Source organism: Sphaeramia orbicularis, chromosome 10 (assembly GCF_902148855.1).
Source record: "Sphaeramia orbicularis chromosome 10, fSphaOr1.1, whole genome shotgun sequence".
Lineage (NCBI taxonomy): Eukaryota > Metazoa > Chordata > Actinopteri > Kurtiformes > Apogonidae > Sphaeramia > Sphaeramia orbicularis.
In genome coordinates this window covers 20,214,395-20,358,573 of record NC_043966.1, presented here as the reverse complement: position 1 = coordinate 20,358,573, position 144,179 = coordinate 20,214,395, and the positions used below count along the sequence as shown (strand labels likewise).

The 144,179-nt window shown below is 37.9% G+C and overlaps 1 long non-coding RNA gene across 3 annotated transcripts; it reads right to left on the bottom strand.

Annotated features, from left to right (window-relative positions):
- Positions 1-92,928: 92,928 nt before the first annotated feature.
- LOC115427291 (uncharacterized) lies at positions 92,929-121,407 on the bottom strand. Of its 3 annotated transcripts, XR_003936468.1 has the most exons (6): positions 121,396-121,407; positions 121,162-121,169; positions 114,353-114,363; positions 105,176-105,352; positions 97,934-97,937; positions 92,929-92,939 (listed from the first exon to the last, which is right to left on the bottom strand). It is a non-coding gene; the product is annotated as an uncharacterized LOC115427291 (long non-coding RNA). The 3 variants fall into 3 exon arrangements; XR_003936469.1 differs by lacking the exons at positions 92,929-92,939; positions 97,934-97,937 and adding an exon at positions 102,905-102,914; XR_003936467.1 differs by lacking the exons at positions 92,929-92,939; positions 97,934-97,937 and having other exon boundaries at positions 105,154-105,352.
- Between the last annotated feature and the right edge of the window lie 22,772 nt (positions 121,408-144,179).

Sequence of the window (144,179 nt, the reverse complement as noted above, 5' to 3'; positions counted from 1 at the left end):
AAGGACCAACTGGTCTCACAGGCAGCTTCCATCTAAAGATAGACTGAATCACCCTTCATCCTCTGATCTGGGCCAAGTGTGAGGTGGCAAACCCGGTATACAGATCTGACATCAAAGGTGGCGGTTCACAGACAGCAGTACAGTGACTCAAGATGGTAGCGCTTTACTCCAACATATCTTAAGTTCACAAAAACTTCTTAATGAGTTTCCCAGAGGAACCTATGCAATTAGTTTTAATTATAGTCAAAACACTGTGAGTGCTTGTGGACCTCTGCACTGGAGGAAATTTGCAGGCCAACTTAAAAATATAGCATATAATACTTGTATTTAGGCTGAAACAATGGTATCGTTAAGATGTGGGTAGGTTTAAGCACAAAAAACAACAGGATTAAGGCATGGAAAAGATCATGATAAAATCTTTATTAACAGTTCTACATGTTCATTCTGTTTTATTGTTCATTGTGTATCATGTACAGGGTGGGGAAGCAAAATTTACAATATTTTGAGGCAGGGATTGAAAGACAGTGTATGACCAGTTAGTTTATTGAAAGTCATGACAATTTACTTGCCACAAGAAAATTGACATAATAGAAAATGTTTTTATTCTATGTGTCCTCCTTCTTTCTCAATAACTGCCTTCACACGCTTCCTGAAACTTGCGCAAGTGTTCCTCAAATATTCGGGTGACAACTTCTCCCATTCTTCTTTAATAGTATCTTCCAGACTTTCTCCTAATAGTTTTGCTCATAGTCATTCTCTTCTTTCCATTATAAACAGTCTTTATGGACACTCCAACTATTTTTGAAATCTCCTTTGGTGTGACGAGTGCATTCTGCAAATCACACACTCTTTGATGTTTGCTTTCCTGATTACTCATATGGGCAAAAGTTTCTGAAAAGGTATGGATAATAGTGTTAGGTATGATTATGACATCAGTATATGTTTGGTTTCAAAACAATTGATGTAGTGCCTGCTGAGAAAAAACAACTAAATGTTCATTGTAAATTTTGCTTCCTCACCCTGTATGTGTTGTATATAGTTTGGCTTCCTGGTTAAATACAGGTAAATAAAAATAATAAAAAGAAACATCACAAAAAGAAACACAAAATGGAAATTTGCATAGTGGTACAAAGAAAAATAGATGTATGAAGTTGTGTAAAGGGTGAAATACAGTTTGTACTTATTCACACAGTCACGGGCACCGCTACTAATTGCGGGCCCCATGATAGGTAAACACTGTGGACCCTTTGATCTGTCGGATCTGGGGGGCGGGGGGTTATGTGAGGGTGTGGTCCATACATAACATCCCTTACCCTAGCATGAAAACGAAACTGAAACTTAACATTCTTTCAACATCTGACTCCGGTTTTATGTCTTTCTTACACAGCGGTTCTTACATGAAATTTTCACAACTTCTAACCTGTACCCACTGGACCCCTCCACTACTCTATGGGCCCCCCACAAATGCTGGGCCCCATAAATTTGTCATATTTACGCCCCCCCACCCCACCGCCATTGGTGCCCCAGCACACAGTATATGACATTTCTAGAGCAAAATGTCTAAAAACAGATTTGAGTGTTTCTGTGAATAGTGTTTTTTGAGGGGAAGGGCTAGAAGGGTGTGATTTGCATATTATTTGCATAGTGAAAACAGCGACATTCGGCTCAGTTGGCTGGACTTCATTGGACTTAGAGAGACAGCAGGCACTGGCATATGGAGGCACTGGCATGGATTCTACGGCAGCTCAGGGTGCCACAGGTGTAAAAAAAAAAAAAAAGAAAACATTTGATGTCCGTGTTTTAAACTTCAGTGAAATGTTATCAATGTCATCTTATATTTGGGGGTGGCCATGGCTCAGGTGGTAGAGCGGGTCGTCCAATAACCGAAGGCTTGGCAGTTCGAATCCCACTCTATCCTAGTCAGTCTGTTGTGTCCTTGGGCAAGACACTTCACCCTCCTTGCCTCCAGTGCCACTCACACTGGTGTATGAGTGTTTGGTGGTGGTCAGAGGGGCTGTAGGTGTGAATTGTCAGCCATGCCTCTGTCAGTCTGCCCTAGGGCAGCTGTGGCTACAGATGCAGTTTACCACCACCAGAGGGAGAATGTGAGAGTGAATGAATAATGGATCAAGAATGTAAAGCACTTTGGATGTCAAGAAAAAAGCGCTATGTGAAATCTAATCCATTATTATTATATTTTTTAATGCCATTGTTGCTTTTTTCAGTTTCAGGGTGTGTTTGCAAAATTTTATTTTCTATATCAAATTATGAAAGGAGTGATATTTTGCTTTTTTTTAAATGGAATTAGTCATTTTAAAACATTTCCCTGTGGTCTACATAAACTGTAAATGCTCTGCTTGGCTCTGAATTCTTCATTAATTCAACTCTTCAGGTCCATCTTCAACCCTATTTCTGAGTAACGACACCAGAAAGATCATTTTGAACGCTGGCCCTTTAAATGCAAATGAGCCACTTCCTGCACCCCCTCGTTAATAAAACCAACAACTGAACATTTTAGGTAATCGGGTCAAAGTTTGGACATTTTTTCAGTATGGATTACAACCACTGCTGCTGATAAACAATACTAGGAGAAATGTTTGTTGGAAGTCTTGACCTTATATGTGCAAATGTCGTGACATAACTAGTTATAAAACGTAACAAATTAAGAAGGAATTGAAACAGGTTGTAGAAATCCACTCGATTTTTGCCAAAATAAATATGAAGATAACTTTGCAGCACCTGGAGGGTTCAAATTCAAACTTTGTGAACTATTAGGGTCCACAAATACACAAATAAATGTACCAAAGACTAATAAAAGTGGGTTTAGCAAAATATGACCCCTTTAAAGTGGTCATTTTGGCTCCATAAATGTGGACCCCTGAACTAAAATGAGTTTGACACCCTTGGTTTAGAGCTTTTACTGTGACAGGTCATACTGAAAATGGTGGATCTGAAAATCTTAACCAAACTACAAAAGAACACTTACAAAATCTTAAGACTTAAAAAAAAAAAAAAAAAAAAGTGCTACAAAACACCACTAAAAGACACCTCTTTTCACAGCGTTCTGTACACCTTACAAAATGCCGATATGTAGCAGCGTAGGTGGTGTCAGATTATCTTGTTACAAATACCCAGTTTGAAATTGCAGTTTCTTGTAATAAGAAACACTTCATTTTAAAGCTAAAGGAATCCCAGATGAACATTTTGTTCCCACATGGAAACATCACGAACCCTGCCTTCATACACCTATAACAATCTTCTTTTCCCTGTAGGAAGCAAATAAGAAGCTGCTTCTTGCTACACAGTGAAAGGGATGAGGTACTTCATCACTTAGATAAGAATACAGACTGAGGCACAGCTACAGGAAAGGAAAAGAAGCACAGAGTTGCTTGTGAAGTATGGATTAGTTCTGGTAAAGTTGGTATGATTAATCCAATGCTGGAGCCGGTGAGGAGTGAGTTGCTCGGTTGCCGTAGCGGCTGTTTTCCTGCTGTGCAGTCAGGCAGTGAATGGACTCAGATGCGTCGTGGGTAAGCATCTCTCTCCTTCATTATAGTGTGTACATGTTGACTTCTTGTGCTTTCCTTGTCATGGAGTGGGGGGGGGGGGTCGTCTGATCAGAGCTTGAAACAGGTTTCTGGCCTCTCTGCATTGTGTGATCCATCTGTCTGATTGCATACAAATCCTAAAGAGTCACTTGAGCAAATACGTGTTTTGTACATAAATATCCGTGGATTTTCTACCCATGTTGCACCTGGTACAAAAAAATCACGTATGTTAATACTCTGTTTTCACTATGACTCACCTTCTATCCTCCAAATCCGGCTTATAAGTCGAGAAAAACATCTGCTCTTGGTATGCAACATAGGGTTAAACCAGAGAATTAACATGGAAGTATATACTGTCCATGCTGCGTTTTTCCATATCCTGCAGCTCTGTAATAACAGTGTGACAGTTTCAAAGCCAAATATCGGTACGTTCAAGGAGGGAACTTATATCCTTTGTATGTCTCCGAGACCAATTTCTCTAATTTCATGTTTAATGGAATGTACTGGATGCTTGTGGAGAGGCTGTTAAAGGATTCTCACAGGAGCTAAAGTATTTGGCCCACTTTCACATTGACATGAACATGTATTCTACAGTTGCAGACAGTTTCCGAGTATTAGATTTGAAAAGCACATAGCCTTGGCTGAATTTTCTTTTCTCTCATCCCGTGCCATTAATAATCCTTACACATTTGTTACTTCAAGGCTGGTTAGGAGTTGTTAAATAAATGCTAGTCTGTAAGAAGGAATGAGAAACCCCAGTGGAATACGTAGTATGAATAAAACTGGTATTTTGGCTGTGATAAATGGATGCTGCTGATGTGGTTTTGTGAGCTTTTTTCATCCTGTACTGACTTTAGAAGAACTGCTTTTACATCTGCAAATTCTACATGAACCTTGATTTTCAGAAGGTGTTGGCCTCCATATGGTTTTATATCATGCCCATTTTCTTTTTTACATATTGGAAAATGCTGAGAATGGGTGGTGTTTCCAGTAACATTTTATTCTGTCACAGGTTACACACATGGGGGATTTCTCAGTATGAGCAGCTCAAGCTCAATATCAACAACTTAGATTGTGCGTCTCACAAATACAGATAAAGGACATTTCACATGAATTACACATGAAAAAAACTGAAGAACCGCTGCTTCTTTAACCCTTTAACCCCTGAAACATTATTCCAGGTAAATGTGCTGCTGGGAATTTGCATCCGTTTCAGTATCATAAAAGCTGCTGTGAGTATGTGTTTGTGTTCATTTTCTTCAGTGGTTTTGCTTTTACTGTGTGTTTTAGGGTCATAACAGGTGGAATAACAGAAAAAAGAAAAAAAGAGGAATTGAGTTTGATATTTTACTAAAGTTTTTACTAAATCAGGTACTCAGAATGTACATCAATAAGAGATTTGGGATGTTGAACATGAACTGTGAACTGGAACAACCTGAACAACAACAAGGATTTAAATTGGTCCAGGAGTTTCTGTTTTGGAGCTCTTTTTTTTTTTCTTTCTAAATCAGTCCAGCTGCTTTTTGGCACCTGGTTGAACTCCAAAAAGCAGTTACATGGTCAAAACTCGGTAAAAACACAGTGAAAAAACAAAGGAAAATCACCACAACACTGCAAACAACAGTGAAAACAAAAAAACACATGGAAAACAGTGTAATTACCTCCGCCAAGGAGGTTATGTTTTTGCCAGGGTTTGTTTGTCTGTCTGTCTGTCTGTTTGTCTGTCCGTTAGTGTGCAACATAACTCAAAAAGTTATGGACAGATTTGGATGAAATTTTCAGGGTTTGTTGGAAATGGGATAAGGAAGAAATGATTAAATTTTGGTGGTGATTGGGGGTGGGGGGGCCCACGGGGGGGCCCATTTCCAACAAACCCTGAAAATTTCATCAAAATCTGTCCATAACTTTTTGAGTTATGTTGCACACTAACGGACAGACAAACAGACAGACAGACAGACAGACAGACAAACAAACAAACAAACCCTGGCAAAAACATAACCTCCTTGGCGTGGGGGGGCCCACGGGGGCGGCCACTGATCAGCCTTGGCGGAGGTCTGTGCTCTCCGAGTGCTTCTAGTTTTTATAGTGAGTTGGTCTCACTCATGGCTCTGTTTTGCCCCCCCCCATTACACAGGCGGCGGGAGGTGCACTGAGCATGCTCACGAACATGGTCTATTCTATCAACACGATTTGAAATTCATCATAATGATTAATCTGATTTAATATCTGATTTAAATCTGAATCTGAAAATTTAATCTGATTCAAAATCTGTTTGATTTTTATTTGTATACCTGCCTTTTGCACCTGCTTTTTATCTGTTTTTAATGTGTTTGGTGTCTGTTTTTATCTGCTGTATGTAAAGTGTCTTTGAGTTCTATGAAAAGCACTGCACAAATAAAATGTATTTATTATTATTTTAAAAATTAACGCAATTAACCCATCTGCAGCACAGAATGACTCTGAATGTCTCTGACAACACCTCCGGAGCAGTTTGTCCAAGTAGAGATACCATCATGCATAAACAAATGGGCAGTTGATCCAGTAGTGACAGACACACTCTGCAAGAAGGAGTTTTCTTCTCATCGAAGCACTTCAAGCTTAACCCTGCGGTATCCCATCCAGCAAGGCCCTTTCTAAGCACCAAGTGTGCCTTCTTGTAGAATAATGTCAAAAAAAATTTCATACAGTTTGTTTTTAATTCTTTTACACTTTTTTCTATTTCATCAGTTTGAGCCGTAAATAAAAATACCAAATACTCAATAATTGTCACATTTTTTAACCCTTTAAATGTTGTGTTTGTAACGTAAACAAACCTTTTTTTTTTTTTGGATGCAAAAAAACCACAAAAAATTATTTTTTTTCAATATACTACATAAAAAGTGGATCACATATTATTAGATTTTTGCAGCCTGGCAATTGTCAATGATTAACAACAACACTGGTTAATTTGCATAATTATTTTTGGCACTAGGTCAAATGTTCAAAAATACTAGCATCTGTCACGAAGTGTACGTAAAATGCACACCTATAAATCAAACTATTAAATATTATATATTGATTTATTTTTCTGCTCTAATTTGATTTTATTTTTGTAAATCAAGGTCAGCCCTAATCATACATATCAAATGGAAGAAATAGTGCATTTTAGGCACACTTGGGAGACAGATGCTAGTCTTGTAATTTTCTTTTGTTTACTATGTGCAGATTTTAGTTGGTGGCCAGAATGTTAAAGATCATGCAAAAATGAACAACTTTTGAATTCTAACCTTATTTAAATTGTGAAAAATAATATGACGTTTTTAAAATGAAGTGCAAAGTGTGTCTAAAAGGCACACCCGGATACCGGAAGGCTAAAATACCACATTAGCACAAAGCATACGTTTGTCGGGGATTCTGCTAGCACTTCAGCTAACACGTTGCCCAGCTTGTGACAAACACGTTAAGTGCATATATATCAGTCCCTCCAGGAATTCGTGATGTATCTATAAATGCAAAATCAATCAATCACCGCAAATTCTGCGTGGTGCTTCAATTTCGTCCGATCATCGGAAATTTTCCGCAAATTTGACTAATCACCTTAGCCCCCTTTCGCCCACCCCTGACTGCGTGACATGTACATCATCACGTTCACTTCCTTGTTGACGGTTGAGAAAATGAAGATGTGTGCAATTCAAAACACTCATATTTACTGACAAATATCACTGCCAAAGTTCGTGCAAGTCAGTTTCCAGATGTGTTCCACAAAAGCAGAAGTATACTGTTCTGCACTGCCTGCAATATTGTGGTGGAACACGAACGAAAGTGGCCGCTCCACATAGGCTTTTCAACCACAAAACATGCAGGAGAACGGCTGAAACTGGAAGAGGAAAGACCAGACAAGTCCCAGTGACAGAGGCTGTTGGATCCAGAACAACAGCAGGAGCTGAAAGGGTCAAGGTTAGTGCAGATCTACTCTATAAGGCAATAGAAGAGAAGAAGAAAGAACCTGTGGAGGCATGCTTTCCTTTCTGTGAATTGTGCGTGTGCATGTGCGTGTGCGTGTGTGTGTGTGTGCATGTAACCCATCTAACCCTAACCCTAAATATACGACTATATCATTAAGGAAGCATAAGTCATGTGCTGTGTTGTATAAATGTGAGATGGGGGTGGGATTTAATCAGTTTTCTTCTTCCCACTCCTTTTTGAGCAGTACAGATTGAATTTATTTTGTTATTACTACTGTACATGGCAATTGTTATTTTGTCTGGATCATCTTTATTAATGTATTTGCTCTGATATTAGTTCCTTATACACAAAAAATGTTTAAATTTTTCTTCTGCTCAAAACAAATAAATGAATGAATGGAAAAAAGCCTGTTTTGTTTAAAATCATTACTTCCTGGTGCTTTTTAAGGCTAAAAACTCAAAAAAGACTGTTCTAGGTCATTTGCAAATGCTTATGTTCCTGTGACTTTAATAAAAGAAGCCTCAAATCATCTCAACTTTCACCGCTATTTTTTGGAAAAGCTGCCGCAAAATCAGGCATTTTAGGTAACAATAATAAAAAAAAATCCTGCGAAATCCTGGAGGGACTGATTAATGACGTACTGCATGTATTCGGATGAAAGTGATGTTGTTCTACATTGCATTTGTATATATAAGTTATTTATTACAAAAAATGTTTGCTATAACTGTAACAGCACAACAGGAAAGAGAAAAACTAAGGATCAAGCTCTCCGGTTGTGTGACCCTATACTCTTATTGGCTGGTGTTCTGTGACGCTCCGCTCTCATTGGCTGACACTCTGTGACGCTCTCATTGGCTGATGTTCTGTGATGCTCCACTCTCATTGGCTGACGATCTGTGACACTACGCTCTTATTGGCTGGCGTTCTGTGATCCTGCGCTCTGATTGGTTGATGTTCTGTGATTCTGCGCTCTCATTGGCTGACGTTCTGTGACGCTCCACTCTCATTGGCTAACGTTCTGTGACGCTCCACTCTCATTGGCTGGCGTTCTGTGACGCTCCGCTCTGATTGGCTGGCGTTCTGTGACGCTCCACTCTGATTGGCTGGTGTTCTGTGATGCTATGCTCTCATTGGCTGCTCAAAACAAATAAATGAATGAATGAAAAAAAGCCTGTTTTGTTTAAAATCATTGCTTCCTGGTGCTTTTTAAGGCTAAAAACTCAAAAAAGACTGTTCTAGGTAATTTGCAAATGCCCACGTTCCTGTGACTTTAATAAAAGAAGCCTCAAATCATCGCAACTTTCATCGCAATTTTTTGGAAAAGCTGCCGCAAAATCAGGCATTTTAGGCCACAATAATAAAAAAAAAAAATCCAGCGAAATCCTGGAGGGACTGATATATTCCCTTCTTTCTTGAGTCTGTTTGCTCATGCAAAATGAAACGCAATTAATATAAATTAAAAATAAATGACATTTAATTGTGATTAATCAAAATCAATCCATAGCAACCCTGTGATTAATCTGATTAAAAATTTAAATAGTTTGACAGCAATAATTTTTCCTAATGAGCAAACTATGTAAAATAAATCATACATGCAGAAGGCTCACCACAGACACGTCAGAGGTGAAAGGGTTAAAGGAAGAGCTACAGTTAAAATCACATATTGTAACTAGAAAAACACTTGGAGAGCGCAGACCTCCACAAAGGCAGATCAACCCCCCCCCATCATCACCAAATTTTAATCATTTGTTCCTTTTGCCAGTATCAACATTTCCTGAAAATGTCATCAAAATCCATCCGTAATTGATTTTTCAGATAATACACAGTACATAAAACAACAATGGGAACTGGAATTAAACATAATATTGGATGAGGACATCTGGGGAAATGTTTGCTCTGGTTGTCACAGGGGGGTGGGGAGTCACCTTTGGAAGGAATTTGACTGGAAGGTTAAAATACGATTTTTCAGAACCCCATTAAAATCTTCTCTCTCTAAAAGTGGTGTTAGCAACAAGTGTTGGAGAAACTGTGGTCTTGTTGGTGATCAGACACACATATTTTGGGAGTGCCCCATTGTGAAACACTTCTGGACTAATGTAAAAGGCATATTGGATAGTTCACTTAAAGTGAACCTCCCTATGGACCCATTATTATTTTTGCTGGACATATTCCCTGATGGTCTGTCCCACGACCAAGAATTCATACTACATCTTCTTCTGATGACTGCGAGAAAAATGATAACAATGTTATGGCTGAAACCTGAATCACCTACAACTGGACAATGGATACAAAAAATTAAACAAGTTTGTCTAATGGAACAGTTAACAGCACAGCTACAGCTGAAGACTCCGACCTTTGAAAGAAGGTGGAGACCAGTATTCAGTCTTATTTGGAATGGATATTTAAGCCTGGATTGTTTTTTTTTGTTTTTTTTTTCCTTTTTTTTTTCTCTCCTTTTCTTCATTGTAACCAAATACTTTATATTGTAATCTTGGGCTCAATCTCAGGACAAACGTTGTTACTCTGTACATTGGTTGTTTTTTTTTTTTTTTTTTATTTTGTTTTCTTCAATAAAAGTTTTTAAAAAATCCATCCGTAACTTATTGAGTTATCTTGCTAACAGACAAATAAACGGATAAATCTGATGAAAACATAACCTTCGCTGTCCTTGGTGGAGGTAAATATGACAGTCGGTTCAACTTAGACTGGTGCCAAACTTGCTAAAACAGATGGTTTTTAATGTGTACAAGCATGGGTGCTGGTACCAATTATGGGCCCCATGAAAGCATAATAGTTGCGGACCCTACAGAAATTGCAATTGACTATCTTCTTATTTTCCATCACCATCATACTATTAAAATGAAACTTAACATGCATTCACTGTTCGCCTCTTGATTTCTACACCTCTCTTCTACAGCGGATCTTACACGAAATTTTCCCAACTTCTACATCTACTGCCCCCCCCCCACAAACACTGGGCCCCATGAGTTTGTCATGTCCCCCCCCCAGCTTATCGCCCCCCAGTGTACAAGTACAAAACCGACCACACACTGAACCCAAACAGGAACTCACACTAGAATGTTCATAAGACTCAGCCTTGTTTTCCATTATAAATACTGCCCGCTACTTTGAGTTTAATTAAAAGCTCCCGAGTCCTCCTCTTAACTGAGACAAAAGCTTTTAAATTCTCTCTTCTCCCATGATGATCCTATTTTTGTAATTTCCTCTCATTAAATTAAAATGGCTCCGGCACAATATGTTTCTGAGAACTGCCATTAATGTTAATAACAACAACAGTGAAGTGCTTCATCCTTTTCCCATGAGATGATTAGTCATGAAAAAAAAAAAAAAAAGGGTTGGGGAGTACACTGTCGGTCTCACAGCTTGTATTTCGGACCTATTATACTCTAGAAGGAAACTTATTTGTTGTCAGGACTTTGACATCAGTGCTTGTGTTCCAGCTTGTCGGCCATTATTCACTGTGACAAGTAACCAACATGTAATGAACAACTTTGGCCCTGTGTTGGAGCTGAAGCCCTGTCCCTGTCCTAATTTGAGATAAAGATAGGTTATTGATCAATAGTCCTAAACCATTAGCTCTCTACCTAGACTCGAGGCATGCAACAAAGACGATGGGCATGATGCTGAGGCTGTGAAAGGAAAAGAAAGGAAAGGGGGGGGCGGGAGATGAGGTGGACGGACTGGACAGGTCTGCCGGTCAGCAGAAGAGAGAAGTTAATTATTTTCACACATTGTAAATTGCTGTACGAAGCAATGTTATAAAAGAATACAGAAGAGGCAGAAAAAAAAAACAGGCGGAGATGCTGGAACGTCAAAAATACAGCTCTCGGTGATTTGTGAAAGCGTGAGGTAGAGCTCAATCAGAAAAGCACAAACTGGAATTCACTGGATAGCGAAGCCGAAGCCATGGTTTTAAATACCACTCATCAATCAGATTTGCATTGTTTGGTTAGTGTGAAGCGAAATGATTGATGGACAACATTTCGGTGTATCCCGACTCAACTGCTCTACCACATTCAAAAAGCACTTCTGATGGGATGTCAGTTTTCTTTGTCTGTTGAACCTGAAAAGCCGTTATTTATTCGGTAAAAGACTCTATTTCTGGTTAATTTTCAAGTGAGAATTAGATTTCAGCTCTGTGGATGGTGACGGGAGCTTGTGACCTTTTCTTGTGTGCTAGAACATGGAAGAACATGTTCGAACATACTAGACGTCATGTGGGTCTGAAAGGCATCATTAGTATTTCCAACCTTTTCTTTCGCTGTAATGCTCCGTCCTTTGAAGAGCTTCTCGCTAATTCTTATCTACCTTGATGAAATTACTCTTAGTGTATGTCCTCCTTGTTCCCATTGCTGTCTGACAGTCTATTATCTCCCAACCTGTAATCTCTGGGTCCATCGCTGTATTCTATAACTTATCATCTTCAGATAAACTTGCTCTATCTCAGACTAAAAGTGAATGAGAAGAAAGAACTTGGTGTGAGCTTGTCACTGGCGACGAAACGCCCTGATTATGGTGAACTCGACCTCTTCGTGTTCCTGTGACGGGGTGTAAATATAGAGAGCACAGCATGCAATTTAGATGTTCTGGAAAAAGACTATTCAGTCAAATGAATAATTTCTTATTTCACGTCTGTCAAGTCTGCATTTGATTATGTGACAAGATTTGGTTGCTGGTTCCGATGCAAAAATCTATCAAGATGAGCACAATCTGCAAACTAAGCAAGCTGTCATGGCTTAAAAGTTAGAAGCAGCTCTATCAAAATACGCTCTAGTCAACTTTTATGCTTCCCAAATGCACTGGCCTAAATACAGTACAAATACATAGTATGAGTGTGTGCTTTGGAACCAGTAACTACCACTGGGACCAGTTGTAACTATACATATCTGAAGCACAGTCCAGTTCATGAACAACACTGATCTGGTCTTGTTCTCATTACTCACAACCAGTGTTGTATAGTAACAAAGTAATAATACTTCACTACTCTACTCAAGTATGTTTTGGGAGAATTTGTACTTTACTGAGTATTTTTTTATTCTGTTTACTTTCACTTTTACTCCACTACATTTCCTAACTCAATTGCATACGTCTACTCTGATGCATTTTTAGGGTTTATTCACACCTACCACGTTTGGTCTGTTTAAAATGGACCAGAGTTTGTTTCCCCAGAAAGTCCGGACTTTTTTTAGGTGCGAATACAAACATGCGAACTCTGATTCAAACCAAACAAGCGGACCAAGACCACCTCCACTTCCAAACGAACTCTGGGTCGGTTCACTTCTGGTGTGAATATAACCGACCTCAAACCGAACCAAACCAAGGAATCTTGCGCCTTTTTGTGCTTGATGAGCCACCGTAGCTGCTGGAAGTAGCCGAGGTTTACGGGTGGTCAGAGCTAACAGCAGCAGCTATGAGCTGTGGACAGACGTGGAGCAATGAGGAAATTGAATGTGCCACTGACATTTGATCAGATGCCCGTATTATGAAACTGGCTCCGATTGAGCTTTTCTTGAGTGTTAACATTATTTTCATAAATTTGCATCTGTAAAAATACAATTTATATTCTGAAAATGATAACTGTATGTAGGAGCACCACGTCTATTTTCATCAACACCAGCGGTCTCTGATTCACCCCGCCCCCGACTTTTCTGTCCAATGCCGGCGCAGTTCGTACATGCGTGCTTCTGTTCACGCATTTTGGTCCACTAGCAAATAGTGCAATGTGAATGCGATCTGACCCAAATGAAAAAAATAAAGTCTGCATTTGATCCATATCAAATAACCGGACCAAAGGACTTTTCAGGTGTGAATACACCCTTAATGCACAGTAGGGGGGGGGTGATACTGGGAATTTTGGTATCGATCCCATACCAGGTCAATACAGGGCTAGCATCACAGATACCAATACCAGTGGTTTTTACTTGAAATGTCATGCTCATTGAACAATTTTGTGATTTTGCCTTTAGTTAGTTGATTATAATTATGATAAAACACAGGGCAAAGATTTTAGGCAAATAAACATGGTTTTTACAGACTAACTGCAATATAAAACAATTTAACAGTATAAAAATAATAAAACAATTCCCTTTTTAAATTTGTTTAATGTGGCGACACAGTGGTGAATGACTTTATTGCACGCATCACATGAGGCAGTTTCCCTGTCAGCTGCAGTGAATAAGCTCCACACAGCGCTTCTCTTTCTCTCCGCCATCACAGGCTGCTCTCAGTCAGTGCTCTGACTCTATGCTCCCCGGCAGAGCAGGTGTAAAGTGTGCCTGAGAGAGAGAGAGAGAGAGAGAGAGAGAGAGAGAGAGAGAACTAATGCACAGTTTCATTACTCATTACAAAAAATGTATTAAAGTAAATTTGGTCTTTTCACCGCTGAGATTACCAGTGACTGCGACAAAGTCAGGAAGCTGATTTGTCATTAGGCCTAATTACATACTGAACAAATGCAAACAGTGGTCCACACTCAACCTGTCGCCAATCTGTTAATGTGAGGGAGTCTAATGAAGCCATGCCAAAAACAGGTTGGTATTGTATAAATGGTTTAGACTGCTTTTGGTTGTTATTAACATTTACTTGTACTTTTACTTTCATTACTTGAGTACATTTCATTGTAGATTACTTGATAAACTTAAGTACAGTAAACACTAGATACTTAAAGACTTTAACTTGAGTAGTATTTCTGTTACACTGCAAAAAATGATTTGAAAAAAGCCTTATTTCTAGAATATTTGTCATATTTTTCATCTAAATAGGGAAAAAAAACTTGACAAGAAATTTTTACATAAAAAGAGTATTCTGATTTATAAAAAAATATATCTAACTTTTTCTTTATAAGATTTTCCAGCTAATGTGAAGGTGATTTTATTTCTTGTACAAAGCACTATTTGCTAAAATGCTAGCATTTTTGTTAAGTTTTAAGGCACATTATAGTTTTTTAGTTGATAAACTTTTTTGCTTGCTTTAAGAATTCTAGCCAAGAAGTTTTTTCTTACCCCATTCACAGATCATTTTGCTCAATATAAGTCAATTTGACCAGATTTTGGAATATGAGGCTAATTTTTAGCAGGGTATTTTTTGCAGTGTGGTGACTTGAACTTCTACCAAAGTACTTTTTATTAGGGTACCTGTACTTTTACTCAAGTATGACTTTCCAGTACTTTATACAACACTGATCACAACCAATGCAAAGATGCTGAAATGGAAGATTTTTGACTCCTCTTTTCTGCATGATGAAAGGACCGTTTTTTTTATTCTTGATCAAATATTTGAGCTTTAAATTTTTTTTTTTGTATTTTTTTTTTTCGCTTTTTGAAAAAAATCTCAAATATGTGATCAGAGGCTCACAGGGACTTTTCCAGAAAAGATGGGATCACTCGCTCTTTACACTTAATTCACTTTGCACTTTGGGACCTCAGGAGGGAATTAAATTAAATTAATCAAGTCATAGTAACAGCAGACACCAGTTTTTTTTCCTCTCTCTTTTCTTTTGCTGCACCAGCTGCTTTTGTTGGGGTTTCAGTGCAAAAAGAGAACTAAACTAATGATGCACATTACAGTAACTGAAACTAACATATAATTATGGTCATCTCAAGTTCCTCCGAGCGCTTCTGCTGCTCATTGTTCTCCCAAGGCAATCTATCTTTTCCATTGCTCTTGGGTCGTTTTCAGAGCTTCAGTGCTGATAACAATAATAATATTTTAGTCACATGATCCTTCCAGACCTTGGAACTGTCTCTGGCTTGTACGGAAAGCACAACCTAAGAAGGATGCACAGAGGAAGCGCAAACACTGCCCTGTTTTCTTTAGTCTGTGGTTAACAAAACTGTGACCTGTATTAACCACCTGTCTTTGTGTCCTTGAACTGGTGGCGGTGCAGATAAATTGGACTTCTAGTGTAATATTTCCTGTAGATGGGTTTACATGGCTAAGATAGCATTAGGGTGATACTGAAGAAGATTTTAAAGGTAATTGTGCGTCTGTGATCTTTGCTGTAAGGTTCTTCTTCACCGGAGGTTCTTCAGCGACAGGCGGATTGTTGAGATTTTGTAGCACAAAGAGGATTTCGCAGGCAACGTTTCTGCTTCACACCTGATAACGGTGTCATTGTCACCCATGAGGAGGTTTTTCCTTCAGATCAGAGAAATGACCCTTTTCATCCCGGTTAACCCCAGGAGCTCCGTGTCAGCTGTGATTCTGGATTACCTACCTTACATCCATATTTCTATGCAGACATCCAGACCTGCTGTGCTTTTTTTCTTTCTGTTTGTCCACCTTAAAGCTTTAACATTTATCCTTTAGAACATGTTCAAATTACCAGGCCTATACTATATTGTAGGCCTATGCAACATCAATTTCTAATTTTATATATTTCATCTTCACCATTTGGCAATAACACATTCCCAATACAAAGACATATGGTGAACTGTTTAATCTTTCACCCTGCACTCTGGTTGTATGGTAATTGTGCATTAAAATAAAATCAGTATGCCTATTGTCATGGCTAAATTACTTATATCCATATATATCCATAAATATTTGCATGTATTTCATATAACATATAGGCTTTTAACTAGTGATGTGACGTTCACGAACGAATCGAATCTTTTGAAAGGCTCTTTGAAATGAACGATGGGAACCGAGTCTTTGTAAAGAGCCGTTCATTTTTTAAAATAATTTTTTTTTATTTTTTTATTAATAACAGTGATTAATCACTGTTGTGTTTTGTGCAGTTATTTCCGTATGTTTACACACATTTATTGTTCTTGTTCTGAGGGAAAATGCACTACAGTTGTTAAGGTATTTAAGTAATTGCAATAATAAATCGCTTTTGTCTTTTGTGCATTTTTTCTGTATGTTTACCAACATACTGTTCTTGTTCTGAGAATTTCACTATAGTTCAGGTATTTAAGTAACTGCAGTGATTAATCACTGTTGTGTTTTGTGTAATTTCTTCTGTATGTTTACACACATTTATTGTTCTTGTTTTGAGGAGAATAAAATGTTATTTCATGAGAAAATGTTTGATTTTCTTCTTCATTTTTAGGCTACAGACTAGTCCACATAATGTACCGTGATGTTTTTTGTCAAATTCCATCATTTGCCTAATGTCACCTCTCATGTCATGTATTTAGCCCACACATTTGAACTAACTATTCTTTTTTACGGTAAGATAATATTTACTGTCGCGCCAATTAAACACCTTTAAAATGTAATGTCAATCCTCACATGTAGCCTATTTAGTCATTAAAACATTCGTGTTTCAAAATAATGCAAAAAACATAAAAGAGCCAGTGTTTTGAACGGCTCTTTTCAGTGAACAGCTCCTGATTGAACGGCTCCCTTCAAAGAGCCAAAAGTCCCATCACTACTTTTAACCCTATTCCAGATATCTTCACATGCATACACATGTCACTGTGTATTATGGAACAGTTTTTGACCTCTTCTGTGTTGTGTCCACAGTAGGTCAAACCGACACCTGGGTAGAATAAAGATGATTTCTCACAGGGGTCTTATCGCTAAGTTCCTGGCACTAGCCAAAACACTTTCGACACACCATAATTTTCTCATCTTTATCTTATGGGAGACAGAAGACTGTTGTTACTTGTGTTTTTGGGCTCAGACAGCTTCAGCCTTTGCCTGATGTTGTATCTTTTTCTTGGAGCTCCAATAATGTGAATACTTTTGACATGAACGCTTGAACTGACCCTTCTTTATTGAAGACGAATTAGTAGAGTGTTATTTGTCCATAACACTATCAAGGGGCAAGGACCTCAGCCCCAAAATTAAACCAAAGCAGAAATATGTCAACATTAGCCCCTTTTCTACCAATATTCCCAGAAACACATTATTACGAGGAATTTATTTATCTGGGTAAAATAATTCCATTTGCATTTCCACCACATCTCAGTGGTTCTGGAAATTTATTCAAATCAGGTTCAGTCGTTTTGGGTTGCTGACTTGAAGTCCTGCTGAATTTATTTTAAGCGTATTCGGCAAATACGTTTGATGAGGTCCAGGCTCTTTAGAGTGCATTTACCAAATGTGCTCATTAGTATATTTGGATGGACAGACAGATAATTGCGATACACTTGTAGAAATGAGCCGAATGTACTCAAAGCACTCAAAAGAGCGTGACAAACCTCGTCGTCCGTCCACTTCTCGTAGCTTGTCTTGTTTTGCTCCATTTTCCAAATGATCAAAACACAAACAAAGTGAAGCTTGTAGAAATGGAAAAAAAACAACTTTGCAGCCACACTGGCTTATACATTGTGGATGAATGATAATGTGCAATGCTGAAAATGTGTTCCACCAATCAGAGTTCTTCAGTGCACAGCCCCACCCCTCAATATTTCTGGAGAATCTGAAAAGTCATATTTCCCTACTAGGAACTGTTTTCTGGGAAAGTTTGGGGTTGAGGGAAAGTTTTTTTTTTTTTTATTCGGATAACTTTGGTGGAAATGTGCTGAGGTATTTCAAAATAAAGTTACAACTCTAGATCTTCATTAGTACCATCATCAAGGGAACTGACAAGTAAATTAACCTATGTGTTTCTGTTTTTATAGGTGAGGGAAACAAGAGCACCTGGAGGAAACCCACCTGGAGAGAATAGGTAAAAGACACAAGTGTTAACCACTACACCGGCACAAAATTTACATTAAGCACCTGCAGTTTAATTATTTAGATGAAGGAAACTGACAGGAGAGTTAACATATGCAGGGTCCGATTTGTTAGGGGGGGACCAACCCCTCCCCCCTCTTGTTTTTATGTCCCTACTTCTGCTCAAAGTATTTCATCCTCGGGGGGGGGGGGGGCAACCAACTCATTGAAATAACAGGCAGGTTATGACAGTTTTCTTCCACCTATATCCTACATTACTGGCACTTAAGTTCACCTGAACCGAACTGTCAGGAGTCTCAGAATTCGCGAACATCCTCATGCACTGGGGCACCGTAAAGGGGGGTGAATGTGAGAAATTCATGGGGCCCAGCATTTGTGTGTCCAGTGGATACAGGTTAGAAGTTGTGAAAGTCTTGTGTAAGATCCGTTGTATAATAGAGGAATAGAACCCAGGAGTTGGACGTTGAAAGTATGTGAAGTTTGACTTTCGTTTCATGCCAATGTTAGCTACATTAGTTATGGACCACACCCCCATGTACATAACTGCCCCCCCCACACACACACACACAAATCACACCCTGCATATATGTACCTGTTTTTAATGGCATTGTAACATGTCGTGCATGCGATGTACCTATTTGACCTAGAGCTCCTAGTGGCAGAAATAACAAACTGCACAATCAAATACAATGGTGATGTAGGGTTTGTCAACATACAGCTCCACATAAATTAAAATAAAATAGTTTTTCGTACTCTGTTTTGGTAATTCTAAAGACTGATGGACCAAAATCACTCAGTCAGTGCTGCTGAATCCTGATCCATCACACAGACATGATCAAAAACAATACCCTACTTTGTCACTTGGTGCGTTTGGTACAAAATAACAAACAGCAGCACATTTCCTCTGTGGCTCAAAAAAACAAAAAAACAAACAAAAAAAAAAAAAACCCAAATACCCCCCTTGTATCTGCTAAAGGTAGGTATGCAAATTCATTCAATCTGCTCTTTTGTTTGAAGGTCAGTAGTACAAAGATCAAAAACTGAGTGCACAGACCGGGCTTTTATTTTATTGCTTCAACTACAGGTTTACAAAAGTGAGTGGAAAATTACAGGGTGTTAAGAATATTTCACTTTGGCTAAAAAAAAACAAAACATGTGACATGGTTTAGAACAACAGCAGGCCAACATGCGTGGGCACTGCGGAGATTAAGGGAGATTGGAAAAGACGGTGAGAAACAAAAAGGCAGAGACAGATACCGAGGATAAGACCTGGTTCATGAGAGAGACGCTGGCAATAAAGATCAAAAGTAAAGTGGTGAAAAATACAGGCGAGGATAAGCAGAGAATCAAATGAGGAGTTCCTTGGGAGTGATTAGGGCACATGTGAACTGATGAGGATGATGATGATGATGATGATCCTTATTTATTCTAGCTACATTTAGCCTCATATCTGTCATCTCTCTTTCATTTGCTGTAATCCCTCCAATCCTCCTCCCCACCCTCCCACTAATCCAAAACCGTCTTTTCTATGATCTATTTGATTTGCTCTAAACAGCTGAACTGCCTGTTTGGCTCTTACAGAATTATTCTGGCATGGATGTGACGTCACGGCACTGTGTCTCTGTCTACGGCTAATTGGACCCTGTCCTCTCTGTGGCCTTCAGGGACTCAGACATAATTAAAGCAGCAAAGAAGGGAGAGTCAAGTTCATGGCCGCCAACCACACCCTCTTAATTGGTGAGAGTGAGAGGTGGAGGGCAGGGCAGAGGCTGCTGGATTGGTTGGATTTGAATGCTCGGTGCTTTTCTTCATCAGTTCTGACTGGCACTTGAATGTTACGGAGAGGGAGGGGGGGTTGAAGTGATGGTAATGAACCTGGAGTGTGTCTGATGCATAATTACCACCGAATGAGCATGCAGGCCTATAAGCAAAGAGATGATGTGAGTTTAAATAAGCGTGTGTTCATGATGGTAATGTTTCTGCACAGTTAAAGGAAAATTCCAGTTTATTATACCTTGAGTCTGGAGGGTTGTTATAATATTTTATCAGCCCTTTTGCTGACAACTCAGTCTACAGTGACATGTAATGAGATAACGTTCACACGAGTTTAAGTGTGATGACAGCTTAATCATCCCACTGTGGAGAACTTGGAAAGGGGACAAGCCTGGAATTTATTTGGTAATATTTCATCGCACGTACACAAATGATTATTTTTTTGGTTTCGTTGCTGCTCTTACATGGAATACATTAGCTTTATCTTTCATTGACAAGTTGTGTTGTAGCCGAGACCAAGGCGTTTCTGAGACCAGGGGGTTCCGAGATCCAAGACTTTCAAGGGTCGAGACCGAGACAAGACTAAGACCGTACCTACAATGAAAAATGATTAGAAGAGTGAACAAAGTAAGAATTCCCTGATTTACAGTAACAGTAGCGTTGAGTCTCTGCACTTTTTTCAAAGCACCACAATGCAGGAAATCTCAATTCTTAGTTTATTTTTCTGTCAAAAATCCAGCATGGATACAGCGGCTGTTTCATTCACAGAATTACAGCATTAAAATGATGGGAACATACCAAACCTGAATAAAATGCAAAGACAAAACACTCAAATGTCTTCACCATCCAAAACAAACCCATGAATATTTTTTGCCTTATTTTTTGTCATGGTCAGTTTGGTTTTGCATGTCGTTTTACAGATGTATTCTTTGTGGTTTTGGAACTAAACTTTATTACTAACGGCTTTGCAGACATGACTGCTGCCGAACATGCAAACACCTTCACCTGGTGTTCCTTCACTCTCACCACATGCGTGAGGGAAAGGGAGGGGGTGGAGGGAGTGTTGTCCCTTGTGCGGTGTGTCTGTATGCAGCTGTTGCTGGGGAAACCATGGGAAACAAATCAAGCAACCAATAACTGTTTGCTTTGAAATAGATCCCTTTCCACTCTAATCAGTGGTGTGAGCAAATAACTTAACAGCGGTGGTCTCGACCGGTCTCGTCTTAAAATCCAAAGTCTGCACAGTTCGAGATTGAGACAAGACTGAGTAAAAATGCACCCAAGACCAAAATGTTTAAAAAAGCGATCTCAAGACTGGTTTCGAGACCAAGACCAATCTCAAGTACTACAACATCACGTGCAGGGCCGTAGCCAGGGTTTGCAAACTACTGAGGCCCATAAAGCGTGTGCAGAGCATAATTTTTTAGTTATATTTAAAATGATGGGTGTGACTTACGCATCACACAAGACAGGGCACCGATAACGCAGCCTCTAAACTGTCATTTTTCACCCACTATTAAATGGAACCATTAGCGCCCAAAATCCTACCACACTTCGACCGGTAGAGTGAGACAGGTCTTGACATCTAAATAAAAGTACAGATAACTTCTGAACAGTACACAGAGTTTATTTAAAACACTGTTTACAAAGCCATACATCACTGCTGAGATCTTGAGGGCTCATTTCAGCGAACAAGATGATAATGAATGGAATTATAAAATGATGAATTATTTTAAAAAATAATTTGCCCCACATTTCCCAAAACTAAGGGCTGTAATCACCTATGGCTGGAATGATACCCTAGATATGTGGTGTGATTTTGGTGGCAGTAGCTGAAATAAGAATGAAGCTATTGACATTTTATCGATGTACGGGTTATCTTGTGCTTTGCAGACAGTCACTAAAATCTCCTCTTAACGCAGACTGCTCTGCTAGTTTGGATAAGCAGTGGTTTGCTCTGTTACACATGAAATCCACAATCTGTCTACCTTACTACGGTAAGACAGAGCTGTGTAGTATGTTATAATCACATTTCTCAGATGATATATTGAAGCACAAACTTAGAATTTGTCTATTTCTTTACTGAGCTCCAGAGCTTTGTTGAATTCAGGTTCTTACGTCTTTATAAAGAATCTTATGAATAAAATCTGTGAACTCCTCAGAAGTTATTGGTGCTGTTATTTATGTCCAGACCCATCTCACTCTACCACCAAAGTGTGATGGGATTTTAGGCGCTGATAGTGGGTTAAAAACAACCGTTTAGAGACCGCATTATCAGTGCTCCATCCGCTCCCATTTATTTGGATATACGTGGCTCTCAATCAATCTCAATAACTTTCAAAGGGCTCCAAATGACACCAAAGTTATCTGGGTGAGTAAACGATCATAATTCATGCCAGAAATAAGGTCAAGTTTGTAAAAAATGGAACTTCCCCTTTAAGCTGATCACTGACCTCAAACTGCTGTCATTTTCCTTTATTAACAATGCCAATGACATGAATAATTAATTGCAAAGTAACATATAGGTTCCACATATCATAGGAAGAAGATTAAATAAATATAATTTGGAAAAAGGTGTTTTAATCACTAAGTAACTGCAGTAATTGTAATTTAACCAGCTCTCCCCAATACAGTCATTTTTATTTGCAGTGCACAATCATTTATCAACATCAGTTGGCTGCAGATACATTGACAGTAAGGAGGATTGGACCTGCCATTAATAAATTAATTTATGTGTCAATACATTATACAAAAAAAATTAAGAGAAAATCAGAAATAACATATTTGTATGTATGTTAAAAAAATAAGAAAATAAAGTGAGCGTGATCAGTTACAGGCATGTCAGTAAAACATAAGCATGATACTAATGTCCTGAGTACATAATAAACTAGAAGCACTCGGAGAGCGCAGAGCTCCGCCAAGGCTGATCAGTGGCCCCCCCCGTGGGCCCCCCCACCCCCGATCACCACCAAAATGTAATCATTTCTTCCTTATCCCATTTCCAACAAACCCTGAAAATTTTATCCAAATCTGTCCATAACTTTTTGAGTTATGTTGCACACTAACGGACAGACAAACAAACAAACAGACAGACAGACAAACAAACCCTGGCAAAAACATAACCTCCTTGGCGGAGGTAATAATAATCAAAACACTAACAGATGTATGTACAGGGTGGGGAAGCAAAATTTACAATATTTTGAGGCAGGGATTGAAAGACAGTGTATGACCAATTAGTTTATTGAAAGTCATGAGAATTTATTTGCCACAAGAAAATTGACATCATAGAAAATGTTTTTATTCTGTGTCCTCCTTCTTTCTCAATAACTGCCTTCACACGCTTCCTGAAACTTGCGCAAGTGTTCCTCAAATATTCGGGTGACAACTTCTCCCATTCTTCTTTAATAGTATCTTCCAGACTTTCTCCTAATAGTTTTGCTCATAGTCATTCTCTTCTTTCCATTATAAACAGTCTTTATGGACACTCCAACTATTTTTGAAATCTCCTTGGGTGTGACGAGTGCATTCAGCAAATCACACACTCTTTGACGTTTGCTTTCCTGATTACTCATATGGGCAAAAGTTTCTGAAAAGGTATGGATAATAGTGTTAGGTATGATTATGACATCAATATATGTTTGGTTTCAAAACAATTGACATAGTGCCTGCTGAGAAAAAACAACTAAATGTTCATTGTAAATTTTGCTTCCCCACCCTGTACGTGGGGTTGCCTGAAATTTCTAATAATTGTTAAAAAAAAAAACAACAAAAACTTACTAATAAAAATATATGGTGAGTTAAGAGAGACAATCACAATACATAAGACATGACAAACTGAAGCTGAAACTGAAGCACTGTGGTATTGTTTATCTTTCAAATGTTCATTGTGGTCGGTTTCAGATGCTGCAGCTCTTTCATAACTCATAGTTGGAGTTATTGTTTGTTCAGTATTAATTGTCAGCCTTGTAAATCCAAGTTGGACTGACTGTACATATCCTGACCAAGGAAAATCAAATTCTCCCTTTGCGCAGTAATCTACACCTGGTTTTACTGCCTTCATCTATAATATACATTATATAGACTAAATGTCATCAAAAATGTAATGTTTATTTGCAACAGAGTATAGCAAACTATTACATTATCATTACATTTTTTTTTTTTTTTCAAGTTAACCCTCTTCCTTGCCATGCAGAGCTTCACACTTCCTACAGTCTTCACAGTAATATATGCTCAGGCTTGTTCAGGTCAGCTGTAAAGCCCACTTCAGAACAAAGCCTTGTGTCCAGACAGAACCATTTTAGGACACGGATGTGCTGGTGTGACTTGGCCTGTCTCAGCCTGACTCATGTCAGAGCCTGGAACTCAGCTTGTCAAGTCTCCAGGGGTGTTTGTGGTGTTATATATTCTATATTCTTAGTGTGTATGGGCTGTAGTTCACTTATCGCTTTAACCTCCAGAGTTTGGGTTTTCTCTGCTTATTAGAGATGACACCAACTCGTGTAAATGGCAGAACAGCTTTGGGAAAACGCTGTCATTTTTTTATGAGTTTGCCATTTTATTAATATTGAAAATACATTTCTCATTCATTTCTATCATATTACTCATATTATCCTTTTGAGACCCACTAATGCATTTTTGTCCTCTGTAGCTGATGAGTTTCACAGGTTTAAAAAAAAAAAAACCCTGAAGAAACCATTGCATCATGCTGTTTCCAATCATGGCAATTATTTCAAGGAAAAAGGCTAAAATTTTTACTTTCCTGCCCCTCAGGAGGTTAAAGCTGCGTATGATGTTTGTCACCAAGTTTTCATCAGATCTGTAAAACCTGAGCGATAGCCTAGGTATCAGGAATCCAAGCTGAAACTGAAACCAAACCATCGCTCAGGCCTTTTCGGAATTCCCCACAGCAGCAAGAAGCAATGAAGCTGTTTCTGTGTTTGTTTTTGCTGCGACCATACTGCGGCTGCGTGGAATTCCCATTCCCACAATGCACTTTGTAGTAAAATTTCTGAAAAGGCCTGAGTGACGTATCAGTTTGGTATGTAAACAAATGGACTGCTTGTGATGGAGTACACTTCGAGGTTGTTCACTGTGAGGGACATGATTCAGGTGTGTAATCATGGAGAGACTGATGGATTTGTGATACTTAGGCTGTTACTGGGGTTTTAAAGATTGAGAAAAATTGGTGATGAACATCATATGCTGCTTTAAGACTCTCCAAATTACATCCACTACAAAAAGCCTGAAAGCCTTTCTACAGAATGAGTCTTTGGTCTGAACTGGCTTAACCTATAAAGGCCCAGTGCTACTTTAGTTCCTATTTAAACTCTCATAAGTGATTCATCACCATTTATTCTTACATTATCCTCTGTATTCTGTGTTTTTTCAGAGAGAATAATGTATTTTCCTGTATTTAATTCACTGATCTGATTCTGTAGATGTTCATAAAAGCTTAGATTAAAGTTGAGGGTTACATCAAAAATAGAGGAAACTTAAGAAAAAGTGAGTTTTTCAGTAAAATATATCATTAACTTCACATAAAAATCAGCATCTCCTTCCACTGTCATTTGTCAGACTCCACTGGCCTGATTTACTAAAGGTTTACATGTGTAAAAATGTGTGCAAATGTGACTGTGCATGCAAAAACACGTTGAAGCTTATGTAGTAACAGGATGCACCAAGGGTTGTATCTCTCAAATGGGCAAAAATAGCTCGCGCAACCCATTTGATGAATATGCAATACGGGTGTTTCCGCCAGAACACACAAAAATATTGGGAGGAGTAGATGCAAATATTTATTTAGCACACAAAATGTGATTTACCAAACCTTAAACTGATTGCAGCGGTTGATTTTCCATTCATATGTAGCACATCTGAAAGGCAGGTTTCAACTGGCACAGCTTCATGCAAAACTGGCTGCAGTTGTTGTGGCGAGGAGGTGGCATAGGCCCAACCAAAGACAACGTGCAGAACCAATCTGTTCTACTTGCCTGAACATTTTTGGAATGACGGAAGAAAAAATAATTGAGATGCATCGCCTACCCAGCAATGCCATTTAGAACTTCTAAAGGAACTAGGGGATGATCTGGGGCCAGTCACGAGGAGGAGTCATGCAATACCTTCGATGACAAAACTCCTCCAATGTTACATTTCTGTGCGTCTGGATCATTCCAGCGCATTGTTGCCATTAGTGCTGGCGTGTCCCAGAGCAGTTTTTTCAGTGTACTGTCTCCATGACGACAACTAGTAGCGCATGCAAAATCCTCCTTTAAATAGGGCGGTCTCCAAGACTTTGTACCTGTTGACATTTGTGCAGGCAATTTTAGTTGATCACTCGTGACACGCAAATCAATAGCACGCACATTTTTTAGCGCGAGTAAGCACATTTGCACCAGTTATTTGCGATCTTAGTAAATCAAGCCCCATGGGTTTTACTGGTTAATCAATGTTGTAAATGACAATGTTTCCATGTTGACTATGGAGCCTCTGAACGTCCAAATGGGTCATATCTGATGACCATGAAAAGATAATAATAATAATAATAATAATAATAATAATAATAATAATACATTTTATTTGTCTAGCGCTTTTTGTGGTTCTCAAAGACACTCTACATACACCAGATAAAAGCATAAACCAAACACACTGAAAACAGATAAAAAGCAGGTGCAAAAGGCAAGTATTTGAATGTAAAACAGTTAAACATTAAAAGCAATCTTAAAAAATAAGTTAGTTTTTCAAAGGGATTTGAAGGTGTTGAGACTGGAGCAGTGTCGGATGGTAGGTGGGAGGCAGTTCCAGAAGGTTGGAGCAGCAATAGAAAAGCCTCTGTCCCCCCAAGTTCAGTGCTTGGTTTTTGGTGGTGGGGTGAGGAGGTGAGCAGCGGAGGATTGGAGGGTACAGGAGGGGGCATGGGGCAGAAGTAGGTCAGTGAGGTAGGGGGGATCCTGGTGATGGAGGGCTTTGTGGGTAAGGAGGAGGATCTTGAATGCTGACAGGGAGCCAGTGGAGATGTTGGAAATGACAAACTGCATTTACACCAATTATTTACATGGACTGATAGGATTTTTTTTAGGTGTTTTGGTCGGTGCTGACTGTTTGGGTCTTTATGGGTTAAACAAAGATTGCTTTTCCCAAAGGCCAGTTTATTGTTGTTTTGTTTGTGTCTCCATCTGAATATCTTTGGATATCCTTGAGTTTTTTTTTAACCTCCGTCAAGGAGGTGATGTTTTCATCAGGGTTTGTCTGTTTGTTTGTTTGTCTGTTATCCAGATAACTAAAAAAGTTATGGACAGATTTTGATGAAATTTTCAGGAAATGTTGATACTGGCACAAGGAATAAATGATTAAATTTTGGTGGTGACTTGGGGGGGGGTTGTTTGTTTGTTTGTCTGTCTGTTAGCAAGATAATTCAAAAAGTCATGGAAGGATTTTGATGAAATTTTCAGGAAATGTTGACACTGGCACAAGTAAAAAAATGATTACATTTTGGTGGTGGTCGGGTGTGGGGGGAGGACTGATCGGCCTTGGCGGAGGTCTGCACTCTCTGAGTGCTTTTCTAGTTTTTTATGAAACCTGGTAGGATTGTCTGACTGCCATGGTGACAAGCAATTGGGCAAATCTGGCAGAGTCAGATCACAAGATGGTGTTTTGTCTTTACTCAGCCTTATCCTCAGCACAGTAAACACTTGATCTGTCAGCCTTGTGTTAATGTTGTCTAAGAGCCAATGTATGTGATGCTTATCTGCACAGATGGCATATTTGGTCCCAGATATGAGGAGCTAGCTGAACCACACAGCTGCCAAAATGCATTTGAGTGGCTGGTTGCTGTCACAGACCTGTTGTATAGGGAACAGCATCCTTGTCCTTTTAAATGCATATCTGGCCTCCCTGCTGGAGAAAACAAACAATTTTGCCTGTCCTCTTGGCTGTATTGATGATGTTGTGATGTGCTGAACACTTGAAGTCAAGTGACCTCCAGATTGTGAGTGATGGTTTGTGGCCCTTGCCTGTGACAGAGATTCAGCGATACCAAGAGGTTAAGAGTGGTTTTTATGGACGCTGCAAGAAGCTGTCGCATCAATATTCATGCTGTGGGAACCGTCTCTTGAGACTGGCTTGCCTCCTTGTGGGTTTAATCCAATTTACAGAATGCTGCCACTCATAAAACACCAATCTCTTCCCTCCTCCACTGAGAAAATGGGTGACCTCAACACAAGGTTCCTGCAACATCAAGCACTTCAGCCAGGCTCTCAGTATGTGTTACCACCTCTTGCTTTTTTTTAAGCATGTATTTATTATTGAGATTCTCTTCTTTTAACCCAGAGAACAAGTTACAAACAAAAAATGCACATAGAAATTATATATATATATATATACATACATATATAAACATAAGTCTGTCCATGGTCTAGCAATGAAGTACATCTCTAACATGTTGGTCTCATATGAACCATCTCAGACCCTGAGAACCTCAGGAACAGGTCTACTGCTGGTGCCCAGAGTCAGGACTAAACACAGTGAAGCTGCGTTTCAGTTCTATGCAGCTAAACTCTGGAACAGTCCTCCTGATGATGTGAGACAGACCTCTACTCTGACTATGTTTAACCTCCTGAGACCCAGGAAATGTCAGCAAAGTAAACTGCTTTTTTTTTTTTTTTTTTTTAATTAAACAAGTGCCTGTATTGGAAACATCATGATGCTACAGTTTTTTTTCAGATGGTGTTTTTAAATTTTTATTGAATGTCCCTTGTGGTGGACAGTTTTCTTTTTTTTGTATAAAGTTGTGAAACTCTTGTTCACAAATGTGGACAGAAAACCCATAGCTGGGTCTGAGGAGGTTAAGTCCAGTCTGAAAACGGCTCTGTTCAACTGTGCACAGAACAACTGAAAGGGTTCTATCTGCACTCTTCTCTTTTACTTTGTTTTAATTGATTATTAGTTATGTTTTATTGATTATGCTTCAATTGTAATTGTGTGTTTTTAACCTGTCTCTTTTCCATTTTATAAAGCACTGTGAATTGCCCTGTGTATGAATTGTGCTATACAAATAAATCTGCCTTGCCTTGCCTATATGTAAATAAAAATATTTATGTCTGAAAACAGTGATCAGTCATCACCAAATTATGCATGGACGTCTGTAATCATGTCCACTTTCACCTCTGCAAAAATCAAAAGGAAAACCAGATTATTTTGAATGCCGTCTGTCATAAGCTTTATTTTTCTGCTCATAAAACTTCGGCGCTACATGTTTGAGTCCAGTCATTCACTCTGTCTTGACAATTTCTATATGAGAGAGAGAGAGAGAGAGAGAGAGAGAGAGAGAGAGAGAGAGAGAGAGAGAGAGAGAGAATTTATTACATAAATTTGGTGAGGACTGATCGCAGTTTTCGGACATTAAGCTACGTTAAGCTTTTTTACATTAAGCGTTTTATACTGTCCCCCTTACCTCCACCCCATTTTGAGTTGCCAGATCCACCCCCCCCTCTGTGTTCTGGCACCTCCAACTTTACAAATTAAAGACTGTATATTATTATTCTCAAGAAAATTTTAGAAAATAGTCTATATTTCCTGAAACCTGTCAAGTCTGTTCTTTGTTGCATAACTTATCTTTTGCAACACAAGATAAAAAGTCATTCCCTTCAGCTATTCTGAAGCAGTACTAGGAGTGTCAGATTTCCATGATCTAGCTATACACTGTTTAGCTTCCAAAAATATTCAGCAAGGATCTAACATTTTTGGAAATGATAAGATCCTATACCACCTCTCTTGGTTCCGCCTCTACATTCCATCAGTCAAACTAGTAAATTCCAGCCTCTTCACTGGGACGAGGTGGTGCTTGGTTAATGAGGTGTGGTTCTGACAGGCTGGAAAATCGCCTCCACTTTCCACATCCAAATGATCACTCGCTAATCAGTAATGAACGATAAGGTAAGGAATGCAGTCATGGAACAGATGAAGGGAAACAATGAGAATTAATGATGATACAGCATGAAGGACAGCACAAAGAGACAGAACAGAGAATGGGGAGAGACAGTGGGAAAGGACTGAACAAGCCGACGTTATGAGGGGAGTGAAATGGAAAGCTGAAAGGACAAGTGTGTGAAGCTCACAACCATCTGTTTGCTGTCTTTTACTCATGAGTGAGCAGCGGAGTTAAACACCCCCAACATTCAGATGTGACATTTTTCATCCCAGGCCAAGTTAAAGAGTCCAAAACAGAGAATGCCAAATACTTCCCTCTGCAGAAAGTGTGTTCAAATCTCTCTCCTGGGACTTTTGTCTCTGTTTTTTTTTTTTGTTTTTTTTTTGAGTTTGTTCTGCAACTGCAACCCAGTCTCCAAGAAATTACGTTCATCTATAACAGAACTGCAAATCCAATTATGCATTATAACAAATCATAACGCAGCAGAAAGTGGAGCTCACATCACAACTCCCATAAGTGTTTAAGGTTTAGGCAATAAAAGAGCTTTGGATTGGAGTAGGAACACACTGTGGTTTAGTTTAAATATTAATAAATTCCTTGTGAATCATTTTCTATCACATCTTGGCAGATGTTTTTCTGTATTAAACTAATCTGTTGTATCTTCCCCTGAAACTAACCATGTGCTGTCAGCGTTTAAACCGAATATCAAATGTTTCATAACACATTCACAATCAGCAGATAATGGCAGGTGAGGTTTGTTTGTTTGTTTATTTGGTTTTTTTTTTGGGGGGGGGCAAACAAAATAATTACAATGTGAGTAATTTACATTACATTCAGAACATGTTTGCCACTTATAAAAGGTGTTATTTAACAACTTTTAATTATTATGATGAAATACAACATATGGTGGGTGGCAGTGGATTTTTGAGAACACATAATTTACAGGTGCAGTTTAGTTGAATATGAATGTAATTTCCGAGCAGCAGGGTTGGCAGTAGAACTGATAAGGATGGCCTCCAAATACAAAAATGCTGTGTACACTAAGGGTGGGTGATGCTGGGAATTTTGGTGTTGATGCAATACCAAGCAAATACAGAGCTAATAACGCCGATACTGATAGTTTTTACTTGAAATGTCATGATCATTAAACAATTTTGTGATTTTGTGTTTACTTAGCTGATTATGATAAAACACAGGACAAAGATTTTAGGCAAATAAACATTATTTTTATTAACTAAGTACTATTTAAAATGGTGCAGTTTATAGCCCTCGTGCTTCACAACAAGAAGTCGATGGGGGCAGGACCTTTCTGTCTGTAGTTTGCATGTTCTCCCCATGTTTGTGTAGGTTCTCTCCGGGTACTCCAGCTTCCTCCCACCATCCAAAGACATGCACTGATAGGTTAATCTAAATTACCAATAGGTGTGAATGTGAGAGTGGTTGTTTGTCTCGTACAGGGTGTACCCCGCCATCACCCATATGTAGCTGGGATAGGCTCCAGTGACCCCCGTGACCCGAGTGAGGATAAAGTGGGTTCAGAAAGAAAATGAATATAAAACAATTTCACTGTATAAAAATAATAAAATAATTCCCCTTTTAAATTTGTGGTGTCACCACAGCGGCAAATGGGGGCGAAGTCTGCCTGAAGAGAGAGGGTTTGCACAGACAGACCAGACCCACTTGGAGAGAAGCTGCACTCGCATTAACTCTGTGAGGGAATCTGAGTAATTTGCTGGACATATAGAAGAGAAACTGTAACAGAAGTATTGATCTCATCACGCTAGTATCGATCTGATACCGATACTCACCTTGATATCAATACTATCAGTATTTAGATTGACACGCCCCACTCTAATGTACACGTTGTACAGCAGGGGTGTCAAAGTCATTTTTGTTCAGGGGCCACATTAAGCCCAAATTGATCTCCAGTGGGCTGGACCAGTAAAACAATAACATAATAACCTGTAAATAATGACGACTCCAAATTTTTCTCTTTGTTAAATTATGAAAATATGTACATTTACAAACTATCCAAACAAAAATGATGTGAATAACCTGAAAAAACTGAAATTTCTTGAGAAAAATATGTGCGATTTTAACAATATTACACCTCAACTTACCATTTATACATGCATATTATGGACTGGATCTACAAAGACACAAAATATTTAATAACAAGAAGAATAATGTTAAAATTTCACTTTCGAAATTTCAGGTTTTTCACAATTTATTGTTAAAGGACAGTTTGAAAATGTTCATATTTTCATAATTTAATGTAAGTTTTTACACTAAAACCAAGAGAAAAATTTGGAGTTGTCTTTATTTATAGGTGTAATGTAATATTATGTTTTTCACATTAAACTAAGAAAATTTGGAGTCAGTATTTAGAGGTTATTATGTTATTATTTTAGTTGAGATCACATTGTTCTGTATGTAGAACCTGAACTAAAATGAGTTCAACATACTTGATTGTTAATATCTTAAGTGTAATTTTTGCTCTTTGCACATTCATCCTGCAGGCTGGACTGGAACCTTTGGCGAGCTGGTTTTGGCCCCCGGGCCGCATGTTTTTCACCCCTGTTGTAGAGGTATAATACAGAATAACAGGTGGAAACAACAGTTATCAGGGTAAAAAAAGCATGTTTTGTAAAGTACCATATTAATGCGGCCGCAAAAACTCTGACTGTTATTGTCATTCGATCAATGGTACATGATAGAATGAAATATAGTTACCCAGGTCTCAGTTTTGTAGCATAAGAAAGAAAGAAAAGAATAAAACAGAAAATAGAATATATAGAACGTAAGTAGAGTAGAATAAAACTACTATAAAAATATGCAAAAATAAGAATAACATAGATTCCTAATATGTACAAATTACCCAGTATGCAGCAACAGTATGTGCATGTAGAAATCAAAAATGGGCAACGCTCTCCTCAAGCTGCATTTTAGCGTTGATCACTATGTTTTCATGGTGTAAATGAAACTAAAAACTCAAGACCTTGTTAGATTTAGATGTCTGATGCTTTGTTATTAAGGAAATAAGCACTCAGACCAACTGAATGTCTGAACAAGGTCTTTGACACATCAGATTATAACGTCTTCTCCTTAACCTTCAGAAAATGGCAAAAAAAAAAAAAAAAAACAGCAAACCATACTGTTTCCTTTGCTCTACATGGGCCACCGCTGTTAAATGTAGAACCGAAAGCGATACAAAGGCAGGCGGATCCAAAGTGCACTGTCGGCTAAGAAAAGGATGTGCAAAGGATGTGCAGACTGTGTGGAGACGGTGGAACCCAACTGTGATTTAAAACTCTCACTATGTGTGCAAGTTTTATAAGTGGCATTATTTGATCTGCACAACATGTAGAGAGTAGTTGGGAATCCAAACTCTTCAAATCTTTCTTTCATTATGTATCTCCATGTTCAAAATCAGGTTAGCTTTCATGATAAAATGATTCTGACAATAGCAGGAGAACACCAGGAGGAGGTGATAATGAATGTAGTCCTTTATCAGCAGTGATATGAGTCAGGTAGTGGTGAGACATGTATGTTTTATACATTAAAAGTTATAAAAATGCACTAAAACTTCAAGACACTCTCATTTTATACAATTAAAATGATTTCTGCTGATGACTCCCATCTCCTGGTCAGTGAGTTCCAACTCCTACCATCCCAGGGTTTCTGTGGGTCATTAAAAAGCATTAAAAGTCTTTAACCCTTTCATGCACAGTGGTCACTCCAGTGGACAGTTGTTCTCCGGCTGTTTTCTTGTATATTCTTTTAGTTCCATATCAGCCAACACAGTGGACACTTATGCATCATCCTATACACTGACATTCAGATCATTTCTGTAACTTTGCTGTTCTAGATAAACCTGATCTGCACTAACATGTTTGAGTGTAAAAAAAAATAATAATAATTGATAATTGTTATTAGACTTAGGTTGAATAGTTATTCTGTTTTATTGTTAATTGTGTTTTATGTTATTTGGACTTCGTATGGCTGCTACCTTGGCCAGGTCTCCCTTGCAAAAGAGATTCCTAATCTCAGTTGGATTTCTTGGTTAAATAAAGGTAAAATAAAAATAAAATAAATAAAAATAGACTGTAATGAACAGGGTTTTTTTTTTTTTTTTTTTAAACAAAAAGGTTTGTTTTTTTTTTTTTTTTTTCATAGTATCTCCATGAAGTGAGTAATAGCTAGTATTAGAGTATGTTAAAATGTGAGAAAACATCAGATTTAGCAGCATTAAAAATACATTTATGTCACAGTTTTCACAAAGTAGATCAGTAAATACATGTTTCTTTGTTTCTAAAATCAAACACATGGTGTCCAGCAGAGTGGATGTTTTTTTTTTTAACTCCTTGAAAAATAGGTTCATTAAAAAAAAAAAAAAAAAAAAAAAAAATCACATTTTTTTTTTTTTTTCATGCCTAAAGACAAATAAAAGCACTCAGGAAAAAAGTCTTGATTAAGGTTCTTGTAATTCATGCACGAAAGGGTTAATTTTTGAAGCAAAGAAACACGTATTTAAAACGCAATATAAGAAAGTGATATACTGTGCGAAAACTATGAAATAAAAACATTTTCAATGCAGCTAATCTGATGTTTTCTCTCATTTTAATCCTTAGGGGTCATACTCTAATACTAGCTATTACTCACTTCATGGAGATAATGCAATAAAAAAAAATAAAAAATAAAAAATTTATATATATATATAAAAAAATACTCAACCATGTTACTGCAGATCAGGTTTATCAAGAATAGCAAAGTTACAGTAATGGTCTGAATGTCAGTGTATGGGATGATGCATAAGCGTCCACTGTGTTGGCTGATATGGAACTAAAACAACAAAACCCATGAATATACAAGAGAACAGCTGGAGAAGAACTGTCCACTGGAGTGACCACTATGCATGAAAGGGTTAAACACATGGTGGACATTTTTGTAACTCTATGAAAAATAGGTTTATTTAAAAAATTAAATTGCATTGTTGTTTTTTTTTTTTTTTTTTTTTTTTTTTCAGGCCTAAAGAGGAAAAAAAACACTCAGGAAAAAAAATGTGACTAAGGTTCTCATAATTCGTGCATGAAAGGGTTAAGTGGAGTCGAGAACTTTTTAGACTTCAGGGTTTGACTCCTTGAAGGCTTAAAATGCATTCCTTATACCCTGAAGACAAAGGCATTGCTTTGGAAGTTTCTTGGATTTTTATGCATTTCATCCATAGAGCGCCATAACTAAGTCCAGTCCAGGAGGCGCTCATAGTTGGGTGTTATTCTTAGTATCCTGAGTCCGTTTAATTATTAATGAAAGATTAAGATGCAGCTTAAAGGAGTGATTAACCAGTCTATAGATTTAGCTTCATGTTGAGAGGACCTGTGTTAAATTTATACCTCTTTGACTGCAGAAATAGCTACTGTAATGTTTCCTTTGATGGTGAAGATTTTTCCTTATTTGTAAAGAAAGTGAAAATGCTTGGCCAGGAATTATTTTGATTTATTACACCACCACTTTCCAGCCACCCAGTTCATTTTCCTGTCCAGGACTATGGTGCCGTTAATGCACAGTGCCATCTATAAAAGCCACAAAAGGTCTCCTGCGTCTCTTAGGTATTGTGTCAAATTAGCGCTTGATTAAATGAATTTTCTGAGTATAGAAGAAAACCATTGTCTGAAAATTGGAGAAATGCAAACATCATCCCCTATAGACATGCAAATAGAATAAGAGCACATACTGACTTTTATTCGTTTCTATTGGGTGACGGAGGTAATTGAATTCAGCCTGGAAACCATTAAGATTATTTATGACTGCTTTTCTTCAAGAGAAACACGAACAGTGAGAGAAAGCCCTGCTTGGCTGTACATTTCTGCACAACCACAAAAGGCCAATGCAACCAATGCGTGAAGCACATCTTGCACACACAGTAGGGGATTTTAAATCTCTTTTCCTGCTTGTTTTGAATAAAAATAGATTGTCTTAGGCTTCAAATCATCGTATGGGAAAAAAAAAAGTGCTTGATCTGCTTTGCAATTGCAGTCAAACTGGCCAAATCCTGTCGCATTCAGTGACATCACAAAAAAAAAAAAAAAAAATCAGTGCTGGTGTATATATTTGGCACAGTGAACACAGAAACTTAATTGAACTCTCACTTCCTGTGCACGTATTCATAGATTCTTCAAGGATGTTCATGCTCGGAGTAAAACTGACAGAATGCAAAGCACGTTTAGACAAGTGGTGTACTTAAAGACATACGTGAGGTACTTTAAATGAAGAGTTTCTCCCTTCTGGTGTGTGTTCCCTTATATTTCAGCAGCTTCTTAAATACATCATTTTTCACTTCATTTATGACAGGTAGGAAAAGACCAGGAGAAATAAAGATGGATAAAGCCACGGAGGAAAACAACGAGGAAATGAGGGAGGAAGAGGAGGGAGATGAAGAAATTAACCCATAAACACCCAGCGCTACTTTTGTGGTAATTCCCAAATGAATTTTTCTCAATATTTAACATTTCTTATGTTATTTATCACCATTAATTATAATATTATACTCTGTATTTTGTATTGTTCCAGTAAAAATCTGGTATTTTTTTATATTTAATTCACTAATTATGTAGATGTTCATAAAAGCTCAAGTTAAAGTTGTGGGTTGTTATATTAGAAATAGAGAAAACTGAAGAAAAAGGGACTTTTTCAGCAAAGATATAAATAACTAAACGTAAACCAAGTGTCTCCATCCACTGTCATTGATCCAACTCCATTGGTTTTACTGGTGAATCAATGTTGTAGAAGATGACAGTGTTTCCACTAGGGATGCAAGAGTACAGGTTATCTACGGTTCAGTACGTATTGTGGTTCTGCAGTCACAGTTCACAGTACAGTTTGGACGCAGAGGCTGGCTGGACCCCGGCTGTGTTCCGAAATGTAACCAGGGGCTGATGGACAGCCTTAAGGTTTATTTATGTTCGCTTTATGTACGCAAATAGGTTTGTCCATTTCCAATGTTTCCAATGTTCAGCCCTGTGATGAACTGACGACATGTCCAGGGTGTATCCCGCCTTCGCCTGTAAGTAGCTGGAATAGGCTCCAAGCGACCCCCATGACCCTAGTGAGGATAAAGCAGGTTCAGAAAATGAATGAATGAATTTCCAGTGTTGTCATGCGTCACTGTCTTCATACTTCCAAGTGTCATGTATGTTGGAATGAGCGTTTCTCCATCAATCCACCAGAGGGCGCTGCTCTTAATTAACATACTGGCTGAATACCATGAAGAAGAGTAAAGTTTTTTGAGAAGAAGAAGAAAGTCAATAATAAACATGGTGATGACAGAGGTGGTTTTGGTAATGTGGATACTAATATTGAGAAGGGTAGTTGGAAGTAGAAGGGCTGTGTGCCATGTCCTGCTTTAGATGGGCTCCGTGTCTGGGCTCAACCAATGACAGCAGAATTCCGTAAGTCAGTCGTCTTGCAAAGCTCTAATATACACTACCAGGCAAAAGTTTGGACTCACCTGGTTTTTCTTTATGTTCATGACTATTTACATTGTAGATTCTCACTGAAGGCATCAAAACTATGAATGAACACATATGGAATTATGTAGTTAAAAAAAGTGTGACATAATTCTTAGCATGTTTTATATTTTAGATTCTTCAAAATAGCCACATTTTGCTTTTATTTCTGCTTTGTGCATTCTTGGCATTCTCTCGATGAGCTTCATGAGGTAGTCACCTGAAATGTTTTCCAAAAGTCTGGAAGGAGTTCCAAATGATGCTGAGCACTTGTTGGCCATCTGTGGTCCATCTCATGTCATTTAAATAAGAAGGTGAGTCCAAACTTTTGACTGGTAGTGTAAATGCGAGTTGTCCGGAAATGTCATTTGAAAATGCCAAATGAGCTGTACCACAATACATGCTCATACTGAACTGTGAGGCATTGTGTGCCATTGCACCCCTACTTTCCATGGTAACTACGGAGCCTCTGAACATCTAAATGGGTCATATCTGATGACCATGAAAAGATGACAAACTGCATTTTACACTCATGTAATGTGAATGATGAAGACCAGAGGAAAAAGAGTAACTAATTTACTTAAATAGACAGTTGTCCTGCTTTCAGTAAGCCATAAATATTAACCAGTCATGCGATCTCATTTAAGGCAAATCTAGCTTTATTTACATATATTTAATAAAATACCCCTTTTATTTATATTTTAGTTTCAGTTAGTTATATTTAAAGCTGCAGGAGCTGAAATAAGGGTAAAGAAAATCACTAGAATATAAGAATACACACCATTCTACTGTAGCTCGGTTCTCTTTGTCCCATTCTAAAAGTAACATTAATCAGTCCCTCCAGGAATTTGTGATGTTGCGATCGTAACTATTAACGCAAATTCAACCAATCACTGCAAATTCTGCGCGGCGCTGCAATTTCATCCAATCACCGCGAATTTTCCGCAAATTTGACTAATCACCTTAGCCCCCTTTCACCCACCCCTGTCTACGTGACATGTACGTCGTCACGTTCACTTCCTTGTTGACGGTTCAGAAGATGAAGACATGTGCAATTCAAAACACTCACATTTACCGACAAATATCACTGCCAAAGTTCATGTGCAAGTCAGTTTCCAGATGTGTTCCACAAAAGCAGAAGTATACTGTTCTGCGCTGCCTACAATATTGTGGTGGAACACGAACAAAAGTGGCCGCTCCACAGACACTTTTCAACTGCAAAACATGCAAGAGAACGGCTGAAACTGGAAGAGGAAAGACCAGACAAGTTCCATTGACAGAGGCTGTTGGATCCAGAACAACAGCAGGAGCTGAAAGGGTCAAGGTTAGTGCAGATCTACTCTATAAGGCAATAGAAGAGAAGAAGAAAGAACCTGTGGAGGCATGCTTTCCTTTCTGTGGATTGTGTGTGTGTGTGTGTGTGTGTGTGTGTGTGTGTGCATGAGGGAGTGAGAGCGCAAATCTGTGTGTGGAGTTAAAAAATAAGCTCACAAATGAAAATAGTCATTAAACTTGGTGTTAATATTAATGTTTACTCTTATGTGTTAGATAGAAAGTAACCCAAGTTTGGCTGACCTGTGTGTATGTGTGTGTGTGTGTGTGTGTGTGTGTGTGCATGTAACCCATCTAACCCTAACCCTAAATATACGACTATATCATTAAGGAAGCAAAAGTCATGTGTTGTGTTGTATAAATGTGAGATGGGGGTGGGATTTAATCAGTTTTCTTCTTCCCACTCCTTTTTGAGCATTACAGATTGAATTTATTTTGTTATTACTAGTGTACATGGCAATTGTTATTTTGTCTTGATCATTGTTATTGATGTATTTGCTCTGATATTAGTTCCTTGTACACAAAAAATGTTTAAATTTTTCTTCTGCTCAAAACAAATAAATGAATGAATGAAAAAAAGCCTGTTTTGTTTAAAATCATTGCTTCCTGGTGCTTTTTAAGGCTAAAAACTCAACAAAGACTGTTGTAGGTCATTTGCAAATGCCCAGTTCCTGTGACTTTAATAAAAGAAGCCTCAAATCATTGCAACTTTCACCGCAATTTTTTGGAAAAGCTGCCACAAAATCAGGCATTTTAGGCCACAATAAAAAAAAAAAAAAAAAAAAAAAAATCCTGCGAAATCCTTGAGGGACTGATTAATACCAAAGCATCATTTCACATTGGCAAAGTCAAGTGAAGATGCCACATGATAAATAAAACATTCATTCATTCATTCATTCATTCACTCATTCATTCATTTATCCATCTAGTGAATTGAAAATAAAAAAATCTTTGAATCTTCTGATACCTGATGGTAGAAGACATATACCATGGTCGAGTAGAGGATGTTCTGACTCTTTTCCAGAAGGGATAAATCGCTGACCTGCACCACACAAAGAAAACAATTTAGTAGATTGCTGACATGAAAATTGGGTTAAGAAATGTCCAACCTGCAAGAATCAGGGTGAACCATCAAGTACAAGAAAGAAATTGTGGTCAGAGACAAAAACATCTTCAATGATCATGATCTGAGATGACTTGAATGTCTGCTGGAATCAGGTTGTAGAAGAAAGAAAGTAAGAGCATTTCCACATGCATAGTCTGAGAGAACCCAAGGGATTGGAATTAAACAGCCGTGTAGCCACTTAAAAGCACATATCAGGGAGACTAATTGGAAAAAAAAGGTTCTTGGATTAGCATACAGATTGGACTGTGGAAATGGGAAAAGGTCACAAGGTTTGATGAGTCCAGACTGACCCTGTTCCAGAGTGATGAGAAGAGAGGCTGATGAAGTAATTACCCATCATGCCTAGTACCTACAGTACAAGCCTGTGGAGGCGGTGTTGTGATGTGGGGTTGATTCAGTGGATCAGGTCTAGGTTCAGGTCAGCTGACTACCTGTATTTACTGAATGAACAGGTTTTTCTGCCCTGATTGCACAGGTATATTCCAAGATGACAATACCAGGATTCATCAGGCTTCAACTGTGAATGAGTGGTTCAGGGAACATGAGATGTGATTTTCACATGTGGACTGGACACCACAGAGTCCAGACTGAACCCCACTGAGAATCTCTGGGATGGTGCTGGATCCGACTCTCATATCAATAATAATAGTAATAATGATAATAATAATAATAATAATAATAATAATAATAATAATAATAATAATAATAAACGATCGTGGAAAACAAGTGTAAGTCTGGACAGGAATAAATACGCTGACACTTAAACACACAAAATAATCAGAATCAGCTTTATTTGGCCAAGTTTGTGCACACAAACAGAATTTGACTCCGGCTTAACCTTAGCTCTCACATGTTTAAGAACAAGTATATGTAAATAAAATATATATATAGAATAAAGAATACTTTTTTTTTTTTTTTTTTTTTTTACAAAACTGTACAAATAGTGACACTAAACAGTAAATGGAATAATAGTGCAAGAATAGAATAGAATAGAATAGAATAGAATAGAATATATCTTTATTAACCCACCCCCCAAAGGGGAGGCAAGGGGTATTGTTTTTGGTTCAGTTTGTTTGTTTGTTTGTTAACACTCTAGCAGCAGAACTGTTATTTGAATTCATACCAAATTAGGTTTATAGATTGCCAGTGCCCCAGAATAGAACTGATTACATTTTGGGAAAAGTTGGTTAAAGTTCAAATTTCTTATGAATTTTTAAAATCTTTTTTTTTTTTTTTTTTTTTCTCCATTTACTTATAATGGGAAAAATTTCACATGTCTGTAGCAGCAAAACTATTGGTTGAATTCATACCAAATTGGGATTATAGATCGCCAGTGATGCGGAATATATGTGGTTACATTTTGGGAACAGTGGGCTAAAGTTTCAAATTTTTTATGAATTTTTGAAATCTTTTTTCTTCTCCCATTTACTTATAATGGGCGAAATTTCACATGTCAATAAAAACATTAATTTTGTTCCAGTTTACCTCACATATATGTAGGCAATTGACATGCTGACATCAGCGCATGCATAGACATGATGACATCAGCTACAATAGATGCGAGGGGCGGGGTTTATTGTGCCTGGACCACTTGTTGTCACTGTTACAAGAAAAATGAAAATCAGTTTAGCAGCTCTGTTTCTTTTTAGCAGCAAATTCTTGAAGTGTAAAAAGAAAGACTTTATATAAAACTGAAAATCTATATTGAAATATACAAAACTACAAAGAAATACTAAAATATACAAAAGGCACAGATAAAACAAACTCTTGTGCACAGATAGTTACATCAGAGTAGATATCTTGTTTGGCCAGGTTGTCTATATTTGCATAAATATCTGTACAGTGATCTGTAAATTTGGTTGAAACCCAAAGAACAACAAAGTCTGCTTGTTCATCTTAGCTTTAAAAATTGCCCATGACTGTAAAAGGTCAGATGAGTTAATACTTTATGTAATTATTTGAGTTAAGCTCCAAAGCCCTGTTCTTATTTTATTTTGCCCTTTTTGTACGCCCGTTGCATACAGCACACAGAAAAGGTAAAGTCTATTTTATTTATCCTGAGTCCTGAGGCAGATGACAAATGACTTGCTTTTTCCATAATAAACTAAGTTGGAGCTGTTTAATGTATTCATCTTTTTTTTTTTTTTTTTTTTTTTACCCGTAATACATTTCATATACTATGTTGCTCTGACATATAATCACTGCTGCAGAGGCTGGCTGTAAACATGTAATTTCCATATCCAGGAAATGGTTGTGCAGATTGAGAAATCAACATTAGTGTTCTGCAATGTGGATGCCTCATTTATTTCTGTAATTACATGAAAGTTGTTTAAAAATCGAGGCTAAAAACATTCTGCTGGGGATGAATGATGTGCAGTGGATCTAATTCTTTTACACTTTATTTCTGACTCTGCGTTTATATCAGACCTTTTTATAGCACCTGACTTTTCTTTGTAATGTACACAGTTATCCAAAATCACTTTTTTCAAGGCAACATCGATGTCAGCTCTCAAACGCATTATATCACCTTGACACAAACAAAACAAACAAACAAAAGGAAAAGCCATAAAAAGGGTAAAAGGATAAAATGAAAATGGTGGCACATCTGTTACACAGCCACTTATCGAACTTCACTTTGAAAGGCTTTTTTTTTTCCACTGCAGCGTTGGTAATGTTGTGCAATTTAGCAACACTCATACTTCACCTCCTTCAAAAATACAGAATAAAATAACCTCATCCAAGACATATGCGACAGGAGAATTTTTACATTTCAACAAAGCATTGTCATTTTTCTTTGCTGTCACTTCATTGATTTAAATATAAATAGCGTGTGGTGATCAGTAGCAATCCCAAATATAGGAAAAAAAGAAAATAAACCACAATATTATGATTTTCTTTTAACCCATAAAAACCCAGTGCTACTTTTGTGGCAACTCCAAAGTGAATTTTTCTCTCTATTTAACCTTTCTTAAGGGATTTATCACCATTTATTATAGTATTATCCTCTGTATTTTCTGTATTTTCAGTGAAAATCATGTATTTTCCTGTATTTAATTTACTGATCATGTAGATGTTCATAAAAGCTCAGAGTAAAGTTGAGGGTTATTGAATGAATGAATGAATGAATGAATGAATCAAATTTCAAACATGTAGACAGTAAAATCAAAACAAAAATCAACCAACAAAATATAAGTACTGGTACATAATGACTGATGAGCAAACAAACAAACAAACAAATAGATAATAGTAAATAATAATAATAATAATAATAATAATAATAATAATAATAATAATAATAATAATAATAATAATAATAATAAAACAAATGAAATGAAATTACACAGCTCAAAAAGGAGTAGGAAGAAGTAAAAACTAGGTCTTTAAAGTGTAATAAAATACAAACTTAAGAAGAGCACAATGAAAATAAAGTAAATACAACCAGGACAGGGACACTGAGGATCGTATCTGCACAATATGTACCTGAAGGACACATAACATGTGACTCTGCAACACAATGTTTTTACCTTCTCAGTATTCAATCATTTTTCTTATTTTCCTCAATGAATTGTATTGTATTGCTCCTTCAAAAATATAGCAGTAAGTGACAGGAGAATTTTTACGTTTCAACAAAGTATTCAACACATTCAGTAGTGAACCCAACTATAGTGAAAAAAAAAGAAAAAAAAACCCAAAACTGTAATGTTATGGTTTTCTCTCCAAAGAATCCAGAGCAGCGTGGCCACAAAAGCTTCTCCCACGACAAAAGTGATGAGGCAGAACGGCTTCGAACAAATATACAGTACATCAAATGAGCCGCTGAGGGCAGATGATGTTAAACTAACTTGGGAGGAGATAACACATTTGGCTAACATGTGTTGATCAGGTGCTTGGAGGTCTGTTTCTCTGCACAAGAAATGGCTGAGTGATGTTAGGCAAATGGCCAAGCAGAATATCTGCTGAAACACAAGGACAATTGGAGCAGGAGCTGTGTTTCTCCTCCTTCCAACCGCTTAAAAACCACAGAAGAGACACATGAATATACAATGTCATGTCGCTGGCGGAAAGCCCCCTTTGTTTTCTGTGCAATGTCATAAAAATAGAGCCCTGCATATCCTGATCTATAGCCTAAACAGCACTAATGAGCTACAAATCTACACGTACTGACTGGCCAGCCTATCCCATAGTGCCCTCATAACTAAACTTCAGCCCGAGGAGACAATACATATTACAATTTCCATTAATCTCAGTGACTGGGTTAAATTTAGCTGCTTTTTTTAAATGGGAGGTATTTGGTTATATACTGCGAGCACAAAGATATGAGCTTTATTTTACTGTATTATTACAATTTTTCATGTTCAGAAGGATGTTTTTAGAGTAAGCAGCTAATTTAATTTCAGATACAGGGTGGGGAAGCAAAATTTACAATGAACATTTAGTTGTTTTTTCTCAGCAGGCACTACGTCAGTTGTTTTGAAACCAAACATATACTGATGTCATAATCATACCTAACACTATTATCCATACCTTTTCACAAACTTTTGCCCATATGAGTAATCAGGAAAGCAAACGTCAAAGAGTGTGTGATTTGCTGAATGCACTCGTCACACCAAAGGAGATTTCAAAAATAGTTGGAGTGTCCATAAAGACTGTTTATAATGGAAAGAAGAGAATGACTATGAGCAAAACTATTACGAGAAAGTCTGGAAGATACTATTAAAGAAGAATGGGAGAAGTTGTCACCGGAATATTTGAGGAACACTTGCACAAGTTTCAGGAAGCGTGTGAAGGCAGTTATTGAGAATGAAGGAGGACACATAGAATAAAAACATTTTCTATTATGTACATTTTCTTGTGGCAAATAAATTCTCATGACTTTCAATAAACTCATTGGTCATACACTGTCTTTCAATCCCTGCCTCAAAATATTGTAAATTTTGCTTCCCCACCCTGTAGGGCTGGTTGTATTGCTAAGTATCCTATCCTAATTATATATTTTGACTTATACCATATAATTTGGTTTACTGACATCTGCTGAAGCTTAAAAAGTACAGTATTTCCCCCTGCGATTCATGTGACTAGAATATAGGATCATACATTAAACCCTGACCATATTTTCAGGGGAAAAACGCCTAAAAAGACATAAAAAGAATTACTTCGCAATAATAAGGTTCATATGGATGTTCTTGGTGTCTGTGGACATTTAGAGACCTCACAGAATCTATTCCCATTGTCTAAAATATTGTATCTATTACTATGCCTGAGTAAACTGTAACAAACTAAAAGAGAAATTGGAATTTTTTATCCTCGCCTGTTTTTTTTGTGGCTGGATTGACGATGATATGCATAAATTAATTGTTTGTGTCAGAGATTTTTAATAGCGTATATTTCACCCCACAAAGATTAAAAATCATGTTTGAACATTAAAGTTTGCACTAAAATACACTTTTAATGTACTTTTATTAACATTAGGGTCTAAACTTTGAGCAAAAGTTGAAAAAAACATTCATTATCTTTATTTATTGTATTTTTATAGTAGATGAATATTAATATAATTTTTTTCAGCCCGCGGGCGGGCTGATAGGGCTAAAGGGGTTTAGGGCTTCGGTTTGTATGTTCGTTAACACTCTAGCAGCAAAACTATTAGTTGAATTCATACCAAATTGGGTTTATAGATTGCCAGTGACCCAGAGTAGACCTGATTACATTTTGGGAACAGTAGGTCAAAGATCAAATTTTTTATGAATTTTTAAATCTTTTTTTTCCTCCTGTTTACTTATAATGGATGAAATTTCAAACGTCTGTAGCAGCAAAACATTTGGTTGAATTCATACCAAATTGGGTTTATAGATTGCCAGTGACCCAGAACAGATGTCATTACCTTTTGGGAAGAGTAAGTCAAAGGTTGAATTTTTAATGAATTTTTAAAGTATTTTTTTTCTCCCATTTACATATAATGGGCAAAATTTCAAATGTCTGTAGCAGCAAAACTATTGGTTGAATTCATACCAAATTTGGTTTATAGATTGCCAGTGACCCATGAATAGATGTCATTACATTTTGGGAAAAATAGGTCAAAATTCAAATTTTTCTTCTCCCATTTACTTATAATGGATGAAATAGGGGTTTTCACACATGACCCAGAAACAGTTTGAAACCACTCACTTGTTTAGTCGGGTTGTGGCACTCAGCTTTGTGGATATGGGTTGTTTTCCCTAGTTTTAATCTCTTTATTCCTTTCCCAATGTCACTGATGTTTCCTTGGTAATCCTCTTCCCAGAAATGCTGGTGTTTAGGACACCTGTTACACACAAACGTACTTCCTGATCGGATTCTGAAGTTCAGCTCCTCATTTCGATGAATTGCGGCCGCCCATTTCTTCTTCTCAACTAAATCTGAAGGAAAATCATGGAAACAAAAATATAGTTGCCATTGTTCATTCGATGTACACTGGAGCACAAAGCAGTGACACTTCAATATGGCCACAGCCATTGTTGACGAGTAAACCGGAGGAAATAATACACAAAGTGAGTCGTTTCAAACCGTTTCTGGGTCATGCGTGAAAAACCTCTATTTCAAATGTCTATAAATACATAATTTTTTTTTTCAATTTACTGCAAACTTGGCACATATATAGAAGCAAATGATATGTTGACATCCCCACATGCATAGACATGAGGACAAAAGCTGGATCGATGCCAAAATAAGCTACACTATGTGCGAGGGGCGGGGTTTGTTGCGCTCGGAACCACTTGTTTGTGTACATTATCTCTTACATATTATTGACCTCATAGCATAATTGCCTAAATCATATTTTAGGCCAAATTGTAATATCTGTGTAACTGTATTCTTCTAACACTGCTGATTCATTTTTTTTTTTAATCATTGGCTATGACCTGAAAAAAAAAAAAAGACAATTATGCGATGAGGCTAACAATATTATGTTTTTAAACACTCAACCACAAATCCCCTCAATACATTTAAAGAATTCAAGTAAAATTATCAATTTTCCAGTGATGTCAGATCTGTCATCTTCTGCAACATTGATTCACAAATAGTCTGATCACCAGCAGTGGTTGTAGATGTTTGTCTTTATGTTTGATTAATTCTATTGATGGAATCACTTTTTCTTCAATTTTCTCTATTCTGATTTAATAACAACGTAATAACTGTTGAAGTTACACTGAGCTTTTATGAATGGCAATTAAATAAAAACCTACTTTTTACCGGAAAATGCAAAATGTAGAGGATAATATAACAAATGAAGATAAATAACTTAAAAAAAAGGCTGAATGAAGAGGAAAAAAATCATTAAAATCCATTCAATGCAATTCATTCAATTCAGGCCTTTAAGGGTTAATAAAGGACCAAACTAGATTATAATGGAAATAAAATAAATACCCCAAGGACAGGGACACGTCTACACAATATGTGAATGCATGAAGGACATAACATCACGTGACATTTCTACCCTCTTGTGCTTTTATCAATTTATTCTCAATGAACTGTACAAATATAATGATGATGATGATGATGATGGTTATTTTGTCTAATTATTATTTAATTATTTTCTCTTTGATGCCATGGTATTATTACACACTGTTATATTTATGCCAATGGAGGACTATTAAAAAAAAAATACTGAATGGAATATTAAGTTGCATTAAATGGAAATACTCTTGTAAAGTACCTCAGATTTATTATTACATAGCCTAAAGTACTTGAGCTGAAGTAGACACACATCCCACTACTAATGTGGATGTGAGTGTTGAGTTATTAAGTGTTCATTTGGTCCATTTCTACTGCAAAAAAGTTTCTTGTTCACTTATGTTTTACTCCATATTTAAAGCATTAATTAAATTGGACGCCATGACTGAATGAATATGAATTCCAAATGATTTTATCTCTACATTTATCCTTTCCTAAGTGATTTATCAGGATTTGTTATTATTTTATCCTCTGCATTTTTCATTTCTCATTGAAAAGCAGATATTTGCATATTTATTTTACTGACCGTGTAGATGTTCATTAAAGTTTATATAAGAATAGAAAAAACTGAAGAAAAGATGATTTTATCATTAACTGAAAATAAAAACAAGCTTTCGTTTGTCAAACTACATGGGTTTTATCAGTGAATCAATGTTGCTAAAGATGTTTCCGCATTTACGACGGAGCCTCCGAACGTCCAAATGGGTCATGTCTGATGATGATGAAAAGCTGAGGAGCTGTACGTAAATGACTGATGAGAGGTAAATAATAAACAAAATAAACATCCAGAATTAAACCCCTTCAGATCTATTGGAAAGGACTTGATTTGGTTTTAACCCATAAAGACCCAGTGCTACTTTTGTGGCAGTTTCCAAATGAATTTTTCTCTATTTTTCTGAACTAATTTATCACCATTTATCCTAATATTATGCTCTCTATTTGGCATTTTTAAGTATAAATCAGGTATTTTCCTATATTTAATTTACTGATCATGTAGATGTTCATAAAAGCTGAAATTAAAGTTGAAGATTATTATATAAAAAACAGAGAAAATGGAAGAAAACATCACTTTTTATGTAAAATTTATCATTAACTGAACATAAAAAACAAGTGCGTCCATCCACTGTTATTGATCAAATTCCACAGGTTTTACTGGTGAATAAATGTTATAGAAGATGACAGTGTTTCCATGGTAACTATGGAGCCTCTGAACGTGTAAATGGGTCATATCTGATGACCATGAAAAGATGAGAAACTGCATTTTACACAATTTATTTATATGTATTGTTAGGATTAGTGGATCAGCAGATTTTAAAGATTTTAGATCAGTAGATACTTTTGGTCATCGGTGGATGTTGACATCAGCTGGATTGATGCCAAAATAAGCTACAATATGTGTGAGGGGCGGGGTTTGTTGTGCTTGGCACCACATAAGTGCAGAATTTGTATTTACTAAAATGCTTTAATTACAATGCATTTAAATGATTTAAGTTTTATGATGTTATTATAAAATGTTAAGTATATTCTACTCATTTGTAGACATAGTTGAAAGTACGAAAAAGTTTAAGTTGAATGGAATTAAATCACTAAGTTTTAGTCATGACCACACCTTTGTATCTTTGCATTGCATTATGGGTATTGGGCATGTTGTTGAAAATGTGTTATTTTTATGTGCAGGGGTTCAGCGGGGTTGTGGTGTTAGTGTTAATTTGGATTTAATGTGTGTATGGCAGTGTTTATTGGCCTTTTTGTGTTTGTCTTGTCAAATTAAAAACACTTCCATTACTAGTATATGGTGTGGCGCTAACTTCCATTCATGCTATGACATATCAAGTTGAAAAATTTTATAAATATTCTGATCAGGAATAGGATTTTGAGTTTGATTAACTTAAAAAAGTTGTTTAATCAATGATAAATTAATCTGGCTGCAACTGAGAAAATTAGTCAGTGTAACCTAAAATGCTGAGTTGAATGGTTGGATAGTGGGGTTGATTTTACAACAGATTTAAAGTACAAAAAACTTGTCTTTTAGTGTTTTCAACTTAACAGTTTAAGTTCAATACTTTTAGCATTAAAGTTGAACCTACTTAAACCAATTGATTAGTCGACCATTACTCAAATCATTTAAGTGCAATCACTTGCCTCAAATTTTTTGAGTAAACTCTACTTATCCGGGCTTACAATGCACTTGTTATACTGTTACAAGAACAATGGAAATAGCAGCTCTGTTTCTTTTTAGTAGCAGATTCTTAAAGTGCAAAAAGAAAGACTGTATATAAAACACACAAAATTATACTGAAAATCTATATTGAAAAATACTGACAATATCCAAAACTATAGTCTGGAGACTTTTTCTACACAAAAGAGCTGCACATGAGGTTATATGAGGATGAAGCCAGAAAAGAGACTGACAAGACACAGGAAGAGCTGACGGATGTCACACATACAAGAGGCGTCGCATTAAATGGTGTCACAGTTCGTTTAATCTCATGCGTTGATGACTACGTCACATTGACACACACTGTTTGAGATGTCTCCAGCTGAAGAGGCCTGTCCGCCCAGTCCAGACACACACTTCAGTCAGAATACAGCACCAGATGAGATGTTTACTCTAATGACATTCCACCATCTTGCTGAATGTCTGTTCTTCTCTAAACCAGTGGGAAATCGCTATGCTACATTCACTTTTGAACTATTCTCAGTTTTCATACATATCCATAGATTTTTATTGCATTATTGAGTGTGTGCCATAAACATATCACTCAATATTTTGTGTTAAAACCCAAACAGCTGCTGGCGATCAAAATCATCTATCGATCTAAAAAGTTTAAAAACTTTAGAACCACTAATCCTGTCAGTACATTTAAATAATTCAGGTAAAATGCAGTTTCTCAGCTTTCCATCGGTATCAGATATGACCCATTTGGATGTTCAGAGACTATGTAGTGAATGTTAAAACACCATCATCTTCTGCAACATTGATTCGCAAGTAAAACCCATGGAATTTGATAAATAGCAGTGGCAGTAGAAACTTATTTGTATTGTTAAAGGCATATTTTGCTTAATAAGTCACTTTTTCTTCATTTTCCCCAGTTTTGACATAATAACCTTTGAATTTACGCTGAGCTTTAATGAACATCTTAATGGTCAGTAAAGTAAAGATAAGAATATAGCACATTTTTACTGAAAAAACGCAAAATGCAGAGGATAATGTAATATAGTGTATGTTGATAGATCCCTTAGAAAAGGTTAAATGTGGAGATGAATTTGGAAGTTGAAACAAAAGTAGTTCTATAGGTCTTTAGGGATAGTAGCAGTAGTAGTAGTAGTTTATTTTGAACACATAGAATCATCAGATGACAAAGAATCATACAAGATGGTCAAAACAAATAAATAAAAACAATTTTTTTTTGTGCTCGGAAAGGAGTGGGAAGAAGTATAACTTATTGACTCCCACCCCCTTTTTACAAACTAATAATCAAACCAGATCCGCCTCCTTTGCTTTGTTAACACACATTTTCCTCTGTATATTTTTAACAATAACACAAAACATCCATAAAAAACATTCATATACACTTTTTTTTAGTCACCTCATACACAATCAGATTTGCTATAATCAACCGTTTTCAATATAAACTCTAATATACATATCCACCCCAAATATATACTCCAAATACAATGATCAATAAATATGATAGTATCTTCCTATCATGATAACCAATTAACTATAATATCTTATTTTATACTTCTAATGTTCTATATTTTGTTATTATAGTGGATTTATACATCCTTTTAAATGCACAGATTGAAGAAGACATTTTTAAGTTTTGCTCCAGATAAACTAATAAACTAAAGTTACCATCTTGCCACATCCTTCACAGTATTTCCTCAAAGAATCCATGCATCATTTTCAGGTAGTTCATTGTTCAACAGAAGCCGGTCAATATGTACTCTGAATGTAAATTAATAGTAATATTTATATATTTACTTTCAATTAGATGACAAGAAAAACTTCCTTTATTTGGCACATTTAATGAAGTAAGTTGAAGTAATTGCAGCAGACACAAATCCAGCAACCAATCATCAAGTGAATCAAGAATAAAATGTAAAAGAATAACACTTAAAAACTGAGTAGGCACAGAAAAAACAACAACAATGGAATGACAAACTAAAGAACAAATTGGCAAACTGTAAAAAGAAAAAAAAAAAAAATCATTACCAACCCGACAGCTACAGGTAATCAATAAATACAGCTGTGGAAAAAAAATATTAAACCATCGAAAGTCATCAGAAACAATGGTTATGCAATCAAGTACTAACTCCTGTGTGTATCATGTGACTAAAACAGACAGAAAAGAAAACATGGAATGCCTAAAAGCACTGTTTTTATCAATACAATGCCATAGATATTGATGTAAGAACTGAAGTGATTTTGGTTATTATCAAGAAAACATGGAAAATTGCTAGAAATCAGCTCTGAAATTAAACTCTTATGAGCTATTTTTGTTGTTATCATTATATTTGTCCAAACAAATGCACCTTTAGTTGTACCAGGCATTAAAATGAACAAGAAACTGAAGAAAACAAGTGTGGTCTAATATTTTTTTTCCGTGACTGTTGTATGCAGAAGTTGACATACAACTACATGCAGGTTTAAGCATGAGAATTACACACACAGTAATAAGTTCACCTGTAACAACACTCTTATAGTAAAAAAGACATAGCATGAATAATTATACAAATCAGTGAAATTGATCTAATATAAGAAAGTGCTCACGCCTAATCTTGTCCAGTCATGACTGTTGTGTGCTTCCTGAGACTCTCACATGAATTTGGGTGATTGATTCATTAATTGATGACTGATCTGTAGTTGTATGAAAGCAGTTTATTGTTTCACATTAACCTATAAAAACCCAAACAGCCACTGGTGACTCAAACCATCTACTGAGGTAAATGTTTAATACCTGTTGAACCATTTATTCTATCAAAACATGTAAATAATTAATGTAAAATGCAATTTGTCATCTTTTCATGGTCATCAGATTTGACCCATTTGGACGTTCAGAGGCTCCATAGTGAACATGGAAACACTGTCATCTTATACAGCACTGATTACCTCCGCCAAGGAGGTTATGTTTTTGCCAGGGTTTGTTTGTTTGTTTGTTTGTCTGTCCGTTAGTGTGCAACATAACTCAAAAAGTTATGGACAGATTTTGATGAAATTTTCAGGGTTTGTTGGAAATGGGATAAGGAAGAAATGATTAACTTTTGGGGGTGATCCGGAAGAAATCCTGGATTCTGGATCACTTTGAAATTTTCGTTAACATTGTGGTAAATGGGACCAAAATGTTTGTTTCCCAATATCTCGCTTAATTATTGACCAAAACTCATGAAATTTAACTCAGGAATTGACAATGGGGTCCTCTATCACATTTCAAAGGCTGATCCAGATCTGATCCAGAAGGCGGATTTTATCTCAATTTATATAAAAAATGGGGGTGCCCTTACTTTTTGGCCTACTGTGCCTTTAATATTAAAGGTAGAAATTTCTGACAAGCGCCATCGTGTAGCTCAGTCAGTTCCGCATCGGGAGTATGCCACCGGATTTCATGTAGCTTTAATACTTAAGGAGCTAGATCCAGAAGAAAACCGCCATTACGAGAAATGTGATTTTCGTGAATAACTACTGAACTAATAAGGATATAATTATGAATCCAGTTGCTAATGGTATGTTTTCATGGTCAAGGAATCTTAAAATATAGGTAAAATAAATATGGGACTAATATTTATGGTGGAAATCACAATATGGGGGAATTGTGCAAATCTCATGCAATTTGACTCAGGGATTTACAATGGGGTGTTCTATCAAATGGCAAAGACTGATCCGGATCTTTCAAAAAGTTATGGACAGATTTGGATGAAAATTTCAGGAAATATTGATACTGGCACAAGGAACAAATGATTAAATTTTGGTGGTGATGGGGGGGGGGGGGGGCACTGATCTGCCTTGGTGGAGGTCTGCGCTCTCAGACTGCTTTTCTAGTTCACCAATAAAACCCATGTACCTCATAAATGACAGCTGTTTTGTACTTGTTTTTACATTCAGTTAATGACATCTTTTACTGGAAAAGTAACTTTCTCTTAAGTTTTCTCTATTTTTGATATGATCTTCAAATGTAAAATCAGAATGATGATCAAATTACATGATCAGTAAAATTAAACAAAAGGAAAACACTGGATTTTCACTGAAAAAATGCAAAAATGCAGAGGATAATATTATTACAAATGGTGATAAATTACTTAAGAAAGGTTAAGTAGAAAGAAAAAAAATCACTTGGTAACTGCTACAAAAGTAGGACTGGGTCTTTATGGGTTAAAAATAAATCAAGTCCATTCCAATAGATCTGAAGAGGTTTAATTCTGAATGTTTATTTTGTTTATTATTTACCTCTCATCAGATATTTACATACTTTTCATTAACTGTAACCAACTCAGAGTCAACACTGTGACAGATTTTGATCAAACTCTTCTAGTTAGATAGATGACATCTACTTTATGAATCCCTTTTTCCAAAGAGCACCTCGAACAAACTCTTTTTTTTAGGTCCTAGAACAGGGCTGTCAAACTCATTTTGGTTCAGGGGCCATGTTTAACCCAATTTGATCTCAAGCGGGCCAGACCAGTAAAATGATGACTTAATAACCTATAACTAATGACAAATCCTAGTTTTTCATTTTATTTTAGTACAAAAAACCCCCAATTAAATTATGAAAATATTTACATTTTACAAAAAAAGATGTGAGTAACCTGAAAAAACAGAAATTTCATTTGAAAAATTCATGCAATTTTAACAATATTATGCCTTGACTTATTATTTATACATGTACATTTACACACAGTGTTACATAAGCATTTGATAACAGGCAGAATATTGTTAAAATTTTAGGAGTTTGGAACTAAAAATTGAAAAATTTCTACAATATTCCATCTCTTATTATTAACACAACTACAGATCACAGTGGATCCATAAATGCACAAAACATTTAGGAACAGGCAGAATATTGTTCAAATTGCATATTTCTAGTTGTTCATCTTTGTTTATATTTATGTATTTATTTGCATTTTATTATGAAAAAATTGTTTTGTAAATGTAAATATTTTCACAGTGTAATCTTATTTTTTCATTTAAATTTTTCGCAAAGAAAATTTGTCATTGTCATTATTGATGGGTTATTATGTTATTATTTTTACTGTAGATCACATTGGTCTGTATGTGGAACCTGAACTAAAATGATTTGGACTACCTGGACTGTTCAGGTTCATTTTTGCACTTTCATCCTGCGGACCGGAATAGAACCTTTGGCCACATGTTTGACACCTGTGTCCTAGAAGCATTCCTTCCCATTATTATTTATTCTACAGGGTGTCCCATAAGTCTCCATACATAGGAAAAATAAACATTTCTTGACATAAACCATTTTTATTTATATAATATGCTCTATATGACTGCCATTTTGTCGGGAACACATTTCAATGCGTGTCCTCCACTGCTGAAGAACTATAAAGAAGAAATATAAAGAAATACATGTTAGAACCATATGTATTATGTCTTCTGTGTATGGAGACTTCTGAGACACCCTGTAGTTCCATATCTATGTCGAGGCCCAAAACGGAATCTGGCCCGATTGCTGCTATAATGTTATTTTTATACCATGTTTAATGCAAATGATCTAAATTATTACAAAAATCAATATATGGAATTTGCAAATATGTGAAAAAAAAAATGAAACAAACAACATTTTAATTGTAAACTATAATACACTTTATTTACAAATAGAACCTAGTGGTACTCCCCACCAATATATGGTACAGTGAAATCGACTGAAATTGACAATAGTTACTCAAGGTATGTAAGACTGAAAATGTAAAATTATGACAAATTATGGAATTATGGATCATTTGCATTAAACATGGTATAAAAATAACATTATAGCAGCAGGATTCCATTCTAGGCCGGCCTAGAATAGAATTCCATTCTGGGCCGGCCCGATTCTGAATTGGGCCAGATTCCGTTTTGGGCCTCGACATCTACATACACTCAGGCTTTAAGTTGGTGTTTACTGCCAGCTGTTTTAACACAACTCAGCCACTGCTTCCTCAATTATTTCCCTTCAAAGTAAAAGTACACGGATAAAGTACATCAGGTTTACAATTATAAACACGCTCCAAATAAAGAAGTATGCTATGAGATTAGCAAAAAACTGATCAATTATCTGTCATTTTTCCATTTGAAACCTTTTAGTGGCGCGAAATACTTAAAAGCAGAGTGCATTATCGTCATTGGACTTTATTTTGAAATGCTTAGCGGAAGTTGTATGCTAACCGTCCTGCTAGCTTGACAGTAGTGGTGTGCCCCCCCCCCACTAGTGCCCCCCCCACACACACACACAGAGCCCTGCATTTCACCCACACAGTAACGACAACAAACTCCCCTGCTTCGAACACTAACATCTAATTGAAAACATTTGTCTTCGGTGGGATGTAGAAGCTGACAGCCGTACACCGGTAGGCTCAAAGTTAGCTCACATCTTACACACGTTTTTCTAATTAAGATGGAAAACTGCTGAAAAACGAGTTAAAATGTCAGAAATGTGCATTCTGCTTCTCCCCTTTTAGACACACTTTGCAATTCGTGTTAAAAAACTTAATATTATTTTCCACAATTTAACCCTTTCATGCATGAATTGCGAGAACCTTAATTGCAGTTTTTTTTTTTTCCTGAGTGTTTTTATTCCTCTTTAGAAATGGAAAAAAAAAAAAAAAAAGCGATTGAAATAGTTTTTTATGAACCTATTTTTCATGGAGTTGCAAAAATGTCTACTCAGCTGGACACCATGTGTTTAATTTGTGAAGCAAAGAAATATGTTTTTACCGAGACACTGTGTGAAAACTATGAAATAATTTTTAGAATGTTGTTAATCTGATGTTTTGTCACATTTTAACACACTCACTTTATGGGGATTATATGCAAAAAAAAAAAAAAAAAAAAAAAAATGTTATTGACAAGCACCTGATTTACACTCAAACATGTTACTGCAGATCAGTTTTATCAAGAACAGCAAAGTTACAGTAATAGCATGAATTGCAGTGTATGGGATGATGCTTAAGTGTCCACTGTGTTGGTTGATATGGAACTAAAATAATAAAATCCTTGAAAATACAATAAGAGAACTGCTGTAGAATAGCTGTCCACTGTAGTGACCACTGTGCATGAAAGGGTTAAATAAGGTTTGAATTCAAAAGTTGTTCATTTTTGCATGATCTTTAAAATTCTGGCCACCAACTAAAACGTGCACATTGTAAACAAAAGAAAATTACAAGACTAGCATCTTTCTCCCAAGTGTGCCTAAAACGCACTATTTCTTCCATTTGATATGTATGATTAGGGCTGACCTTGATTTACAAAAATAGAATCAAATTACAGCAGAGAAATAAATCAATATATAATATTTAATAGTTTGATTTATAGGTGTGCATTTTACACACACTTGGTGACAGATGCTGGTATTTTTGAACATTTGACCTAGCGCCAAAAATAATAATGCAAATTAACCAATGTTGGAGTTAATCATTGACATATGCCAGGCTGCAAAAATCTAATAATATGTGATCCACTTTTTATGTAGTATATTGAAAAAAAATTATTTTTTGTGTTTTTTGCATCCAAAAAAATGGTTTGTTTACATTACAAACATGGCATTTAAAGGGTTAAAAAATATGACAGTTATTGAGTATTTGGTGTTTTATTTACGGCTCAAGTTGATAAAATAGAAAAAAGTGTAAAAGAATTAAAAACAAACTGTATGATTTTTTTTTTATTTTTTTTTTTACATTATTCCACATGTGTGCCAAAAAGGGCACACTTGGTGCTTAGTAAGGGCCTTGCTGGACGGGATACCGGAAGGTTAATTCATTTATTTTTTGGTGATTCTTTGGTTAATATATTATTCTAGTTCAGGATATCTAACAAACCACACAGGGGGTAAGTAGTATATTTGAGTGGTATAATTAAACATTTTCCTGTTAAAAAAAATAAAAAATAAAAAAAATAAACAAATGACACTATACAGATTACGTTAGGTCTTCACAAATGCATTTTGTTTTATTTCAGTTCAACTATCCCAACCTCCATGCTTAACCCTTGAAGAATTATTTTTATGGCTGCTTCCAAATGACCTTTAACCTTTTACAAATGTTTTTTATTTTTAATTTTTTACTGTTTATTTCCACATTACCATCTGCACTTTGCATTTTTCAGTGAAAATTTGATATTTTTCTATATGTAACCACATAGAAGTTCATAAAAGCTCACAGTGAATTCACAGGTTATTATATCGAGACTGAGAAAACTGAAAAAAAGTGAATTTTTCAGACATTCAGACATTCAGACATTTTTTAGACATTGGTCTACAAGGAAAATGCTTCCAGAATAAAAGTAATGAAATTTTACCACATGAGAGTCACTGATAAAGAAAAATCAAGTCAAAAATGCTGGTTGGCTAAACTTTCCAAGATACAGCCTTGGGTCAAAATGTGAAATTCAAGAATTAACGAGAGAATGGGTTTGACTGAAAAGGAATATTTGTCTCAGAGTTATAAGATCTACTTCAAAACACTGTCTGCACATTAGAATACATTCACTTTACAGGTTCTATTTAGTGGAAGATTTATAAAACTATTATATAAATGTACAGGGTGGGAAGCAAAATTTACAATATTTTGAGGCAGGGATTGAAAGACAGTGTATGGCCAATTAGTTTATTGAAAGTCATGAGAATTTATTTGCCACAAGAAAATGTACATAATAAAAATGTTTTTATTCTATGTGTCCTCCTTCTTTCTCAATAACTGCCTTCACACGCTTCCTGAAACTTGCGCAAGTGTTCCTCAAATATTGGGGTGACAACTTCTCCCATTCTTCTTTAATAGTATCTTCCAGACTTTCTCGTCATAGTTTTGCTCATAGTCATTCTCTTCTTTCCATTATAAACAGTCTTTATGGACACTCCAACTATTTTTGAAATCTCCTTTGGTGTGACGAGTGCATTCAGCAAATCACACACTCTTTGACGTTTGCTTTCCTGATTACTCATATGGGCAAAAGTTTCTGAAAAGGTATGGATAATAGTGTTAGGTATGATTATGACATCAATATATGTTTGGTTTCAAAACAATTGACGTAGTGCCTGCTGAGAAAAAACAACTAAATGTTGATTGTAAATTTTGCTTCCCCACCCTGTACATAAACCAATATATATGTGTAATAACACTTAATCATATACCTTGAAAACATCAGCAAACCGGCACTTTTGTCATTTATTTTCCAATTAATCTTATTAAAATCCGTAACATTTAGCACATTTAATCTCTGAAGCAAATCATTTCTAAACTAGAAGCACTCGGAGAGCGCAGACCTCCGCCAAGGCTGATCAGTGCCCCCCCCCGTGGGCCCCCCCACCCCCGATCACCACCAAAATTTTATCATTTCTTCCTTATCCCATTTCCAACAAACCCTGAAAATTTCATCCAAATCTGTCCATAACTTTTTGAGTTATGTTGCACACTAATGGACAGACAAACAAACAGACAGACAAACAAACAAACAAACAAACAAACCCTGGCAAAAACATAACCTCCTTGGCGGAGGTAAAAATTGTAGACCAGTGTTACAGATTACACACTGTAAAAGCATAACGTCTGTCTTGTCTGTGATTGGTTTACTTGGTGCCTGTTTGTCCCGCCTTCATATTTGGATTCAAGCCCCTGTGATTCCAGATGGATTTCTCATTTAGAAAGACGGATGGTTGGCCAGGCTATACTATCATAAGAGTAGCAGAGTATTTTCAAGGCTGAATGATATGGTCCAACTTGCTCCTGATAGTGGAAAGTTTCTCTGCCTCTAAAACTTCATTACAGGATTACTTTGCCACTTCTAGTAATGAAATGCACTTTTGCTCATTTGACTTTATAATGTTCTTTATCCCTTTCACAATCCCGTGACCATTTAGGAACTTGGGAAAAGTGTGAACTAGTGGTTGGAAAATCATTTGATTTAGCCAGGATAGGGATAAACAAAATTAACGTTATCACACACTCCAGCCGTAAATCTGATAGGCGTGCATGGCTGTGGGACCCAAAACTTTCCCTCTGTCACAAACTTTGCTCCACAATTTCATCACGGAGGGAAATGGAAAGGAAAAAATGTCAACAACCCTGACTTATACATTGCTTTAGGCTTTTATATTAAGTAGGCAGCAGTAGGCATTTACATTTTAACCCATAAAGACCAAGGTTATTATCGTTAACGAAAACTAACAAAATGACGAAAACTAGACTTGAAACAACATTTTTGTTAACTGAAATAGAAAAAAAACTATAATTAAAAGAAAAATGATGACTGAAACTGTATTGTGTGCTTTCAAAACTAACTAAAATGTATAAAAATTATGGATAAAATTCCCTTAGTTTTTGTCTTTGTCAATGCTGGATTGAAATCAATTTATTTCGCCTGAGTAATTTTAGCTGGCGGCACCATATGGCACTTCACGGTCCGTCACTTCTTGTCACTTGTCGTTTAGAGTCGTCTTCTCATCCCCCTCTACCTGGCAACATGGAGACTAAAGTTGGGAGAAAGCAGCAGAGTCCTGTATGGGATTTCCTTGAATATGATGGCGCGGAAGATAAAGGGTATGAAAAAACTAAAACTAAACAAAAACTAAGCATTCAGAAAAAAAAAAAAACTAATAAAAACTAGCAAACCTGCTCTAAAAACTAATTAAAACTAACTGAATTAGAGAAAAAAAAAAGTCAAAACTAAATAAAACTGAAGTATAATGGAAAATCTAAAACTATTATTACCTTGATAAAGACCCAGTGCTACTTTTCTGGCAGTTCCCAGATGAATTTTTCTCATTATTTAACCTTTCTTTAGCAATTTATTGCTATCTGTATTTTGTATTTTTTCAGTGAAAATCCGTTTTTTTGTTATATTCATTTCACTGATCATGTAGATGTTCAAGTTGAGGATTATATCAAAAACAGACAAAAAGTGACTTTTCAGCAAAATATATCAATAACTGAAAGTCACAACAAGTGTCTCTATCCACTGTCATTGATCCAACTCCATGGGTTTTACTGGTGAATCAATTTTGTAGAAGGTGACGGTGTTTCCATGTTCACTACGGAGCCTCTGAACGTCCACATGGGTCATATCTGATGACCATGAAAAGATGAATAACTGCATTTTACACCAATTATTTACATGAATTAATAAAATTAGTGGTTAAACTGGTATTGAACATTTTACATCAGTAGACGGATTTGGTCGACTGTGGATGTTTGGATCTTTATGGGTTAATCAGCTGGGGTGAAGTCATACTATTAATTTCTTTCTGGAGGTGGTTTGGAAACTACTCAGTCTGTACGTGAGTGTTGGATTTGAGTCATGTCAGGTGTTAAGTAGACGGCCGCTGACTTTGTGTTTCTCAGCTTGTATTTCCTAATTTCCCTGTGATCCTTTAACTCCAACAAAATAGAACTATTTACCATGGCCACTGAGCAACCGGGGATCACACAAACCCAGAGCTACCCACTTACAGATTTAACAGTATTTAGCTTTATTCACCATTTTGAGCTGAGTTCAGTTTGTACTGTAGTGTCGAGGATTTATTTAGAGGTCCGTCTTGATCTCTCACAGCTGGTCTAATGATGGATAAGTGTTCATAATTTGACGAGTTTCCTCAGCAAGCCAAGGACTGAATGTGTGCAGAGCTTTTCATAGGGCGTATCCACAACGATACAGTCTAGTCTGTTATAATGCCGCCCTCTCCTAGACCTTTACAGTCAGTGGACGGGACAGAGGATGATGGATGCTGTGCTATGACTTAATAAACCCATAACAAACTACAGAACCAAGGTTGTATTCCAACTACAACTTATTTTATTCCGTGTTTTAACTCTTTTAAGATGAAGTGTGTCTCTGGCTGCACATTTTTGCATTTACGTCATTCAAAATACTGTAACTCTTGAACCGTTTGTGCTCTTTACAAAATTCAAACGACATCTGAAAGACACTTTACTAATTACTTTTAGCACCATTTTAGTGGCATTTTAGCAGTGAATTCTTGTAAATAATTCTTTATAATAGTGATAGTGCTGATTTGGAATGTTCTACTAGTATGTTCTGCCGTGTTTTTGTCGGGTTTAGCTATTTTTTCCAACTTTTTTTCTAGTTTTCATCTGTATTTTTACAGTTTGTAGAGTTCATTGGTAGGTGTATTTTAGCTGTGTTGTATACAGGGGCATAGAATTGTGTAGGGACGCTGGGGACACGTCCCTACCAATATCCAGCCACGACTGTTTTGTCCCTACCAATACAACCGCTGTCCGTAGTGTTTAGTCAATGATTATGGCACACAAAGGGTTAATAGTCGGTCTCTGCTAGAAGTCCCGCCTCTAACCTAATTATCACTCTCCGATTGGCTCTGTGGTTTTACTATCGTATATGTGATTGGCTGTCCCCACTTTTACTCCATCTACTTGTAAAAGCTACAGTTATCCGCTAGTTGGACAGGACAGGAAAATAAAAAAGTTGGACCGGACAGGAGGCAGTTCGTATCTCCAACCGCTTAGTGTAAGTTGTCAACATGTTTGTATTTGTTCTGCCTGGGTCACGTCAAATAGACAGATTTGAATGTCAGAGGTGTCATTTACATTTGTACATGTGTCTGTTTGCCTGCATGCACATGTGTATGTGTGTCTGTGTGTGCGGGGCCGGTTCATGGCATAGGCTGATAACTGGTAACATGAGAATTTTTCATTAATTGTCTTAAAAATAAAGAAACGAGAGGAAAAAAAAACAACAACAACCCCCCCTGTAATTTCTCAGGTGAGCTCTCCCAGACCGATGACCACTGTGTGTGTGAGTGACAGAGTGGAGCTGAATGACAGTCAGACAGGTGTTGAACTAGCATCCAGGTAAAGGTTGGAGAATTTATCACCATGGAAAGGCCTTCCAAGGCCTTAACTGCACAGTTTAGAAGAGGAGAGAAGAGGAGGCAGAAAAGTAATCCAATTATAGAGGTATGTAACCTTTTATAATGTTAAACATTGGATGTTACTAGCTACAGCTAGCTGAACTGAAATGAAGCAAAGTTGGCTAATAATGGAACTGTAGATATGAGAGATCTGCTAAGGTGTGTGGTTTACTGCTGCTGAACTGGTTTATAAATGTTTCTGTAATGGGACTAGTACAAAGGCTGAACCCAAATGCAAGACCAGAACACAGATGACCAATTGAGAGTGTTTATTAAACACAATCACAGTAGTAAAAACACAGCACAAAATAGTTAACACGTCTGTGAAGGCGTGTGATACTGGACTCTTCGTCCGGGCTGTGAGCGTGGGAATATGGATGGTCAGCACGGCCGAGCCGGAGGATTCCCGTCAACACCCCGACTAGGGCAAAACAGAGGATAGTCAAAAAACAAGCCAGGTCATACACAGGAGGGCAATTCAGGAGGCAACGGGACATGAGGGAAAGGCTACTCACGGTCAAGGTCCAGGTGAGGGTCGAAACACAAGGTAACACGTTGGAGGCTGAGGTAGTCAGGGAAAAGGCAGAATCAGAAGTCGATGTACGAACCAGGTCAGAACCAGACGAGCAGGCAGACAAGGAACAGGCAGAATCGGTGGTCGGAAGGCAAAACGGGTCAAAACGGGAGACAGACTGACAGGTATCCAAAAACGCTGGTAAGTGAGCACACAAAGGTAGAACACAAACTGGCAAAGGAACAGGGGAAAACACAGGGTTTAAATACACAAGAGGGCGGGAAGACAATTGGACACAGGTGGAGATAATCAGGGAGGAGTCAGGTAATCAGGAGCAGGTGAAACAATCAAGGAGGGGAAGTAAAGACACCAGACATGACACAAGAGGGAAACTTAACAAAATAAAACAGGAAATGACAGACAAAACAGAAAAGACAGACACAGTCTGGGAGCAGACATGACAGTTTCCATGTGGTTTACTGCTGGTTGGCTGGTTTCTATATGTTTCTGTGTGGTTTTTATGTGTTTCTATGTGGTTTATAAATGTTTCTATGTGGTTTATATATGTTTCTATTTGGTTTATTGCTAGTTGGCTGGTTTCTATATGTTTCTATGTGGTTTACTGCTAGTTGGCTGGTTACCTCTGCCAGGTGGTATTGTGATCACTCTGCTTTGTGTGTTTGCGCGCCTGCATGTGTGTGTTTGTGTGTTTTTGTGTTTGTTAGCAAGATAACTCAAAAAGTTATGGATGGATTTTCAGGAAATTTTCAGGAAATGTTGATAACGGCACAGGGAAGAAATGATTAAATTTTGGTGGTGATTGGGGGGGGGGCAGATCTGTCTTGGTGGAGGTCTGCGCTCTCTGAGTGCTTTTCTTGTTTATATATGTTTCTATGTGGTTTATAAATGTTTCTGTGTGGTTTATAAATGTTTCTATATGGTTTGCTGCTAGTTGGCTGGTTTATATATGTTTCAATGTGGTTAAATGCTGGCTGCTTTGTGCATCTCCTCTCATGCTTCATGTGTCTCCTCTTTGTGCCCCCCCCCCCCCCCCCCCCCCCCAGTATGTATGTGTGTGTGTTTGTGTGCATGTGTGTGTTTTTTAAGGGGGGGGGGGGGGGGGGCACCAAATTCATATCTCGCCTAGGGTGCCATAATGGCTACAACCAACTGACAACCAATGATTGTTTGCTTGTTTGATCAGCTCTACATGACGGGAAATTATGATCTCAAATGCAACAAAACATCAACTTTCAGGAGTGCTGCCTTGGAGCACTTTTGTGTCCCCACCAATGTCAGAATCAAACCTACTCCCTTGGTTGTATAAGTGTGTGTGTGTGTGTGTGTGTGTGTGTGTGTGTGTGTGTGTGTGTGTGGTAGGGCTGCACGATTAATCGATTTTAAATCGAAATCGGATTTTTTAATTAGGACAATTTTTAAAAAAGGGAAATCGTAAAATCGATTTCATCTCTCTCATGCCTCCGGGCTGCGCGCCTCCGCGTGCCCGCGGGCTACCGTAGGCTCTTCCTGTGACAGCGGTCTGTCACAGAAGTCTGTGTAATGACCGGACGTTAAATCTGTTCATGAACCCGCAGTACGTATACCAATATAAGCCGTGGCTTCACGCACGGATCCCGCAATTGAAATATAACTGCAAGCGGATCACTCATCTTCCGTCGTCCCGGATCCGTACCGTACTGTCTTCTTCCGAACCGGGTCCGGGTCTCGGGGTCATCAGCCTCAGCAGAGGAGCCCACACAGCCCTGTGCCCACACACATCCACCAGCTCCACAGATAGAATCCCTCCAGTGTGTCCTGGGTCGGTCTATTCCACGCACGGATCCCCCAGTTTAAATACAACCGCATGGGGAACACTCATATTAACCTGGTCCACGCACACACGCACGACTGATGCCTGTCACTGACTGACACTGGTATCACTGCTGTGGGCCAGATACCCAGAAAAGAAAGAAAAAAAAAACTTTTTTTTTTTTTTTTTTTTTAATAATTAATTTAGTCCTCTTACTTGCTAAATTTTTCATTCACAAATGTAAATTCTGTAACACAAAACCAAATATTATTTATGTTTTGTAAGATGTTGAAATTTATTTAAAGCTGTTAGATAAATGTGGAAACAAAAAGGTTGTAACAACTATCAGTATTTGCTCTGATTTGGACATTTTCTTATAGTGTATTCCCCCTGACAAACTTATGTTATTTTCTTGTTGTATACATTGTTTGTGTACTCTACTTCATTTCAAAGATTTAATGAAGAGAAAAAACAAAACAAAACTGTAGGTTCATCACGAGATCCCATCACAGCTTTGAGGTCAGAGCAGTGGCTTGCATTGTGGGCTGCTCACGAAAACGACATGTTGACTGCTGTTGCCTTTTCTAGTTATACCCAAAAATTGAAATCGAAATCGAAAATCGAGTTTTTAGAGGAAAAAATCGGGATTTTTTTTTTTCGTGTAGCCCTAGTGTGTGGTATATTCAGTGCTTCCCCTACAGTTATATTAGGGGGTGCCCTGCCCCCCCTAGAACACAGACCAGAAGTTGCAGGAGGCTGCCTTGTACAGGCGGGGAGAGGCAGGGGTGGGGATGGGGGGGGCTTTGTAGTCATGTGATATCGATGTACACAACATCTTCATAAATATTTATATGAACATTTATATATATAACGTATTATATATTTTCAACACATGGCTAATGTGTCAGGTTTTCATATTTGCATGATGCAATGGTATGTCCTACAGTTTTTTTTTTTTTTTTTTTTTTTTTGGTTCGCTGATTTTGTCACAGACATCTAGACAAACAAAAATGTGAAAGACATTTTCGGACACTAATTGCAAAAACAACATAAAGAAATCTCGGCGGTCTGTTATAATGGTAGTCTTAAAAGGGTTAACACCAAAAAGAGCGGCCCTAATTAAAAAACTGGAGACTTCATTGTGTTTGGTTAATATATTGAGTAAAATATGTTTTGGAAAAGGTTCATTGTAATTATTTTAATTGTGTTGAATAAGAAAAGTTAATCTTATGTTTTTCAACAAATCAGTTAATAGACTTATAGTTAGTGCAGTTGCAGTGAAGGAACGCAGTGACTTTGCTATAGTAGACTAGTAGGAATTAATGTGACAGCTTAATTTGTCCCAGTTTCATAATGAATTGAAAATACTTCCACAGTTTCCATGAATTAATACATATTATCTAACATTGCTTTACAAAGTAACTGTGTAAATCAAGACTGTAGTGAGGTGATCTAAACTCATTTTATTTCCACAAAAGCAACACCGAAAAAAATTCTGAAGTGTTCAGTCTGTAATATTTAGTGGCATGTCGTGGGAATATTTTCAAATGTTTTATTGATTAAGTGTCGTAACTGTTGCAGACTACCATCTCTGCCAGTGTGAATAGTTTTGATGCAAAATATTCACCCCAACATGTTTTGGGCGATGGTCTTTTTCCACTTTTTTTTTGGGTCACATCCCTGGTTTTGTAAAGGCCTTAAACCTTTAAATGCACTTAATGCTAGCATAATAACATTAATGCAGTCATACCCATACTTGTACTCAGTCTAATGCCTCTGAATAGCAGATAATATCAAATTAAGATAATTCTGTGGGGAAAACGCTGTATAGACAGTAAAAGCTCTAGTGGCTGTGGTGGTTGTGGTTGGATTGTCAATAGTGCAATATTGTGGTCATAGTTTTAACTCAAAGATGGGTCATATTTTTGCTAAACCCACTTTTATTAGTCTTTGGTTCATTTATTTGTGTATTTGGACCCTAACAGTTCAAAAAGTTTGAATTTGAACCCTCCAGGTGCTGCAAAGCTATCTTTATATTCATTTTGGCAAAAATTGAGTGGATTTCTACAACCCGTTTCAGTTCCTACTTAATGTGTTACGTTTCATAACTAGATATTTCAGGACATTTGCACATATAAGGTCACAAGTTCTGACGAACATTTCGAGTACGCCATAATTGTTTATCAGCAGCAGTGGTTGTAGTAAAAACTGAAAATATGTCCAGACTTTGAGCAGATTACCTAAAATGTTCAGTTGTTGGTTGTATTAATGAACACAAGTGGCTGAACGGGACAGAAAGCATGGTCAACAACCTGGAGGGGGTGAGTCGTGAAGTGGCTCATGTGCATTAAAAGGGCCGACGCTCAAAATGACCTTTTTCCTGTCATTACTCAGAAATAGGGTTAAAGTTGGACCTGTGGAGTTGAATTAATGAAGAATTCAGACCCAAGCACAGCATTTACAATTTATGTAGACCACAGGGGAAGGTTTTAAAATGCATAATTCCATTTAAAAAAAAAAGCAAAATATCACTCCTGTAAATGAACATTTAACAGACTAAACAATGTTTGAATTAATTAACCTTTGGAAAAAAGGAGGTAAATGCATTTCTTATTCTGATATATTCTGTTAATGTCACCTTCCTCCTACAACTATGGAACAAAGTCTCACCCACTTCCCAGAATGCGATGGGCCACATCCTTGCATCCATCACTATAAGTGGAAGCTGAGTGGCCTCAGGAGCGACCATGGTTGAGTTAAAGTCTATCATTCCCTGTGACAGCCATTTACCTCCATACTGCGCCGATCCTCTCTCTGATCAATGAGCAGGACATTGTTGGATTGCCTTTAGGAGGGAGGAGCTGTCCGACAAGCTTGACAGAAATACAGAAAGATATAGAAAGAAAGGCACTGTAATGGAGAGGAGGTGTTCACTGTGGCCCCAGGACGATGGCGCTGCAGTGAAATTAAAACACGAGTGAATACAGAGTGAGATATTGTTGAGTGTGTTGAGATTTGTCAGTGTTGGAAAAGTACGCTTCTTAAATGAGGAAATGTAAGCTTAGTTTTGCTAACAATTCAGCAGTGTTTTTTAACAATGGCTTTTGGGAAAAGAAGCAGCATAATGAAATGTGAAAATGTGAGGCAGAGATAAAGGAAGATGTTCTGTGAGTACCGCTGGCTATATCACTGTTTGGCAACGGAGGATTCAGAAGGGGATGCTGCTGAAAGGCTCAGATGCTCAGATGTAGTAACCTGGTTATGGATCATTCAGCAGCGCCTTGAAGGCCCAGCAAGACATGGTCTCATGGCTGTAAAAAAAATCTTAAGCTGGGCTTCTGTAGCTATGAGCTCCTCTTTATTTCTTCCTGCAGTCCAGTACTTATGGCATTTACCAGTGCTATTATCGAAGTGCCAAAGGGAGCAGTTAAAGAAAAGATGATGGCAAAATGTGAGCTTAAAATGGAATGACTGGGTTTGTATCATCCCATTAAGGGTAGGGTTTGGGTCTTAAGCTATTTACATGTAAATAAAAGGGTGTAATGGAAAAATCTTGCATGTAGTGATAACTGACATTGTGCGATTTGTGCAGATTTTTTTTTCATCTGGTGTTGTATGGGGTATGTATCCATAGAAAGTACAGCTTTATAGTAAGTTTGTTAATCCAGATGCATCTTTGGAACAGACAGAATGAAGCAAAGCAATGCACTGCTGTGAACGAAACAGCTGCAAAATATATTTTTACTACCTTTTAGGGACACCCCCCCAAAAATTGTAATTTTTTGTTGCATGCTGTATTCTGAAAATCTTCACCACTTTAACCCTTTCATGCGTAGTGGTCACTACAGTGGACACCTGTTCTCTTGTATATGCATGGGTTTTGTTGTTTTAGTTCTATATCAGCCAACACAGTGGACGCTTATGCATCATCCCAAACACTGCAATTCATACCGTCACTGTAACTTTGCTGTTCTTGATAAACCTGATCTGCACTAACATGTTTTCAAGTAAGTCAATTGCTAATTGTTATTAGACTGTAATTAACAGTTTTCTTAAACAAAAAGGTTTTTTTTTTTTTTTTGCATATTTGTGGAGTAACAACTAGTATTAGAGTACACTAAAATGTGAGGAAACGGCATTAAAAATGTTGTTATTTCATCGTTTTCATACAGAATATCACTTTCTAATCATGGGTTTTAAATAAATATTTCTTTGCTTCAAAAATTAAATGCATGGTATCCAGCTGAGTGGATATATTTGTAACTTCGTGAAAAATAGGTTCATAAAAAAAAATTAAATTGCATTGTTTTTTTCATGCCTAAAGAGGAATAAAATTGCTCAAGGAAAAATGTTGACGAAGGTTGTTATAATTCATGCATGAAAGGGTTAACATGACACCAGGCAGCCCTTTCTGATGTGTAACTGAGGCCCTGAAGTGCACTTGAAAGCCACACAGTAGCCATACAACAGATAATGGTCCTTGATTTTAGTGTGATGTCCAGGTAAATAAACCAATTTAAAAAATTGATTTCATTGACTCTGATACCCTGGTGTGTTTATAGTCATCACTCTGTGGCTAAAACCAAAGGTCACCGCATAGCACCATCCAATTCGTTACACATTGTTAATAATAAGGAGGTGAGGTCCCATCCTTCCAGTGTGTCCCAGGGAACCCAATTTCAAAACAATTGTGAATGGTGGGCAGTGGAAGGTCCCATGGGGTGTAATTGGAAGGGGCAGGTTTTAGCCTCTTTATAGCTCTAAAACAAAAAAAGAAGTAGCCTAGACCATATCCTGTTTCATGAGGAAAATAACATCAATAGGCTAAATACAACAAATCTCACTACATTTTTTGATTTGCACTTTATTTGATTTGACAGCTCAAAAGCATTTCAACAAGGTTTTTGTTATTTATTATATAATTTATCTGTTATTTGGCACCAACTTTAATTTTTCCTTTACCAAATAGGAAAAAAGAGGAGTGTGTGTGTGTGTGCGTGTGATTATTGGTATCATCCCAGAAATAAATAAACAAAAACCAGTCATTCTCGAACATCTGACTGAGGCAGTGGTGGAGTAGCAGCTGTCATGTCATTTGAAGTAAAATGTGGAGAAAAGAAGTGTATTTTAACCCATAAAGACCCAAGCATCCACCGGCGACCAAAACAATCTACTGACCTAAAATGTTTACTACCTGTTGATCAACTAATCCTATCAATACATGTAAATAATTCCTGTAAAATACACTTTATCTTTTCATGGTCATCAGATATGACCCTTTAGGACGTTCAGAGGTTCCGTAGTGAACATAGAAACACTGTCATCTTCTACAACATTGATTCACCAGTAAAACCCATCAAGTTGGATCAGTGACAGTGGGTGGAAATATTTGATTTATGCTTAGTTAATGAATGTTATGCTTTGTTGAAAAAGTCAAGTTTTCTTCATTTTTCTCTGTTTCTGGTACTATGACAACTTTAATCCGTTTTTTAATGAACATCTACATGATGGGAAAATATCTGATTTTCATTGATAAATTGCAAAATACAGAGGATAATATTGCATTAAATGGTGATAAATAATTTAACAAAGGTTAAATACAGAGGAAAAATTCCTTTGGGAGCTGACATAAAAGTAGCACTGGGTCTTTATGGGTTAAGAGCAATATAATGGGTTTAGATCTCTGTTAGAAAGGGCAAGGTGACATGATGAAATTTTTTATTTAATAGTGTACGCTTTTGCTTTCCTCTCTTCAAAATGACCCCAATCCACTGACAAAAAGTCAGGTCAGTCATTTTGCTTTGCAGAATGGTCAGACGGATTAATCAGCCAACCTTTATTCTGTGTTTGTAGCAGTCATGAGTTTGTTTGTTCAGTCACTGGAAAAAATCTGCACTCCAACAGCACCACATGCGACCTGAGCGCACATTTATATTCCAGTCACCTCGTAGAAATACGCCACGATGATGGAGTACGGTCAGCACAAGGATACTTTTTAATTAACAGAAACTTATTCTAAGTTTCTTTTAATGTAGCCGCACAACTCCCACCTCAACTCTTGGTGGGTTTTCCCCTCAAGGCAGATAGTAATTATTTAAATCAGAATCTAAGGATTCAGTTGGAACTAAAAATACTTAAAAAGCAGAGCCATCATCAAATTTGGTTCTCGAGGATAAATTTTCATAATACATTTTATCCATGTGAAAGCAGTACTGATGAATGCAGTTTGAACCACTTTGAATCTAATTATTAACAGAGGTCTCTTTTGAGCCGGCAAAGAGCACAAGTGAATCACATAACACTTCTGCTTGTTAAGTTTCAGGAAGGCTGTGATAGAATCCGTATTCCTGTGACTTTTGTCCCCTTGAGCTCATTAGATTCCTCATTTTAATACAACTTCCTGAAAAGCAGGTAAACGACAACATTTTTTTTTGGCCGAGCCAGTAAACCGTGCTGATACCTTGTTTAGCAGTAAATGAGTTTGTAACATTCCCGTAGCACTTCTAGTGTTTGAGCACCTCACACATGACTTAAGAATTGTTACAACCTCAAAACCAATTGTTTGGAAAATTGTTTAGGTTTTTTTCCCCCCTCATTCTTTGCCATTCCCAGAAGGGTGTTAGAAATGTTTCTTAGACCAGCTCGAGACACATTTTTGCATCAGAATTGCTGCATAATGGAGCTTTTCTACAATTACTACCAACGTAAAGTGCTACTGGCTCTGCCACTGTGAATGTAAACGGCTGGAAACTGCATTAATGAGCTGTTGTTTCCTGAATGATTGTGGATGGTATCAGACACTTTAATTTCATCTACAGGTGTATCACTTTAGTTTTTATGCTGTGGAGAAATGGAAAATTTGGCATCCTACTATAATGGACGTTCTGTGTCCAACGCGTCTCCGATCGATGTCCCGATGTTGCAGCACGGGAGGGCGTACGGGTGCAATGCCGCTGTTACACCATGGGGGGAGCACTATCGTACAATGGCACCACGGGTACAATGCCGCTAGTATTAATAAAAGGTAAATGCGAAAAACTTTAATGGTGACACATAGGGCTGGGAAAAAAAAATCTCTTTTGCGTGATTGAGTAATAGTGGATGAGATTGATTATTCAGAACAGGATGGCGAGTACCCGACCTGGGTACTGCCGAGGTGTGGCCGGCTTCATCTTGTAGGCCCCCGGGGGAGATGGGGTGTCTTGATCTCGCTTGGGACAGTTCTGGCGCAGGAGGGACGTGGAGGAAGGGTGGGGAAAACACCTCTGTGGGAGGTCCTACCAGCCGCAAACTCAAACCTACAGTGTGGAGGAACTGGCCACCCAGACCATCTGGTCGGCGGAGGCTGTCTGAGGCAGGTCGTGGAAGCCGGTCGTTCTAGGAATATTAACTTGGATCCACTCTCAGCTGTAGGTGATAGTATTGCACCTTAACACCAGAAGCCACCAGCCATAAAACAGAATAATGATGACGAAGTAGTCCGTTCTGAGCCACTGTAGTGACATGGCGATGTTTCTGTCCTGTTCATTATGTAAGAGCACATTCAACTGTTTATTGCTGAAGTTTCATATTTATATTCTTTCTAATGTCAATATTGATACCAGTATTGATGTGTTGCATGGTTGCGGTAGTCAAATAATCAGGTTACAGCTCAAAATTGTACTTTGATTCAGATTCACTCAGTGACACCAATCAATTAATACAGAATCAAATCGATATCAGATCGGATCAAATCGAATCGTAATCAATCAGTTCAGAACCTTATGAATCAAATCAATTAAGGAAACTGTCCATAATACCCAGCCCTAGTAATACATTTAGTGATGACTGTGGGTCTGCATGAGTGGATGAAAAGGAAAATGGAAATAAATGCTCGAATTCAGGAAACAGAAATAGCATATTTAGTGGTAAACAGCGATGAACGCGATGAACGAGGAGCTGTAGAATGAAATGTTGTATAATCCAGACCATTGGTTTGGGTTAGGGGAAACAGCTGTCAGCTGCTTTAAAGTACATGGACCTTGCATCTATCAGACCCTCCTCCCTCCTCTCAGGTACACTAAGCTAAAGTATAAAACACTACTTTAAACAGGCAAACTTTAAATCAGTGAGGGTTATGATACTGATGCTGAACCAGCTCTGAACATGTACGATTTAACATCAGTGTAGGACTCAGTGTATTGACAAAACACTTATGATATGATGCATACCACTGTGCGGGGGTTGTGCCATATTATGTGATTATATAAGGAAAGAGATTTTATTGAACATGACAATAGTGTCATATTATAAAGAGCACAACATCATGTTCATAATTACTGTACTAGCTGCAACAGGATGTAAAATGACTGATTAATGCAGCTATTTATTTTTTGTTACATACGTTAAATGTCATTCCTCTCTCTCTCTCTCTCTCTCCATTTATATATATATATATGTATATATATATATATATATATATATATATATATATATATATATATATATATATATATAGACCATCTTCAAGAACTGGACATTTATAATTAAGTGTGGAGATAGAAATGTGATTTTCAGCTCAGATTATGTGTTGTAGTTGTTCATGTACATTTTATTGCACGATTAATACTTTTTTGATTCCATCTTAAGATGGTTGACAGCTTCAGTGGGTCGACATAAAATCAGACAGGAAGTGGTATATCGGTGCACTACTATAATCATATAAACAGTAAATGACTGACGAATAATGTTACCACTGATGGTTGAATGTGTTACAGTTAGACCTACACACACACAGCTGACATTTGTTGTGTTCTGTGAGTATTTGATTGGAATATTTTATAAATTGCATAGCTGTAGTTCAGTGTTTCTCAAACTTTTTTTGCCCCAAGGCCCCTTTATGTCATCATGACCCCCACCCCCCCATTTGCAAAGAAGGTTAGGGGGGCAGGAGGCTCATGATGGTGTAAAGGGGCGTTTGGTCAAAAAAGGTTGAGAAACACTGAACTAGAACTATGCTTTTTGTAAAATGTAGCACTCTGTAACAAGTTGTCAAGTGAGGTGGGGAGTGGGGGGGGTTCTGACAGAGCTTATATATGTTGCATAAGCAGTGCCCCACTCGTGACCGGGCAGGGGAACGCCACGGATGTTACCACCGAAGACCGAGGGGCGCGGAAATTCGCCTTTGACATAACATGCTGCTTGATATTGATGCTTATACAGACTAACGCCCCTCCTTTTGGTCTCAGTGCCCCCCCACCCCCCACCCCACCCCACCCCAAACGGTGTCCGAATACCCCCTGGGGGGTGGTACCGCCCCCATTGAGAAACACTGTTCTAGCTGATCTCATGTGCTGTCTGTATTAGAGAGGCCAAAATGAGTCAATGGAGGTGGTCAAAGCGTTGAGGACTAAACCAACCATGCATCGTTTACAGTAGCTGTCATTGTCCTACTTCCTGTCTTGGCTTAGGTCGGCTTAAGAGAGTGTAACACTACCCGAACAATCTTGAGTTAGAACACAACATACGATTAAGTGTCCACTGTCAAGTCTTTTCATGTAGAATGTTCTTTACATGTAGGAAAATCAGTACGGTATTTTTGTGTATTAAGAAAATATTACATAATGTGATTTGTAAGCTCATAAATATTTTTTTTTTTTGCACAAAGGATGAAAATTTGCAACACTTTTTTATTTTTATTTAATCTCATGCAATCTTAAGTGTTGAAAAGTGCTGCAAATCATGTAGTTTTCACTGTTTTTTGTTTTGCTGTGAGTCATTCCCAGACAAAAGTGCTGATTAAATTCAGTTCTCTGGAAAATGCATGCTTAATTAACATGGGTTGGCAGGCCTTTTCTAGCCTGGTAACACCTGTATTCCTGTAATTATTCAAATAGAAATAGCTGAATAGCAAAAAAAAAATGTAATCAACCTCCGGAAAAAAGGAAGTAAGAAAACACAGGTACTTTCCAAGAAGTGTTAAAGATTATTTGCAGGCATCTCGGGGACGTTTGGACAAGTATCTAAGCACAGGTCAAACAAAGGTGATACCCTATAACTGCTATAACTATACTTTTTTACTCAATTATATTGAAAAGAATGAAGCTTTTCTATTTGCATGTAATTGTTGTAGTGGGTGAAGGTCTTTCTTTTCCTGTTCTTTCTGCTTTTGGTAGCTGATTGAAAATGTGATTGAAAAGAAATAATGTTTTCTTTATACTTCGCCAATTGTCACGGTCTCCCAGTTGGAATTAGATGCAAATATGGAAACAATAAAGTAAATGGAGGCTGTGTATTATGCTGCGAAATTGCTGTTGTGAAGTGTAATTTGACAGTTCTCTGGACCATACACAATTGGTGCTCAAAACAACCTAGGACTCCCCAGAAATTAGAAGCTTTTTTTTTTTTTTCTTTAGTTAAAAAAACACATTAAGAATAAAGAATCAAACAGTGATGAAAAAAAAAAAAAAAAACGTAAATGCATGACTGGCATTTTTGCTTTTCTTCTGTGACTTTGACTTGTTTCACAATGGCCATGAATCAACTTTTATAATGTAGTTGACGGATTGAAAGAGGTGGAACAGCATCTACGCATATTTTAGATTAAATTATTAAGTTTGTGAGTAGGGATGTAAACAATTAATTGACTATCACTTAATTGTTGATTAAATTATTAATTGTCGGTTAATTGCCCTTTTCCACGGCGGGATTTGTGGTGTCAACAGTAGGGGGCACCACTGCCCAAACTAGGCTTCATCGCTGAAGTTGAATAACGGGGGAGTCACCCTGTACATCTGTCCACACCTGTCCAAAGGCTGCTGGTTTGTCTGCGCTGCAATGACGCTGGGATAGCCAGGCATCAAACCAGATCATGGCGTTGATGAGTTAGAACAGCTTTAGAGACATGGTGGAGCGAAACACAGACCAGCCCGTCTGTTTGTGGGAGTGATGCACCCCCGACTAAATACACGCAGAAATGCAGAGTCGGTATCAGATCAGAATGTTTTCCCTGGAGGCTGGTCTAGTCCAGGGGTCACCAATCCTGGTCCTCGAAGGCCGGTATCCTGCATGTTTTAGATGTTTCCCTCTCCCAGCACACCTGACGGTCATTATCAGGCTTCTGCAGAGCTTGATGATAGGCTTATCATTTGAATCAGGTGTGTTGGAAGAGGGATACATCTAAAACATGCAGGATTCCGGCCCTCGAGGACCAGGATTGGTGACCCCTGGTCTAGTCCATGGTCATCTGGACTATCTGGTCAGTGAGACAGAAGTTGAAAACATCCTCCAGGTTCCTGATCCGGGCCACAGGTATGTCCCACATTATGTCCCCTGGTGGCCACAGGAAAATAGCTTTGGGGGGGCATCTCCACTGAAATCTCACTGCATCATGTCAGTGACGCAAAGTCAGAAATCCCCATTTCTTCTAAACTGCCCCTCTTCAGATCCATTTATTTTATTGAATTTCTCTGCAGAATTTATGTAGTTCTACTCCATAAGTGTCATTGCCTGTACTGTATCCAATGGTACAAGAAATCAATCATTAAGGAATATGACATGCTTTTTCAATGAAGTATATAAACAATATTTAGCTTTTATTCTTATAGACCCTATCGAAAGAGAAATTAAGGTTCATAGGAAAATTGCTGCTCATCAATTAATTGATAATCAATCGATAAGGTCAACCAACTAATGATTAATGGATTAATCGATAATTTGCATCCCTACTTGTGAGGGATTTTTTGCATAATTCTTGCCACTGTCACCAACATACAAGTATCAGAAGAACACCAATGTGTGTTACAAACAGTGGAGATGATGCAGTACTTCACAGAGCTGCATCAGTTCTAGTGGGAGGATAAACGGTCACAAGGTGTTTGGTTTCTTTCTGTGTTGTGGATAACCATAGGTGTTCTCAGTATCACTGCTTTGGTGGAGCGACTGTTTTCTCATTCCTGGAATCGAGAAGTTACCTCCAAGACGGCTTTTTCCCTTTCAACTAAAACAGAAATGAAAAAACTTTCAAGCAGTGATGTTTGTCGATGTTATTATTTTCCGATAGATAGAAGACTGTAAGAGTTAATGCCATTAACTTGGTTCAGTAACTTAAATTAAAACACAGTCACACTCTTCCTCTTCCTATTAGTGAGGAGTTGACCCTCAGTAAGACCGGCGTAATGTTTCATTAGCAGCTCAGTGTGTAGAGGACAGGAGTCAGTGGTTCAGCACGTAGGGTTTCGTTTTTGTTTTTACTTTAAATGTTCATGCATTTTTTTTCTCTGCATGGCATTCTCTTTTTCGTATGTGTGTTATTACTGTGAGGAATGTTCATTACTGTTCAAATCAGTTTCATGCTGATTTTAATGTGTTTATTGGGATATTTTGTCTAGTGGTGGGTCTTTCCATGAAACTGGGTTTATTTTGGTACCTGACACTTTGTCAACTTTTTTAGAGCCAATAATAAAAGAAAAATTTTGACATATTTTCCCCCAGGATGTACCTAATGATGGCCTCAGATAAAAGCAAAAAAACCCCAAAAACATATTCTCTTGTTCTGAGCCATCCAAAAAATGAATGAATTTTTAATAAAATGTTGGGGCCAAAAATAGGACCAAAAGTGAGACAGGAAAAGCTACCTAGGTGTCAGTGTATTTGATCTTGAAAACATGGCTTGAAATCGTCTTATACACCGCTATAAATGAAGACACTGTGTTCAATTTAAGGATCCTAGTCATTTTTCTAATCCAGACATGCAGGTTTTTCATGAATCTTCAGTCTCATTCCAGGTTTCGTGTGTAACCCATCGTGTCCAGTGACGTTACATGCAGAACCTGCCCATTCAAACACAAATAAATCGTGAGTGATTTTGCAACAGCGGTCATTTTTGTGAAACACTCTGCCTGGCATATTTATGTCGATTCCCAAAATGTACCTGTGAGAGAATAAAAAAATATTTTAAAAAAATTATAGCATGTAATTTTCATGCCCTTTTACCATGGTTACGCCACGGTAATCATTGCATGCAGGATCATCTGTCCACGGCTGTAATACTTGGTCATAATTTCAGGAAAAAACTCGGATATCATCTGAGTTGACTGTGGATTTGCCTTGCGTAATAGTGTGGATATTGGGGAAAAAATAACCCGAAAGAAAAAGATGAAGGAGTTCATTATGCAGGGTGTATCAGAAAAAAGTAGACTCAGAAAAAAATGACATGAAACCAAAATGCGAAGACATTTTGAAAATCTGATCATATGTGTTTATTGACCATGTAATTCCCACCTGACTGACACCAGTGTCCTGGGTCAGTTTTCATGCTTTAGTGAACAACGCTAATTTGAAATGTGCAAAATAAGTCTTTTGCACATGGAAGTGTAAGGGTTAATATGAGATCTGTCAGCATGGATGACAAGTTCCATTGGTCTTTTACTTACATCCATAAAACAGGAAAAAAATAATTACATGTTAACCCCCTACCACCCGCCTTCACCGGTGGCGGGGGAGCGGAGAACGGACACGGTTCGGTTGGGAACTTTTATGTCGAAAAGTTTCCCGGCCTGATTAGCAGTTTTTAGACACGTCACGCCAGGAAGCACAGCTCTGATTAAGGCTGAAGCTACAGCCGAAACCATCAGCAGGTAAAAAAAACCCATCTTTCCTCAATTCTACTCGTCTGATCACAAGAAAATCTCTAACATTTGGAATGGAAGACATGACAGATGTATTCAGTCTAGAAGATTGGATTATTGAGTTATTCTATTTTTGCCAAATTTAGTTATAGCCTATGAACCAGCAGAAACTAATCCTAAACGTAACATTAACTCCACCTTATGTTGACATGCTTTTGGGGGGGAGCTGAGTGGACACGTCACCACAGGTAAAATCTAATTCTATAGCAATCACTATATGGGGGCGTGGCCACAAAGTCCAACTATCAGCTGACCGATGACGCTTGATGACATTGCATGAATACGGTTCATAATCAAACCTGCAGCTTTTACTTATAAGAGGCGCCAAAGAGATCAATGCTGCAACTTTCAAGATAGAAACTTTAAATCTGCACTTTTGCTATTCTGTTTATTTTTCTCAGTGTTTTCATTCATTTTAGCTCATTTTACATTAAGTTTAGGCTCCAAAATCCATAATCAGAGCCTTAATCCTCCTCTTTTAACTTAGACTCAGTGATGGAGATATTTGTAACATTTACTTAATGTTTCACTACAGAATAAAAGCTTTTCATATGTAGGTGTTGAAAATAAGATCAGAATGAATAATGCAGTTATAAGAAAAAAGTCGTTTTCTGTTCATCAGTTGGACTGAATTTTCTTCTGAGTGAAGGCCTTGATAGGTTTCCTTTCAGTTATCTTTGTTTAAATATCTTACTTGTTGGCTGGCCTTGTCTATCAGGTGAAGCATTCAATATATAAGTGGGATTTTTACCACTGTGAGAACACATTGAAAAAAAAAAAAAAAACCTAAAAAAACAACAGTGTGAAGGATTGTGTGGTGGAACATTGTGAGTGTCAGCAGAATCAGCTGCAGCTTGGCAGCCTCGAGGTGTTTTTGGATCAGCTCTGGTGCTCTCTGCTCCCCACCACATGATTGATGGAGCTGTTTGTTCCTAATCACTTCAGAGATAAAGTATCATGCAAGGAACATTGAAATTGGAGCTACTGCCTCTGCAGCAGGTGTAGAAACTACACCAAAGTTTGGGCAATAACTCAGAGACAGACAGACTGTCTCATTGATTCAACACTTGTGCTGTTTCTCCCTGTGGATTGCTTTTTATTAGGTAATGGCTGTTCTGTTAGCTTGCCGCTAATGTACAGATGTCTGTGTTTGCCAGAATCTTTATTTGGGACTGTGTGATTGTTCAGCTTTGGGATGTTTTGGAGCCTCGCAAAGCTGAACAATCAGTATTATTTGATGCTTTATCTATTTTCACAGACGTGTCCACTTAGTGAAGTTCATTGGCAGGGTTTACACAAAATTTGCAGCTGTGTGTGTGTGTGTGTGTGTGTGTGTGTGTGTGTGTGTGTGTGTGTGTAGAATCAGTGTGCATACCCCATCCAGAAATATCGTGTACATGCAAACAGACAGTAGCAAGTTGGAAGTGGATAGATTTCAAAACCAAATCAGAAGACTGAGTAGAAGTGGTAATTTATGATAAGAACACATTGGGGTAAATTAAATAGGAAAGAGAAAGAAAACAGACAAAGGCAATTTTCTTTATATTTTCTGACCTGATGGCAGATTATAAGAATTATTATAGAAAGCATTTATATAATGTTGTAACTTTATCGTTAATGGAAAATACAACTGTGTTCATAATAAAACATTGACTATTAAATTACTTGAATTTCTCCAAACTGCACAGGATTATTGAAACTTCTGTCTTTTCACTCAAATGTCAAAATAAAGCGCTCAAGGTTACTGCTGTTTTTCTATATTCATTCATCCAATTTCTGAACCACTTATTCCTGTTATTGCACAGCAATATCCTGGCTTCCTACGGGTGAAGATAGAGTACACTCTGTGTGTACTGCCAGTTCATTGCAGGGCTGACATATAGAGACAAATCAGATTCACACCTATAGGCGGTTTGGATTGACCAGTAAACCCCTTATTTTAAATTTTTTTGTACAGTCCAACTTAAAATAAAGTGTACTGAAGTATGTTACCTCTATGTCAGTCACACTCAAACAATTACTCACAGTTCTGCCACCACTGAGATATATGACATTTATTTCACTTTCCAAGACACCTTTAATAATTTCGATCCTTGTGTCGTTGCTTCTTGCGGTGAAAAACTTGCCACAGCAACAGCTGGCTAACAAGGTTGCGTGCGGCTCTGACGTCGCTGTCTGCTGCCGTACATGTGACCCGCCGTGCAGCTCATGCTTGAAAATGTGATGTTTGGTCGCTGCTCCGGTCAGGGCTGATCAGGCTGAAAACCAGTTAATTCTGGTCACTGGCTGATCGATTGGTGCATCTCTGAGGGCGGAAAAAAACCAATATGAAATAAACAAACGAACAAAAAAAGTGAAAGAAAGATGAAGACATAGGCAGAAAATAGATAAATGAGAAGATGAAATGAGCCAGATTTGTTTTTTTGTTTTGTTTTTTTTTAAATAGGAAGCAGGTTTGTTATTAGGCTTCTTGATTTATTAGCTTTTTTATTTATGTTGTCTATTTATCATCTTGAGAAAGGAGCTGTTACTCTGCAGCACACTGTTTTAGGCAGCAAGCCATGCACCCGCTTGCTCAAAGCCCAGCTAATTATCAATATATTGTTCTCTTACCTTGTCATGGCCTAATTTTGCCTAAATCCATCTATTTTTTGCAAAAACAAAGCGGATCATTAATTAAGTAACTAGCGGCAATTCAGTCGAGTAACACAAGACGCCATTGGTCAGTTAGGGGGATCTGATCTGCCCTGAAATATAATATTATATCTTAAAATTATTATTAATGTTTTGTCATATGAGGGTAAGGTTGTGTTCAGTGGTTGTGTTTGTCTAGTTCAGGGGTGTCAAACATGCAGCCAAACCGGCCAGAACCAGCTCACCAAAGGTTCCAATCCGGTTCATGGGATGAATTTGTGAAATGCAACTATTACGCTAAAATATTAACAGTCCAGGGTGTCGAACTTGTGTTAGTTTAGGTTCGACCATACAGACCAATGTGATTTCAAATCTATAATAATATCTTAACCTATAAATAATGAATCCAAGGTTTCTTGATTTAATGTGTAAAAAATATTACATTATGCCTATAGATAATGGCAACTCCTAATTTTTCTCTTTGTTTTAGTGCAAAACCCCATTAAATTATGAAGATATTAACATTAACAAACTCCTTTAAAAATAAAGTGTGAATAACCTGAAAAGTATGAACAATCTGAAATGTCTAAAGAAAATAAAGTGCAGTTTTAACAATATTCTACCTGGTACTAAATGTATTGTGCCTTTATAGATCCGATCAACAATGCATGTGTATAAATAATAAGTTGAGGTGTTGTATTTTTCAAATTGCACTTATTTTTCTTAAGAAATGTACCTTTTTTCAGGTTATTCACTACATTTTTGTTTGGATCGTTTGTAAATACTTTCATAATTTAATGTTATTTTGCACCAAATCAAAGACTAAAAATGTCGAGTTGTCATTATTTACAGGCTAATATGCTATTATTTTACTGGCCCACTTAATGTGGCCCCTGAAATAAAATGAATTTGACACCCCTGGTCTAGATCATTCAAACTTATCCCAGTATAAAATCTGAATCTATTGCTAATTGCCTTGTAATATTAAGTTGATATTATTATTACTGATCCTTTTGAATAGTTAAAGCAAAATTTTTATTATTTTCATTATTTAATTATTTATTTCAAAACTATTTTTGCACATTTGTACATGGTTGAATAAATGTTTAAGCTGTTAAAATGTTGTTTATGTACCGTATTGACTTGGAATTTTCATTTTAGTTACATTCAGTTAACATTAACAAAGCACGTAATGAGGTTAACTTCATAGAATGAATTAGCAAAAATGACAGAAAAGAAAATATATTGAATCAAATTCTAAACTTATATAACATTTAACATTCTGAAATGCACTAGAATGCATCATTAAGATCTATTTTCTCACAGTTTTCTTTGGCTTTGCACACCCTATTTTTTTTTTTTTTTTTTTTTAACACACCCTGTTCCTCCATTTCTGCCTAGTACAGTGCTGCAGCATTAATACTAAAACTCACCTCCACCTGTCAGTAGAAGCCTTTGTGTGGTAGGACATCCTGAGTCAGAGATGGATTGATAGTTTCTGCTTGAGCGGTGAACGTATCAGTCACATCCCAGCAAAGAAGAGGACTCCTGTTGATTCTGATGTTAAGAAAACTAAATGCAGATACATTGTTCACGAAGTAGACTGCATCATCTGGACCTCAGTTTTAGTACAAAGAGAGATGGACTAAAGCTGTTGAGGTCCCAGTGTCCCAGTAATACTGTACGTAGTATTACTGTGACTAACCCTCACTGCACCGTGACCTCTCAGGAGACAAAGTGATGCTGAGATTTTGCTGTTATTCTGGCATTTTTCTCTTTCCAGCAATGCCAGGATAAACAATTGAAAATAGCACAACACAGGCTATGATGGATTACATTTAGGATGAAGCTCACTACATCAGAAAAGGCTCACCACTACTACTGCTGCGGCTGCTGCTGCTGCAGAGTGGATGGACAATATGAAATATATGGCAACACACTGTAGGTGCATTCACATTCACATTAAGGATATTTCAGTATCAGTAAGTAGGAAGAAGTACATGTTAATGCTTGCTGTGTGTTTTTTTTTTTTTTTTTTTTTTACTTCTTTTCCAGTCAAAATTGTTGTATCAAAAAAATAAATTAAAGTTTGCTGTCCTTACATTGTGTTCTGAAAGGGGTGAAAGGTGGGAAGTACTGGCTCTGGATCTGTTTGGTGCAGTATGTGTTTTGGAAGGCGGCTTGTACTCAGTGTACTTTGGAACAAAATTGTGTTACATTTCCCATAAAGCTCAACAAGACTTTGTCCAACTGTTGTCCTTTCAGCATATTATGAAGCATTTTTGTTGCATCAAAAATGGCACTTAATTAGCACAGAACATTTTTCATTTTCCAACATTTTACCATGTGGTTATATATACATTTGAGGAAAAAATTATTAGACCACCCTTGTTTTCTTCAATTTCTTGTTCATTTTAATGCCTGGTACAACTAAAAGTACATTTGTTTGGACAAATATAATGATAACAAAAAATAGCTCATAGGAGTTTAACCCTTTCATGCACAGTGGTCACTCCAGTGGACAGTTCTTCTCCAGCTGTTCTCTTGTATATTCAGGGTTTTGGTTGTTTTAGTTCCATATCAGCCAACACAGTGGACACTTATGCACCATCCCATAATACACTGACATTCAGACCATTACTGTAACTTTGCTGTTCTTGATAAACCTGATCTGTTTTAGTGTAAATCAATTGCTAATTGTTATTAGACTGTAATTGACAGGTATTTTTTAAACTTTTTTTTTTTTTTTTGCATATTATCTCCATGCAGTGAATAATAACTAGTATTAGAGTATGTTCAAATGTGAGAAAACATCTGATTAGCAGCATTAAAAATGTTTTTATTGCATAGTTTTCCATATCATTTTCTGATATTAGATTTTAAATACATGTTTCTTTGCTTCAAAAATTAAATACATGGTGTCCAGCTGAGTGGAAATTTTAGTAACTTTTTTTTTTTTTTTTTAATCGATCGCATTGTTTTTTTTTGTTTTTTTTATGTCTTAAGAGGAATAAAAACACTGCAGAAAAATATCTTGACTAAATTTAACATAATTAGTGCATGATAGGGTTAATTTAAGAGCTGATATTTAGCCGATTATGAGTAAGAAAAATAATATCAATTAGGCAATAATGTAATAACTATGAGAATAGAGCTGGGAATCTCAGGTTACCTCATGACACAATAGGCGATACATGGCTCACGATAATATCTCGATATGGCAAAACTGCAATTATTGATATATTGCTCTTAACCTACAATATATTCATGTGTTTATAGGGATGAAAGAAAAAACAAACAAAAAAAGCATTTCAGTATTTCATAGCTTATATTTTGCAGCATCATTTAACCAGAGTACAAAGAGCAATAGTGCAAAAACAATGACACTGTTTTTGTTCAACAGAACTGTAAACAGGATTTTTTTTAGGTGTCTGACAAACAGTGACACTATTTTAAACTCTTTCAGAAAACACCACATCTTATGTCTCTCATTCCCCATGTGCTTGCAATGCAATGCACAGGGGACTATTGTTCATCGTATTTCTTCTTCTTCTTTTTTTTCTGACTTATACAAAAAAATTTGCAAAAAAATGCAGCCCAGACCGTTGGAAATAGACCAACACATGTTATTACAAAAATGTGCAGCCTGGTCTCGAAAGCTGTGCTATGTTATTGGCTTGACATTCCGATGCACGGATTTCATTAAATTTGCGAACAACCGCTCAAATTTCTCCATCCGAAATGACTTGGGCCATTTTCAAGTGGCTACCATTCCCAAACGATTCGTGCTAAAATTATTCTGTCAATGCAGAAATGTTTGGCTTGGCCCAAAGATTATCTGTGTGGTCACGTGGTAACGATATCATTTACGGTTTTTGCACAAGAATGCGAAAAAAAACCCTATTCATTGTCAATGGGAAAAACAAAAAAGTTGTCTGTTTTCTGACCACTACTGCTTCGCCATACTTTCACCTACAGACTTCATTTAAACTTTAAAACGCAGGTATTTTTTGTCATCTCTCCAAAAATGTCTGTGGTATGAGGATGAGGTTTACGGTTTTTAATAAGTGAGTCTTCAAAAACCCCTGGATTTAGTAAAAATCTGTTCTGCTAGAGTGGGTGATGTCATCACCTAGAGTGGAGGAGCAGCGAAAATTCACCTGAAAATTTTCTGGACAACTCGCCCTCCCAGTCAAACGATAAATAGGAGGAGAATGATCTTTTCCACAAATGTAGCTACGGTTCCTGGGCTTCATATGAACCCATGTTTGAAGACCTAGCTCTTTTTAAAGTGAAATGACAGGCACTAGTTTGGAGGCTCATCCCTTCTTTCCTCCATTAACTCTCCATTGTAGCGGATTCCTTCTTGTCTTAGTCAGTTGACTATTTTAAACTGCCCTTACTCGGTCATTTTTCACAGTACAAGAAAAAAAACCTATATCTGTATGTTCCTCAGGTCTCTCTGAAGCTCACGGTCATTTCGGTTTTCACCTGTCTTTTACGGTTTTCCCGTAATTAGCAGTTTCTCGGGACCTGTTGTGAGTGCCTCCCTCAGCCTATTCCTGCTGCTCTGTGTGTCTCTCTCTCTCTGTGTGTGTCAGTGCAGCTCCGTTGCTGCGGTAACGGCCCCTCTGCTCTGTCTCCCAGGTATGTCCCATAAACCCATCAGTCTGTGAAATGACAGGCACTAGTTTCAGGGCAGGTCCCTCCTCAGCTCCTATTCACAGCAGTACAGATTACTGCTAAACAGATCGCTGTGCTCCTGCTGAGATGACTGTTTTTACACTGACATAACTCCATCATTTCTCACAGTACGAACAAAAAACCCCCACATCTTTGTGTTCCCAGGTCTGTCTGCTGCTCACAATTATGTTAGTTTTCACCTATCATTTACGGTTTTCCCATAATTAGCAGCTGTTCCAGAGCTGTTTCAGTGTTTCAGTCATAGATGAGCATGTTTGTGGCTGCGCTGCTCGTTGTCATGGTAACAGCACATGTGGTCTGTGTGTCACAGCTGCAGACAGTTAAGATAATTAAGACTCCACTAAAAAAGATACACTAATACAGATACAGTACAATTAAAAATACATCTAAATAATAACCAATGAATGCAATAAGAATAAATATAAAAACATAAATATAATGAAGCTGAAAAACTTCCCATAAATTCTCTCTATGAAATGAATGAGCTCACCTGGGATCACAGACACACACACATGGAACTATTCAATTAAAGGAGCCTATTTAAACCCTGCTTGAACAGGACTGACACAGACTGTGGGAGGGGCTTCTCATCTGAATACAGGTCTACAGAAAGTCTGTGGTGACGGCAGTCCACAAACACTAACACACATTCACAGATGAAGTGAATGGGACATATTTCTTGCTTTAACATTGCACAAGTCCACCGATCCAGCAAGAGGCAAGCACATGGGTTACATTTCCTTCAGGAAATGTATGGAAGTCTAGTTTTCCATGTTTTCTTGATAATAACCAAAATCACTACAGTTCTTACATCAATATCTATGGCATTGTACTGACAAAAACAGTGCTTTTAGACATTCCATGTTTTCTTTTCTGTCTGTTTTAGTCACATGATACACACAGGAGTTAGTACTTGATTGCATAACCATTGATTTTGATGACTTTTGATGGTTTAATAATTTTTTCTGCGACTGTACTTCTATGTTGTATTGACATTCATATTGCAGATTTCCTGTCAGTTTCACTACTGTGTCACTCCAGTTGCTAATCTAAAATCCATCTTTCCAAATGCATTACATACATTAGGAGCCTCAGGTTTAGGTTGACTGGTGGAGTGGTTTGACTCAGGAAAAAGCTCCATCCTCTGAAGTTACTTGTCTGAAAAACAGCCGTGTCTCCCCCATAATGCAGGATGCTTGAAGGCTGTTGACAGCTTAAGGAGCAAGAGGGACACAAAACTTGAAGTAGAAGCACTCGGAGAGCGCAGACCTCCGCCAAGGCTGATCAGTGGCCCCCCCCCCGTGGGCCCCCCCACGCCCGATCACCACCAAAATGTAATCATTTCTTCCTTATCCCATTTCCAACAAACCCTGAAAATTTCATCCAAATCTGTCCATAACTTTTTGAGTTATGTTGCACACTAACGGACAGACAAACAAACAGACAAACAGACAGACAAACAAACAAACCCTGGCAAAAACATAACCTCCTTGGCGGAGGTAATAATATAACAGAACCTTGTTGAAGAAGCAGAGGATCCAGACACACAGCCAAAGTATCCATAGCTTTCTAGATGATGGCTGATTGTGAATACATCCTTCTACTCTTCACTGAATGAGAGTGGATTCTCTAAATATTTATCTCCTGGAGAGCATCAGTAGTAACACGTACAGGTTGATTTGTCTTAGAACTACTCAGAGTGGCTGGAGGCTGGATGGTAATTTTCCATCCTGAGATTTGCTGGGAATCCTTCTTCCATTTTGGGCCTGTTTGCTGTAAACATTTTCCCACTGACAGACCCCCACTGTGCCCAGGCTGCTGTATAAACACAGAAGAAACGCTCTTTAATATGTTATTTAGCACCAATGAAGGATTCACTGTGTGAGCTCAAAAGACGCCCTGTACCTGAGTGTTTACTGCACCGAGCTTGGCCGGTGTCAAAGCTCTGCTGTTTGGATAACTTTGTGAATTTTTTTGTACCTTCAGCACATATCGCTGACCAAAATTTGTTCGGTTGCTTTTTTCACGTCTTCTCGCGGAATGGATTGTGGTCAGCATTTACAAGAAAGTGATACATCACCGGTGTAACATTTCAGGAGGAAAGCAAAACAGCTTTCATTGGAGTTGATAATGTATTACTCTGTTTCTGACCAGTAAAAGCACCTTTAAGTTAGCAGTAAGTGGGATCTACTGTCTGCTACGACACTCAGGCATTCACTTTCATTGCCTTCTATCATATTTTGCAGAATGAATGACATTGTGAGGTACACAGGAACTGCACGGACAGGGGTGGGGGGTGAATAGTTCGTAAGATGGGGGAAGGATAGCGGCCTGGGATTTTCAGAGCGGTGAGGTAGCGGTCAATCCTTGTTGGAGCGAGGGGAGATAGGTCTGTGATTGTGTGTGTGTGTGTGTGTGTGTGTGTGTGGGGGGGGGGGGGGGGTGGCATGATTGTTGGAGCTGAAGTGAAAGTGAAACTGACACGCTTTACTATTCCTCTAACTCTCTGGGGGCAGCACAGACACAGGAGTAAAGTGACAGAATCGCTTCGCAGCAAAAAAGTTTATGCATCGGTTGCATATTGGTCAGTGTTGATTATGGTGATAGGCTATAATTGGCTCGATTAATTGGTCGGACTCTACTTTAGTTCAAACTCTACTTTAGTTCAAAGTAGAGTGCCTGAATGTATTTGTACTTGTTGTATTCACTTCCTACTTCCATGTGTTCGTCACCACTGTTTGTCTTAGGTTGTGTTTTAGCGAATAGGCTAGGGCAGTGATTCAGTCAATTTTAATATCAGTTTTGTTCTCTGGGCTTCAGTTCCATCTGTGTTGGTATGCTATAGGGAGGCTATGGTGGTGCTTGTGTCAATATACACATTCTATAGATCCATGTAACCAGAGGGATGCCAGATGAAAGCTCAAAAAAACACCTTTGGCAAAACATAAGTCAATCCAAACAGCAAGTACTCAAATGGGCAAATACTGGTAACATACTAACAGTCTGAGACAAACATGTCATCAATAATTTAATAAAACAAAAGACCAATGTGACAGACTTTGCACAGCTAAGCTAATGCTAAGCAGCACATGAAACCAATGGCCCAGGGCTTAAAGTAGCACCACAGGACTTTTGCACGTGGGGTCCCCCTAAAGTCAAGAAACAGTATTGTCTGTATTGAAAGCCATGACACAACTGAATGTAAAAGCTCAAAAGCCAGGACTCCAAACTCTGGTCACTGCTGGTCACTGTGTGCGCATGTGCCCATCAGTTACGTGATGCATCAGTGTTGTATACTATAAAACAGTCAAATTTTGTAGTTCTTTTTTTCAGGGTCCGGACCCTAACCCAGAAGTTGCATAGTGCCAGTGCAGGCGGTGCAGACGCTCTGGAGTGATGACCAAAGTGTAATTGAACCTACTGTGAGTTGTACCAAAATGACCTGAAAAATATAGTTTGAAGGCTGAAAAAGTCTGTTGTGTTACTTTAACAGGTTAAATGAATTCTTCTCCAACCTGGTTCACCATTACCAATATTAATGTTTTTCTTATGAGTTGACTTCAAAGAAGTGATCTTCTTCTAGTCGTGAAAAACATGACGAACAAGTGCTGGTAAGTGCTTTCTTTAGTTCAGAGGTCACTAACAGGGTTAAAGCTTACAGTTAAGTCCTGCATAAGAAAAGTTATATCTTAAGCAGTTTACTTTGACATTATATTAGACACTGGATTCAGTTCATTCAAATGAGGCTAAATGCACAAAACAGTTTTTGCCTCATTCTGGTCGAATATGGAGTTACCGGTTGTGCAAAAAGTGCTTTGTGCAATGCCATTTTCAAACATCTGCTGAATAAAGCTGTAGCGTAATAAAAGTGGGAAACAAAACATGTACCAGACCTCAGCTCCTATGGTTGCAGTCAGGGCTCATTTATTCACCTCTCATGCTTATGTCCTTGCAACCTCCTCACCATGTGAATCCTCATCTACATTCACATCCTTTCTCTGCCTGTGGCTCTGCATCCAAACATTTTCCCGGTGGGGTTTGCTGTCTGCATTTCACTGCATCCCTCATTGATTTGGCCTCGTCTGTGAGCTGAGGAGGCCTCCACCTGGGTCAGCCCAATTTGAGATGCCCTCTCTTTTGTTCCACTGCAGAGAAAATAAAAAAAAAAATCTGATAGAATAAGATTTTTGATTTACCGTACATAGAAAAACTGTCAATATATCGCTTCCAACACAGTTGCCCTCTGGGCAGGACCTTCTGTAGCTCAGTGTGGAGAAAACCACAACATGTAAGGCTTCATACTCGATACTTTTAACAAGAAGCTGAAGACATGCATTTTATTGTTTACCAGGGAATGATAAATTCTAAAATACCATCAGTAATGCCTACACCCAGCTAATGTGTGGTAGGCATATCATCATGATGTGACAGTAACAACTGGGCAAACTGTGTGATAACCGTCTGTTAACTATGGATATTGTTTGGAAATTTGCACACCAGTTTGTGCTGAAATTAAAATAAACCTGTACCAAAAAGGAGGAAACATGCTAACTTTGTAAACCAGAGCTAATGTCAGTTGAAATGGCCTTTTTATTAAAAAAAAAAAATTGTGATGTCTGATGTAGATTAGCTGGTGGGGTTTGTCGTTGATGTAATGTTGTAAAGCTGATCGTATCACAAACATTTTTGCTTGCCTTTCCTTGTATTTGTTAAATGTTTCTTAAGCAGCAGTGATTTTTTTGTGTTTCATACAAGTAAAAGCAACAGTTGTGTTTTTCTATCCATGTCCAGTGGCGTAGAATACGAATAGTAATTTAACTGTACACATTGAGAGGAAGACCCATTTATTACCTCCGCCAAGGAGGTTATGTTTTTGCCAGGGTTTGTTTGTTTGTCTGTCCGTTAGTGTGCAACATAACTCAAAAAGTTATGGACAGATTTGGATGAAATTTTCAGGGTTTGTTGGAAATGGGATAAGGAAGAAATGATTAAATTTTGGTGGTGATCGGGGGTGGGGGGGCCCACGGGGGGGGCGCAGACCAGAAAATTTCATCAAAATCTGTCCATAACTTTTTGAGTTATGTTGCACACTAACGGACAGACAAACAAACAAACAAACAGACAAACAAACCCTGGCAAAAACGTAACCTCCTTGGCGTGGGGGGGCCCACGGGGGGGGCCACTGATCAGCCTTGGCGGAGGTCTGCGCTCTCCGAGTGCTTCTAGTTGCATTAAGCACTTGAAACATACGCAGTTGTATTACTGATACAAAAGGGAAAAACTACATTGGACGGGCGAAAATTATGTCATTTTCACCCAGGTGTTTTTAGGTAGATGGAAGCAATTATTAGTAAGAAAAATAACTCCAAGTAGGCAATAATGTAATAACTATCAGAATAGGGCTGGGAATCTCAGGGTACCTCACCATATGATATGCAATACACGGCTCATGTTAATATCTTGATATGGCAATACTGCGATTATCGATATATTGCTTTTAATAACCTACAATATATCCATGTGTTTATAGGGGTGAAACAAAAACAAACCAAAAAATGAATTTCATAGTTTATATTTTGCAGCATAACTTAGCCAGAGTACAAACCAGCAATAGTGCAAAAACAATGACACTGTTTCAGTTCAACAGAACTGTAAACAGGATTTTTTTAGGTGTCTGACAAACAGTGACACTATTTTAAACTCATTCAGAAAACACCACCTCATGTCTCAAGTGTGCATGTTTGTCGTGCTGCCCGTGTATCATATTTTTGTGAGACTGTTCTTATAAACTGCGAAGTCCTTATGCAGCTTTGTCCCCTCCACACTAGAAAAGCCAAAGTGAGTCCACACTTTGGATTGAAAAAATGCCGGTGCATCTTTCAGTTTAACTTCACTGCTCGAGTCCACCATATTAGTGCTGTTTTTTCTTCTTCTGTGACTTCAGCCCAATTTTCAGCCACTTGTGTGACTCGACTCACTAAGGAGGAACAATGAAAGAAGTTTATAGCGGCTATATTTTAATGATAATGTAAAAAACGGATTTGCAGCGAGAGCGCATCGATAGTCCATTGTGAGATCAAATATCGTGATAGTTCGCCATATCGATATTTTGTCACACCCATATGAGAATCTTATGTGTTGGTCACAATGCAAACATTTTTACAGTGTTTTTGATAATGTCTGTTATTAACCACTCCTTAAGATGTAAGTCTATAATTTGTACACAACATACACTACATGATTTTACTTTTATCTGAGTCCCACTGGAACACATGCAACCAAATGATTTTTCACATCCAAATCACTTTGAGAACATCCTGACAGTTGTTATGTATGTGCATAGTTTACCCATTTACAAATACAGAGCACCATTCCTTATGTTGGACCAGTGTTTAATTAAATGAATTATAAATGACTTTAAAATAACTAAAAATAAAGCATCCAGTATTACCTAGAGGCAGAGAGGAAGCAAATGGACAATCACACACACACACACACACACACACACACACACACACACACACAGGATGTTCCTCCTTTTCATCCCATCCACACAGTCCCTCCTCCAGTCTTTTTCTTCATTTTATTTCATCAGAGCATTTTACATAAAAGTGGCCTGACCATGGCCTCCTGCAGGTGACAGATACCCATGGGATCTGAGTCATCATCACTGCATTTCTGCATATCATTTCACCTGTCCTTTTGATGGATGCGCTCCCCTCTTCCCTGTGTCTTTTACTCTGACAATATGTGCTAAGTGAGTGGTGTACAGGAAGACTGTTGCACTTTAATTTTCATTGTATCTGTGAAAGTCTCTCCATGTGGACCTTGGAGTCCTTGCTCCCTAAGGAGCGTCACAGCTGCTGTGGACAGCTCCCACTGTTCTGGAGCTCCGGTAGAGATAATCTTCCTGTCAGCAGCTTGTCTCTCTCCCAGATGTCAACCAGTGCCAACTGTTGTGTACCTTCAGTTTGCACTCCCACAGTTCTGTCAGCAAATGCTCATCTAACCATTTTCCATGCTACTGATTTTGCAAACTATCAAACGCCAGCACAGCGCTCACATATGTCCACCCCAGTGTTTGTTCAGGTGTGAATTTTACTGATGAGCTCTAAAAATACTGTATTTTTTTTTTTAAGAACTTACATGATGGGAACCAAGAGACCTTAGCTAAGAGTGTGAATTTCTGATGCATGTAAATGTTGTTTACACTTGTCATCTGTTTTTCACTTCCAAATGGTATTTTTAGTTCATGTGTATCACTGTATGATTTGGTGATAAAAATAAAAATAATAAATTTTATTTGTAACGCACTTTACATATGACACCAAATCTCAACAGAGCAACGATATAGAACAAAATCTTGTGATTATTGTGGGCAAAAATGCAATTTTGGTTTTAACTGGCTTACTTGGTATCAAGGGTAACGCACAGATTCATCTTTTAGAAATGCCAAATTCAACATACCAATGTAGACTCGAATGAAAAAGCACCAAAAAATAGACTTTAATTTTGCATATTGAGCACCTCTCAACTCAGTGTGTCTAAATCTGAAAAATCACCACTCAACAGGGAATGTATTTGTTCCATTTCTAAATCTGGATGCTTACTTTACAACCTCTTGCAACTGTGTTATTTGCAGAGGCTAAGTGTGATTTGACTTATTATCCTGTATTTCATTTGAAATACTTTCATACAATGCGGCTGAGTATGCCCTCCATTAAGTGCTTCTCATATAATGCACAGAAGGAACATAAAAACAAGGATAGCATGCCATAATTAATGTAATGTAAGATTAAAATTAAAACCCACTTTATAAATTATAAATCAAGATGAAATTAGAGTAGGTCTAATTAGAACGGGTTACATGAAATAGAAGATAAAAGCCACTGAATTAAAAAAAAAATGGATGTGTAAAATGCATAAAATGAAGTCATGAATGCATCCTCCTGTTTCAGGTGCTGCATGTTATTCCTATGAAATCTGACTCTTGGTTGACAGATGCTCACAGCAGCTGACTTACATCATAGCACTGAACACACCCATTAAAGAGAGGAAGGTAATTGGATTCACAAATCAGCTGACAGCTCTGGGTTTATAGTGGCATTGGGCTTTATGGGTAATATTTCATTGACTGTTGGGCAGTTTGTCACAGGTAGTTTAGTAGTAAACGGGGAACTGGCACCAGAAAGAGCCAGGGGAGCATCAGTATTCATTTGTTACCTTTTTTGTAGAGCTTTTAGCGAGGGGGGAAAAACACCACAGATGAGCAATGAGTCACTGTGCTTCCACTCAGGCCGAAAGAACCAGCCCTAGCATCATCGACTGAACGGAACGCTTTCAACAGCAATTAAACCTTTGCCCTATCGTGTAAAATGAAGACGAGGCTAAATTATTTCTGATGAGTTTTGTTGAATCCACTTGAATAAAGTGCATTTAAAACAGCATTAATCTGCAATCACGTTTGAGTCATGTTTTTTTCCCCCCATAGAGAACCATGAGTCATCTGGTCCGTTTCACTTTAGATCGCAACGACAAGCTCTGGTCACTAACAAGGACTGAGCTGCGAAGATATGCGAGTTTTTGTATTGCAATAAACCCGAGGCCATCTGAACTGAGGTCAGAGCATATGGCCGAGCACAGCGTGAGATGACCCCTTTCTCTCTTCATTTCTCTCTTGTGCTATTTATTATGACAGAGTGAGCAGTCTTTTTTGGCTCCCAGAGAAATGCTGGTGACTGTATGTCTTGGGTCACGGGAGAGGAAAATGTCTAGATGTGATAAGTAGCCAAATTTTGCAGCTGCATCCTAACCCTCCTCATGTTTCTTTTGCTTCTGAAAAAGCTAGAGGCGAGCCACCCTGGGATGAGAGAAATGGGAATTTATTGTTTTCTGCAGGTACAAAAGGGCAAGACAAGTAGTCTGTTTGGTCATATTGCATATGTTGGATGAAATCTGTTCATATGCTGCTGATGACCATGCAAGTCCACACTAATGGCTTTTGAGATGGTAAAAGAGAGATCCAACCCAGTGTACTGTGCTTTTACTCCCAATAGAAAGAGCATCCAAACATAGCTATCATGTCTTTCACTGGACCTCATGAAATCTGAAAACATCTAAATTACAGGTTGGATTGTAGTTTGCAGGATGACTGTTGTGCAGGTTATCAGTCTGCCAATGTTTACGCAATATTGGAATGTATTTTGGAGGCCTGCGAACATCACGTCTTTGCACAAAAATGTGATAAAGCTATGAACAACACCCACAAGAGGACCAAGTAGAAATAAGAAAGTTTTAGTGGATGTTGATTTTATATTATTGTTGCTAATCTATACTTTATAATGGTAAAAAAAACAAAAAAAAAAGAAAAACAACTAAGTTTTTTTTTTTACTTAAAGGGGTCATATTTTGCTAAACCCACTTTTATTAGTCTTTGGTTCATTTATTTGTGTATTTGGACCTTAATAGTTCAAAAAGTTTGAATTTGAACCCTCCAGGTGCTGCAAAGCTATCTTTATATTCATTTTTAGCAAAAATCAAGTGGATTTCTACAACCCGTTTTCATTCCTGCTTAATGTGGTACATCTACAACTAGTTATGTCACAACATTTGCACATATACGGTCAAGACTTCCGATTAACATTTCTCTGAGCACGACATAATTGTTTGTCAGCGGCATTGGTTGTAGTCCATACTGAAAATATGTCCAAACTTCAAGCCAATTACCTAAAATGTTCAGTTATTGGCTGAACGGGACAGAGCAGCACAGCTAACAACCTGGAGGGGGCGGGGCATGAAGTGGCTCATTTGTATTTAAAGGGCCAGCGCTCCAAACGACCTTTCTGGTGTCATTACTCAGAAATAGGGTTGAAGATGGACCTGTGGAGTTGAATTAATGAAGAATTCAGACCCGAGCATAGCATTTGCAGTTTATGTAGCCCACAGGGAAATGTTTTAAAATGACTAATTCCATTTAACATAAGCAAAATATCACTCCTTTAATGTTTTCTCTAAATGTGTTGACAGTAGTTGTTTGTTATAAACAGAAGTGTTACCTTTCCCTCCTTTTTTCTAAAGGCTGTTAACACAGATGGCAGCCACTACAATTGTATGTTCATATGTTTATAAGTGCAAGGTTTTCTAAGGGAACATCATTAGTTCTTGGCACAAAGTAGTACTAACAAAAGGTTAAGGTTAACTCGCTTTATTATCCCCGTTGGGAAATTTGGTGTCTGCATTTTACTCATCTAAATACACACACAGCACCTAGCATTTGCATTTGTGCACAAAACACTTGAGAAGCAGTGAGCTGCAATTGAAAGTGCTCACTTTTGATGATTATATGCTATTATGACCTTAGATTAGGATTGATCTTCATTTGTTGTAAGATCTACTTTTCAGATGTATTGTACAGATTGTTAAAAAGGCAAATATCAGTGCTTTCAAAACTTTCCCACTCAGCTAAATCCATGTAACCATCATACTTCCCAGAGTATGTTACATGAACCTGTGATGAAGACTTCTTACTGTTGCTAGCACAGGTTGCTAGGCTAGTGAGTTCATTGCAGTTTGTTTACATTAGTGGCTTTTCCATTGGATATCTGTGCAAAACTTTACCGATATCTACTAAATGTAAAAAAAAAAAAAACAGAAGTGCGTGATGTTGGTTTTTCCATTAAGTCACAAATGCGATGATTTGTTTATTTATTATCACAAGATGACATGAGACGTCTATTCCATAAACATTGCAACGAATGTAAATATCATGTTGATTTACAGATATAATCATTATTATTATATATTACCCCTCTATCCTGTGCTAAATTGAAAAATGATTCAGTTTCCTGGTGTGTCCACACGTACTGCACCATGTTTATTTAAAACTCTTCTTCTTCGCTTGGAACATCCTTTTTTTTTTTTTTTATTCATGTGACTCTAGTTGCAGGAAAAGGTCTTTCCATTGTAGTTTTGCGTGATATACCCATCCGAAAAACCACCTCTTGCCAGCGCAAAAGCTGTTCTTTGAAAAACAAGAGTTTGGGCGAAATTGTCGTTTGTCCATCAGGTAATTTTTTATGTGCAAGTTATATTCGTGCAATTCGAGGGTCAATGGAAAAGTGACTAGTGATGCTTGAGCTTCTGTCTGTTCTTCAGTGTTTGGCCTCGGCTCACAATAATTTGCAGTTTGTGTAATATGTTGTTTTGCTGCAGTTGATGAAGAATTACTGTCAATCTGTCAGCTGTGGGTCCATCTTCTGTACTGACATGCAATAACTCATATTTGCACAGATGCCTAAGAGTCATGCGAGTGTGAAAACTGCATTTACTCACCGCGACTAAATAGGCCACCACAATCTAGATAATTAATGGAAACACAGCAGCAGTATGTCAAAATATGGCAATAGTGATGATACAGAATTATGCAAAAAATGCTGAGTATCTTGTCAGTTACCAACAAAAAGCCATCACACTGCCTGAAGAAATATGAAAAACCACAGGGAAACTTGATTCATAAGAGGTGAGAAAATTGTGATTCAGATCATTGATCGTGATTTCACCTCAAAAGATCTTTTGTCCAGATCGCCAGCCCCAGTGCAAAGTTTGAATCAATGAAAATATAGAATTTCACCGGCTATAGTTCAAGTAATGTATGTAGGCTGTACCGAGGCCTTGAGGGCACTGCTTTGCTTACTTGGTCAACTTGCTAGTGTGTTTCCCGTTTTTCAATTTCTTCCTGTCCTTGCAGTAAAGATTGGTTTGTGACAGTTCCAAGATAAATGGCTTATGTCCTGTGCAACATATTTTATTTTGCTATGTCCAGTATATCATGCCAATAAATCAGCAGTATGTGTGTAACCTCCCCCCGCTGTTGCCAAGACTGCTTGGGGTGTGCCAGATTTGGTCAACAGCTGAATGATGAATTCCCTTTCTGAAGGCCACTGGAATATGTGGGTGTTGCTGGGTCTGATTTATTAAAGACCAAACAGATTGTGAGTGGAGGAGTTTCGTTACTGATGGGGTCGTGAATGATATCTGCTGTTCCCGCTGGCAGATATGGAGGGGGTGATGTCACTGTAGGTGTGCACAAGATTGTCTGATTGGATGGACTGTCGAAGCCAATGCAGATTCAGCAGGATACAAACAGCAACCAAATCTCTGCCCCCACGGGGATTTGCACTCAGAGCAAAAGCATAAACACGACTCAAACAATCACCATCCATACTAATCTCTGAGTGCTTATTTCTCTTTATCTGTTTTATAACAGCGCTGCATACAGGATTAAATCATACTTCCCAGCTGAACTAGTTATCCAGTCCTTGCCAACAGTAATTCACTTCCACATGGTGAAGTTGTTGCAGAGGATTCATAAAGTTAATTGGATATAAACACAGTATATATTACAAACATAATTGGGTGAATTGGAATCCCTGCTACGTCCGTAACACATTTTGACCATAAAATATTTAAGCCACATTTTGTTTCAGTTGGGTTTGATCTTGTAATGCTGTCCCCTGCATTCACATCAAAGCACTCATTAGTGAAATTCTACTCTTATCTCTGCATGACATCTGTTACATGGGAATATCTTTAGGGCTCTGTTGTACAAAGGAGATATCTATCTGTATTCATACTTCTATAGTATGTCCACAATACAGTACTTGTGAACATAATAGATGTGTCTCGGTACAGGGAGTGCTATATGCTGTACAGATTGTAAAGCAGCTTGAGGCCAATTTGTAAAATGTGACACTGGGTTTTAAAATGGGCACAAAAGAATACGGCATGGCTCAGCGTATATGAAAAAACAACAACAAAACAATGGTATAAACACTAGCATCGTCTTCAGATTGCCATGAATAGAATTTGTTAGTTAATTTTACAGTGAGTGAAGGTTTTCTGTATGTGGAGTCCGTCGTTGCATTTGAGAGGGAGAGAAAATAAAGCCAGAACACGAGCGATCAAGTCTAATTGTCAGTGGGACGAGACACAGCCCGACTCAGCAACTGATGTGCATTTTCACTCTCAACTTAATATTGAGGTTTTGGATTGAAGCCTCACATCTGTTACTCCCCATGCTGAATCAGTATTCATATGGCTCCTTACATTCAATTAGCCTGGTGTTTCCACATCCACACACACACACACACACACATGCACACACACACAAACACCCCGTTCTGCACATGACCTTCAGCTTGCCATATGCTTGTGTGTTTTCTGTAATGGCTGTATTGGAAGGCATGCTCCTGAGGTTAGGGCAACTTCACATCAATCTCCTACTGTATAGCAGTATCAAGTACATGTGGTTTTGTGTTGTTGAAAAACTGCATGTGGTAAAGCCCTGAAAACATGTTTCTTTGTTTATTTTTTTTACAGAGTAGAAGATGAGCAGAAAAAGAAAAGTGGAAGTGTGGTCTGGTCACATACTGTCTATAAACTCCCACATAGCAATCTGGATGGTAGCTGGCAGAGTTAGAGAGCTTCTGGTTTGTTTTTTTTTTGCTCTTATAAATGGATACTTTGAGTTAGTTACATGGGTCAGTCTTTTGTGGTGTTTGTAACCGCAGATTCTAAGGTTTTTTTTCCCCACATACAGGGTGGGGAAGCAAAATTTACAATGAACATTTAGTTGTTTTCTCTCAGCAGGCACTGCGTCAATTGTTTTGAAACCAAACATATATTGATGTCATAATCATACCTAACACTATTATCCATACCTTTTCAGAAACTTTTGCCCAAATGAGTTATCAGGAAAGCAAACGTCAAAGAGTGTGTGATTTGCTGAATGCACTCGTCACACCAAAGGAGATTTCAAAAATAGTTGGAGTGTCCATAAAGACTGTTTATAATGTAAAGAAGAGAATGACTATGAGCAAAACTATTACGAGAAAGTCTGGAAGATACTATTAAAGAAGAATGGGAGAAGTTGTCACCCGAATATTTGAGGAACACTTGCGCAAGTTTCAGGAAGCGTGTGAAGGCAGTTATTGAGAAAGAAGGAGGACACATAGAATAAAAACATTTTCTATTATGTCAATTTTCTTGTGGCAAATAAATTCTCATGACTTTCAATAAACTAATTGGTCATACACTGACTTTCAATCCCTGCCTCAAAATATTGTAAATTTTGCTTCCCCACCCTGTAGATCTAATAATAATGTTTAAACCCCATTCACTGTATATGTGTAATTAATATGTTCTTAAAGGGAGGGTGGGACAGCTTGGAAAAACAGTTTGAGCAAACTACATTTTTAAAATAAAGTCCAAACCCCTTTCTTCAGACGCCTCCAGAGTACTGGAATGCGTAATGCTTGTTCTTGATTAGTGCATGAAGAGGGGTACGCGCAGAGGGGGGAGGGACAAATGGCAGTTGAGTTTGATAGACGTATTACTATTCAATCATTTCGATGGGCTGATTAAAATGATTGGATGTTGTTTTTTCAGTCCTGTCCATTCCACTGGTGGCTAAATTTTTGTATTTTTGTGTTAGAGCATTTAATTAATTGGTTGCAATCGGGGTGTGAAGGGGATTTTAACCAATATAGTAAAAAATGCTCCAGGAAAACATCTCCTACCCCACCTTTAACCTTTTCATGCATGAATTATGAGAACCTTAGTCAAGATTTTTTTTCTTGAGTGTTTTTATTCCTCCTTGGGCATGAAAAAAACAATGCAATCAAGTTTTTTTTTTTTTTTTTTTGTATTTTCATTGAGTTACAAAAATGTCCGTGCATTAAATTTTTGAAGTAAAGGAACGTCTTTAAATCCCAATATCAGACAGGGATATGAAAACAATGAAATAAAAAACATTTTTTATGCTGCTAATCTGATGTTTTCTCACATTTTAACATATTCTAATGCTAGTTATTACTCACTTCATGGAGATAATATGCAAAAAAAAAAAAAAAATTGTCTAACAATTAACAAGTGATTTACACTTGTTAGTGCAGATCAGGTTTATCAAGAACAGTAAAGTTACAGTAATGGTATGAATTGCAGTGTATGAGATGATGAATACACGTCCACTGTGTCGGCTGATATGGAACTAAAACAACAAAACCCATAAATATACAACAGTTTTGAATAACTGTCCACTATAGTGACCACTATGCATTAAGGGGTTAATCATTAAACCAATCAGCATACACTGAAATTCATTTAAATTTGTGCTTGACATATAAAATCCTACATTTTGGGACGAAAACCTAGACTAATACTCAGTAAGTCCTATTTATACACTAAGTTTCCATTAGCAGTAAAACCAAAATGAGACAGAATTGCAGAGTAAAACTATCAAACCATTACATAATAATGAGAACTGTTTGCAGACCAGAAGTGTTTAGAGACTACAGTGATTTATTACATCTGTAATATAATAAATGCTCGCAGTTTCCAGGTCATCTGCTCACTTTGGCCAAAAAAGCAGGACTTAGAACAAATAGCGTGGTGCTTATATTGATTGGATGTATTAATAATGAATGACATTTACTGTTGCTTATTAAAAGTGCTGAAATGATTTTATAGAAATTTTGACAGTGATTGATGCAATATACTGTAATGTACCTGTATTAGTTTCTGTGCTGTCCTAAGGAAAGATGAGATGACTTTGAAAATCTAATCTTTTCACAGATTGAATTTGATTACACACTATTTTTCCAATGACGAGTACACCTATTCTTGAATGCTCTGGTACCGTGCCTTAGAGGCAGCGATAACCCTTTCCATCTATTTAATTGCTCTATTTACAGTTTGTCTTGTTCATGCCCTTCTGGCATTTTTTCTGTAATCTTGCAGTGTTTATTTATCCACATGTATTTACAGTATACTGATTGATAGCTGTTTTGTTCAGAGGTACATGATTGTCAGTAATTAATCACACAACACAATGTCTAAACCCAGCCACTGCTTTACTGTTCTGCAAGAGGTCAGAGTTTTCACAATAGTTGATTGTTTTGAGATTTCTAAGTATTTAGAATTGATAGGGATTCTATGTATCTGTCAGTAATTTAAGTGATGTCGTAAATGATCAAATATTTCCAGTGTGTTGGCATGACATAAATACAACAGACAGTTTAAATAACACTAAAACCACACGACAGTGGAGGTCATTGCACCAGCTGGGTATCATATAGGGGTGGGTACCTAGGCCAGATAATTAAAACTGAAGTATTGATAAGTTCTGACATTATCGGTTTTCCTAACAATACCAGAGACATTTGAAAAATAAAAAAAAAATTGTTCTCCCATGTATAGGGCAAAAAAATCATATCAGGATAATTTTTTTCATATCAGATGATATCAATATGTATCACGATATAAATCAAATCACTATTTTTGTGAAGCTTAAATTTTTTGTTACTCATAAGTCAGTTGTGAAAACATCAGAAGGTTATTTTTGATTTAAATATGATTTACTTTCTGTCAGAGGTTGAACATGACAGATGTGCTAAAGAACATTATACAACTGTTTCAGAGAAATAAAACAGGCACATATATTTAAAACTAAACTAAAAGTCTGACCAGCAGGCAAAAGCTTTCAAGTTTTAAAAGAGAACACAAACAAAACAGACCATCTTCACAAAACAATATACGTGGGGGTGTGTTCCATAACTACTGTAACTGGCGTAAACCAAAAAGGAAAGTTAACACGTTTTGAACGTCCGAGTCAAGGTTATTATCGTTAAGGAAAACTAACAAAATGACGAAAACTAGAATTGAAAAAACATTTTTGTTAACTGAAATAAATAAAAACTATATATATATATATATATATATATATATATATTATATATATATATATATATATATATATATATTTTTTTTTTTTTTTTTTTTTTTTTTTTTTCTTTTGTTTGTTTGTTTGGTTTTTTTAATTTTTAAATTTTTTTTTCAATTATCTTTATTAGATTTTATTACTTTTTTTTTTTTTTTTTTTTGCAACAAATGGCTCAATACAACACCCAGTCTATAAGAAAATTTAAAAAAAAAAAGGTATACTAATCCAAGATAAAGCAATTAGTCCACAGTCTAGAGTTATAGTGAAGATAAAACAAAGATCAGACAATCAAGCAGTGACAGGTGAGATCAGTAGTGATCTAATTGTAAACAGGCACCAAAGATTTTCAGTCATTGATGAGGTCTGAAAGCACAGAAGTGACTGATGAGTTTGTGAAACGGAGGTATGGAGTCCAAATTTTCATAAACTGTCCCTTTGAAGAATGAAGTAAACAGGTCAAATAGTCCATAGGAATGCATTCCATAAGGATTTTATGCCAAGTCGTTTTAGTGGGAGGTTTGTCATTTATCCAAGACATGAAAATATTTTTCCTTGCAGCATATGCGAGGATATCATACAGTCTTTTCAAGCTGATGTCGATAATGTCCCCACTTGGATGTCCCGAGAGTAAGGGTCCAGTTTCAAAGACTCTCCATACCTTGTAAAATATCTACCCAGTAGGACTGAATTTTTAGACATGACCAGACACAGTGTATATAGGTTCCTACAGTAGACCTGCACTTCAAACACAGAGGTGAAAGTTGGTTATTCATCTGGTGTCTTTTATTAGGAGAAATTTGCATAAAAACTATATTTAAAAGAAAAAAAAAAAAGATAACTAACTGAAACTGTATTGTGTGCTTACAAAACTAACTAAAATAGATAAAAATTATGGATAAAATTCCCTTCGTTTTTGTTTTTTTCAATGTTGGATTGATATGAAATGGATATATTTCACTTGAGCTATTTTAGCTAGCGGCACCATACGGCACTTCACGGTCCGTCACTTCTCGTCTCTTGTCGTTTAGAGTCGTCTTCTTGTTCCCACTCAACCTAGAAACACAGAGGCTAAAGTTGGGAGAAAGCAACAGAGTCCTGTCTGGGATTTATTTGAATACAACGGCGAAGAGGATAAAAGATATGAATAAACTAAAACTAATACTACAATTAAACTAAAACTAAGCATTTAGAAGAAAACAAAAACGAATAAAAACTGGCATACCTGCTCTAAAAACAAATTCAAACTAACTGAATTAGAGAAAAAAAGTCAAAACGAACTAAAACTAAACTGTAATGAAAAATCCAGAACTATTATAACCTCGGTCCAACTCCTGGCTTCTATGCCGCATCCTACTTTTCGGTCGCCCGAGTTCTCGATCAGATTTTCTCCCGAGGGAACACTCATTACCTCCCCCTGCAGCCCAAACATTAGCATGTGTCCTGCAGCTGCTCTTACGCCTGTGCTGTGTGCGTCAACCTAACTTGACGTGGCTCTAGTGTGATTGGTTCGTTGTGGCGCTACTTAATTATGATTGGCTGTTCTTATGTCTGTCAAAACATGGACGAATGAATTGTATCAAAATTGTATTGAGCATGTCTCGTATTTCTATCGGGGAAGAGTTATTTTGCGATATCTATCATTATCGTTTCATCGTCCAGCCCTACCTTTGTATTACAGCAGTATAAGTTGTTTTGTCAAATTTTCCCACCAACTCTATTTCTGAGGGAGGCATTCGTCTGTGATGCATTTGCACGATTTTTGATCCAAATGACAGTCCTGGGTTCAGGTCTTTGAAGAGACGGGTCAGGTCTCTCTCACACATGGCAGCTCAAAAACACAGACAGAGGTTTGGTCTTCACAGGAGAATGAAAATGAAAGTGAATTCGTCTCTTGAGGACATGGAGCAACAAGTCTTTTGCAGATTTGGGCATAAACACGAGTGATTTGTCACAAAAAGGAATAAAAAACCAACATGTACAAGCGGAGAAATGAACAGTGTGATGTTTAGCTCACAGCTCATCTGTCTGCACTGTTTATGTTATGTATCTGTACGCTAGCAGCCTAGAGCCAAAGTATGAACATGAGGTAATCATTAAAAGTGACCAGTGGCTGCTGATTATTTTGACTTGGGTTTAGTCACAGATTTAATGTGGAATGGTCAGAGCATCATCTGATCTGTCGTCCATGGATTCAGAGCAGAGGATTTAGAGATCTGGAGGCTGTAGGAAAACCGCTGCACTATCAAAACACTGACAAAAAAAAGCCTTTCACTTATCTTTTTTCTTTTGCTGTAAATAATTTTTTTTTTACGTTTGTTACATACTACTGTCATTACAAAATTGGAGTCTATGATGATGAGTGATGTGTTGAAAACAATGCGGCTGCACATCTCACACTAGAGAAAATAAAGATAACTTAATTGTATGAGGCGATAATGCACATGACAAAATAAAGCAAATAATGCTGTTCAATTTGAACTGTATCGCTAACCCTAACCTAAAAAAGAAACAATTAGGATACAGTGAAAGTACTGGATGCATAAGCAGAATCGATAACAGTAGCAGTATTGATTAAACCTTACTGATACCCATTCCTAGTATTAACCCACAAAGACCCAGTGCTACTTGTATGTCACTTCCCAAAAAAATTTCTGTCTCTATTCTTAAATGATTTATCTCCTTTATCACATTATCCTCTCTATTTTGCATTTTTTTTCAGTGAAAATCTGTTATTTTCTGATGTTTAATATACTGATCATCTGGTTTAATCATCATGCCGAGATTATATTTGAGGGTTATCATACCAAAAACAAAGAAAACTGAAGAAAAAGTGACTTTTTCAGTAAAATATATCATTAACTGAACCTCCATCCACTGTTAATGATCCAAATCCATGGGTTTTACAGGTGAATCAATGTTGTAGAACATGACGGTGTTTCTGCGTTCACTACAGAGCCTCTGAACGTCCAAATGGGTCATATCTGATGACCATGAAAAGATGACAAACACTGAAAAAAAAAAAAAAGCCTTTCACTTATCTTTTTTTCTTCTGCAGTAAATAATTTTTTTTTTTACGTTTGTTTCATACTACTGTCATTACAAAATTGGAGTCTATGATGATGAGTGATGTGTTGAAAACAATGCGGCTGCACATCTCACACCAGAGAAAATAAAGATAACTTAATTATATGAGGCGATAATGCAAATGACAAAATAAAGCAAATAATGCTGTTCAATTTGAACTGTATCGCTAACCCTAACCTAAAAAAGAAACAATTAGGATACAGTGAAAGTACTGGATGCATAAGCAGAATCGATAACAGTAGCAGTATTGATTAAACCTTACTGATACCCATTCCTAGTATTAACTCACAAAGACCCAGTGCTACTTGTATGTCACTTCCCAAAAAAATTTCTGTCTCTATTCTTAAATGATTTATCTCCTTTATCATATTATCCTCTCTATTTTGCATTTTTTTTCAGTGAAAATCTGTTATTTTCTGATGTTTAATATACTGATCATCTGCTTTAATCATCATGCCGAGATTACATTTGAGTGTTATCATACCAAAAACAAAGAAAACTGAAGAAAAAGTGACTTTTTCAGTAAAATATATCATTAACTGAACCACCATCCACTGTTAATGATCCAAATCCATGGGTTTTACAGGTGAATCAATGTTGTAGAAGATGACGGTGTTTCCACGTTCACTACAGAGCCTCTGAACGTCCAAATGGGTCATATCTGATGACCATGAAAAGATGACAAACTGCATTTTACACCAATTATTGTGATTGATAGGATTGATAGGATTAATAGATCAGAAGTTATTAAATATTTTAGATCAGTAGATGGATTTGGTCACTGGTGGATATTTGGGTCTTTGTGGGTTAACTCTGGTCTCAACTGGTCTCAACTATGCCTGTCTGACCCTGGTTGGAGCTCCAACTGGTCCATGATGCACATCCACATGAATGCAGTTGATGATAGCAGCCAATCAACACACTCTAACTTCTCCCGTCATGGAAGCTATGGAAATGTTAGTGGGTTTTTTTTGTGTTCATTGATTGGACGCTCCAAAGACGAGTTCAGGATGCATCTTGGTCTCAGTTCAAACATTTATTGTGGTCACAGGTGAAATATAATAATCAGCGCTGGTCTCTCTGGACAAGAGCTCATGTAGGAACTCGAGTTGCAAAAAGCCCCAAATTCCAGGTCCGGTTGACAACTGTTTTCTTGGATGACTCCACCCTGAACAATAGGTTGGACTTGCGCAACATCATCCGACTTTGTCTTCCGATTGGACCTCACCTATTGACTTGACTTGCCAACTGTCAGTCTATGCCTTGCTACTGGGATGTGCTACGCAAAGTGTCATAACAGCTGTCTTTGACGTGTATCTATTGGAATGCAGTGTGTAGCCACAACATCTCCTCTGCAAGCAGAACTGACTTAATTTATCAGTAGAGATGTCCATGAGTTTACTGTGAGATGAGTTTATCAGTAGAGAAGTACATTAGGCTACTGTGAGACACTAATTTAATTGTCAGAAAGTATGGAAAACACAAAACAAAACAAATTCTTAACGTCAGGACTGGCTTGGAGACAAACATGGGTTAATCAATGCACTTGACTCTTCTGATTTTAAAAGGAAGTCGTGTTTGATCCTTGGTTCTTCCCCTCGGGTGGTTAGGTGGATATAACATAGGCAACACTGGAGAACCAAGGACACTCCTCTAATAACCTGGTCTGCTGTTTTGCGCTGTACATTAATCATATCTCCCACAGGTTTTTCAAAGGCCTAATTTGCATAAAATCTGACCACAATCAGCACCTGCAGGGTGGGGGGACAGCGTTGTGTTTGTGCCCAATCGATGCTGTAGCTGAACAGAGTGAACCTCATTTAACTCATGCCCTGCCCGCACTAATACGGATATTTTTCTAAATGGGTATTTTCTCCCTGTGCTTAACAAAATAAATAAATATATACATTGAACTTAGCAGATGCAGAGGATACAGTCTTCGGTGAAGTTGAATGTTGGTCTGAGTTTTTTAAGCATCCTTTATATTATGTAGCTTTTGCTCCAACACCTGTGCGTTTGTTTCCCAAATGTATCAGTGCTGATCTGGAGCTCCTTCTTGCAGCTATAACGCTGACTTACACACTTATACGACCTATATTTGTTGTTTCAGGTGCATGCGCTTGTGCTAAGCAACAATAGACATGCGCAAAGGGGAGTGTGACCCTATTCTCCCACATCTTTGTTATCCTTGAGCTTTTGAAAACCTTCACTTTGGACAGATTTTTAATAAGCTCAGTTTTATTTTACTGTGGATGTGGTGTCAAACAGAACTTACCTGAACACAGATGATTGTTTGTTGTCTTGCTGTATCTTAGTACTCTTTGGAATCTTATCTTATTTTTTCCATTAACAGGACACGCTGCAATCCTTTTTTCCAATCTTTTTTTTTGCTTTATGTAAATGTTACCATGGATATTTGTCTAACTTTCAAACTCATGCATTCTCTACTGACCAACAGTTAAGTTACGTCCAGCTGCAATACATACACTAAGCCTTAATTGTGCTGCAAAAAACACTGTTATCCACTCAAAGAAAACCTACCGCAATCAGTAACAGTTTAAGAATACATTATAATCCTAATCATTTCACAGTTTTTTGTTGCTTTTCTTATAGAATTACATTTCCTCAACTGTAGAACTTTCTGCAGAACATAAAATGCTCAAGATAAATGTAGATTGTATTAAAACTGTTGTCTCTGCTGATTTTTTTTTTTTTATGTGGACTTTTTTTAATCAGCAAAAATAGCCCTTTTGTGACAGCCCACCTCAGTAGCAGAACACTATTCTCTGTGATGCTACTCCAGAGAGCCTCTTCAAAATGGGGCATTACACATCAGTCTACTGCAGCGATAAAGCACCGACTATAAGTACCTCATACAGACCCACTTCAAAAACCTCTTTAAATTGGTTGTGACTTTCAGATGTTACTCTTAGACATACACTGATCAGCCATAACATTATGACCAACGAAAGACAGTGGTTTTAATCGTGATTATCTCATTACAACAGCATCTGTCAGTGGGTGGGTATATTAGGCTGCACACGAACATTTAGCCTCCGAAGTTGATGTGTTAGAAACGACCAAAATGGGCAAAAGCCGGCATCTAGGCAACTTTGACAAAAGGGAAATTGTGTTGATCAAATCACTGGGTCGGACCATCCCCAGATCTTGTTGTTCATTCCCAGTGTGAAGTGGTTTGTACCTACCAATGTACCTACCAACAACTGGATCTCAACCAATCAAACATCTGCATTATTACCACCTGTTTAATATAGTGTAGGTTCCCTTTTTTCCACAAAAACAGTTCTGACTTGAGGCCTAGACTCCACCAGACCTCTGAAGGTGTGCTGTGGTATCTGGACCAAGATGTTAGCAATAGATCTGTGACGTCCTGGAAGTAGAGAGGTGGACCTCCATGGATCAGATTTATTTGTCCAACACCTCCCACAGATGATCAGTTGTGTTCACTTATATTATCATTACTTCTCCAGTCAGTGGTTAGAATGTTATGACTGTACAGTATTGTCCCCCCCGCTACTTTGCAGTTCACCTTTCATAGACTCACTCCATTGCGTTTTTTTCATTGGAACCTAACTAATTACATAAATATCAGCTACTTCACAGGTTTTGCGGCCACCTCAGATGTTTTTTTTTTTTTTTTTTTTTTTTTACAACCTTTTAGGACGCTGAAATACTCAGATGCTTCTGAAATACCCAGATGCTGAAGAAGCGTGATACCCATTCTCGTGGGCAGTGATTGGCTGCACGTATACCTCGCGTTAACCTCATCTCAGCCTGACAGCATCAAACTCCCTCGGTTGTGTGACTGCGTTGGTACTGTGTAGATCGCAAAGTTTATTTTAAGGCTTAAACCTACAAACCCTACTTTGTGGAAATCCACTTTTTGTGGAGGGTCTGGAACATAACACCCACGATAAGCGGGGGGGGCAACTAATGCCCCTGCATCCTTTAATGCAATAAAAAAAGACCAGTTTCACTCTACTGGTAGATCCTATATATTCCATAACAGTAATAGCATACAAATACATGGCCTAAGAGGTTGAGCCATGTTGTAAACATCACAAGGAATGCCTAACCAATTAAACAGTCAGTGGACCTTCGAGCAGTACTTTCGGCCTCATGGCTTATTGTTTTCTCTCATCTAATCTCTCTTTAAGACTAGATAATTAATGGTGGTGTAGCAGGGAATGCCACGGCTATTAATGGAATGGATTTAGCTTGTTTTCCCAGCTTACACCTTATGCTGTGCTCTTTTAATGAGGATGTCTGCAAGAGGCAAGCTATAGTCACTGCATTGTCACAGGGAAATCACAAAGCTGGATGTGGGAGATCCTGCTCTGTTGTTAAGAGCATGAAGGAAATATCTTTGTCGAACAAAAGTCAAAGAGTAATAAGGCAAGGCCAGGCAAGGCAAGGCAAGTTTATTTGTATAGTACATTTCAGCAACAAGGCAATTCAAGGTGCTTCACACAAGACATTGAAATAAAAGAAACAAAAAGAAACACATTTAAAACATTATAAAGAAACATGTAAAGGTGATTAAAAACAGCAAGTAAGAAAACAACACATAAAATCAAAAAAACTAAAATAAAATAAAATAAAAATAAAAACACACATATTAAAGTAAGAGTTGCAGTGCAGAGTTTCAAAGAGAATATAAAATTTAAAAAGTCAAAAGCCTTTTAGTCAAAGGCAGCAGTGAACAGGTGAGTCTTTAACCTTGACTTAAAAGAACTCAGACTCTCAGCAGACCTGATATTTTCTGGTAGTTTGTTCCAGATATACGGAGCATAGAAACTGAACGTTGATTCTCCTTGTTTAGTTCTGACTTTGGGAACACAGAGCAGACCTGTACCAGATGACCTGAGGGGTCTGGATGGTTCACACTGGACTAGAAGGTCTCTGATGTATTTTGGGCCTAAACCATTCAGTGCTTAAGAGAACAAGTCTCTATTTCAGTTAGTTTTACTAGACACAGAAGTCGCTTTTCCATTGACCCTCAAATTGTACAAATATAACTTAAGCATAAAAATTTACGTAATGGAAAAACAATTTTGCCAAAAGTCTCATTTATTGATTAAAAGGTTTTGCACTGGCGAGAGGTGGTTTTTCGAGCATAGCGCAAATGGTGTATCAGGCAAAACTGCAATGGAAAGACCTTTTTTTCGCAACTAGAGTCAGGTGAATTAAAAAAACGGGTGTTGACGTACGTTACAACAAGCAAAGAAGAAGAAGAAGAAGCATGTCGTGGTAGGTGTGGACACACCAGGAAACCCAATCATTTTTTAATTTAGTACGAGATAGAGGGGTAATATATAATAATAATGAATATATCTGTAAGTCAACACTGTATTTACATCCGTCGCCATGTTTATGGAATGACTTCTCATGTCATCTTGCGATAGTAAATAAACAAATCATCGCATTTGTGATTTAATGGAAAAACCGACATTACGCACTTCTGTTTTTTCAACATTTAGTAAATATCGTTCAAGTTTTGCGCAGATGTCCAGTGGAAAAGCGACTAGTGATTACTCAACATTGCTACCACAACACAACACAGGGATGGCTGTAGTTTTCCAGGAGACAGATTCTCATATATGAGGTTTTTCGGTCATTTTGATAGAGCTATTCATCAAGGACATATTTGTTGGCAAGTGACACGTTTGTTTCGTCAACTCTTCTAGTCGGATGTGTAGCCTGCAGGTAAACAGACCGATGTAGAGATGAGAGCTGTGCCCAGGGCAGACTTTCTCCAGTGGGGAAACTTGCAGTTCCCATTCCCCTGCAGAACAACTAACTGACAAAAGCCTTTGAAGAGATGAGCTGTTCGGTGGTTTACATTAGCCGTCAGAAATCTGCAAAACAGGAGAATGCGTACATAGACCTTTGTAGCCATAAAACGCATGAGAAAGAGGAAAAGGTGTCAATGTGTTACAAGCTTCTTTTCTTGTATGTCAAGTCTGGTTACGTCTAAGCCAATTACAAGTGCATTACACCAGAGTCAGAGTTTGATAAATCAATGGGTGTTGTCTGGACATAACAGGGCAGTCATAAGAATGAAATTGTAGCTGACAGTCAATTATAATACAAATGATTCAGATTGATGATTTAAGAGGATTTTTCTGTCCATTTTAATTATGACAGGCCTATCTGTACAATATTTAACCAACTGTATAAATATATTAAAGTTGCAGAGAATCATTCTGTCTTGCCACTTTGGTCAATACTGGGATTGCCTCGAGGAAGGTTATTGCGCCTTTGTTTCTCTGCAGAGTAGAGCTGCTCTGGGGGCAACAACAGCAGAATGTAATTACTCTGGGCAAATCCCAGGTGTGAATTCCTGTTGTTACTGTATAGCTATAACTAAATATAGGTGGGGGCCAAACAGTTCAGGTGTACGGTATAGAGTCATGTGGTGCTGGGGTTCTGCCTATAAGAACAACCTTCAACTAAACCTCCCTGTTACCACCAGAAAATTGATTCAGGAATACTCTGTTAAATAAAAGTGCTAGATTTGGGGAAAAAAAAAAAAAACAACAGAAAAACAGTCACCTTCCCTTTGCAGCTTTCTCCTCTCAGTCCAAACCAAAATATTAAATGTAAAGATAGCAGAGATTATCGCATTTAATGACGCTTTGGAAAAGTGAATAGAAGGGAAATGGGCATTGCTCTTTTTGCCGCCCAAGTCATGTGACCCTGCCAGGCAGCTGGATTCATGAGATTATTTGCAGTAGATCCTGTCACATCGCCCCACCTCTTGTGCCAAGTCTGGTGGCGTTCAGATTTTCATCGGCCTGGCACAAATATAGACTGAAAGCACTTTTCTTTGCTTTTATGTTGATTTGTCGTAGCCCTGTGCCTAGCAGCAACCTCTCATCTGTCCACTCTTTAATTGACTGAGACATTTGCCTCTTTTTCACCCACATTAAATGTGTTATGTTGACACTGTTCACAGGACTGAGTGCCACCTCTGGCATTTGTTTGATTCGACTGGCTCATAAAATGAGCAGCATGGTTAGAGCAATGAAGAGTTCGTGAGCTCGTACCTGACATGCCTCTGTGCCGTTTCCCTTATTTAGATGGCTTTTTGTCACTGTTAATTATCTATCTTTTTTGCCGCAGTGTCATCGCAAAATAAAAAGATGCAGGGGTTTAATGCCCACTGCTGCTCTTCTGTTCTTTGCTCATGACAGCCTGAAGGGCCCAAAGCGTTTTTTTTTTTTCTCTGTGGTTACTCAAATGAACAGTTTCAGAGAAAACCAGGTCAATGTACTATGACTGCCTCTAAGGAGCTGAAACAACAAGACGCTATTTTTCCTCTCCAGTATTAGGCAAATACATTGCAAGATTATACAAAACATAGTCATGTCAGACTTGTTCCTTTATTCACTAACAATATCCAGATTATTACTGTCACTATGGAAGGAACTTCAGATAGAAGTTCTTTTCAGTGTTCTGCACGGCTCTGAGAAATTTAGACATTTTTAACTGGCCAATTTCGTACCAGTTGAGAAATAGTCCCATCTCCACATTAAATATCTTGGCAAGTTGATGGGATCAATATATTGGGAGATATTTGTCCTTTTGGAATACAACAGCCTTACAATCACATTGCTCGGTTGATCGGAAGTGCAGTGCCACGCTGCATGACGGAGAGTGAAGTTATAAACAGGAATGACGCATTTACTACCTTCAGTCCATGACGGTTGGCCGGAAGCACAGTACTGTGCTGCATGATGGGAAATGTTGACCGGAAGCGCAGTACGGGAAATGAAGTTAAAAACAGGAGCAACACATTTACTAACTTCAGTCCCTAGATATCTATATTAATATGACCCGTAGGGAACCACGGGTCAATGCGCTAGTTAAATACATAGGAATGAAAAGCCAAGCTGGTGTAAAAAGTTGGTTCATTAGCACATGCCATGACTTATTTAGCTCCGGGCATTTTCATTTCATTTAAACAGTTTTGTCCTCTACTGTTACCACATCTGTTGTACTGCCCACGTCTGATTATTGTAGTGGAATAGTAGCACTGAACCAAAGCAACCAGCAGGAAAAACGTGTAACACTTTTCATCTGAACAGCCCTGTCAGCGGATAAGAGCAGTTATACACTATATCACAGAGGCTGTTGGTATCATGTGAAGAGCGAAGAGCTACTGTGGAGTTGTCATGCATAGACAGATGAGTTAATTCACAATGTTCTTGTTCTGTTCCTGCATTTCACTGCCTTGAGTTTTGCTCTCTGTGCTGTATTCGTAGACTACTTCTGGTTCTGTCCCATAAGGCGTGCAGTGCTAAGGTGAATGCAGGCTTTGGTTTATAACGGTCATAAAATGGCCCAGAGGGCACCAATGGAGGCGTTCTATGAATCGCTGCTCCGTTAATTTGCATTGAATATCATACAGTAACTCTTCCAGAGACATTCAGAGCTTTGCTCGAAGGGATGAGACTGCAACTACTTGATATTTTAATTCAGAAAATCTGCTCCCTATTGGCTATCCCAGCTCTTTGTTAGGTCTGGACCAGTGTTTGAAAGTGATCTGGCATCTGGCTCTCTGAAATAGGACTAAAAATAATGTGTTGTTTGGCTAGTTATTTAAACCAGGGGTACATCACGAATTGCCTTAAAATCTACATTTCCTACTGACATTTATTGCTTAGTTCACATTAGAATTGAGCATTAGAAACTGATAAAACTGACATGTAATGTTAGCAATACACTAGTCACCTACAAAATGAAATATGAATGTACACAAACCAGAACTATTTACTTTTCAAAGTGTTTTCACCCTCAAAAAGCATCTAAAAAACAGAATAATCTGTCCTGTTTATTCAGTTTTAAGATTTCTTCACCATGTACCTTCCCACTTAACACACATTTAGTATCCATCCATCCATCCATCCATCCATGGCAAAGCAAACACTTTTCCTCTATTTTCATTTCCTCAGCTACAAATTGATCTCCTAACCTAAAGTCCTGCTTCACAGTATATACATATCCCTGCACACAGCATCTGAGCATCAGTGTAGCAAAAAACAACACTCATCCTCTACTACAAATTAAGAAAATGGACTGATATACCATTGTGTTGGTTTGCATTTAGGATCCCAATAAAAACAGATCGTTGACCCATTTTGGGTCCTTTTCCAAGTTTGGGAAAGACAGCTGTAAACGATTCGCGCTTGACACGAAAAAGAAATGCCACAGAAAAAGACATGTGTCTTTGTCAAAACTTGGTATTTTCAGCTTGTAGTTACAGCTTGGAGATTGTTGTTCTTTCACATAACAAGAAGGACTTTCAAAACAGCAGATAGCAGAAGGAAGGAGAATACCAATCCTGCCACTGTGAGACAGAAATATTCTGTATTCTAGTAGAGGACGTCTGAAAAAATCTGAAAATCAGAAAGTCTGTATTATCATTGTATAAGTACACGAAATAAAAAGATTAATACATACTTATGTGATGCATTTTGAACTTACAGAGCACAGGAAAAGTAAAAGTATAAAATGCAACATATATGTGGCACAATAAAATGTATTAGTGCGTTAATAATAATAATAATAATAATAATAATAATAATAATAATAATAATAATAATAATAATAATAATAATGACTGTTATTGTTTACTTCATGTGGTTATGGCTCTGAGTCTGAGTCTGGTGGATTGTGTGTTGGTAGTTCATCCAGTAATCCAAAGAAAACATTCTTTAAAAATCTGTTCCACAAATAGATGATAATTTTTTTTTAAATTTTATCCCTTCATCATTTCTTTCAGGAAAGAATGATGGAATGATGCTGTCTTTTCTTTCGTCTACTAACATATCCATACAGTTATTTCAGTTCTTTCCCAAATAATCATCTTGTGTGATTCACATGTCCCTGGGTGATCTTTTTTGAGTGAAAAGAGGTTAAGCTGCTTAAGCTCTCCTTTTATATCAACACTCTTCTATTATTATAGTTTGGATAAGATGAGAATGAGGCCTCAAGTAATCCAGAGAATAATTAAAACTATGCAGCTCAGATTCTTAGGTTGAAGAAGAGTCATTTTCAAGATAGAGTGGGGAATTTACTTACATATTTGTCTGAATGATGCGTTATATTAGGAGGAAAAAAAATTGCATTGACATTTGGCCTAAAAAAATGCATTGTCACTGATTATTATTTTCAATTGTCCAGTTCAAATGTGCTATAGGATTTAAGGAATGCTAATTTCTCTCAATTCAACCTTAATTTGTTTTTCACTTTCATAAAATTCTGCTTAATTCATCCTTGTAACAGTCATTCAATACAGTCCTTCATAATTGAATGAAACAAATCGCTAGTTTTAGATGGGTGCTTCTATGAAACTGGTCCCTAAAAACAGGACACACGGGCTAAAAATTCAAACCAGATGTAGACTAATGTTATGAAGCAAATTTGGAGGCACTTTGGGTCTATTTTAAAAATAAATATTTACCGAGATAAAAGAGAAACTATTTTTCAGATAAATCACATTTTTATATTATTTTTATATTATTTTACTACAAAAATCTGCATGTAACTGTCATACCTGCTGCCAGACGCTAGTCTGGTTTTGTCTGTCTTTGTGTTTTGTTTGTCACTTCCTGTTTTATTTTGTTAAGTATTCCCTCATGTGTCTTGTCTGTCGTCTTTACTTCCTGTTCCCCGTTCATCCTGACCTCTGTCCTGATTACCTGTCTCCGCCCTGATTTGCTCCACCTGTGTCTAGTTGTCTTCCCTCCCTTTTGTGTATTTAAACCCTGTCTCTCCCTTATGTCAATCGCCAGTTTGTAACTCTAGCAGTTCAGACCAGCGTTCTTGACCTCGTTTGTTCGTTTGCCTGCCTGTTTTTTGACCTGTTTTTGGATCCCTCGGTTTTTCGTCTTCTGCCTGTTCCCGGTCTGGTTTTGTCTGCCTCCTGATTCCTGGTTTTGACCTTCTCGCCCTGACTACCGGTACATGAGTTTTGTCTTGTCCTTATGTCCTGTCGCCCGAGAATTTGCCTACCTGTGTATGACCTGTTTCCGTCCCTGACCTCCCTTTGCTTCTCCCTAGTCGGGAGAAACACCCCAAACACCATACGGGGAGACGGGCTGTCGCCCCCGATCCAGAGAACGAATCAGAGAAGGATATCAACAACAATTATCCTCAAGATTCTGTCACTGTTGATTATTTTTCACCTGTGTGTGATAAATAAACCTTTTGAATTATATTTTTGACGTTTGAGTTCTGCATTTGGATTCTGTGTTTGTACTAGCACCATTACAGTAACACGGTAAAAAGGACACGAAAAGTATGTGCTACTTTTTTTTTCGAAGATCTTTTTATTCTCTCACAGGTACATTTTAGGAATTGAAGTAATTATGCAAGGCAGAGGGTTTCACAAAAATGACCGCTGATGCAAAATCACTTTATTTATTTGTGTTTAACTGAGCAGGTTCTGCATGTAACACATGAGTGGACACGATGGGTTACATAGAACCGTGGAATGAGACTGAGATTCATGAAAAACCTGCATGTCTGGATTAGAAAAACCACTAGGATCATCAAATTTAACACAGTGTCTCTATTTATAGCGGTATGTAAGACCATTTAGAGCCATGTTTTCCAGATCAAATGCACTGACACCTAGGTAGCTTTTCCTGTACCAGTTTTGGTCCTACTTTTGGCCCCAATATTTTATTAAAAATTCATTAATTTTGGGATGGCTCAGAGCAAGGGTATAATTTTTTTTGCATTTATCTGAGGTCATCATTAGGTACATCCTGGGGTGAAATATGTCTACATTTCTCTTATTATTGGGTCTAAAAAGTTGGTAAAGTGCCAAGTACCAAAATGAACCCAGTTTCATAGAAGCACCCAGTTTCATAGAAGCACCCAGATTCAAGTGGAACGGACGTAAACCTTTATTCTTACGTAGCTGCTGTTGTAGGTGAATTGAATGTCAGCACCTTCTGCTCCTAGTTTTAGGCCCATTTAAAAAAAATAAATTAGTGTCACTGCATGTTTATGTTTACAGTGGGTTGTGACTCTGCCGTGACCCTTCACAGTAGCCACAGGTCAAAACAAATATGTGACATGAGCTTGTAATATAGACGGTGTGAAAGGTCCTCTGCGGTTCAACACACGGAAATAACCCAAGCTGTTTTCCAGCTGCTGTGGGACAGGTGGGTTACGGGAGGGCTTTGAAGGCGTTTGGAGGCTGAACATGTTCGGATGTCGGTGGGGTCAGTCCCTTCTAACAAATTGTCCTTGCTTATCTTTCTGCTAAATCACTGGGACTGAGGTGATTGACATGATTCCAAACACAGAGCATATAAGCTGTCCAAACTTAATACCTTTCACCATCACAGAATAGATGTTAATACAAGATTTGTGTTCTTAGTCTACAATTTTATGAATTACATGGGCTGAGGAATTACGATGAATACCACATGGGTGAAACAACAAAATTGTTGATCTTGGACGTGTTTGAAGTGCCCTGTTGTGTTCACTGAATCAAATCACAGCCAGGAAATGTCAGACTATCGGTGATGACAGCTATTATCATGTCAGTCAGTTCAGTCAAAGCATGTGAGAGTAGCATCACGTTTGGTTATTTCGAAGGTGCAAAATATTAGCGTTTGTGTTAATTTTCCACAGACATTAAATTGTTACCTGCGAGGAGGCTGATTACTGCCGTGCTTTGTTGCATTAGTGATCTCTGTGACCTGGTCATTTCCTGTCTTGAAAGGCTGATTCTTTTCTTGTCATCTTCTATGTAATTAAGAAGCAAGTGGGGAAATTTTTAAAACATTTCCACACTGTAGCCTGTTAAATTCTTGCCCTCTTCTAATCAGTCTTTATCCTCGTTTGCAAATGGGTACTTCTATGAAACTGGTCCCTAAAAACAGGACAGAGGGGCTAAAAATTCAAACCAGATGTAGACTAAATGTTATGAAGCAAGTTTGGAAGTACTTCGAGTCTATTTTAAAAATAAATACTTACTGAGATAAAAGAGAAACTATTTTTCAGATAAAACACATTTTTATATTATTTTACATTATATGTAATATAAAAATCTGCATTTAGCACGGTCAAAAGGACACGAAAATTATGCACTTTTTAAAAAAAAATATCGGTTTATTCTCTCACAGGTACGTTTTGGGAATTGAACTAACTATGCAAGGCAGAGGGTTTTCCAAAAATGACCGCTGTTGCAAAATCATTTGCAATTTATATGCGTTTAAATGGGCAGGTTCTGCATGTAACGCAAGTGGACACGATGCGTTACACATGAAACCTGGAATGAGACTGCCGATTCATGAAAAACTACTAGGATCAACAAATTTAACACAGTGTCTTTATTTATAGCGGTATATAAGACCATTTCAAGTCATGTTTTCAAGATAAAATGCACTGACACCTAGGTAGCTTTTCCTGTCCCCATTTTGGTCCTATTTTTGGCCCCATTATTGATTAAAAATTCATCATTAGGTACATCCTGGGGGGAAATATGTCTAAATTTCTCTTTTATTATTGGGTCTAAAAAGCTGACAAAGTGCCAGGTACCAAAATGTACCCAGTTTCATAGATATACCAATATACAAAGAGTAGGATACCTAGCTAACATATTTTTACTTACCACATTTATCCCATGCATTTTTACAACAAAGTGTGAACCAGCACATACTGTATCTCAGTAGAAGAAAGAAGGTGCTGATGCCATAAAATGCAGAGAATCCATATCATCAGTGTTTCTTAAGGTCTTCAGTGGAGCAACATCTGAAGCCTGTTGCTGATCTTCAAACTTTATTTATAAACCTGTATTTTATTGTATTTATTCATCTACTCAATCATGCATTAGGTAGTTTGAACATGATGTAGATTTGATGTTGATCTGTGTTTTTATTCATAAATCAATCTTTAACTTTTTCATACTGCTATTCATGTTGCTGTGATATATACAGCTCTGGAAAAAAATTAAGAGACCACTGCAATTTCCTCTGAAATCAGCATGTCTGCATGTTGAATTCCAACACAAGCACACCTTATTCTACTTAACAAACACCTGATCCATGTCTTATTTAAGAAGTATAAAAAACACTACTGTGGTCATCACTATCTTCTTACAATAGGCAAAAACAGTACTACTAGTACCACAAAAGTATTTGGAATCCAATAATAACTATTGAAAACCACTGGACTTCTGCTCTGACAATGTTCCCAAACTCTGAGGACTGGTTTGTCTATCAGGACAATACTCCTGGCCTCAGCTAGATCAATAAAGGTGTGGATGATGAACCACCAGATGAAGACCCTATCATGGCCGGCCCAATCTCCAGACCTGAACCCACTTTGAAAACTTATGGAATATACTCAAGAGGAAGATGGATGGTCACAAGCCATGGAACATTGCTGAGTTTCTTGAATTTCTATGGCAGGAGCTGCATAAAGTCATCCAACAGCAATGGAGGAGAGCCAAGACACGTGACAGCTGTCATTGAAAATCAGGGTTATTCCACCAAATATTGATGTCTGAACTTTTCCCAAGTTACAACTGGTTTTCTTTGCATTATTTGAGGTCTGAAAACACCTGCATCTTTTTGTTATTTTGACAATGTGTTGTGTGTGTGCAAGTGCATGCTCTAAATAACAATATTTTTATTTGGAATTTGGGAGAAATGTTGTCAGTAGTTTAGAGAATAAAACAAAAATGTTCATTTTACTGAAACACATAAAAATGGTAAAATCAGACAAAGTGATAATTTTGCAGTGGTCTCTTATTTTTTTAAAGAGCTGTATATCTGTATATATTTTCTGATGCATGGCCTAGAGGGTTGGAGAGGCAGCTTGCAAATGAAAGGTTCAATCCCCCTGACTGACAGAGGAATTCTTTGCTGATGTGCCCTTGAACAAGGCACTTAACTTTTCTCATTTACTCCTGACATGACATCCCACTGCTCCTACTCTGCAGTGTGTGATGTATTCCTGCATGTTCAGCTAGTGATGTTAAAAGCAGAGGTTCAATTTCGATGTGTTTTGCATGTCCACGTGTACAAAATACTGAAAAGTAAATATTCGTCTTCTAGAAGCCAAAAAGGAAATTGAAGATTATTTGTGCCCATGTTAGATTTTTACACTTACCGATGCAGTATCCTATTGAATAGTTTGTCATTTTGGAAAACTACATTATTTTCTGGCCGAAAGGTTGACAAGAATATGACATCAGTGTAATATCTGAGATATAAAGCTAAGGACAGGTAGCAAGTAACTACTGTAGTTCCGCTTGAAGGTAACCAAATCTGCCTACTGCTGCCTCTGAGGTGCAATTATTTTCACACTATGACACATTCATTGACACAGGAAGACACTTTACTCAGCTACAGAGACAACTTGAGACAAATTTTGTTACTGTAGGATGGAGCTACCCTAGTTTTCCCTCACCACTCTCAGGAAGAACAGAAGTGCACAAACAAAAAAACCAGCCTCGTCCCTGCTCCACTGATCAGTGATAGATTCAGACTGTTTGTGGAGCAGCTGTTGCAACATTACACCTCCGCTATAATCATTAAAACTGGCTTCACTAGGTGTGAGGGCAGCACGTAAATGCTGCTGTGGCCAGTGTTTGATTTATATTATTGACACAGAAGTTGGTTCAATCAAACTACCAATACACAGGAAATGACTTGCTAACTGGCCGTTTGGTTTTGAGAGTTCAGTCCAGTTATTGTTTTCCTGTTGTCTGAAACATTGAAACAGCAGACGAATGACAGAAATGATAAAAAGGAATAGAAAAAGGGAACATGAACTCCTCTGTCATTTTGGATCACACCCTGCCAACATTTCTTTTACTGGTATTAGCTTAGGGTTGCTGAATGAGTTATTACATAAAATTAAGTGTTTATAGACTGTAAATATTAACTTTACCACACTACATATATGTAGGTTTTATAACACTTTGCAGGTTCCAAAAGGTGAAGACATTACACAATCCTGTAAAAACTGTCTTGTTTTGTCTGTAATGTATGTTCTACACAACGTGATATCATGAATTGCGTACAGATAACATGCCACTTTTTATTAGCATGTTATCTGTATGCATTATAAGCTTTCTGCATGTACAGGGGTTGGACAAAATAATGGAAACACCTTAAAAAATCAACAAAATATAATTTAATATGGTGTAGGTCCGCCTTTTGCGGCAGTTACAGCCTCAATTCTCCGAGGTATTGATTCATACAACTTGTGAATTGTTTCCAAAGGAATTTTAAGCCATTCTTCAGTTAGAATACCCTCCAACTCTTTTAGAGACGATGGCGGTGGAAATCGACGTCTTACTTGAATCTCTAAAACTGACCTTAAATGCTCAATAATGTTGAGGTCTGGGGACTGTGCCGGCCATATGAGATGCTCAACTTCATTAGAATGTTCCTCATGCCATTCTTTAACAATTCTAGCTGTATGGATTGGGGCATTATCATCTTGAGGTGAAGGTGTTTCCATTATTTTGTCCAACCCCTGTATGTTCAGGCCTTGTCAGATAAGTGGTTAGGGTTAGTGGTTATGGATATGTAAACCGGAGATCTTGGCATACATTGACATGTGATCAAATGGCACTGAATAACAAGCAAAAGGATGAAAATGCATATGTATAGCACACCAAATGCCATAAGAACTGGCATGACATACAACGCAATTTCATGAGATCAGTCTGTTCTACATGTACTGTGGATGTATCAGGAAATAAAGTACAGCCTCTGCACATCCACTACACAAACAGAATGTGTATGTTTTATGTTCAATATAGCTAAATAGTTAGTGTAACATTGGAATTAAGCTCCCTCTGTTGTACATTATGTATATTCAGAGATGATCACCATAGTGGACGACTACTCTTCAAGACTCTGAAGCCATCTGTTTGTCCTGCAGCAGTTCTGATTCACAGTACAACATGCCACTTGGTTTATTTCTCTTTGTTACTTTAACAGTCATTTGCCTTCTGTTCATGCTGTCATGAAATGACTCAAATGACTCACTTCTTTGCTCGAGCATGTATTCTTGAAAAGTCGAGGCATCTGAATAATAAACGATGAAGCAGTTATTTGTGTCACGAGACAAACAGACTGAGCTGCACTAACCGCTGGTTCAGCTGCATAGTCACTTCTGTGACCTAAAGGTTACTGTTAACACATTACTGTGTAATTCATGTACAGAAACCTAGGTCCATCCTGACATTAGACAAACTGTTTCATTATCAAAGCCTCTTAGTTGGAAAATACACTAGTTTTATATTTTAAAAAAATATATCAACTTTGAATTTACCGGTAGGAGAAAAATCTGAGCTCGGTACAACACTGAACTACCAAGTGAAGTAAATTTATTCATCAGTAGTGACAGTCTCACTGTTAAGAGCTGAGAAAAAAAAGGTCATTGTAGCTGGAACACTAGAGCAGATCTGATATTATAAACAGACTCAGGAGACAAAGGAGGGATGGAAAAAACAGTTTAAGATGCAAACTAATACAAAAAACAAAACAAATATCAAGTTGAAGGCCAGTGTTGACAATGAGGAAATAGTGGCTGATATAAATGCTAGAAGCTTTCTATCACCATATATGAAATACTGTGTTCTAATGACAGTAAAATGGTTAATAATTGTCAGGTGTTGATGAATGAAAAAGCATACTTAAATCTGAAATGTCACATGGTGCCACGTCTGTTAGGTTTACGGAATTGAAAGCTTCGACTCATGAAGAATGACAAGCAGCCATCTGGCTATCGTTCTCCCAAGGCTTATTCACCGACAGCATACTGGAATAGCTTTAAAGGAGAAAGGCTCTTCTTTTGAAAGAAAGCTTTTGGCGCTAAAGCTTTCCCTTGTGTCATTGCTCAAGGTTTATAATTCATTCTGATTCAGATTGCATCATAGGCAATCATGGCAGCCCTATAGAAAAAAAAAAGAACTTAAGCTCATTGTGCTTCCAGCTTGATTGATAGGAAATTGAAGGGAAATGCTATATAGATCTATAGCAGGAGAAATGCTGAAGGGGGGATTGGTATTTTGATGAAGACAAACTCAAACACCAGGGAATGTGCTGCCGGTGGGCTGCTGCAGGATCAGACTCTGAGGAATGGGCTGTCGGTGATTTTCGCATTGTGGCCGGAGTCAAAATTTCTAGTCACGTGTTCAGCTTTGGCCCAGACAGCCTTTCTCTAACACATTTAACCAAGAAAAATAAACCCCTGAGGGAGCATACATATGGAGGTCTTGATCCATATTAAGTAAAAATGAAACAAAAATTAAGGGAAGATCAGTAAGATGGTACTAAAGCAATATTTGCCCACATTAGTCGCTTTTCCATTGACCCTCAAATTGCACAAATATAACTTGCACATAAAAATTTGCCTAATGGAAACACAAAAATTTCGCCAAAACTCTTGTTTTTCGATGAAAAGTTGTTGCGCTCGGAAGAGGTGGTTTATTGGGCGTAGCAAAATTGGTATATCACACAAAAAACTGCAATGGAAAGACATTTTTCTGCAAGTAGAGTCACTCGAATAAAAAAAACAAAAAAAACAAAACATGTTGATGGACGTTACAACAAGTGAAGTAGAAGAGTTTTAAAAGAAACATGAACACATGAGGAAACCGAATAATTTTTAAATTTAGTTCGGGATAGAAATGTTATATATAATAATAATAATAATAATAATAATAATAATAATGAATATATCTGTAAATCCACTTGATATTTATGTTTGTTGCCATGTTTATGGAATGACTTCTCATGTCATCTCGTGATAATAAATAAACAAATCATCGCATTTGTTATTTAATGGAAAAATCAACATTACGCACTTCTGTTTTTTTGACATTTAGCAAATATCAGTGAAGTTTTACGCAGATGTCAAAGAGAAAAGCCACTATTTTGTGAGAAAGCAGCCAAAATAACTGAAAATAGAAGGATCGGTGTGCATGAATATGATCTGTTTCTTGTGTGCTCTGAATTACTGAAGTATTTATATGTAACATAGGAGATGCTGTAATGTCCACTCATGCAAATGCAGTATATTTCACATTTATATTGATGCTGGGTGTTTAAAAATACCTTATGTCATGTGGCTGACGTGGCTGAAATGGAAGAGATGGAAAAGGAAACAGTGGACACAGCACAGCAATGGATGGACGAGGGAATATAAAGATACTTCACAGCTAGTGTTACATGTATGGTGGGTAATATGAGAGATTCGCAGTAATTGTAGTATTTTTGCTAGCTTAGCTTTATTCAATCTCTGAAGCTAAGTTTCATAGTCGGTGACACCCCTGTTTTATGCTGAATTAGAGACTAGAGCGTGAATGAGACCAGCATTTTAAATAGGTTTCAGTCTGTTTAAAGGCATATGGCTCGGGGTTATAGACGAAACACTGTACATCCCAAATAAAAAAATCACTAAATATCCAGAACTTTAGTTGTCGCTTTCTGAGTGTTAAGTTTCATTATGGTAGCAAAAGAAAACATTTGATTTGTCCAGGACTGAGGAAGTGTCATTATCGGAGTAGGGTTTGGCTTTAGAGAGGTTCAGTTCATGAACTGACCTGATCAGCAGTCCTCAGCTGATGTGGTCCACAGTATTACCAGTTCCAGTGTCTCCTTGGTGGAGTGTCTCTAGGGATGGATGACATCTGCCTTGAATTCTTTAATGCTTTAGACGTTGTGGGCTGTCCTGGCTGATGTAGAGGTCGGGGGCAGTGCTGCTTGAATTGACAGAATGAGGTGGTGGTTCCCATTATTAAGAAGGCGGAGTGGGGGATGTGTTCTGACTAAATGGGTGGACACATTTCTCAGCCTCCCTTGGAAAGGGAGTGGAGAGGAGGATCAAGCTGATAGTCAAACCACGGATGCAGGAGAAACAGATTTTTGTTCTGGATGGGAAACAGTGGACATGTTTTTGGTGTTGGAGGGTCCATGGAAGTTTACCTAACCTGTTTCTATGTACTTTGTTTAATATTTTCAATCATTGCGTGCTTCCAGTGGGTTTTGACTGTTCATTTCTTGTCCAGAACAATCGCATAGAAGATGGAGGGTGCCCACTTCTTTGCTTTTTGAAGATATTGTGGTCCTCGTGGCTTCATCGAGTAGCTCCAACTCACTGAGTATGAAGAAGCTTGGATGAGAATTGCCACCTCCCAGTCTGAGGCCATGGTTCTTAGTCATAAAAAGTTGGATTTCCTACTGAGTTGAAGAAAGAGTTGTCCCAAGTGGAGGATTACAAGTGTATCGGGGTCTTGTGCATGAGTGGAAGGATGTGGTTGGGGATAGACAAGTGGATCTGTCGTGCATCCGCTGAGGCTGTACTGGGCTGTTGTGGTGTAGCAGTAGGTAAGCCACCTTCACTTACACACACGAGCTGTGGGTAGTGACGGAAAAAATGAGATCTGGAATACAGATGGCAGAAATTATTTTCCCCTGAATGGTGGTATGGGTCTCCCTTAGAGACCAGGACTCAGTCATCTGCGAGGGAGTAGAGCTGGTGCTCCTCCATGTAGAGTGGAGCCAGGTGGTTCCAACATTTGGTCACGATTCCTCCCTGGTGAGGGGTTTTGGGCATGTCCAGCTGGGAGGAAACCCCAGGGTGAAACAGTACCTGTAGGAGAGATTATCTCTTGTGTCACTTGGGAGTGACATGGCGTCTCCTGGAGGAGTTGGGAGTTGGAAGATGGGAGATGGAGGTCAAGGCACCTCTGCTTAAATGCTGCCCCATAACCTGGACCTGGATAACAGCAGAATATGGATGGATGGATGGATGGGAGTGTGTGTGTGAATATATATCAACTATTTTGCAATATGAGGGTCATATGGACATAGATTTTTTTTTCAGACACAGGGAAGATATCTGTTTAGTAGAACTGTCCTTATTAGTGATGATGTGGCCAAAAATACACCAACTGCTCATGAAAAAATACAGCAGAAGGGCAAATGGGATAAAGGCTTTTTAAGTGCCCTGCCTTCATATCTCTAAATCACTCTGTATTTTATCTTTAGTATTTCCAGTTTTCTAGCAATAACTCCTCTGCTCCTCTGCGCCTCTCATTAAAAACCCCTCTTGAACACCAAAACCACATTGACATCAGTGAGACGTCCTCTCCAACAGACTGCAAATGGCTTCACCCTCTATTAAACCAACAGCTGAGCTTTTTAACAGTCATTATCATAACAGCATCTGTGTAATGCTGACATGACATGCTGTAATAATGATACAGCACTTGTCCATATAGCCAAGGTCCCCTTGTATCTCAGACTAATCGTTGCCATCATGACCAGAGAGGTATGACGGTATTTTTTACTGAAGGATAAAAACAGGACAGAGGGCAGATTGGAAATGGTGTCTCAGACCAAGGGCTGAGACTTTACAGGACCTGGAGGACTTGAGTGTAGTTCAGCGCTTTAAGAGAGTTCACCTCTTTGATTTAATTGCCCCCTGCAGTGAGCTGCACTTGGTTTAATTAAACCAGGCTTTTTGGCCACATTCAAAGGGCAGACGTCTGTGTGCTTTGACACACACACACACACACACACATAGACACACACTCACACACTAAACATGGCATCTAACATGACCTTATCTGCTGCCATGTTATCTTTGAGCACACTTTCACAAGCTTGTGTGTGAAATGCAGCCGAGGCTTGGGCCTTTGACAGTAGAAAACAGATTACATGGCAAACCAAAGATTTATTAGGAGAGTTTAATGGAATAGAGATGAGTGGATGGAGGATTTAAATAAATTAACCTTCAGTGGATTCCCTGAGGCCTGGGGGAATGACAGAAGGGGGCTGAGAAGGAATTTTCTCCTTGTCACCAATGTAATGAATACTGATGACATGATTCTGGCCTGAATGCACTCTGTTCCTGTTCAACCTATAAGTAAACATAAGCTCATGTGGATGGAGAGGAGATCATGATGAAGAGGAAATAGAAAATAAATACTAAAAAGAAGGAATGTAGAATGTTTTGAGAAAACACTCAAACAGGATAGTTCACATTTCTGCTGGCATGTGCAGTGTGTGGTTTTGGTGCGTGCATTTGCTTGTAACAAACCAAACAAAGGAAAGGAAAGGTGTTATAAGGTGGATTCAATGTGAATTCACAACAAGAGCTTTCATAAAAGGCCCAGTGTGTCTGGGGCATAAGAATGAAGCATTTGAAAACCTGCATGCTGTATTGTAAAAATATCAAACAGAGGCTGGTCTTATAAATGTAAAATGTCAGTAGAGATTTGGTCCCACTCACATGAGTATTCAGTTGGCCAAAAAAAAATTTTTTTTTGGGTAATTCTAGATTGAAATTATGTGCTTTGAATAGGACACATAGTGGTATTTTCTGAATGAAGCCTAATTTCTAAAAGTCACCATCTCAGCTGGAAATCATTACATCTTGGCAAGATCTGCCAGTGCGACTATGTTTTCATTTTCCTAGTTTTCTGTATTTTATTAGTATTCATTAATGAGCTGATGAAAGGTTTATTATTAGTCTGTGAATAAGCCATGTTACATCTTATTTCAGTTTACTTCTTTGTTGGCAAAACGATGCTTCTTTCCTGTTCGTCGTCTTCAGTTTCTATATTCAGTGAGTGTGGAAACTGAATGCAAACAGTACCCCTTTATGCATTTTCTTCCTCTGCTCTGTACTTTACACTCCTGCTAAAGCTGTACAAATGAGGCAGTCTAACACAAGCAATCTCATTCACACAGACTCCGCTATCTCAATAAATGCAGTGATACCATAAAATATGTAAATTGTCTCTTTGTGCAACAATGTCACCAAACAGTCCACACAAAGGACAGTTTATAGCAAGGCAGTCCAGGTTCTTTCATTCTTCCCTTAAAACAGTTTTCACACCAGTTTTCACACAGGTGTTGATTTGATAAGTCGTCACTATTGGCATTGGATACGTGCAGCTCTTTCACTGCTGCATGCACAAGTGCATGTGGTCGAATGTGATACAGACCCAACAAAGACAGTGAGTAGGCGTGTTTGTGTTTATGTATGCCTGTTTATGTATGCCTGTGTGTGCTTGTGTTGCTCGATGTGCTTGGTTCGCTTGGTTGCCTTGGTTGTCTCTGTGTAGGAGAGTGACTGTGTGTGTAATGTCTCTCCCAGCTTCACCATGTGTGTACAGCACAGAGCTGACAGCTGGTGCAGCTGAAATCCTCAGTTTTCCTGCATTCAGATCTCTGTGGAAACAGTCAAACCAGAACAACAGCAGCTGGTATAATTGCCAGCACATACCTGTCACCATAGGTTACAGTGTCACCATGGGTACCCAAGTCTTTGATGCTTGAGGGACTTGTACGCTCTTAAGCATGCTGCTATTATAAGCAAACCATCATGACTACTGAACAAGCATGTTGACATGCAGTTTGGGGGCGGGGTTTATGACCTTTGAGCCACCAGAGGATGACTGGCATGTTGACAAGTTGACTAACAGGGCTGCTGTACTGTCCATCTTTATGTGCAGTTTATGGTGCAGAGTGAAACAACCACACCAAGACCCTTCAGTAGAGATGGTCTTAGTCTGGTTTCAAGCAAACTAAGGCCAACCATTATGTTTCGTCCAGTGGTGTGATGGTCCCTGGAGAAGTGGGTATACTCTCAATTTTTGTCTTTTTTTTTTTTTTTTAAGTAGTCCTGAAAAAAAGCCCTGTTTTACACACAGTGACATGTAAGACTACTTGACTTGATCAGGAACAGTTTGTAGGTGTTACTGGTCACACAAACAGCTGCATGAATGTAAAATGTATTCAACATGAGGCAAACAAAAGATAATATTAGCCTTTCATAACGTTAGCCTACTCACATAGTTTAACTATTGGCGACAACATCTCTCCTCCTCAAAATGTGCAGTCATGTGACCAATAGTTTAAAACAGTGACTCATTCTGAAACCACCTTAAAACTTCCCTCAGAATTATGTATTCCATGAAAGTAGGTTCTCTCGATATGTGTCACTCATTTGAAAGACGTTTATTCTGCCTTTCTCATTCACATTTCCAATAATCATCGCACGCATCATTCAACGAAACCGGCAGTTTCCAGAGGCGGCTGGCGCTAGTTAGGAATATTTTCCTTGGAATGACCCGCCCTACTCTGCCTCTGATTGGTTCATCAGTCCTCATGTCTAACGTCAACCAATCTAATCAGTGAAGGTACTGAGTACTAGCCAATTAGAGCCAGAGTAGGGCGGGTCATGGCTTCACATTTGAGGGGAAAAAATTTGCACTTTGGCTCGCAGATACAACTGAATAGTGCATATTAGGGGGATTTAGAAGTGGGTATACGCAATGCTGACTGAAAAATAAGTAGGTTTACTGCTGTATACTGTTGTATACCCTGGAAATGGACTGGTGTGGACCCAGGACTGTTGAGAGGAGAATTTGAATCCCTGGAGCAGGCAGACCTGCTCCTGCTCGGACTCTGTGGTTGCTCCCTCTCTGGGTCAGAATCTCTGGGTAGATGTTTGACAGTTTGAGGTGAACTTTAACCATTCTCCTGTCTGGTGCCCAACACTTTTTTTTGTTTGGAGAGACTTCTGTGCTACAGTCTGGTAGGGCTGGAATTCTGGGAGAAGACCATATGATGTTATTTTGAGGTAGAATCCAAATCCTTTTTAGAAATTTTTTACTTCTTGCACTCAAAAAATTTAGGTGAGTTACAACAAAACTATAAGAAGTTTTCCTCCTGTTTCCAGATGCTTAGGCTGTGTGTGATGGCTGTTTGTTATTATCGGACTGGAAACTGACTGGAAATTTTTTAACAACATTATTAAAATATTGAAAGGCTCTGGATGAAGTAAACACAAGTGCACATTTCCCGCAGTGTTTCCATTCGTTTCACAGACTGTGGAGGCCTAGTTTGTCCCAACAAGAGTCAAACACATTTTTATACTTCATCTGTGTAAATCAGATTCACTGTATGTCTGAGTTCCCAAGTCTGACCTCTTGTTGACCACTGGTACCCGAGACTTTCATGCTCCAAGGAGTCATATGTATTTAGTCCATCAGTAAACCATATAAACTGAATGATAGGTGATTGAAGATTGTGAGATTCCAGAAAATAAACCTATAAACAAAATATACACTGGTCCAGAATCTTCCTCCTACTTTCATTTTTTTTTACTCCTGCCCTAGATTAATCTGACCAATAAATGGAGTGCAGGGTTTGTTTGGCTATTTTTAATGCCTTCACTTACGTTGCACAATTCTGCATATCTGTCACTCTGTTTATTTGTGCTTTTTATTTGTGTCTGTGATGATCTCTCATGTCTTCAGTTGGCAGATGTTGTGTGGGAAGATGGAGAAACTATTGATGAATGTTCTTTCACACGTCCTCATTGGTCCTGGCACACGCTAACTGGCTTGCTGTGCCGAGATCAGCTGGATGGAAGGCAGTCCATCTGGTTGCGTTGGTACATCTGGAGCTTAAACACCAGAAAGAGTCATTAAAGTTTTTTTTTTTAAGGCACAAAACGTCAGCTGATTCTGGGTGATTGAGGTCAGGTTCATAAAATGGGAGGTACAGTATTTTGGCAGGTGATGACTCTGTCATGGAGTTGAACAACAAACTACTTTTTAAATGAGATGTGTTATTTATTTTCAATTTCTGGATATAATTAGAAAGATCCTAGACAGTGGAAAGCAGTTCATATTTGAAGTCAAAATATTTCGATCGCCCCTGGCTGCTGGCTGTGGTAGAAGTCAGAAATCCTACAGCGTCTACAGTTACGGAAAAAAATATTAAACCACCCTTGTTTTCTTAAATTTTTTGTTCATTTTAGTGCCTGGTACAACTAAAGGTACATTTGTTTGGACAAATATAATGATAACAACAAAAATAGCTCATAAGAGTTTAATTTCAGAGCTGATATCTATCCATTTTCCATGTTTTCTTGACAATAACCAAAATCACTTCAGTTCTTACGTCAATATCTATGGCATTGTACTGTCAAAAACAGTACTTTTAGGCATTCCATATTTTTTTTTGTGTCTGTTTTAGTCACATGATACACATAGGAGTTAGTACTTAATTACATAACCATTGTTTTTGATGACTTTTGATGGTCTAATACTTTTTTCTGCAACAGTATGTATGTTATCCTGTGGGACTTCAGCTAAGCTAAAAAGAACAAATCCAAAACATTTTATTTGAACAGTAAAATGTTCACCATCTGTTTGATCCATTTGTTTTCAATAAATCAGTTGTGCCATTAAAACGAGGCTGCAAAACTTAGAAAAAGAAATAGCAGAAACACAGGAAATAAGCAAATATTTGCTTGGCTTAATTTCATGCGAGTAGTAGGATATAAAGGTCAAACCACAGAAAAAAATAAACTAAATAAAAAAATACAGAAAGATTCCAAAATGAAAGCAGCTGTAACCAAACATGTAACAAAAACACAGTCATTAAAAACAGTCTTAAGAGAAGTTGTGCAATTGGTCTCACTCTTAAATTAAGGAAATCAATCTGTTCTGCTTAGTTATTGTTTTTATGGTTTTCTTTATGATTATAAACCCATTACGATTATGGACTAAGCAGTTGCTGGCCTCCAGATGATTGCTATTGAACTTCTTGTTTGAAAGTTTTTTGGCTTTTTTGTTTTTTGTACACACAGTAATAATATTCATTCATTCATTCATTCATTTTCTGAACCCGCTTTATCCTCACTAGGTTCACGGGGGTCGCTGGAGCCTATCCCAGCTACTTATAGGTGAAGGCGGGGTACACCCTGGACGTGTCACCAGTTCATCGCAGGGCTGACACATAGAAACAAACAATCACTCTCACACTCACACCTATGGGCAATTTTAGGTTGACCAGTTAACCCTATCAATGCAGGTCTTTGGATGGTGGGAGGAAGTCGAAGTAGATACACGGAGAACATGCAAACTCCACACAGAAAGGTCCCACCACCATCGACTGGTGTTGGAATCGAACCCAGCTATCCACTGCACCACCATGTCACCCCACAGTAATAATAGTAGTCTAAAAATCAGTGACATTGGTTATTTTTTTTGTCAGAAACACAAAGGTTTTACTCTGCACATGCACTTAACTCTCCTACAAGCTTACGGATACTGCTCCAGTATTTTTAGACTGTTACTGGCTCCGATAAGCTCAGTAGTAGCTGAAATACCTTTTTGAGGCAAAGTTAGATATGCCTGAAATGAGATTCCTCTTTGATTAAAAAAAAACATGCCTTTGAAAGTTTGTTTTTGAGGTTGCTTTTGTTTACTTTTCACCGCTGTCGAGATTTTATTCATGATTATTTCTGCTACTAAAAATACCAAGGCACTAAGTGAAAAGCCAGGTTAATATTCAGATGAGGATGCGTCACATGCCCAGTGTGCTCAGCCCGTTACTGTTAAGCCATATCAGTCAGGCACCTTGTTTATTCATCTGCTGGTGTCGTTCGTCTTTCAGCATAGTCTGCTAGTTTTATAGCTCTTGATTTTACAGCCAAGAATCTGTGACCTTCACTAATGTTATGTCGTTGAGATGGACAGTCCAGGCTATGAATAGATCAATGACTTGCTCCAGTGGACATTATCTATCGGTAGCTTCTCTCACCAAGAGACCCTCAGCGGTCTCATGACTGCATTTCACGGGCCAACTTCCAGATATGGGAACATGAGCTAGTGTTGGTGACAGGAGGTTAATTTTGGATCCTGCACCGTGATGTTCCAGCTACGACGAAGAACAAAGCAACCGGAAATGTGTCACTAAAATATGTCCGACAGCAGCCAACCTTGAATGGGTTATCAGCCCCTAGATTAATGCGAGTGGTTACATTGCACCCAGGACCCTCAGAGTGTGACATATGGCCTCTGTGACCGACATCATTTTTGTGGAAAGCATGACTGTCATTTGCTCTGTCACCCTCTGCCTGGATATCTTTGTTCAGTGGGCAGGAAGCACCTAATCCACTGATGACAGAAAGGTTATAGATGACTGAGTTTCATATCAGCCTCTCTGTTAAAGGTTGTGACCCTGAACAGGAAAAAATAACCTTCAAACAGTTTGCTGATTAAAGATGATCTGGAAGCTGGTAATTTACTGCCCTTTTCCAATACTGGACCATAATATCTCATTAGATACAGTGGTTAGAGCGAATAATGACTGTGTCACCAGATATTGTGTCCTCTAGTGAAATGCCAATAATTATGTCTGTCCATAAAGAGCATACACATAAATAAGATGATGCAGCAAATACATTCTGAAGATTACACGATTATTCACATATCTGAGTCTTGACCCAGGGTTCATTATTTAACCCTTTAACCCCTGAGACATTATTTCATATGCTGCTGTGAATTTGCATCTGTTTCAGTGTCATATAAGCTGCTGTGTGTATGTGTTTGTGTTCCATTTCTTCAGTGGTTTTGCTTTACTGGGTACGGTTACATGATGTTTTTTAAATCCGATTTATTTTTCCAGAAGAAATTAATTCGGAATTAAAGTATTTTCTCTTCTGTTTACATGGAAATGTTAAACCTGAATAAAGGTGTACATGAGGTATTAATGAGGTCAATAAGTGAGCAAAAGGGTTTGTGCTGCAGTGCTCACATTGCCTTGTTCTGGCAGCCCTTCTGTTAGCTTAGCTTAGCATAGTCACTGCATTTCCATGGTCACACGCAGCCAGTTTTTTAAAGGTGATTTGTTGTCTTTTGTAAGTGATTTTGTGAAATTCGATTCTCCCTAATTATTTCTTTAGATCCGCGACTTACTGCACTCATACAATCTTGGGACTGTTGTGTTGACGGAAGTTGGAAAATCTTTTTGTTGGAAGGGATGCATGCATTAAATTAGCTTTGCTTTACCGTTTTAGCTTTGCATTTGTTTTATTTCCCAAGATTTTCTTACTGCGGTAAGTCACATGGCCATGATTTGAGCCTCAATTTGTGATCATATTGACCCCAGCGGACTAAAGTAATGATTAGGGAGAACTGAATTTAACAAAATCACTCATAAAATACTACGGATCACCTACAAAAGCCTGGCTACATCTGACCATAGGAATGATGCGATTATGCTAAACTAGGCTAAGCTAAGCTAACAGAAGGGCTGCGAGAACAAGGCAATCGGTGCACTGCAGTGTAAACTGATTTGCCCACTTATTGAACTCATTAGTGCATGACAAATGAATTAATAAAAAACAAATGGTGAACTATTCCTTCAGGGTTTTCCAGGCTGGTAGATCCCATCAGAATAGCCCACTGGAACGGTTTGGGTTGACTAGACTGCAGTGCATATTCTTCCGCCAGCGCAGAACGTGTGCGTCATCGCGACAGGACAAGACAACGAGCATGAGCAGAATGGCAGGAATAAAGTCCAAACGGAATAAAGGGTTTACCTGTCCGAGGAATAATTTAGTTCGGAATTAAAAGGGGATTAAACCAGAGACTTTATTTGGGTTTAAATTTAACACGAACTATTCTTTTTCAACTGGAGTAAGGTGTTTACATGGGCATCTGAAATAGGCTCTAACGTTTATTCAGATTAAACCAGGAATAAAAGTTGTCATGTAAACGCACAGACTGTGTGTTTTTGGTGTCACAACAGGGTGGAATAACAGAAAAACAGAGAGGAATTGAAGTTTGAACTGTTTTTACTAAATAAGGCACTTGGAATTAGGGGTGTAAAGGTATGTGTTTGCATTTTCTAAGTCGGTTTGGCCATCCTCATTTGTGCGTACACATGGTCTGAGGCAGTTCTAAATATGTTTGCAGAGTAAGAATAAATTCAGGAAAGAAAATATCGATGAATCCCGGATTTGAGCGTCAAACGATCGTACGCAGAGTTTAAGCACAGATTAGATTTGTACGTACGCACTGTTTGTGAATGAGGACCATTATGGTTAAATACACAAATGTGTCTAATGGCTGCTGGGGCACTGTAAAACGGGTGGGGGGGTAAAATGACAAATTCTTGGGGCCCAGCATTTCCAGTGGGGGCAGTGGATATAGATTAGAAGTTAGTAAGTCAGTAAGTAAGTAAAGCTTTCTTTATATAGCACTTTTTAAAACAACATGTTACAAAGTGTTTCACATAAAGGAGAGATAGATAAGAACAAATAAATCAAATCAAAGTTGTGATAATTTCATGTAAGCTTTACAGTAGAAGAGAGGCATAGAAGCTGGGAGTTGGATGTTCAAAGTAAAGTTTTACTTTAGTTTTCAGGCCTGTTGCAGTTGTTAAAATATTTATGAAATGCACCCCCTACCCCCCACCCCCCACCCCCCACCCCAACCCCGTTCCAATGATAGATCATTTCTTTTCTAAAGGGCGAACGACGTTTACCTTCGATGGGGTCCACAATTGGTAGTGGCGCCCCCGAATGGCAGAAATAAACACATGCTCATTTAAGGAAATGCTCAATTAAAAAGGAAGATGAATGTTTCAGATGAATCAACGCAGTAATGTGTGTTTTCATGGCTAACTGAGATGGTAATGTTCTTTTCATACCAGCCCGTTTTGGACACACACTCTGAGCTGCACAGGTTCACCTTATGAAGTGTGTGTGTGTGTTCATAACAAGCTCCAGTGATCTATGTATTTATACAGCAATTGTATTCCAAAAGTGGCTTCCCAGAGCAGAAAAAATATGTAGAAGAGAACACTGCATTGCAGAATTACAAATCTCTTTAACAAGGGGAAATAAAGATGAGCACTTGGTGTAAAGCCATAATAAATAGACGCTCATTCCATCGACATGTTTCATTTCCATCCTGCTTAGTTGAGCATCCAAAACTGTTAACTTCCAAGATGAGGCATAGTAGAATAAACCTCTCCAAATGTCATCCAAAAGATCCAGAAGACTTAAAATAAATGCAAAGGGTTGATGTTTCCCACATGAGTGATTGCGGTAATGAAAAAGTCATGCTTTGTCTGTTGGTTCTGTGTAAGGCATCAGTCCCCCCCGTAAAGGCCTGTCGGGTATTCAGTTTTTTGGACAAGATGTCATCCTTAGGGCTGCTAAATGTTGGCTCATCGTACCTATGGCTCTGCTGGTGATGAAAGAAAACCCTCAGAGTCCCTGTGTTGAGCTCTTTACTGGTTTTCAACTTGGAACATAACACTGTTTTGGAGCTTAGCGACATTCATACGTCTCTGCTCCTACTTTTTAATTGAGGCCTGAGTCACTGCCTGAACATTCTCAGCTGCTGCTTCACATGAAATATTTTTACAGTTTGCAATCCAGAAGGAGCCTTTAATTCTGAAGTGGCTTTAGTTGCTTTGCACTTTATATCTATAAAAAACTAATCTGCAAGAAGTTACAGGCATGTCCTGCACTAAATTGAAAACAGAAGCAAGACCTTTTTTTTTTTTTTTTTTTTTTTTTTACTTTGCCATGGTTTACTGCCAAGCATATAGTGTAGATCCAGCTGACATTTCTTTACTGCTTGGAGTTTTTCTGTTTTGTCTTGGCTTGAGATTTCCCGCCTGTATTGAAAAACTGAATGAGAGTCCCTGTACCAATAAAGTGTTTTTTTTTTTTCCTTTTTCTGGCAGTAAAGGACTGGTGGGGCACTGGGGAGCTGTGGAATGAAGCGCTTATGCATTGAGAAAAAAAAAAAAAAATCCCTTGAACGTTGTTGCATAATAGACTACCATCAATCTTTCGCTTTGTATTATTTGTATCCATTTGTTCGACATTGTTTTACACCATGAACATCAACTGGAGGATGCTTGCTGTTAGCTGTAGGGCAAAGATGATGAGTACGACACAACCTGTCAGAGACAACAATATGATGAATAGCAACCCCTCTTGCCTTGTTTTAGGTTGGGAAAGGGTTTGGAAGAACTGTTTCCAGACCACAGATAGTATTCAGGAACGTGATCAGCACTGCAGAGTAGGGCAGCACGATTTAATGATTTTAAATTGAAATCGGATTTTTTAAATTAGGACGATTTTTAAAAAAAGAGTAATCGCCTAATTGATTTCATCTCCCTTGTGTCTCAGGGCTACCGTAGGCTCCTCCTCCTCACCGTGAGAGCGATCTTTCACAGAAGTCCGTGTAAAGACCACGGACCTTAAATCTGTGATGGACCCGCAGTAGTGATACTAATGTAAGCCGTGGTCCACGCACGGGTCCCCCAATCCAAATATAACTGCAGGATCACTCATTTTATGTTGTCCATGCACGAATCCGTACTGTACCGTCTTCTTCTGATCCGGGTCACGGGGTCAGCAGCCTCAGCAGAAGAGCCCAGACAGCCCTCTTCCCAGACAGATCCACCAGCTCCGGGGGAATCCCAAAGCGTTCTCAGGCCAGCCCACAGATATAATCCTTCCAGCCTGTCCTGGGTCAGTGTCTTCCACGCACAGATCCCCCATATTTAAATATAACCGCATGGGGATCACTCATCTTTCATGTGGTCCATGCACACACACGCATGACTGATGCCTTTCACTGACTTACATTGGTATAACTTCTGAGGGCCCATCACGAACTTTTCAGCGATTCTGTGATGCCAGCACAGATTTGAGGTAGGGAGCAGTGCGTCGCATTGCGGGCTGCTCACAAAAACAGCACGCCGACTACTGTTGTTTTTTTGTAGTTTGACCAAAAAATCAAAATCAAAAATCGAGTTTCGAGAGGCAAAAATCAGGATTTTGTTTTTGGCCAAAATCGTGCAGCCCTACTGCAGAGCATCTGTATTGAAGAATGATGATGATAATGATGGTGGAAACATGTGTCTGGAAAGTTCTGATATTCTCACTGTGGCCACACCAAAAAGTGCTGCCACTCAGAAAACAGGACGCATGAGTTTAATCAGATGTGTCGACTATCGTTGTGGAATTTTGTCTTAAATGTGTTGAGTTTGTGACTTTATCCTTTGGACCCTGAAATTTACTCAGTTCATTCCTGAGTCCATGTAAACCTTTGTACACATTCTGTTGAGGTTTTTCTGAGATATTGCTGAGAACTTTACAACTTTATTTGTCCCCCAAAGGAGCAAGTGGTTGGGCAACAGCAGCAATAACACATCATCACTTACATACAACAATATATGATGATAGTAGGGGTGTGACGGTACAGAAACATTTCGGTTTGGTACGTTTTCGGTGCATGGGTCTTCGGTTCGATAGCTTTTCTGTACAGTCAAGGAGACCAGTGAAGGGAGGGTGTGTGCTCCGTAACTACCTGTGGGACATTTCCATAAAATATTGTTTAGTTATTTGTGCATTAACAGGCACACCACATATTATGTATTTTTGAATGTTCAATGTTCATTTATGGCAAACACTGTAATTTACTGAGTGTTTTTGAATGCCTCACAGGATTCCCTGAGGTGCCGCGAACGTGACCTCACAGTAACACCACAGCAGAGAAAGGAGAAGAGGAGCAGGTTCACTTGATTTTGCCAATTTGAGTTAAAAAAAAATAAAACCCTTTTTGCTCTAAAGGAACCCGTGGACTCTTTTGTGCCACAAAACTGCAACAAACCGAAAACCGACAGTGAAACTTACCATGCTTCGAACGTCTGACCCGGCTTCTGTGCCTCTGTTATACTCTCTGTTGTCATGTTCTGCACATGGGTTCTGCTTGCGGCCACCCTGCTTCCCGAGTGTTTGCATTGTTTACATAAGCTACATGCACTGGTTCGTACACCTCCGTATTGTATCGAAGGCCCCGAACCGAAACAGTTTGGTACAAACAAGTGCCCTGTTACACCCCTAGATGATAGTAAATATGAAAAAATAGTAAGTAAAGTCAGCATAAACATAGACTTAAAGGGTAAAATTTGATCAAGGAATTACATTTTAAAGTAAAACCCATGGGTCCAACATGTAATGAAGTGTACTGGACGGGCCCTCAGGGTTTATGTCTGCTAGTGACTAATGCAGATAAAAGGTGGGATCATGGAAAGCAGACGTCGTTGTCCTTTGGTCTTTCCTGCCTATTAGCCCATAAGGATCCATGCTGTTTTTAATGATTAATGGTTCCTGTGGTTTCCTTTACTGGTAATCTCACTCAGTATTAAAGTAGTGCATCTTCCTGCTGTGCCTGCTTTCCTTTTTCTGCTTGCATGCAAAATAAAGAGCTGATGCTCTTTTTTACAAAAAAAAGAAGGGGTGGCATTTGCAGTATCCAGATGTGCAGAGCTGTTAGGAGCCTACACATGTAGACTCAAGGAACTCATTTGCTATGGTCGCTTCATTCAGGCCTGTCAAATTCTCGTTTCGTATTCTGACGATTCATTCGACAGATTTTTTTACGCAGCCTCAAAATTGACAGTTTCTGTGGCGTTTCAGTTAAATTTTACATGGCATCCTTTCATCCTGGTGATTGAAGGCTCATACTGTTTCTGTAGCATCTTTAAACATGGTCAGATGTTTGACACATACTGTTTCCATCACTAAGGCTAATGATGCTCATTTTATCTTCTGTTAATGTAATTATACTTTTTCTTTTTTCTTTTTTTCAGACAAGGTATAGTTTTTAGATGTTACCTGCTTGACAGTTTTAACTGTGACTCTAGTAGTCTTCCTCAGAAGTGTCATCCGACGTGCTTCTGATGTGTCATTTATCAGCTGGTCGGCTCGACGGACCAATCAGAGCATGTTGAGCTGACCATATCATGGACTGGGATAAGGGCAAAATAATATCAGAGACAAACAAACTCAAATATTGGATTAAGGAGGCAATAGTGATCAGGAAGCGGGTGAGCGGCACAAATCAACCGGGACAAGGGGGCGTACACCCTGTCGCACACCTGGGATTCCCTCCGCCAGAGACCACCCAAGGTGGGGGAGGTGTGGTCGCTCTGATTGGTCCGTCAAGCCGACCAGCTGATAAATGACACATCAGCAGCACGTCGGATGACACCTCTGAGGAAGACTGGAGTCACAGTTAAAACTGTCAAATAGGCAACATCTAAAAACTATACCTTGTCTGAACAAAAGAAAAAAGAAAAGTATAATTGTTTCCTTCACTTCTTTTGTTTGTTTTTTTTCCCCCTAATATTGGCAGGAATACGTTAACCCATAAAGACCCAGTGCTACTTTTGTGGTGGTTCCCAAATTAATTTTTAATCTATATTTAACTTTTCTTAAGTGATTTATCACCATTTATTGTAATATTATCTCCTTTATTTAGCTTTTTTTCAATGAAAATCAGGTATTTCCCTTATTTCATTTACTGATCATGTAAATGTTTATAAAAGCTCAGGGTTAATGTGAGGGTTATTATATCAGAAACAGAGAAAACTGAAGACGTGACTTTTTCAGTCAAATCTATCATTAACTGAACATAAACCAAGTGTCTCCATCCACTGTCACTGATCCAACTCCATGGGTTTTACTGGTGAATCCATGTTATAGAAGATGACGGTGTTTCCACATTCACTACAGAGCCTCTGAACATCCCAATGGGTCATATCTGATGACCATGAAAAGATGAAAAACTGTATTTTACACCAATTATTTACATGTATTGATAGGATTGGTGGATCAACAGGTATCAGACAGTTTAGATCAGTAGATGGTTTTGGCCACCATGTCTGTTTGGGTCTTTATGGGTTAAATTGGTTTTGTTTGGCATCTTTTTTTTTTTTTTTTTTTTTTTACATTTCCCTTCGGTGCTAAATTGTTTTATGTAAGCAGATGTTTGTTTGTTTGTTTTTTTACATGCAAATAATAAATTATGAATGAGGAGTGTTCCCTTTGTTGGAGCAGGAAGTTTCCTGAATATTTAAGGTGGAGAACTATCGGAGCATATTTAAAAAGCTGCTGCTTTAGTGACACTGGGAGGCATTGGAGGCAATTGGAGGCAATTCACGTTGAGTCCTCAGGAGAAAAAGAAACAAATACATCCATCTGTCTAGACACAGATGGAGAGACAACACACAGATTGTGTCTTAGTAAAAACATGACCGCACAATGCACCCAAAAGGCCACACCATATACCACAGCACAGTTACAGAGGTAAATAAAAAGAGCCAAAGTAAATAAAAATTCAGCTTTGCTAGGGGGTGTTTAGAGTGGCAAGGGGTTGTTTTTGATGTTACATGCATCAGGGTGGGGCACACTTCACTACATCGTTTTTGAGGACCAGAATTTTTAGCAGCACTCCTGTTTACAAGCCTACTCTGCTTTCCTTTCACTTTCTCACATACTGTGATCTCTTGCCCCCCTTGTTTCCTTTCTTTAGCTTTTTCAATGCCTCAGATAAAAGATTGTCAGCTTGTAGACTGACAGCAGTAATATCAAATCAGCCAGAGAAGACGAGCTGACACTTTTCTGGTCTGTCATGTGGCACCAGAGTGAGAAAGTGGAAGAAAAAGCCCAGACAGATGGATGTTGATGGGCTGCAGACATCTCAGGAAGAAAGACTGATGCAGTCAGTGAAGAGGGCTGCGTAGGTGTGTTTGATGTAACTCCAGACAGTTGTGCTACACAGACAGCAGATAGGTGGAAGAGTTTTGTTTTTTTTTAAGCAGAAATACAGATGCAAGCTCACGCATGTGTGAATACTTGCATTAGTATTCACATTTCCTGTCAGAGTGAAGTTTTGATAAAGATTCTGTTTCTTAAGAAGGGTAGCAACATAGTCAATTTGCAGGAGGTGTTTACAGAGGAAACGAAGGAAAACATGATTATGGTGTCACAGAGAAGAACTACTGCTCGCACTTAGTTGACAGAATGAATACGAATACCAGGAGAAAAAGTCGTTCCAGGATTTTCTTGTTTTGTGTTTTAATCATCGGTGTCTAAACTACAAATTTAACAGGTAGAGCTTTGATAGTGTTTATGGATATCTGGGATTTACTGCAGTTTTAGAATGAAATGATGTCTGTGCCTGTATCTGCTGAGACCCCACCTTACCAGAGTAATTTAATAGGAGATCGCATCAAGATCAGAAAGCTTCCCTATCACACTTCAGTATACATTTATTATCTAGTACATATTTAACATGGACATGGAACCTTTTATATTTCCACCTTTAATCCAGCCAACTGTTATATTTGTATTTGGTCTGACTTTGTTAATTAGTAGTGTTGTAGTACTCGAGTGGTCTCGAGACCATTTTCCGTGTTCTGGGTCTCGTCTCGGACTTGACCTCTGAAGGACTCAGTCTTGGCTCGATCTCGGACCACAGTGGGAGGAGAAGGGCTCGTAATTTCAGAGCGAGACCAGCAGCTTTCCATTCCATTCCATTTCAGCCACTGGTGTAGTCCAGGGTATACCTACTTATTTTTCAGTCATCATTGCGTATATCCACTAATAAATCCCACCTGATGCTCACTATTCAGTAATCTCTGCGAGCCAAATTGCCCATTTTTTCACCTACAATGGTGAAGCCATGACCCGCCCTACTCTGCCTCTAATTGGCTAGTACTCATTGCCTTCACTGATTAGATTGGTTAACTTTAGGCATGAGGACTGATGAGCCAATCAGAAGCAGAGTAGGGCAGGTCATTCCAAGGAAAATATTGCTAACTAGTGCTGACCACTTCTGGAACCTGATTGGACACCTCAGGGGCCAGTGCCACCCCAGTTGATTGACAGGTCACTGCATGTCTCATTGAAAGATGCGCGATTTTTGGAAATGCAAAAGAGAAAGGCAGAATTAACGTCTTTCACCTTGATGATGATTAATATCAACGGCCCACCAACTTCCAAGTTTAATCCTAGAAAGTCTACACGGACCTGGTTGCAGAGCCATGGTGCTGCCTTTTCTGTGTGTTCTAGACAGTTCAGTGTGAAATCTGCAGAAAGCAAATCTGTCTGGAATATACTGTAGTATGAGCAAAGGTTACAAACCCACTACTGTGTGTGTAAATGCATAGATTTTTGTTCACTGTTAACTAAATATTGTTGGTTTGTAACATTCTTTGTTGAATAGTTTAAATTAACATGTTCAAAACAAAGCATTCATTCAAAAAATGATGATATTCAATATTTGTAGTGATATTTATATTTATCTAACAAAGACTGCTCCTATAAACAATTCCCAGTCTAGCTTAGTCTGTAAATATCCTTCCCCCTCAAATAAAAGTTTCTGAAGGTAGGGAAAAGGAAAATTCCTGATTGCCACCTCATATATGACTATCTGGAACCGGGCCCAGCATCATCTGTTATTATTATGTGTGCATACCATAGCCTACATGTTTTATTTTTTGTGCAGAGATGGAAATATAAAAGACAGTTGATGCAAACACACCTATTTTTACTCTTTTATTCCCTCACCGAATGAGAATCGATAACACTAGTCTACAATTTTTTAGAAATGATTAGCTTCAGACATTAAATGTGCTAAATGTTACGTATTTTAATAAGATTAATTGGAAAATAAATGACAAAAGTGCCGGTTTACTAATGTTTTCAAGGTATATGATTAAGTGTTACTACATATATATATATTGGTTTATGTACATTTATATAATAGTTTTATAAATCTTCCACTAAATAGAACCTGTAAAGTGAATGTATTCTAATGTGCAGACAGTGTTTTGAAGTAGATCTTGTAGCTCTGAGACAAATATTCCTTTTCAGTCAAACCCATTCTCTCGTTAATTCTTGAGTTTCACAT